We start from the raw sequence: 124,488 nt of genomic DNA, 5'->3' as shown, positions 1-124,488 counted from the left end.
CTTGAAATAGGATTATTAATCATAAACTCCTATAGCAACAATACACTGCAGCTTTGACATCAAGAAGAGAATGGGCTGATGGGTGGTGGTGCTACTCTATAGGTAAGGCTGTTCAATATGAATGTTCAATACACACAATAGGTTGGTTATGGAGGGTGATGTACCACAGTCAAAGTCCTGCAATAAGAGCTAAGAGACTAATATTTGTGTAAACTATACATTGTTGTGTTCTGTAGTTGTCACTGAGTTGGCTGATATCCCATTTTATAGGGTCACTCCACAGTTAAGGCTGTACAGTGCCTATACAAAGTCTACACTTTGCTCCTTTCATATTTCTTTTGATCCTGATAAACTCCCCAGTCCCTGACGGTGACAAGCATACCCATAACATGATGCTGCCACCACAATACTTATTGTGTGGTTAATGTGTGGTCTATCTCCAGGTCATCAGACTGTTAAATAATCACCTCTAGCCGGCCTACGCCCAGTACCCTGCCCTGACATTAGTCACTGTTACTAGCCGTCTACCACCCAGTACTCCACCCTGTATTCTAGTCAAGGCTCACCTATATAACTACTGCTGTACACACCTTTTATATTCATATACGGTCCATAATGTCTAGACACACCATCATATACATTTTAAACAAATTGTATATATTTATTTTCCAGACTCTGACATTCCTCGTTCTACCATTTCAATATTTCTAAATCCTTAAAATAAATTGTAGGGAAAATCAGTAGGTCACACAAATGACTATTTCTAAACAAAGATAATAGACAAGTAGAATGGGAGAGGTTTCTTATACTATCTTTACTTACTCAGTGAAGAGACTCCAGGGACGGTGATCAAGGCTGTAGGAATGAAGATCAGACAGTGAAGAGACTCCAGGGACAGAGATGAAGGCTGTAGGAATGAAGATCAGACAGTGAAGAGACTCCAGGGACAGAGATGAAGGCTGTAGGAATGAAGATCAGACAGCAATACTGGTCCTGTGGTCAGGTGGGAGAGTGGTCGATCCAGCCAATGATTGTGAGGAAGCATGCGGGGAACAGGCTTCTTTCTACTACCATTCTGGGGTCTGGATGCATGCCAACAAAGACTACAACTGCTTCAAACAATGGGAGTGGCTACCATTGACCACCACACTTTCTTTCATAACCAGGAAGCCCATGTTGAGCCATCAGTGTTCCCACTATGGAAGAGGGAGCAGGAAGCCGTCATCCAGTCTCTCAAGGACAAAGGTTTGGCGCGATCAGTGTTGTTGAGCAGAGAATCAACCAGGTTGTTGAAGTTATTCAGGTACATAATACATTTTATTTGTTTAATTTTGTTTTATTCAATTAGAATAATTTACTCTGAATGAGAACAGGCACATCTGTGAGCTTTATGCATTATAACATCGATTGACTAAATGATGACGCTGACAGCTTTGTAGTAAATCCAGGGTTGGAGTCAAATCCATTTAATTTCCAGTCAATTCAGAAAGTAAACCAAATTCCACCATAGAAAACCATAGAAGAGAATTGGAATTTTCAGTTTACTTCCTGAATTTACTGGAATATTCTAAAATGGATTCAATTGGGAGGTTTTTGTCATGAATCTGCACAACAACACCCTATAATGACGAAGCAAAAACAGGATTTTAGAAATGTTTGCAAATTCATTTAAATAAGTATTCAGAACCTTAACTCAGTGCTTTGTTGAAGCACTTTTGGCAGTGATTATAGCCTCAAGCCGCCTTGGGTATAACACTACAATCTTGGCACCCCTGTATTTGTGGAGTTTCTCCCATTCTTCTCTGCAGATCCTCTCAAGATCTGTCAGGTTGGATGGAGAGCGTCACTGCGCAGCTATTTTCAGGATTTCTTCAGAGTTGTTTGATCGGGTTCAAATCCGGGCTCTGGCTGGGCCACTCAAGGACATTCAGAGACTTGTCCCAAAGCCACTTCTATGTTGTCTTCGCTGTGTGCTTAGGGTCGTTGTCCTGTTGGAAGGTGAACCTTTGCCCCAGTTTGAGGTCCTGAGTGCTCTTGAGCAGGTTTTCATCAATTATCTCTCTGCACTTTGCTCCGTTCATCTTTCCCTCGATCCTGACTAGTCTCCCAGTCCCTGCCGCTGAAAAACATCCCCACACCATGATGCTGCCACCACCACTCTTCACCGTAGGGATGGTGCCAGGTTTCCTCCAGACCTGACGCTTGGCATTCAGGCCAAAGAGTTTGATCTTGGTTTCATCAGATCAGAGACTCACGTCTGTAGCCATCAATTGCTTTGAAAGGCTGGTCATGGCTCACACCCCACCATTATCCAAGAAACCCTGGACCCACTCTAATTTGCATACCGCCCCAACAGATCCACAAATGATGCAATCTCTATTGCACTCAACACTGCCCTTTCACATCTGGACAAAAGGAATACCTATGTACAGTCGTGGCCAAACTTTTTGAGAATGATACAAATATTAACTTTCACAAAGTCTGCTGCCTCCGTTTGTATGACGGCAATTTGAAGATACTCCAGAATCTTATGAAGAGTGATCAGATGAATTGCAATTAATTGCAAAGTCCCTCTTTGCCATTCAAATGAACTGAATCCCACAAAAACTTTTCCACTGCATTTCAGCCCTGCCACAAAAGGACCAGCTGACATCATGTCAGTGATTCTCTCGTTAACACAGGTGTGAGTGTTGACGAGGACAAAGCTGGAGATCACTCTGTCATGCTGATTGAGTTCGAATTTTGTATTTTGTATTTTATTTTTTTAACCTTTATTTAACCAGTTAAGAACAAATTCTTCCAGAATAACAGACTGGAAGCTTCAAAGGGAGGGTGGTGCTTGGAATCATTGTTCTTCCTCTGTCAACGATGGTTACCTGCAAGGAAACACGTGCCGTCATCATTGCTTTGCAGATCATCAAGAACTTCAAGGAGAGCGGTTCAATTGTTGTGAAGAAGGCTTCAGGGCGCCCAAGAAAGTCCAGCAAGCTCCAGGACCGGCTCCTAAAGTTGATTCAGCTGCGGGATCGGGGCACCATCAGTACAGAGCTTGCTCAGGAATGGCAGCAGGCAGGTGTGAGTGCATCTGCACGCACAGTGAGGCGAAGACTTTTGGAGGATGGCCTGTTGTCAAGAAGGGCAGCAAAGAAGCCCCTTCTCTCCAGGAAAAATATCAGGGACAGACTGATGTTTTGCAAAAGGTACAGGGATTGGACTGCTGAAGACTGGGGTAAAGTCATTTTCTCTCATGAATCCCATTTCCGATTGTTTGGGGCATCCGGAAAAAAGCTTGTCTGGAGAAGACAAGGTGAGCGCTACCATCAGTCCTGTGTCATGCCAACAGTAAAGCATCCTGAGACCATTCAAGTGTGGGGTTGCTTCTCAGCCAAGGGAGTGGGCTCACTCACAATTTTCCCTCAGAACACAGCCATGAATAAAGAATGGTACCAACACATCCTCCGAGAGCAACTTCTCCCAACTATCCAGGAACAGTTTGGTGATGAACAATGGCTTTTCCAGCATGATGGAGCACCTTGCCATAAGGCAAAAGTGATATCTAAGTGGCTCGGGGAACAAAACATCGATATTTTGGGTCCATGGTCAGGAAACTCCCCAGACCTTAATCCCATTGAGCATATTGGTGTTCAATCCTCAAGAGGCGGGTGGACAAACAAAAACCCACAAATTCTGACAAACTCCAAGCATTGATTATGCAAGAATGGGCTGCCATCAGTCAGGATGTGGCCCAGAAGTTACTTGACAGCATGCCAGGGCGGATTGCAGAGGTCTTGAAAAAGAAGGGTCAACACTGCAAATATTGACTCTTTGCATCAACTTCATGTAATTGTCAATAAAAGCCTTTGACACTTATGAAATGCTTGTAATTATATTTCACTATTCCATAGTAACATCTGACAAAAATATCTAAAGACACTGAAGCAGCAAACTTTGTGGAAATTAATATTTGTGTCATTCTCAAAACTTTTGGCCATGACTGTAGAGGCGGCAGGTGGTTAGAAAATTGTGCCAGTAACCGTAAAGGTGCTAGATCGAATCTCTGAGCTAACAAGGTAAAAATCTGTCTATCTACCCGTGAACATGGCAGTTATGTTACGGCTTCTAGGAATGGTGGGTGGAGGAGTCAAGCGCAGAGAGCAGGTTAGTTCCGAACGTGGATCTTTATTCCAAAGACAGCCGAAAACGGACATGCAAAACACAAGGGTGCATGAAACAACCCGTCCAAACAAACAGGACTAAACTGTCTGGAAAAATAGAGACCACAAAATAAACCAACACCATAAAACAGAGAACAAGCCCGCACAATAGCCAGCGGGCCTAGTGCCCTTAAGTAGCCTACAAACAAAACTAAACTCAAAACAGGTGTTACCAATTAGACCCAACTAACAGAAACAAAAAGGAAAGGGAATCGATGGCAGCTAGTAGGCCGGCGACGACGACCGCCGCCCGAACAGGAAGAGGCACCATCTTCGGCGGGATTCGTGACAAGTTAACCCACTTTCATAGGCTGTCATTATAAATAAGAATTTGTTCTTTAACTGACTTGCCTAGATAAAAAATAAAAAAGGTGAGAATGCTATTCATTGACTACAGCTCCGCTTTCAACACCATAGTGCCCTCAACGCTCATCTTTAAGCTTAGGAACCTGGTAACTGGATCCTGGACTTCCTGACGGGCCACCCCCAGGTGGTAGGAGTAAGTAACAACACATCTGCCATGCTGATCCTAATCACAGGGGGCCCCTCAGGGGTGCATGCTCAGCCCCCTCCTGTACTCCCTGTTCACTCATGACTGCATGGCCAGACACGACTCCCACACCATCATTAAGTTTGCTGATGACACAACAGTGTCATCAGGCCTGATCACTGACAACAACAACAAGAAAGCCTACAGGGAGGAGGTCAGAGACCTGGTCATGTGGTGCCAGGACAGCAACCATTCCCTCAATGTGATCAAGATAAAGGAGATGATTGTGGACTACAGGAAAAGGAGGACCAAGCACGCCCCATTCTCATTGACAGAGCTGTAGTGAAGCAGGTTGAGAGTTTCAAGTTCCTTGGTGTCCGCATCACCAACAAACTATCATGGTCCAAGCACACCAAGACAGTCGTGAAGAGTGCACGACAAAACCTATTCCCCCTCAGGATACTGAAAAGATTTGTCATGGGTCCTCAGATCCTCAAAACGTTCTACAGCTGCACCATCGAGAGCATCCTGACTGATTGCATCACTGCCTGGTTTGGCAACTGCTCGGCCTCTGACCGCAAGGCACTACAGAGGGCAGTGCGTACGGCCCAGTACATCACTAGGGCCAAGCTTCCTGCCACTCAGGACTTCTATACCAGGCGGTGTCAGAGGGACTGCCCCCCCCCCCACCCACCCACCCCTTTACGCTGCTGCTACTATTATCTATGCGTAGTCACTTTAACTCTACCTACATGTGCATATTGCCTCATTTACCTTGACTAACCGGTGCCCCGGCACATTGACTCTGTACCGGTACCCCCTGTAAATAGCCTCCACATTAACTCTGTACCGGTACCCCCTGTATATAACCTCCACATTGACTCTGTACCGGTACCCCCTGTAAATAGCCTCCACATGGACTCTGTACCGGTACCCCCTGTAAATAGCCTCCACATTTCCTCTCTATTGTTATTTTACTGCTGCTCTTTAATTATTTGTTACTTTTATTTCATCATTCTTTTTAAACAAAACCATTTTTTTACTTCACAAGTATTTTTCTTAACTGCATTGTTGGTGAAGGGCTTGTAAGTAAGCATTTCACTAAGGTCTACACCGGTTGTATTCGGCACGTGAATAATAATATTTAATTTGATTTTCATACTTTTCTAATAAAACACTTTTCAACCCATATGATCTATTACATAATAAAAGTCGTAATACAAATATCATGTCATAGTGAATTCATGACGTGAACGAACAAGCCTTTTCATACTTTATAATATGGCTATACAGTGGGGAGAACAAGTATTTGACACACTGACGATTTTGCAGGTTTTCCTACTTACAAAGCATGTAGAGGTCTGTAATTTTTATCATAGATACACTTCAACCGCGAGAGACAGAATCTAAAACAAAAATCCAGAAAATCACATTTAATGATTTTTAAGTAATTCGTTAGCATTTTATTGAGACCCAGAGTTACTTCTGCTGCAGAGGATACGTTCATTAGAGTTACCAGCCTCACAAATTGCTGCCCAAATAAATGTTTCACAGAGTTTCACAGAGTTGAACTAACAGACACATCTCAATATCAACTGTTCAGAGGAGACTGTGTTAATCAGGCCTTCATGGTCGAATTGCTGCAAAGAAACCACTACTCAAGGACAGCAAAAAGAAGAAGAGACTTGCTTGGGCCAAGAAACACGAGCAAACCTTCACATTGACCCTGTACTGGTACCTCCTATATATAGCCTCCACATTGACTCTGTACTGGTACCCCCTGTATATAGCCTTCACATTGACTCTGTACTGGTACCTCCTGTATACAGCCTCCACATTGACACTGTACTGGTACCCCCTGTATATAGCCTCCACATTGACACTGTACTGGTACCTCCTGTATACAGCCTCCACATTGACTCTCTGCCGGTACCTCCTGTATATAGCCTCCACATTGACACTCTACTGGTACCTCCTGTATATAGCCTCCACTATGACTCTCTGCCGGTACCTCCTGTATATAGCCTCCACATTGACACTCTACTGGTACCCCCTGTATATAGCCTCCACATTGACTCTGTACTGGTACGCCCTGTATATAGCCTCCACATTGACTCTGTACTGGTACCCCCTGTATATAGCCTCCACATTGACTCTGTACTGGTACGCCCTGTATATAGCCTCCACATTGACTCTGTACCGGTACTTCCTGTATATAACCTCCACATTGACTCTGTACTGGTACCCCCTGTATATAACCTCCACATTGACTCTGTACTGGTACCTCCTGTATATAGCCTCCACATTGACTCTGTACTGGTACCCCCTGTATACAGCCTCCACATTGACTCTGTAAACACGGTATAGTTTTTTTATTGTGTAACTTTTTTTCTTACCTCTTATTTTTCTTAACTACATTGTTGGTTAAGGGCTTGTCAGTAAGAATTTCACGGTAATGTCTACACCTGTTGTAGCTTTGTAGCGTAGCTTTAAGGGAATAGTATGGTCACATCTAGATAAAGAATTAACAGAGTAAATGTGTATAAACACACTTCCTATTCATGGAAGTATTTATTCATCATCTACATATTCATATTACGCTTCTATGTCTGTGTACAGGAAAGTATTAGTTGTAAGACGTAAGAGAAAATATATCAGCTTATTGTTAAATAATTATGACGTTCTTTCCAATACAAAAAGTGTTGTAACTATTGTTTCCAAACTGCGTTACCCACTCCAGCCAGCAGATGGCGATGAGCGTCTTTCAGGTGATGCTTCTTGTGTGACGTATAATGGACTGGACGGGACGCTTCTTCAGGAACAACAACACGGATACTATTTCAACCACCTGGGTAGCTTGCTAGACAATGTTAAACTGAAATATTGACGTTTTAGGCCATGTTAATGTACATTAGCTAATCCCAGTGTATAAAACACATTTCAGTTGACGTTAACTTGAACCTAATTTGCTTGTTCAAGTTGCAAATTTGTTAAAGATTGATACTGCGCCTAGCACTAGGCTATTCGCTAATGCTAGCTAGCTAGCTAACATCCCTGACCATGAGCTCATTAAACTACTCCTCCCCTGCTGAAGAAGAGGATGTCCGCTGTCCGGAGAAAGAAGCTCTGGCGCTGAACATTGTCGTGAAAGATGAAGAGGAGGATATTACAGTGAAAGGAGAGAAAGATGCTCTGCCGCTGAACATTGTCGTGAAAGACGAAGAGGAGGAGGATATTACAGTGAAAGGAGAGAAAGAACCTTTCAGAATGAAAAAGGAGGAAGAGGAGGCTGTTATAGGGAAAGAGGAGGCATACTCTTCCTCTCTAAAAGGTTCTATCTCAGTAACGGTGAAGGAGGAAGAGGATTTGGTAGTGAAAGAGGAGGAAACAGAATATCAGATTAACACCAGTGAGTACTGTCCTAAAAACAGGGGCACAAACTATGCAGTTGTTGAACTAATGTGTGGTTTTAAAGTGGCATTCTACTGAAGTTCTACACTTGAATATGTTGTTCAGTACTGTAGGAATTGTTAAAGGGTCAATCTGCCAATTAATGTGTGGTTTTTAAGGGGCATTCTACTGAAGTTAAGTTCACTTCAATGTGATGTTCAGTACTTATATAAATTGTTAAAGGGTCAATCTGCCATTGCTACATATATTTTTGGGACTTTTAAATTAGATTTAATTATATATAACAGGCTTTTAAAATGTAATAATGGAGCATAATTTATACTTAAAATATCAAAGGGACACAAAAGGCATCCAATTAATTTAGAGATATTAATGCCTCTGATAAGACCCTATGACTGTAATAGACAGTAATAATTGATAATGGTAATAAGTTCACCATCTGTTTGATGTTCTCGTTAACACAGGAGAGAGACATGACTATCGTGGATCCTCTGGGGAGCCTCAACAACATCCTGATGCTGACGAGACAGAGAAGAGTCTCTCCAGATCAGAACACCAGATGGTACAGCTTGGTCTGGTCTAGCATACAGCTTTCTCTATCGGGGGCTGGGTTTCTATAAGGCACTTTATGACAACAGTGACATCAGCATCCATAATGATATGTGTCTGTGTCCCCTCTTTATGGTTACCAGGACAGTGCTAGCCCTTCCCCCCTCCCAGAGTCCCTGTGTCGTGCCTCTCCCGGTAGCACCTTACTACTGGGTATGAAGAGGTTGTCTGTGCTGCTGGTGGACTGCAGGAAAACAACAGGGCTGAGTGGAACTGTGAGAGGAGGAGAAGAGAAGAAAGGATCAGATTTGACACATCAAAGTAAGTGCTGTAGTTTGAACAAATAAAATAGATCTGCCCATTGGTATCTGTTCCCAATAGGGCTGTCCCCGACTAAAACAAAAACAACTTTGCACACTCTTGGTATTCTCTCAACCAGCTTAACCTGGAATGCTTTTCCAATAGTCTTGAAGGAGTTCCCACATGCTGGGCACATGTTGGCTACTTTTCCGTCACTCTGCGGTTCCAACTCATCTCAATTCATCTCAATTTGGGTTGAGGTCGGGTGATTGTGAAGGCCAGGTCATCTGATGTAGCACTCCATCACTCTCCTTCTTGGTCAAATAGCACTTACACAGCCTGGTTGTGGTTGGGTCATTGTCCTGTTGAATGCTGATGCTGGTTAAGTGTGACTTGAATTCTAAATAAATCACAGTGTCACCAGCAAAGCACCATCACTCATGAATGCTCATCAATGCTTCCCGGTGGGAAACACACATGTGGAGATCATCCATTCACCTACTCTGCTTCTCACAGACATGTCGGTTGGAACCGGAAATCTCAAATTTGGACTCATCAGACCAAAGGACAGATTTCCACCGGTCCATTGCTCATGCTTCTTGATTCACACAGACTCCTCTGAACAGTTCATGTTGAGATGTGTCTCTTAATTGAACTCTGTAAATTCATTTATTTGGGCTGCATTTTCTGAGGGTCTGTTTTTTGCGACTGTACTTAAAGAAAGTTTCAATGTTCTTGAAATATTCGTTATTGACTGACCATGTCTTCAAGTAATGATGGGCTGTTGTTTCTCTTTGCTTATTTGAGCCATTTGGACTTGGTCTTTTACCAAATAGGGCTGTCTTCTGTATACCCCTTTAACTTGTCACAACGCAACTGATTGGCTCAAACGCACTAAGAAGGAAAAACACAAATTAATATTTAAACAATGCACACCTGTTAATTGAAATGCTTTCCAGATGACTACCTCATGAAGCTGGTTGAGAGAATGCCAAGAGTGTGCAAAGCTGTCAAGACAAAGGGTGGCTACTTTGAAGAATCTCAAATATAAAAAACTTTTTGATTTGTTTAACACTTTTTTAGTTTACTACATGATTCCATTTGTGTTATTTCATAGTTTTGATGTCTTCACTATTATTCTACAATGTAGAAAATAGTTTTGAAAAATAAAGAAAAACCCTTGAATGAGTCGGTGTGTCCAAACTTTTGACTGGTTCTCTTTACACAGTGGGTAGAACAAGTATTTGATACACTGCCGATTTTGCAGGTTTTCCTACTTACAAAGCATGTAGAGGTCTGTCATTTTTTATCATAGGTACACTTCAACTGTGAGAGACGGAATCTAAAACAAAAATTAAGGAAATCACATTGTATGATTTTTAAGTAATTAATTTGCATTTTATTGCATGACATAAGTATTTGATACATCAGAAAAGCAGAACTTAATATTTGGTACAGAAACCTTTGTTTGCAATTACAGAGATCATATGTTTTCTGTAGTTCTTGACCAGGTTTGCACACACTGCTGCAGGGATTTTGGCCCACTCCTCCATACAGACCTTCTCCAGATCCTTCAGGTTTTGGGGCTGTCGCTGGGCAATACCGACTTTCAGCTCCCTCCAAAGATTTTCTATTGGGTCCAGGTCTGGAGACTGGCTAGGCCACTCCAGGACCTTGAGATACTTCTTACGGAGCCACTCCTTAGTTCTGGGCGGATCCCTCACCTTCCTCGTGATCATTGATGCCTCACGAGGTGAGATCTTTCATGGAGCCCCAGACAGAGGGTGATTGACCGTCATCTTGAACTTCTTCCATTTTCTAATAATTGCGCCAACAGTTGTTGCCTTCTCACCAAGCCGCTTGCCTATTGTCCTGTAGCCCATCCCAGCCTTGTGTAGGTCTACAATTTTATCCCTGATGTCCTTACACAGCTATCTGGTCTTGGCCATTGTGGAGAGGTTGGAGTCTGTTTGATTGAGTGTGTGGACAGGTGTCTTTTATACAGGTAACAAGTTCAAACAGGTGCAGTTAATACAGGTAATGAGTGGAGAACAGGAGGGCTTCTTAAAGAAAAACTAACAGGTCTGTGAGAGCTGGAATTCTTACTGGTTGGTAGGTGATCAAATACGTATGTCATGCAATAAAATGCAAATTAATTACTTAAAAATCATACGATGTGATTTTCTGGATTTTTGTTTTAGATTCTATCTCTCACAGTTGAAGTGTACCTATGATAAGTGCGTAAGCCCACCCACTTGGGAGCCAGGCCCAGCGAATCAGAATTAGTTTTCCCCACAAAAGGGCTTTGTTACAGAGATAAACACTCCTCAGTTTCATCAGATGTCCGGGTGGCTGATCTCAGACGATGTGGAGGTCCTTGATCTGCGGTTGTGAGGCCTGTTGGACGGACTTCCAAATTCTCTAAAAAGACATTGGAGGCGGCTGATGGTAGAGAATGCAACATTCAATTCTCTGGTAGCAGCTCCAGTGGATATTCCTGCAGTCCCCAATCCATTTGCACACTCCCGCAAAACTTGAGACATCTGTGGCATTGTGTTGTGTGACAACTGTATATTTTAGAGTGGCTTTTTATTGTCCCCAGCACAAGGTACACCTGTACTGCTGTTTAATCAGCTTCTTGATATGCTGTCACGTGGATGGATTATCTTGGCAAAGCAATGTAAACAAATTTACACAAATTGGAGAGTGGAGATTTCATTCTGGTCTCTTTTTATATAAACACTGTCTTTGGCAGGAGGAAAACCAAACTTGGAGGAACCAAAGACCTCCACAACATCAAGACGACACCTCTGCTCCCAGATCAAGTTAGGAAGCCTGAAAAGACCTGAGAGGACACACACAGGAGAGAAGCCATACCATTGTGGCCAGTGTGGAAAGAGTTTTAGCCTGTTAGGAAGCCTGAAAGCTCATGAGCGAATACACTCAGGAGAGAAGCCATACAATTGCGGCCAGTGTGGAAATAGTTTTAGTCAGTTAGGAAACATGAAAAGACATGAGCGAATTCACACAGGGGAGATGCCATACCACTGCTCCCATTGCGGAAAGAGTTTTAACCATTTACTTAACATGAAAAGACATGAGAGGATACACACAGGAGTGAAGCCTCACCATTGCTCCCAGTGTGGAAAGAGTTTTATGCAGTTAGGTATCCTCAAAGATCATTTGCGAATACACACAGGGGAGAAGCCTTACTACTGCTCCCATTGTGGAAAGAGTTTTAACCATTTACTTAACATGAAAAGACATGAGAGGATACACACAGGAGTGAAGCCTCACCATTGCTCCCAGTGTGGAAAGAGTTTTATGCAGTTAGGTATCCTCAAAGATCATTTGCGAATACACACAGGGGAGAAGCCTTTCCTTTGCACTCAGTGTGGAAAGAGTTTTAGCCAGTCAGGAAACCTGAAAGTGCATGAGCGAATTCACACAAGGAAGAAATCTTACCACTGATCCCAGCGTGCAATGCGTTTTTACCCAATTAGGACACCTGAAAGAAGACATGAGACCGCACACGGGGGAGAAGCCTTACAAATGTTCAGACTGGGGGGAAGGCATTTTACTCATCAGTAGCGTAAAAAAAATGTGAGAATCCACACAGGAGAGAATGTTTACTTGTTTATATATAACTATTTCTGGATTTTTGTCTTCTCATTTTGTCTGTCATAGTTGTAGTGTACCTATGATGAAAATTACAGGCCTCTCTCATCTTTTTAAGTGGGAGAACTTGCACAATTGGTGGCTGACTAAATACTTTTTTGCCCCACTAAGTGTATGTAAACTTCCAACTTCAACTGTATATATTATTTGAAATGCTAATCCTTTGCACACGAATGCTCACTCATTCAGGATTAATTGCAGTCAATATATATTTACGCCGTTGTGATCTGTTGGAATCCGGTCCGTCTGCTGGAGAGTTCATCTGAGTCTCTCTCCTTCTGTTTCCCTGAAGTTCAAAGTCTTTCTTGGTTAGAATGGATACCTCAGATTACCATTCAGAAATGTTCTCATAGAATAGATGTTTCGGCGGTTGTCGTCATCCCAGGTTTACATCATTTCTAGCTGCCCCCACAGACCCACCAATGCTCTTACTCTGTTGGGATTGATAGTCTCAGAGTTGAACCATTTCCAGCCGTGTAGCCAATGCTCCACGTGGGATGGTTTTCTAGTCTTGGTCCTCAAATGTGCCACCTCAGCTTACACCAAGGTATGCGTTGTCTAAACTATTCGCAATCACAGCTCACGCTGTGATTGGTTTGCTCAGTCTGAAGAGGATTTTTTTTTAGGGGGGCTTTTATTCGAAACAATAGGATAGGCGGTTCCATGGCGCCAGATCATGTCTGTGCCCTCGGGGACGGACCAATGACTTAGTTACACTTTTAAAGGAATACAATTCTCTCACATTAAAGGTTTAACATCACATTACATCATTTCATATATAGTTGCATCTTTACTCATTCATTTTATACAAGAATTAGATGCAAACCCCATAATTGAGAAATGTACACATTGAGACATAGTTATGTGTGCTTCCTGTCCTCTCCGAGGTCACCAAATGAAACACACTCAACATAACTGTCACTTAAGTGTCCACAGACCCTTCCCACACTCTCAAAGGTGGACAAATAGTTTAATTTTGCCATTTTGGGGATTTAGGAGTTCGGCCACGTGAATTCCTTTGTTCACTCTGTGGTCTCTCTCTGTATGAAAAGGGGGAGAGAGTCTACGCCAGGTATTTACGACCTGAGATAACAGAACCTGGGTGTAGGAGAGGGGGAAGCCACAATCTATACCCAGAAAAGGCCACATCATGACAATATGGAGTATTTCAGTTTGAATATAATGTACATCAGTTTCCTTGTGTTCAAATGTAGGATAGATCAGATTCCATGTGTTTAAATGGTCCTTTTTTAAACTCTCTGTGTGTTTATCTGGGTGTGTCATTCCTCCAGCACTACAGATAATCAAGTGATATTTGGATGTGATGCATTAGTTCCATTGTTGACATTTGCATTGTAGCCCACTGATGATTTAATGAAATGAAAATGTTCAGACTCTGTAATGGAAAATGTTAATTGTTTGTGTGTCCACATAACTGAGTATGTGACTAACCTTGTGAAACTGTCCTATTATAAGCTCCTGTTCTTGGGAGTATCATCCTGTGTTGCAAACCAATTTACACCTGTGTCCTTGTATGAATAAAGTCCCGCCCAGGAACAGGAAACTATAAAGATATTTGCTAGTCACTCAATACTTCAGGAAATCAGACTGTCTACACTGCGCTGTGTAACTCTGTTATTCTCTCTGAGCTCAGAAATAAAGAATCTTGGTTTGACTTGGACTCCAGCAGATCCTTATTTTATAATATCCACCACAACTCTCCCAAGGATTGCTGTTTATCATTGTCTCAAAGAAGAGTTCCTCGTTCCACTTTCCTGAATTTACAGGCCTCCCACTGATTGAATAAACATTGTTTCCACAGGTAAAATTTTGTGTTTCACCCAACCAGCAACCGAAATCCAATGACTGGTAACATTTTGTGTTTCACCCAACTTGCAACCTAAATCCAATGACAGGTAACATTTTGTGTTTCACCCAACTTGCAACCTAAATCCAATGACTGGTGACATTTTGTGTTGATTTCATGTTAAATTAACTTTAGTTGACAAATCAAAGAAATGTAAATAGAAACTAGATTGCTACCTCATGATGGGTATAGGGACAATTAGAGTATCATGTAGTAGCCTAAACCTATTGCTGTTACATTGAACAGGGTGAGTGAAATATGAATGACAGTCGTCCAATATGCTGTAATAGAATTAAGGCCATGCTCATGAAAAAACAAATCGTCCTGCCTCATCTTAAACGGCACTAACCACCACTGTTTGGGTGGTGGACCACTCTTGGTACACATGGGAAACTGTTGAGCTGAAAAACCCAGCAGCGTTGCAGTTCTTGACACAAACCGGTGCGCCTGGCACCTACTACCATACCCCGTGCAAAGTAACTTAAATATTTTGTCTTCCCCATTAACTCTCTAAATGGCACACATGCACAATCCATGTCTCATGTCTCAAGGCTTAAAAATCCTTATTTAACCGGCCTCCTCCCTTCATCTACACAGATTGAAGTGGATTTAACTAGTGACATCAGTAAGGGATCATAGCTTTAGCCTGGATTCACCTAGTCTTTCTAAGTCATGGAAGTAGCAGCTGTTCTTAATGTTTTGTCTACCCAGTGTATAGCACTACAGATAACCAAGTGCTATTTGCATGTGATGCATTTGTTCTGTTGTTTACAGGATGATTTGTATCTTATAGAGCGTGGCTTTAAGGGAATAGTGTGGTCACATGTAGATAAAAAAGAATGTGAAAAATTGTAAAAAAATGTATATCAACACACTACCTATTCATATAATTATTTATTAATCATCTGCATTTTCATATTGAGCTTCTACGTCTGTGTACAGGAACGTATTATTTGGAAGAGAAAATATATCAACTTATTGTTAAATAATTATGATGTTCTTTCCAATACAAAAAGTGTAGTAACTATTGTTTCCAAACTGCGTTACCCACTCCAGTCAGCAGATGGCGATGAGCATCTTTCAGTTGACTCTTCTTGTGTGACGTATAAAGGACTGGACGGACGCTTCTTCAGGAACAACAAGGCGCCAACTCTTTCAACCACGTCGGTAGCTTGCTAGCCAACATACAACTGAAAGATTGACGTTTTAGACCGTGTTAATGTACATTATCTAATCTCAGGGTTTTAAACAAGTTTCGGTTGACGTATCAACTGGTTCAATTTGCAAACGTGTTAAAGATTGATACTGAGCCTAGCACTAGGCTAGACGCTAATGCTAGCTAGCTAGCTAACATCCCTGGCCATGAGCTCACTAAACTACTCCTCCCTTGCTAATGAAGAGGGGGTCGGCTGTATGGAGAAAGAATCATTCAGAATGAAAAGGGAGGAAGAGGAGGCTGTTATGGTGAAAGAAGAGAAAGAACCGTTTAGAGAGGAAGAGGATGCTATCTCAATAAAGGTGAAGGAGGAAGACGTTTTTGGAGTGAAAGAGGAAGAGACAGAATATCAGATTAACACCAGTGAGTACTGTCTTCAACAGGGACACAAACTATGCCGTTGTTGAACTAATGTGTGGTTTTAAAGTGGCATTCTACTGAAGTTCTACACTTGAATATGTTGTTCAGTACTGTAGGAATTGTTAAAGGGTCAATCTGCCATTGGTTCATATATTTGAGGGACTTTTCAATTCGATGTATTGAATTCTCCATGTGGCCTATATTAAAGTTCCCCTCATCTAATATAACAGGCTTTTAAAATTCTATATTGGTGCATATTTTCTACTTAAAATAACAAAGGCCACCCATTTTGTGGAACGACCCTTTTACATTTGCATCACAAACAATATTTTAGGAAATCATGATGAAAGTGGCCATTTTAGACATATGCATGCCTCTTGTAAGACTCTATGATTGCAATAGATGGTCATAAGTTTACCATCTTTTGATGCTCTCATTCACACAGGAGAGACACATGACTATCGTGGATCCTCTGGGAAGCCTCAACAACATCCTGATGCTGACGAGGAAGAGAAGAGTCTCTCCAGATCAGAACACCAGATGGTACAGCTTGGTCTGGTCTAGCATACAGCTTGGTCTGGTCTAGCATACAGCTTTCTCTATTGGGGTCTGGGCTGGGTTTCTGTAGAGCACTTCATGACAACAGTGACATCAGCATCCATAATGATGTGCGTCTGTGTCCCCTCTTTATGGTTACCAGGACAACGCTAGCCCTTCCACCCTCCCGGAGTCCCCGTGTCATGCCTCTCCTGTTAGCACCTTACTGCTGGGTATGAAGAGGTTGTCTGTGCTGCTGGTGGACTGCAGGAAAACAATGGGGCTGAGTGGAACTGTGGGAGGAGGAGAAGAGCAGAAAGGATCAGATTTGACTCAAAGTAAGTGCTGTAGTTCAGTTTGAACAAATAAATAGATCTATTCATTGGTATCTGTTACCAGGACAACCAGCACTGTTCTGTTCGTTGTCAGGAAGATAGACTGGTGGATATGGATGTTATGAATATCATAACACTGAAAAGGGATTCTGCCAATGAAAAGAGAGAAACCAATAGACCATATAAAACCTTGATGAAAGTTAGATTTAGAGGGAAAGTTTCAAGATGATCTGATGTAAGGTGCTTGTTTTACAAAAACGTTTCCATAAAACATGATGGATGTTACATTGCCTGTCCCAGTCAACCCCCCTCTCTTTACAAGACTGTAGAACAGGCAAACTAAACTCAAGACACTGTTAATTAATTAATACTGGAGGAAAGCTGTGATCAGGCTGCCTACTCAAGAGAAAGCTTCGAACTGTAACCAGTGCCTGCAACCTTGTTCAGGTTATCAATCAACCTACCAGGGTAATTACAAACAGTACAGAAATTGAATCAACATATTTTGATCATATCTTTACTATTGCTGCAGAAATTTGTTTGAAAGCAGTATCCAAATTCATCTGCTGTTGTGAACACAATATAGTAGTCATATCTAGGAAAACCAAAGTTCCAAAAGGCCGGGCCTAATGTTCTTTATAAGAGATCATACAATTGTTTGTGGTGATTCCTATGTTGTTGATGTTATTAGGTTCTTTTTTTCACAGTAAATAACTCACAAACTCTAGAGAAGCTTTATCCAAGTTGAATTACTCCCAAATGCTCTGTACATCTGTAATTCAGACAACCCAACATTTGTTCCATCCAGATATATATCCCACTTAAGACACTCCTCCTTCTCGCCAATCCTTACATCTTATGGTTCCACAGGAAGAGAGTAAAGAGGGTAACAGGATACCAGACCTTTATCTCCCTGATGAGAATCTGTCCTGACCTCAACCTCTCCTTCATCTAATCCACAGATGTTCGTCTGCCTCCCCTGTTTCACACTTTGCTCTCCTCTCGTCCACCCAACACATTCCAAAGCCACCTGTCTTTCTTCAGAGAACCATTAACTTCTGACATAACAGGCCGTCTCTTTCACTTCCTATCACTTCTTTAATGTCTCCATGTTCCAAGTTTTGCCGATTCCAACAATGGAAACAATATTTGTTGGTCCGTGGTGTGTAATGACGAGCAACCAGACGCTGCCCTTGACACGTTTATGAAATTGCTTATCCCAGTTACTAATAAGCATGCACCCATTAAGAAAATGACTATAAAAACTGTTAAATCCACATGGATTGATGAGGAATTTAAAAATGGTATGATGAAGAGGGAGGCAAAAGAGATGGCATATAGGTCTGGCTGAATAACTGATTGGCAAACCTATTGCAAATTGAGAAATCATGTGACTAAACTGAATAAAATAAGAAACTACACTATGAAACAAAGATAAATGACATGAAGAATGATTGTAAAAAGCTTTGGAACACCTTCAATTAAATTTTGGGTAAAAAATCAACAATGTCATGGTGTCTGACTACGTGGATGGAAAATGATTGAGGATAATAGCGGCCGATATTGCCAGTTCTATTCGCATTATCTTCAATTTAAGCCCACTAGAAAGTGTGTTCCCTAGTGAGACAGCATAGGATAACACAGCATTATCGGCATAATTCATCGCTCAGCTTTGTCTCCTAAAACATGTTCTTTTCTCAAACTCAGAACCATAAACCAATCCTCCAGGCATATATCAAATCCATCCTATCTTGACAAGATCACAGAGACACACTGACTGGCACACAGACATTGTGGAGCCAAGAGATACACGCTTGACCTCTCCCCTCTCTCCGGCCCAAACAACTTAGTCTTGACATAGAACAGATACTGCAACCCCGCCACAGTATTATACAAAAATAACATTCTGATGAGAAGTAACTTACAAACATATGATGAATATAAAACATCTTACCTATGTTACCAACCAATTCTGATTATTCCCCAACACCTGTCTACAGAACACAGTGTTCTTTAATGGAAGCCTGTACAACAAAATCAAGGTAGAATCAGGAATTCCCCAGGGCAGCTGTTTGGCACCTTCTTTTTCAATCTTTACCAACAACATGCCAGTGACATTTAAGTAAAGCCAGTGTGTCTATGTATGCGGATGACTCAACACTGTACACGTCAGCTACTACAGCGACTGAAATGACTGCAACATTTAACACAGAGCTGCAGTTAGTTTGAGAATGGGTGGCAAGGAATAAGTTAGTCCTAAATATTTCTGATCACCTTAAGTTACATGGCCTACTACGCTAATTCTGTAGCGGTGGGGGGTAAATATGAAGATTTTGTTGGTGCGCCAGGCAGGTATTAACCCTAGTTATTAAAGTTAGTTATTACCTATTATAACATTGTTATTATTATTATTAAATATTATTAAATCCGAAAGGATGAGAGTAGAATAGATAGAGTAATGCTTCCAGACACATTCTAAACATGGTGGAGACTTCGAGGACTGTAGCATCTAATGATGAAGCATTATGGAGTCTTAAAGGAGGACTGTAGCATCTAATGATGAACCATTATGGAGTCTTAAAGGAGGACTGTAGCATCATGAGGTAGTCACCGGGAATTCATTTCAATTAACATGTGTGCCTTTTTTAGAAGTTAAGTTGTGGAATTTCTTTCCTTATAACCTGTTTGGGATAGGGGCAGTATTTTCACGTCCGGATGAAAAGCGTTCCCAAAGTAAACTACCTGCTACCTGCCCAGAAGCTAGGATATGCATATAATTGGTAGGTTTGGATAGAAAACACTCTAAAGTTTCTAAAACTGTTAAAATAATGTCTGTGTGTATATCATAACTTATTTGGCAGGTGAAACCCCGAGGACAAACCATCCAGGAGGAATTTTTTGTTGTTGAGGTGACTCTGTTTTCAAATGGTTTTGTGTGGCACTTGGTTGCAGTTCCTATTGCTTCCACTAGATGTCAACAGTCTTTAGAAATTGGTTGATGTTTTTCTTTAGAGAAATGAAGAAGTTCGGCTATTCAGAACGAGGGTCCAGCCTAGTGCTCTCTAATGTTTTGATGCGCGCTCCAGGTCACGCGCTTCACGTTGTTTTTATCCGGTATTAAACACAGTTTATCCCATCTTATATTTCTCGATTATTTACGTTTTAAAATACCTAAAGTTGGATTAGGAAAGTTGTTTCAAATGTTTGGACAGCATTCCAGGTATCGTATTAGATATTTTGTAGTCATGCTGGGCGAGTTGGAACCAGTGTTTTTTTTTTTTTATCAAACGCGCCAAATAAATTGACATTTTGGAGATATAACGACGGAATTAATCGAACAAAAGGACCATTTGTGATGTTTATGGGGACATATTGGAGTGCCAAAAGAAGAAGCTCTTCAAAGGTAAGGCACGAATTATATCATTATTTCTGAGGTTTGTGTCGCGCCTGGCGGGTTGAAATATTATTGTCATGTGTTTGTTTGATGGGGTGCTGTCCTCAGATATCGCATAGTTTGCTTTTGCCCTAAAAAATACTTTGCCCTCTGCCAATTTCACCGGATGTTGTCAACGTTCCGCTAGCAGGTTTTATTGTGTTTTAACCTTTTGGAACTACTCTCCTCCCGGATCCGGGAGAATTGTCATCAACTACACTAATTAGCATAACGCAACGGACAAAAAATCTTACTAGAAAATATTCATATTCATGAAATCACAAGTGAAATATAGTGAAACACAGCTTAGCCTTTTGTTAATCACCCTGTCATCTCAGATTTTGAAATTATGCTTTACAGCCAAAGCAAGACAAGCATTTGTGTAAGTTTATCGATAGCCTAGCATAGTATTATGTCCAGCTAGCAGCAGGGAGCTCTGTCATGAAAATCAGAAAAGCAATCAAATTAAATCGTTTACCTTTGATGAGCTTCGGATGTTTTCACCCACGAGACTCCCAGTGAGACAGCAAATGTTAATCTTGTTCCATAAAGATGATTTTTCACAGCCAAAATCCACCGGAAAATCACCGGAAGTTGCGGTCACGACAACGCCGAAAAAATCTCCAAATTAGATCCATAATATCGACAGAAACATGGCAAACCTTTTTTATAATCAATCCTCGAGGTGTTTTTCAAATCTATTTGATAATATATCAACCGGGACAATTGGCTTTTCACTAGGAGCGAGAGGCACAATGCCGCCTTTGTCTATTACGCACAAATCACTTTGAGAGCCACCCCTGACCACTGACGCAATATTGTCGTTCACGCTCAGTTTTCTAAATAAAAGCCTGAAACCATGTCTAGTGACTGTAGACACATTAGGGAAGCTATAGAAAAGGAATCTTATTGATATCCCTTTCAATGGTCAATAGGGATTGCATAGGAACGCAGAGGTGTCAAAATGAGAGTCACTTCCTGATTGGATTTTTCTCAGGCTTTCGCCTCCAATATCAGTTCTGTTATATTCACATACAATATTTTACAGTGTTGGAAACGTTTGTGTTTTCTATCCTAAGCTGTCAATTATATGCATATTCTAGCACCTGGTCCTGAGAAATAGCCCGTTTGAATGTTATTCTTTCTCCAAAAATGAAATAGTGCCCCCTGTTTCAAGAGTTAATGTGCCATAACAAGTTTAATGTGTTTGAAACCAATCAGTTGTGTTGTGACAAGGTATGGGGGTATACAGAAGATAGCCCTATTGGTTTAAAGACGAGTCCATATTATGTCAAGAACAGCTCAATAAGCAAAGAGAAGCAACAGTCCATCATTACTTTAGAGACCACCACAAGAATGGAAGACCCAGAGTTACTTCTGATGCATAAGTTCATTAGAGTTACCAGCCTAGAAATTGCAGCCCAAATAAATGCTTCACAAGTTCAAGCAACAGACGCATCTCAACATCCTCGGTTCAGAGGAGACTGCGTGAATCAGGCCTTCATGGTCGAATTGCTGCAAGGAAACCACTACTAAAGGACACCAATAAGAAGAAGAGACTTGCTTGGGCCAAGAAACATGAGCAATGGACATTAGACCGTGGATATCTGTCCTCTGATGAGTCCAAATTTGAGTATTTGGTTCCGAGCGTCATGTCTTTGTGAGACGAGGAGTAGATGAACAGATTATCTCCGCATGTGTGGTTCCCACCGTGAAGCATGGAGGAGGAGATGTGATGGTGTGCGGGTGCTTTGCTATTGACAATGTCAGTGATTTATTTATTCAAGTCACACTTAACCAGCATGACTACCACAGCATTCTGCAGCGATATGCCATCCCATCTGGTTTGGGCTTAGTCCATTGTCATTTGTTTTTCAAACAGGACAATGACCCCAACACACCTCCAGGCTGTGTAAGAGCTATTTGACCAAGATGGGAGTGCTGCATCAGATGACCTGGCCTCGACCTCACCCAAATCGAAATAGTTTGGGATTAGTTGGATCGCAGAGTGAAGGAAAAGCAGCTTACAAGTTCTCAGCATATATGGGAACTCCTACAAGACTGTTGGAAAGGATTCCAGGTGAAGCTGGTTGAGAGAAAGCAAAGGTGGCAACTTTTGAAGAATAAAATATATATTTAATTTTAACACTTGTGGTTACTACATGATTCCATGTGTTTTTTAATAATTTTGATGTCTTCTCCATTATTTTACAATGTAGAAAATAGTAAATAAAAAAAAACCCTTGAAAGAGAGGTGAGTCCAAACTTTTGACTGGTACTGTACATTAAATTCCCTGACAACAGCTCCAGTGGACATTCCTGCAGTCAGCATGCCAATTGCCTGCTCCCTCAGGGATCTGTGGCATTGTTGTGTGACCAAACTGCACATTTTCGAGGAGCCTTTTATTACCCCCAGCACAGGATGCACCTGTGTAACAATCACGCTGTTCAATCAGCTTCTTGATATGCCACACCTGTCAGGTGGATGGATTATCACTAACGTTTATATTTTGTTTATTGTTGTTACTATCAGTTTTAGGAACATTTACCCAAATATTTCACCTTATTTTTTACTTTACCCAAAATATGACATCGGCGATAATCAAAATGTTGAAAATCTGTGAACATCTAAATAAGAAATTGGTCCATTTAAACAGCATGTGTCGAACCCTTTCAACAACGGGGAGATGTTACTGATGTTCTTTGTATCTGCGACGTAAAAACAAGTTTTGGACTTCCACACAAAATTACTTCTTTAGTTATTTGATGTTTAAGGAAGTGTGTAGGTCACATTCTGTATCATACAGCTATGAATGTTATATATTAGAACCACCTGTTCAATTGGAATCCAGCGACGTCTGTGTCTTCAGTGTCCTAGAACTGTCTAGGTTTTTGTGTTCTGACTTGTAAAACAGGATGAATGAAATAAGTTTGTAATAAGATTGTTAAAACTGACCTCAGGTTATTGAGAGATCTGATTTAGGATTTACCCTCGTAGCAAGGTTGTTTTATCATGTGGTTTCATCTGGGTCTCTATTTAAAAATAACACTGTCTTTGGCAGGAGAAAGACCAGACTCAGGGACGTCCAAACCAGCAAGACGACACCAGTGCTCCCACTGTGGAAAGAGTTTTAACCAGAAAGCACACCTGAAAGCTCATGAGAGAATACACACAGGGGAGAAGCCTTACCACTGCTCCCAGTGTGGACAGTGTTTCAACCAAAAAGCACACCTGAAACAACACAAGAAGATAATACACACAGGGGAGAAGCCTTACCACTGCTCCCAGCGTGGAAAGTGTTTCAAACGGCCTTTTCATCTGAACAGCATGAGAGAATACACACAGGAGAGAAGCCTTACCGCTCCTCACAGTGTGGAAAGTGTTTTCAACCAGTCGGGGAGCTGATACGACATGAGAGAGTACACACAGGAGAGAAGCCTTACCACTGCTCCCTATGTGGAAAGCGTTTCAACCAGTCGGGGAACTGAAACAGCATGAGAGAATACACACGGGGAGAAGCCTTACCACTGCTCTCAGTGTGGAAGGAGTTTTAACCGGTTTAGGGATCCTGAGACACCACGAGAGAATACACACAGGAGAGAAGCCTTACCACTGCTCCCAATGTGGAAAGCGCTTCAACCATTTGGGGGAACTGAAACAGCATGAGAGAATACACACAGGGGAAAAGCCTTACCACTGCTCCCAGTGTGGAAGTGTTTCGGCCCTTTCAGGGACGCTGACACGACATGAGAGAATACACACAGTGCAGAAGCCTTACCACTCCTCCCAGGGTGCAAAGCTTTTGCCCATTTAGGAAGCCTGAAAGAACACATTAGACTGCACACAGAGGAGAAGGCTTAGAAAAGCTCAGACTGTGGGAAAACATATTACTCATAACAGTCACTTAAACGTCATTAGTGAATCCACACAGGAAAGAGAAATTACTTCTCTTAGCGTGTATATTGATATACATCACATTGACTTAAAATTCATCAGAGAACATACACAGTGCTCCCGTTGTCTTATATTGTTGACTGACAATGTGTTTACCTGTCTTTACCAGATGAAATGAAATGGTACAGGGTATACTCTCAAACATATATTGTTTGTTTTTATTAGAAAATATGAATTGAATATGGAGTCTGTCAGTTTGAATATAAAGAAGATCAGGTTCCTTCTTTTAAACTGTCCTTTTTTAAAACTCTGTGTGTGTTTATCTGGGTGTGTCATTCCTCCAGCACTACAGATAATCAAGTGATATTTGGATTGCCGTTTTTCAATCACCAGGTGCACGGTTTCAATCACCAGGTGCACGGCTCTATTTCCTCCTCCAGCACTTGTCAAACAGCCATAAAGCACCCAGGACGGCCCTGAGTGAAAGAGGGCCGTAGTAGGGTGCTCCTATAGCGGGCATTAAAATCAGAATGACGTTAAATGCATTTATGACCATATTTGTGTTTTTGGGTTACCAGATGCACGGTTTCAATCACCAGGTGCACGGCTCTATTTCCTCCTCCAGCACTTGTCAAACAGTCCATAAAGCACCCAGGACGGCCCTGAGTGAAAGAGGGCCGTAGTAGGGTGCTCCTATAGCGGGCATTAAAATCAGAATGACCGTTAAATGCATTTATGACCATATTGTGTTTTTGGGTTACCGCTTGTATAGCAATCAGTATCCATCGTGAATTTCCAAGTGTCCATAATGCACTCAGGTCGCCCCCGACAGAGAGAGGGCCGTAGTAGGGTGTTTCCATAGCGGGCATTAATATCAGAATGACCCTTAAATGCATTTAGGACCATATTTGAATTTTTGGGTTACCAGATGCACGTTTTCAATCACCAGGTGCACGGTTTCAATCACCAGGTGCACGGCTCTATTTCCTCCTCCAGCACTTGTCAAACAGTCCATAAAGCACCCAGGACGGCCCTGAGTGAAAGAGGGCCGTAGTAGGGTGCTCCTATAGCGGGCATTAAAATCAGAATGACCGTTAAATGCATTTATGACCATATTTGTGTTTTTGGGTTACCAGATGCACGGTTTCAATCACCAGGTGCACGGCTCTATTTCCTCCTCCAGCACTTGTCAAACAGTCCATAAAGCACCCAGGACGGCCCTGAGTGAAAGAGGGCCGTAGTAGGGTGCTCCTATAGCGGGCATTAAAATCAGAATGACCGTTAAATGCATTTATGACCATATTTGTGTTTTTGGGTTACCGCTTGTATAGCAATCAGTATCCATCGTGAAATTTCAAAGTGTCCATAATGCACTCAGGTCGCCCCCGACAGAGAGAGGGCCGTAGTAGGGTGTTTCCATAGCGGGCATTAATATCAGAATGACCCTTAAATGCATTTAGGACCATATTTGAATTTTTGGGTTACCAGATGCACGTTTTCAATCACCAGGTGCACGGTTTCAATCACCAGGTGCACGGCTCTATTTCCTCCTCCAGCACTTGTCAAACAGTCCATAAAGCACCCAGGACGGCCCTGAGTGAAAGAGGGCCGTAGTAGGGTGCTCCTATAGCGGGCATTAAAATCAGAATGACCGTTAAATGCATTTATGACCATATTTGTGTTTTTGGGTTACCAGATGCACGGTTTCAATCACCAGGTGCACGGCTCTATTTCCTCCTCCAGCACTTGTCAAACAGTCCATAAAGCACCCAGGACGGCCCTGAGTGAAAGAGGGCCGTAGTAGGGTGCTCCTATAGCGGGCATTAAAATCAGAATGACCGTTAAATGCATTTATGACCATATTTGTGTTTTTGGGTTACCGCTTGTATAGCAATCAGTATCCATCGTGAAATTTCAAAGTGTCCATAATGCACTCAGGTCGCCCCCGACAGAGAGAGGGCCGTAGTAGGGTGTTTCCATAGCGGGCATTAATATCAGAATGACCCTTAAATGCATTTAGGACCATATTTGAATTTTTGGGTTACCAGATGCACGTTTTCAATCACCAGGTGCACGGTTTCAATCACCAGGTGCACGGCTCTATTTCCTCCTCCAGCACTTGTCAAACAGTCCATAAAGCACCCAGGACGGCCCTGAGTGAAAGAGGGCCGTAGTAGGGTGCTCCTATAGCGGGCATTAAAATCAGAATGACCGTTAAATGCATTTATGACCATATTTGTGTTTTTGGGTTACCAGATGCACGGTTTCAATCACCAGGTGCACGGCTCTATTTCCTCCTCCAGCACTTGTCAAACAGTCCATAAAGCACCCAGGACGGCCCTGAGTGAAAGAGGGCCGTAGTAGGGTGCTCCTATAGCGGGCATTAAAATCAGAATGACCGTTAAATGCATTTATGACCATATTTGTGTTTTTGGGTTACCGCTTGTATAGCAATCAGTATCCATCGTGAAATTTCAAAGTGTCCATAATGCACTCAGGTCGCCCCCGACAGAGAGAGGGCCGTAGTAGGGTGTTTCCATAGCGGGCATTAATATCAGAATGACCCTTAAATGCATTTAGGACCATATTTGAATTTTTGGGTTACCAGATGCACGTTTTCAATCACCAGGTGCACGGTTTCAATCACCAGGTGCACGGCTCTATTTCCTCCTCCAGCACTTGTCAAACAGTCCATAAAGCACCCAGGACGGCCCTGAGTGAAAGAGGGCCGTAGTAGGGTGCTCCTATAGCGGGCATTAAAATCAGAATGACCGTTAAATGCATTTATGACCATATTTGTGTTTTTGGGTTACCAGATGCACGGTTTCAATCACCAGGTGCACGGCTCTATTTCCTCCTCCAGCACTTGTCAAACAGTCCATAAAGCACCCAGGACGGCCCTGAGTGAAAGAGGGCCGTAGTAGGGTGCTCCTATAGCGGGCATTAAATCAGAATGACCGTTAAATGCATTTATGACCATATTTGTGTTTTTGGGTTACCAGATGCACGGTTTCAATCACCAGGTGCACGGCTCTATTTCCTCCTCCAGCACTTGTCAAACAGTCCATAAAGCACCCAGGACGGCCCTGAGTGAAAGAGGGCCGTAGTAGGGTGCTCCTATAGCGGGCATTAAAATCAGAATGACCGTTAAATGCATTTATGACCATATTTGTGTTTTTGGGTTACCGCTTGTATAGCAATCAGTATCCATCGTGAAATTTCAAAGTGTCCATAATGCACTCAGGTCGCCCCCGACAGAGAGAGGGCCGTAGTAGGGTGTTTCCATAGCGGGCATTAATATCAGAATGACCCTTAAATGCATTTAGGACCATATTTGAATTTTTGGGTTACCAGATGCACGTTTTCAATCACCAGGTGCACGGTTTCAATCACCAGGTGCACGGCTCTATTTCCTCCTCCAGCACTTGTCAAACAGTCCATAAAGCACCCAGGACGGCCCTGAGTGAAAGAGGGCCGTAGTAGGGTGCTCCTATAGCGGGCATTAAAATCAGAATGACCGTTAAATGCATTTATGACCATATTTGTGTTTTTGGGTTACCAGATGCACGGTTTCAATCACCAGGTGCACGGCTCTATTTCCTCCTCCAGCACTTGTCAAACAGTCCATAAAGCACCCAGGACGGCCCTGAGTGAAAGAGGGCCGTAGTAGGGTGCTCCTATAGCGGGCATTAAAATCAGAATGACCGTTAAATGCATTTATGACCATATTTGTGTTTTTGGGTTACCGCTTGTATAGCAATCAGTATCCATCGTGAAATTTCAAAGTGTCCATAATGCACTCAGGTCGCCCCCGACAGAGAGAGGGCCGTAGTAGGGTGTTTCCATAGCGGGCATTAATATCAGAATGACCCCTTAAATGCATTTAGGACCATATTTGAATTTTTGGGTTACCAGATGCACGTTTTCAATCACCAGGTGCACGGTTTCAATCACCAGGTGCACGGCTCTATTTCCTCCTCCAGCACTTGTCAAACAGTCCATAAAGCACCCAGGACGGCCCTGAGTGAAAGAGGGCCGTAGTAGGGTGCTCCTATAGCGGGCATTAAAATCAGAATGACCGTTTAAATGCATTTATGACCATATTTGTGTTTTTGGGTTACCAGATGCACGGTTTCAATCACCAGGTGCACGGCTCTATTTCCTCCTCCAGCACTTGTCAAACAGTCCATAAAGCACCCAGGACGGCCCTGAGTGAAAGAGGGCCGTAGTAGGGTGCTCCTATAGCGGGCATTAAAATCAGAATGACCGTTAAATGCATTTATGACCATATTTGTGTTTTTGGGTTACCAGATGCACGGTTTCAATCACCAGGTGCACGGCTCTATTTCCTCCTCCAGCACTTGTCAAACAGTCCATAAAGCACCCAGGACGGCCCTGAGTGAAAGAGGGCCGTAGTAGGGTGCTCCTATAGCGGGCATTAAAATCAGAATGACCGTTAAATGCATTTATGACCATATTTGTGTTTTTGGGTTACCGCTTGTATAGCAATCAGTATCCATCGTGAAATTTCAAAGTGTCCATAATGCACTCAGGTCGCCCCCGACAGAGAGAGGGCCGTAGTAGGGTGTTTCCATAGCGGGCATTAATATCAGAATGACCCTTAAATGCATTTAGGACCATATTTGAATTTTTGGGTTACCAGATGCACGTTTTCAATCACCAGGTGCACGGTTTCAATCACCAGGTGCACGGCTCTATTTCCTCCTCCAGCACTTGTCAAACAGTCCATAAAGCACCCAGGACGGCCCTGAGTGAAAGAGGGCCGTAGTAGGGTGCTCCTATAGCGGGCATTAAAATCAGAATGACCGTTAAATGCATTTATGACCATATTTGTGTTTTTGGGGTACCAGATGCACGGTTTCAATCACCAGGTGCACGGCTCTATTTCCTCCTCCAGCACTTGTCAAACAGTCCATAAAGCACCCAGGACGGCCCTGAGTGAAAGAGGGCCGTAAGTAGGGTGCTCCTATAGCGGGCATTAAAATCAGAATGACCGTTTAAATGCATTTATGACCATATTTGTGTTTTTGGGTTACCGCTTGTATAGCAATCAGTATCCATCGTGAAATTTCAAAGTGTCCATAATGCACTCAGGTCGCCCCCGACAGAGAGAGGGCCCGTAGTAGGGTGTTTCCATAGCGGGCATTAATATCAGAATGACCCTTAAATGCATTTAGGACCATATTTGAATTTTGGGTTACCAGATGCACGTTTTCAATCACCAGGTGCACGGTTTTCAATCACCAGGTGCACGGCTCTATTTCCTCCTCCAGCACTTGTCAAACAGTCCATAAAGCACCCAGGACGGCCCTGAGTGAAAGAGGGCCGTCGTAGGTGCTCTATAGCGGGCATTAAAATCAGAATGACCGTTAAATGCATTATGACACTATTTGTGTTTTTGGGTTACCAGATGCACGGTTTCAATCACCAGGTGCACGGCTCTATTTCCTCCTCCAGCACTTGTTCAAACAGTCCTATAAAGCACCCAGGACGGCCCTGAGTGAAAGAGGGCCGTAGTAGGGTGCTCCTATAGCGGGCATTAAATCAGAATGACCGTTAAATGCATTTATGACCATATTTGTGTTTTTTGGTTACCAGATGCACGGTTTCAATCACCAGGTGCACGGCTCTATTCCTCCCAGCACTTGTCAAACAGTCCATAAAGCACCCAGGACGGCCCTGAGTGAAAGAGGGCCGAGTAGGGTGCTCCTATAGCGGGCATTAAAATCAGAATGACCGTTAAATGCATTTATGACCATATTTGTGTTTGGGTTACTCTGCACGCACAGTGAGGCGAAGACTTTTGGAGGATGGCCTGTTGTCAAGAAGGGCAGCAAAGAAGCCCCTTCTCTCCAGGAAAAATATCAGGGACAGACTGATGTTTTGCAAAAGGTATAGGGATTGGACTGCTGAAGACTGGGGTAAAGTCATTTTCTCTCATGAATCCCATTTCCGATTGTTTGGGGCATCCGGAAAAAAGCTTGTCTGGAGAAGACAAGGTGAGCGCTACCATCAGTCCTGTGTCATGCCAACAGTAAAGCATCCTGAGACCATTCAAGTGTGGGGTTGCTTCTCAGCCAAGGGAGTGGGCTCACTCACAATTTTCCCTCAGAACACAGCCATGAATAAAGAATGGTACCAACACATCCTCCGAGAGCAACTTCTCCCAACTATCCAGGAACAGTTTGGTGATGAACAATGGCTTTTCCAGCATGATGGAGCACCTTGCCATAAGGCAAAAGTGATATCTAAGTGGCTCGGGGAACAAAACATCGATATTTTGGGTCCATGGTCAGGAAACTCCCCAGACCTTAATCCCATTGAGAATATTGGTGTTCAATCCTCAAGAGGCGGGTGGACAAACAAAAACCCACAAATTCTGACAACTCCAAGCATGATTATGCCAAGAATGGGCTGCCATCAGTCAGGCATGTGGCCCAGAAGTAGTACTTGACAGCATGCCAAGGCGGATTGCATAGAGGTCTTGAAAAAAGGAAGGTCAACACTGCAATATTGACTCTTTGCATCAACTTCATGTAATTGTCAATTAAAAGCGACTTTGACACTTATGACAATGCTTGTAATACTATTTGCACTATTCCAATTAGTAACATCTGACAAAATATCTAAGACACTGAAGCAAGCAAACTTTGTGGAAATTAATCATTTTGTGTATTCTCAAAAACCCCTTTTGGCCAATGACTGTAGAGGCGGGCAGGTGGTAGAAAATTGTGCCAGTAACCGTAAAGGTGCTAGATCGAATCTCTCGAGCTAACAAGGTAAAAATCTGTCTATCTACCCGTGAACATGGCAGTTATGTTACGGCCTCTAGGAATGGTGGGTGGAGGAGTCAAGCGCAGAGAGCAGGTTAGTTCCGAACGTGGATCTTTATTCCAAAGACAGCCGAAAACGGACATGCAAAACACAAGGGTGCATGAAACAACCCGTCCAAACAAACAGGACTAAACTGTCTGGAAAAATAGAGACCACAAAATAAACCAACACCATAAAACAGAGAACAAGCCCGCACAATAGCCAGCGGGCCTAGTGCCCTTAAGTAGCCTACAAACAAAACTAAACTCAAAACAGGTGTTACCAATTAGACCCAACTAACAGAAACAAAAAGGAAAGGGAATCGATGGCAGCTAGTAGGCCGGCGACGACGACCGCCGAGCGCCGCCCGAACAGGAAGAGGCACCATCTTCGGCGGGATTCGTGACAGTTAACCCACTTTCATAGGCTGTCATTATAAATAAGAATTTGTTCTTTAACTGACTTGCCTAGATAAAAAATAAAAAAGGTGAGAATGCTATTCATTGACTACAGCTCCGCTTTCAACACCATAGTGCCCTCAAAGTTCATCTTTAAGCTTAGGAACCTGGTAACTGGATCCTGGACTTCCTGACGGGCCACCCCCAGGTGGTAGGAGTAAGTAACAACACATCTGCCATGCTGATCCTAATCACAGGGGGCCCCTCAGGGGTGCATGCTCAGCCCCCTCCTGTACTCCCTGTTCACTCATGACTGCATGGCCAGACACGACTCCCACACCATCATTAAGTTTGCTGATGACACAACAGTGTCATCAGGCCTGATCACTGACAACAACAACAAGAAAGCCTACAGGGAGGAGGTCAGAGACCTGGTCATGTGGTGCCAGGACAGCAACCATTCCCTCAATGTGATCAAGATAAAGGAGATGATTGTGGACTACAGGAAAAGGAGGACCAAGCACGCCCCATTCTCATTGACAGAGCTGTAGTGAAGCAGGTTGAGAGTTTCAAGTTCCTTGGTGTCCGCATCACCAACAAACTATCATGGTCCAAGCACACCAAGACAGTCGTGAAGAGTGCACGACAAAACCTATTCCCCCTCAGGATACTGAAAAGATTTGTCATGGGTCCTCAGATCCTCAAAACGTTCTACAGCTGCACCATCGAGAGCATCCTGACTGATTGCATCACTGCCTGGTTTGGCAACTGCTCGGCCTCTGACCGCAAGGCACTACAGAGGGCAGTGCGTACGGCCCAGTAATCACTAGGGCCAAGCTTCCTGCCACTCAGGACTTCTATACCAGGCGGTGTCAGAGGGACTGCCCCCCCCCACCCACCCACCCCTTTACGCTGCTGCTACTATTATCTATGCGTAGTCACTTTAACTCTACCTACATGTGCATATTGCCTCATTTACCTTGACTAACCGGTGCCCCGGCACATTGACTCTGTACCGGTACCCCCTGTAAATAGCCTCCACATTAACTCTGTACCGGTACCCCCTGTATATAACCTCCACATTGACTCTGTACCGGTACCCCCTGTATATAACCTCCACATTGACTCTGTACCGGTACCCCCTGTAAATAGCCTCCACATTGACTCTGTACCGGTACCCCCTGTAAATAGCCTCCACATTTCCTCTCTATTGTTATTTTACTGCTGCTCTTTAATTATTTGTTACTTTTATTTCATCATTCTTTTTAAACAAAACATTTTTTTTTACTTAACAAGTATTTTTCTTAACTGCATTGTTGGTGAAGGGCTTGTAAGTAAGCATCTCACTAAGGTCTACACCGGTTGTATTCGGCACGTGAATAATAATATTTAATTTGATTTTCATACTTTTCTGATAAAACACTTTTCAACCCATATGATCTATTACATAATAAAAGTCGTAATACAAATATCATGTCATAGTGAATTCATGACGTGAACGAACAAGCCTTTTCATACTTTATAATATGGCTATACAGTGGGGAGAACAAGTATTTGATAACCTGCAAAATCGGCAGTGTTTCCTACTTACAAAGCATGTAGAGGTCTGTCATTTTTTATCATAGATACACTTTTTTATTTTATTTTTTATTTCACCTTTATTTAACCAGGTAGGCAAGTTGAGAACAAGTTCTCATTTACAATTGCGACCTGGCCAAGATAAAGCAAAGCAGTTCGACACATACAACGACAGAGTTACACATGGAGTAAAACAAACATACAGTCAATAATACAGTATAAACAAGTCTATATACGATGTGAGCAAATGAGGTGAGATAAGGGAGGTAAAGGCAAAAAAGGGCCATGGTGGCAAAGTAAATACAATATAGCAAGTAAAACACTGGAATGGTAGATTTGCAGTGGAAGAATGTGCAAAGTAGAGATAAAAATAATGGGATGCAAAGGAGCTAAATAAATAGAATACAGTTGGGAAAGAGGTAGTTGTTTGGGCTTAAATTATAGGTGGGCTATGTACAGGTGCAGTAATCTGTGAGCTGCTCTGACAGTTGGTGCTTAAAGCTAGTGAGGGAGATAAGTGTTTCCAGTTTCAGAGATTGTTGTAGTTCGTTCCAGTCATTGGCAGCAGAGAACTGGAAGAAGATGCAGCCAAAGAAAGAATTGGTTTTGGGGGTGACCAGAGAGATATACCTGCTGGAGGGCGTGCTACAGGTGGGTGATGCTATGGTGACCAGCGAGCTGAGATAAGGGGGGACTTTACCTAGCAGGGTCTTGTAGATGACATGGAGCCAGTGGGTTTGGCGATGAGTATGAAGCGAGGGCCAGCCAACGAGAGTGTACAGGTCGCAATGGTGGGTAGTATATGGGGCTTTGGTGACAAAACGTATTGCACTGTGATAGACTGCATCCAATTTGTTGAGTAGGGTATTGGAGGCTATTTTATAAATGACATCGCCGAAGTCGAGGATTGGTAGGATGGTCAGTTTTACAAGGATATGTTTGGCAGCATGAGTGAAGGATGCTTTGTTGCGAAATAGGAAGCCAATTCTAGATTTAACTCTGGATTGGAGATGTTTGATGTGGGTCTGGAAGGAGAGTTTACAGTCTAACCAGACACCTAGGTATTTGTAGTTGTCCACGTATTCTAAGTCAGAGCCGTCCAGAGTAGTGATGTTGGACAGGCGGGCAGGTGCAGGCAGCGATCGGTTGAAGAGCATGCATTTAGTTTTACTTGTATTCAAGAGCAATTGGAGGCCACGGAAGGAGAGTTGTATGGCATTGAAGCTTGCCTGGAGGGTTGTTAACACAGTGTCCAAAGAAGGGCCAGAAGTATACAGAATGGTGTTGTCTGCGTAGAGGTGGATCAGAGACTCACAAGCAGCAAGAGCGACATCATTGATGTATACAGAGAAGAGAGTCGGTCCAACAATTGAACCCTGTGGCACCCCCATAAAGACTGCCAGAGGTCCGGACAGCAGACCCTCCGATTTGACACACTGAACTCTATCAGAGAAGTAGTTGGTGAACCAGGCAAGGCAATCATTTGAGAAACCAAGGCTGTTGAGTCTGCCGATGAGGATGTGGTGATTGACAGAGTTGAAAGCCTTGGCCAGATCAATGAATACGGCTGCACAGTAATGTTTCTTATCGATGGCGGTTAAGATATCGTTTAGGATCTTGAGCGTCGCTGAGGTGCACCCATGACCAGCTCTGAAACCAGATTGCATAGCAGAGAAGGTATGGTGAGATTCGAAATGGTCGGCAATCTGTTGGTTGACTTTGCTTTCGAAGACCTTAGAAAGGCAAGGTAGGATAGATATAGGTCTGTAGCAGTTTGGGTCAAGAGTGTGTCCCCCTTTGAAGAGGACACACATTACTTCCGGCGCCGACAGAGATGGCCGCCTCGCTTCGCCTCGCTTCGCGTTCCTAGGAAACTATGCAGTTTTTTGTTTTTTTACGTGTTATTTCTTACACTAGTACCCCAGGTCATCTTAGGTTTCATTACATACAGCCGAGAAGAACTACTGAATATAAGATCAGCGTCAACTCACCATCAGTACGACCAAGAATATGTTTTTCACGATGCGGCTCCTGTGTTCTGCCTTACAACCAGTGTAACGGAGTGGATTACATGCAGCGACCCAAAAAAACGACTCAGAAAAAGAGGGAAACGAAGCGGTCTTCTGGTCAGACTCCGGAGACGGGCACATCGTGCACCACTCCCTAGCATTCTTCTCGCCAATGTCCAGTCTCTTGACAACAAGGTTGATGAAAGAAACATACAGGAACTCAAATCCTTCTGTTCACCTGATTTAGAATTCCTCACAATCAAATGTAGACCGCATTATCTACCAAGAGAATTCTCTTCGATTATAATCACAGCCGTATATATCCCCCCCCCAAGCAGACACATCGATGGCTCTGAACGTACTTTATTTAACTCTCTGCAAACTGGAAACGATTTATCCGGAGGCTGCATTCATTGTAGCTGGGGATTTTAACAAGGCTAATCTGAAAACAAGACTCCCTAAATTTTATCAGCATATCGATTGCGCAACCAGGGGTGGAAAGACCCTGGATCATTGTTACTCTAACTTCCGCGACGCATATAAGGCCCTGCCTCGGAAAAGCTGACCACGACTCCATTTTGTTGATCCCTGCCTACAGACAGAAACTAAAACAAGAAGCTCCCACGCTGAGGTCTGTCCAACGCTGGTCCGACCAAGCTGACTCCACACTCCAAGACTGCTTCCATCACGTGGACTGGGAGATGTTTCGTATTGCGTCAGACAACAACATTGACGAATACGCTGATTCGGTGTGCGAGTTCATTAGAACGTGCGTTGAAGATGTCGTTCCCATAGCAACGATTAAAACATTCCCTAACCAGAAACCGTGGATTGATGGCAGCATTCGTGTGAAACTGAAGGCGCGAACCGCTGCTTTTAATCAGGGCAAGGTGTCTGGTAACATGACTGAATACAAACAGTGCAGCTATTCCCTCCGCAAGGCTATCAAACAAGCTAAGCGCCAGTACAGAGACAAAGTAGAATCTCAATTCAACGGCTCAGACACAAGAGGCATGTGGCAGGGTCTACAGTCAATCACGGACTACAGGAAGAAACCCAGCCCAGTCACGGACCAGGATGTCTTGCTCCCAGGCAGACTAAATAACTTTTTTGCCCGCTTTGAGGACAATACAGTGCCACTGACACGGCCTGCAACGAAAACATGCGGTCTCTCCTTCACTGCAGCCGAAGTGAGTAAGACATTTAAACGTGTTAACCCTCGCAAGGCTGCAGGCCCAGACGGCATCCCCAGCCGCGCCCTCAGAGCATGCGCAGACCAGCTGGCCGGTGTGTTTACGGACATATTCAATCAATCCCTATACCAGTCTGCTGTTCCCACATGCTTCAAGAGGGCCACCATTGTTCCTGTTCCCAAGAAAGCTAAGGTAACTGAGCTAAACGACTACCGCCCCGTAGCACTCACATCCGTCATCATGAAGTGCTTTGAGAGACTAGTCAAGGACCATATCACCTCCACCCTACCTGACACCCTAGACCCACTCCAATTTGCTTACCGCCCAAATAGGTCCACAGACGATGCAATCTCAACCACACTGCACACTGCCCTAACCCATCTGGACAAGAGGAATACCTATGTGAGAATGCTGTTCATCGACTACAGCTCGGCATTCAACACCATAGTACCCTCCAAGCTCGTCATCAAGCTCGAGACCCTGGGTCTCGACCCCGCCCTGTGCAACTGGGTTCTGGACTTCCTGACGGGCCGCCCCAGGTGGTGAGGATAGGCAACAACATCTCCTCCCCGCTGATCCTCAACACTGGGGCCCCACAAGGGTGCGTTCTGAGCCCTCTCCTGTACTCCCTGTTCACCCACGACTGCGTGGCCACGCACGCCTCCAACTCAATCATCAAGTTTGCGGACGACACAACAGTGGTAGGCTTGATTACCAACAACGACGAGACGGCCTACAGGGAGGAGGTGAGGGCCCTCGGAGTGTGGTGTCAGGAAAATAACCTCACACTCAACGTCAACAAAACTAAGGAGATGATTGTGGACTTCAGGAAACAGCAGAGGGAACACCCCCCCATCCACATCGATGGAACAGTAGTGGAGAGGGTAGCAAGTTTTAAGTTCCTCGGCATACACATCATAGACAAACTGAATTGGTCCACTCACACAGACAGCATCGTGAGGAAGGCGCAGCAGCGCCTCTTCAACCTCAGGAGGCTGAAGAAATTTGGCTTGTCACCAAAAGCACTCACAAACTTCTACAGATGCACAATCGAGAGCATCCTGGCGGGCTGTATCACCGCCTGGTATGGCAACTGCACCGCCCTCAACCGTAAGGCTCTCCAGAGGGTAGTGAGGTCTGCACAACGCATCACCGGGGGCAAACTACCTGTCCTCCAGGACACCTACACCACCCGATGCTACAGGAAGGCCATAAAGATCATCAAGGACATCAACCACCCGAGCCACTGCCTGTTCACCCCGCTGTCATCCAGAAGGCGAGGTCAGTACAGGTGCATCAAAGCTGGGACCGAGAGACTGAAAAACAGCTTCTATCTCAAGGCCATCAGACTGTTAAACAGCCACCACTAACATTGAGTGGCTGCTGCCAACACACTGACAATGACACTGACTCTACTCCAGCCACTTTAATAATGGGAATTGATGGGAAATGATGTAAATATATCACTAGCCACTTTAAACAATGCTACCTTATATAATGTTACTTACCCTATATTATTCATCTCATATGCATACGTAGATACTGTACTCTATATCATCGACTGCATCCTTATGTAATACATGTATCACTAGCCACTTTAACTATGCCACTTGGTTTACATACTCATCTCATATGTATATACTGTACTCGATATCATCTACTGTATCTTGCCTATGCTGCTCTGTACCATCACTCATTCATATATCCTTATGTACATATTCTTTATCCCCTTACACTGTGTATAAGACAGTAGTTTTTTGGGGAATTGTTAGTTAGATTACTTGTTCGTTATTACTGCATTGTCGGAACTAGAAGCACAAGCATTTCGCTACACTCGCATTAACATCTGCTAACCATGTGTATGTGACAAATAAAATTTGATTTGATTTGGGATGACCGCAGCTGCTTTCCAATCTTTGGGAATCTCAGACGACACGAAAGAGAGGTTGAACAGGCTAGTAATAGGGGTGGCAACAATTTCGGCAGATAATTTTAGAAAGAAAGGGTCCAGATTGTCTAGCCCGGGTTGATTTGTAGGGGTCCAGATTTTGCCGCTCTGTCAGAACATCAGCTGACTGGATTTGGGAGAAAGAGAAATGGGGAAGGCTTGGGCGAGTTGCTGTGGGGGGTGCAGTGCTGTTGACCGGGGTAGGAGTAGCCAGGTGGAAAGCATGGCCAGCCTTAGAAAAATGCTTATTGAAATTCTTAATTATGGTGGATTTATCAGTGGTGACAGTGTTTCCTATCTTCAGTGCAGTGGGCAGCAGGGAGGAGGTGTTCTTATTCTCCATGGACTTTACAGTGTTCCAGAACTTTTTTGAGTTAGTGTTGCAGGAAGCAAATTTCTGCTTGAAAAAGCTAACCTTGGCTTTTCTAACTGCCTGTCTATAATGGTTTCTAGCTTCCCTGAACAGCTGCATATCACGGGGGCTGTTCGATGCTAATGCAGAACGCCATAGGATGTTTTTGTGTTGGTTAAGGGAAGTCAGGTCTGGGGAGAACCAAGGGCTATATCTGTTCCTGGTTCAAAATTTCTTGAATGGGGTATGCTTATTTAAGATGGTTAGGAAGGCATTTTAAAAAAAATACCCAGGCATCCTCTACTGACGGGATGAGATCAATATCCTTCCAGGATACCCCGGCCAGGTCGATTAGAAAGGCCTGCTCGCTGAAGTGTTTCAGGGAGCGTTGGACAGTGATGAGTGGAGGTCGTTTGACCGCTGACCCATTACGGATGCAGGCAATGAGCCAGTGATCGCTGAGATCTTGGTTTATAACAGCAGAGGTGTATTTAGAGGGCAAGTTGGTTAGGATGGTATCTATGAGGGTGCCCGTGTTTCAGGCTTTGGGGAGGTACCTGGTAGGTTCATTGATAATTTGTGTGAGATTGAGGGCATCAAGCTTAGATTGTAGGATGGCTGGGGTGTTAAGCATGTTCCAGTTTAGGTCGCCTAGCAGCACAAGCTCTGAAGATAGATGGGGGGCAATCAGTTCACATATGGTGTCCAGAGCACAGCCGGGGGCAGAGGGTAGTCTATAGCAGGCTTCAACCATGAGAGACGGAATCTAAAACAAAAATCCAGAAAATCACATTGAATGATTTTTAAGTAATTAATTAGCATTTTATTGAGACCCAGAGTTACTTCTGCTGCAGAGGACAAGTTCATTAGAGTTACCAGCCTCAGAAATTGCTGCCCAAATAAATGCTTCACAGAGTTGAATGAACAGACACATCTCAATATCAACTGTTCAGAGGAGACTGTGTGAATCAGGCCTTCATGGTCGAATTGCTGCAAAGAAACCACTACTCAAGGACACCAAAAAGAAGAAGAGACTAGCTTGGGCCAAGAAACACGAGCAAGCCTCCACATTGACCCTGTACTGGTACCTCCTGTATATAGCCTCCACATTGACCCTGTACTGGTACCTCCTGTATGTAGCCTTCACATTAACTATGTACTGGTACCTCCTGAATATAGCCTCCACATTGACTCTGTACTGGTACCCCCTGTTTACAGTCTCCACATTGACTCTGTACTGGTATCTCATGTATATAGCCTCCACATTGACTCTGTACTGGTACCCCATGTATATAGCCTTCACATTAACTCTGTACTGGTACCCCCTGTATATAGCCTCCACATTGACTCTGTACTGGTACCCCCTGTATATAGCCTCCACATTGACTCTGTACTGGTACCCCCTGTATATAAACTCCACATTGACTCTGTACTGGTACCCCCTGTATATAGCCTCCACATTGACTCTGTACTGGTACCCCATGTATATAGCCTCCACATTGACTCTGTACTGGTACCCCCTGTATATAGCCTCCACATTGACTCTGTACTGGTACCCCATGTATATCGCCTCCACATTGACTCTGTACTGGTACCCCCTGTTTACAGTCTCCACATTGACTCTGTACTGGTATCTCATGTATATAGCCTCCACATTGACTCTGTACTGGTACCCCATGTATATAGCCTTCACATTAACTCTGTACTGGTACCCCCTGTATATAGCCTCCACATTGACTCTGTACTGGTACCCCCTGTATATAGCCTCCACATTGACTCTGTACTGGTACCCCCTGTATATAAACTCCACATTGACTCTGTACTGGTACCCCCTGTATATAGCCTCCACATTGACTCTGTACTGGTACCCCATGTATATAGCCTCCACATTGACTCTGTACTGGTACCCCCTGTATATAGCCTCCACATTGACTCTGTACTGGTACCCCATGTATATAGCCTCCACATTGACTCTGTACTGGTACCTCCTGTATTTTTTAATTTTTAATTTTATTTATTTATTTCACCTTTATTTAACCAGGTAGGCTAGTTGAGAACAAGTTCTCATTTGCAACTGCGACCTGGCCAAGATAAAGCATAGCAGTGTGAGCAGACAACAAAGAGTTACACATGGAGTAAACAATTAACAAGTCAATAACACAGTAGAAACCAAAGGGGGAGTCTATATACAATGTGTGCAAAAGGCATGAGGAGGTAGGCAAATAATTACAATTTTGCAGATTAACACTGGAGTGATGAATGATCAGATGGTCATGTACAGGTAGAGATATTGGTGTGCAAAAGAGCAGAAAAGTAAATAAATAAAAACAGTATGGGGATGAGGTAGGTGAAAAAGGGTGGGCTATTTACCAATAGACTATGTACAGCTGCAGCGATCGGTTAGCTGCTCAGATAGCTGATGTTTGAAGTTGGTGAGGGAGATAAAAGTCTCCAACTTCAGCGATTTTTGCAATTCGTTCCAGTCACAGGCAGCAGAGTACTGGAACGAAAGGCGGCCAAATGAGGTGTTGGCTTTAGGGATGATCAGTGAGATACACCTGCTGGAGCGCGTGCTGCGGATGGGTGTTGCCATCGTGACCAGTGAGCTGAGATAAGGCGGAGCTTTACCTAGCATGGACTTGTAGATGACCTGGAGCCAGTGGGTCTGGCGACGAATATGTAGCGAGGGCCAGCCGACTAGATCATACAAGTCGCAGTGGTGGGTGGTATAAGGTGCTTTAGTGACGAAACGGATGGCACTGTGATAGACTGCATCCAGTTTGCTGAGTAGAGTGTTGGAAGCCATTTTGTAGATGACATCGCCGAAGTCGAGGATCGGTAGGATAGTCAGTTTTACTAGGGTAAGCTTGGCGGCGTGAGTGAAGGAGGCTTTGTTGCGGAATAGAAAGCCGACTCTTGATTTGATTTTCGATTGGAGATGTTTGATATGAGTCTGGAAGGAGAGTTTGCAGTCTAGCTAGACACCTAGGTACTTATAGACGTCCACATATTCTAGGTCGGAACCATCCAGGGTGGTGATGCTAGTCGGGCATGCGGGTGCAGGCAGCGACCGGTTGAAAAGCATGCATTTGGTTTTACTAGCGTTTAAGAGCAGTTGGAGGCCACGGAAGGAGTGTTGTATGGCATTGAAGCTTGTTTGGAGGTTAGACAGTGTCCAAAGACGGGCCGAAGGTATATAGAATGGTGTCGTCTGCGTAGAGGTGGATCAGGGAATCGCCCGCAGCAAGAGCAACATCATTGATATACACAGAGAAAAGAGTCGGCCCGAGAATTGAACCCTGTGGCACCCCCATAGAGACTGCCAGAGGACCAGACAGCATGCCCTCCGATTTGACGCACTGAACTCTGTCTGCAAAGTAATTGCTGAACCAGGCAAGGCAGTCATCCGAAAAACCGAGGCTCCTGAGTCTGCCGATAAGAATATGGTGATTGACAGAGTCGAAAGCCTTGGCAAGGTCGATGAAGACGGCTGCACAGTACTGTCTTTTATCGATATATAGCCCCACAGTGACTCTGTACATTGACTCTGTACTGGTACCTCCACATTGACTCTGTACTGGTACCCCCTGTATATAGCCTCCACATTGACTCTGTACTGGTACATCCTGTATATAGCCTACACATGGACTCTGTACTGGTACCCCCTGTATATCACCTCCACATTGACTCTGTACCGGTACCCCCTGTATATAACCTCCACATTGACTCTGTACTAGTACCCCCTGTATATAACCTCCACATTGACTCTGTACTGGTACCCCGTGTTTATAGCCCCCACATTGACTCTGTACTGGTACCCCCTGTATATCACCTCCACATTGACTCTGTACCGGTACCCCCTGTATATAACCTCCACATTGACTCTGTACTAGTACCCCCTGTATATAACCTCCACATTGACTCTGTACTGGTACCCCCTGTATATAGCCTTCACATTGACTCTGTACTAGTACCCCCTGTATATAACCTCCACATTGACTCTGTACTAGTACCCCCTGTATATAACCTCCACATTGACTCTGTACTGGTACCCCCTGTATATAGCCCCCACATTGACTCTGTACTGGTACCCCCTGTATATAGCCTCCACATTGACTCTGTACTGGTACATCCTGTATATAGCCTACACATGGACTCTGTACTGTTATCCCCTGTGTATAGCCTCCACATTAACTCTGTACTGGTACCCCCTGTATATAGCCTCCACATTGACTCTGTACTGGTACCCCCTGTATATAGCCTCCACATTGACTCTGTACCGGTACCCCCTGTTTGTAACCTCCACATTGACTCTGTAGCCATGGTATAGTTTTTTATTGTGTAACTTTTTTTCTTACCTCTTAACTACATTGTTGGTTAAGGGCTTGTCAGTAAGAATTTCACGGTAATGTCTACACCTGTTGTACCTTTGTAGCGTAGCTTTAAGGGAATAGTATGGTCACATCTAGATAAAAAATTTACAGAGTAAACGTGTATAAACACACTACCTATTCTTAGAAGTATTTATGCATCATCTACATATTCATATTAAGCTTCTACGTCTGTGTACAGGAAAGTATTAGTTGTAAGACGTAAGAGAAAATATATCAGCTTATTGTTAAATAATTATGACGTTCTTTCCAATACAAAAGGTGTTGTAACTACTGTTTCCAAACTTCGTTACCGACTCCAGCCAGCAGATGGCGACGAGCGTCTTTCAGTTGACTCTTCTTTCGTGACGTATAATTAACTGGACGGAACGCTTCTTCAGGAACAACAACACGGATACTATTTCAACCATGTCGGTAGCTTTCTATACAAGGTGAAACTGAAAGATTGACGTTTTAGGCCATGTTAATGTACATTAGCTAATCGCAGTGTATAAAACACATTTGAGTTGACGTTAACTTGAACCTAATTTGCTTGTTCAAGTTGCAAATGTGTTAAAGATTGATACTGAGCCTAGCACTAGGCTAGACGCTAATGCTAACTAGCTAGCTAACATCCCTGACCATGAGCTCATTAAACTACTCATCCCCTGCTGAAGAAGAGGATGTCTGCTGTCCGGAGAAAGAAGCTCTGGCGCTGAACATTGTCGTGAAGGACGAAGAGGAGAATATTACAGTGAAAGGAGAGAAAGAAGCTCTGGCGCTGAACATTGTCGTGAAAGACGAAGAGGAGGAGGATATTACAGTGAAAGGAGAGAAAGAACCTTTCAGAATGAAAAAGGAGGAAGAGGAGGCTGTTATAGGGAAAGAAGAGAAAGCATCCTCTTCCTCTCTAAAAGGTTCTATCTCAGTAAAGGTGAAGGAGGAAGACGTTTTGGGAGTGAAAGAGGAGGAGACAGAATATCAGATTACCACCAGTGAGTACTGTCTTAAACAGGGGCACAAACTATGCCGTTGTTGAACTAATGTGTGGTTTTTAAGGGGCATTCTACTTAAGTTATTCACTTCAATGTGATGTTCAGTACGATATAAATTGTTAAAGGGTCAATCTGCCATTGCTACATGTATTTTTGGGACTTTGAAATGAGATTTAATTATATAAACAGGCTTCTAAAATGTAATAATGGAGCATAATTTATACTTAAAATATCAAAGGGACACAAAAGGCATCCAATTAATTTAGAGATATTAATGCCACTTATAAGACCCTATGACTGTAATAGACAGTAATAATTGATGATGGTAATAAGTTCACCATCTGTTTGATGTTCTCGTTAACACAGGAGAGAGACATGACTATCGTGGATCCTCTGGGGAGACTCAACATCCTGATGCTGACGAGGCAGAGAAGAGTCTCTCCATTTCAGAACACCAGATGGTACAGCTTGGTCTGGTCTAGCATACAGCTTGCTCTATCGGGGGCTGTGTTTCTGTAAAGCAGTTTATGACAACAGTGACATCAGCATCCATAATGGTATGTGTCTGTGTCTCCTCTTTATGGTTACCAGGACTGCAGGAAAACAACGGGGCTGAGTGGAACTGTGAGAGGAGGAGAAGAGAAGAAAGGATCAGATTTGACTCATCAAAGTAAGTGCTGTAGTTCAGTTTGAACAAATAAATAGATCTGTCCACTGGTATCTGTTACCAGGACAACCAGCAGAGTTCTGTTAGTTGACAGGAAGATAGAGTAGTGTATATGGATGTTATGAATATCATAACACTGAAAAACGATTCTGCCAATGAAAAGAGAGAAACCAATAGACCATATAAAACCTTGATGAAAGTTAGCTTTAGAGGGAAAGTTTCAAGATGACCTGATATAAGGTGCTTGTTTTACAAAAACATTCCATGAAACATTATGGATGTTACATTGCCTGTCCCAGTCAACCCCCCTATCTTTACAAGACTGTAGAACAGGCAAACTAAACTCAAGACACTGTTAATTAATTAACTAATACTGGAGGAAAACTGTGATCAGGCTGCCTACTCAAGAGAAAGCTTCGAACTGTAACCAGTGCCTGTGAAACGGCTAGCTAGTTAGCGGTGGTGCGCGCTAAATAGCGTTTCAATCGGTGACGTCACTTGCTCTGAGACCTTGAGGTAGTGGTTCCCCTTGCTCTGCAAGAGCCGCGGCTTTTGTGGGGTGATGGGTAACGATGCTTCGTGGGTGACTGTTGTTGATGTGTGCAGAGGGTCCCTGGTTCGCGCCCGTATGTGCGAGGGGACGGTCTAAAGTTATACTGTTACACCTGTAACCTGGTTCAGTTTATCAATCAACGTACCAGAGTAGTTACAAACAGGACAGAAATCGAATCATCAACATATTTTGATCATATCTTTTCTATTGCTGCAGAAATGAGTTTGAAAGCAGTATCCAAATTCATCGGATGTTGTGATCACAATATAGTAGTCATATCTAGGAAATCCAAAGTTCCAAAAGGCCGGGCCTAATGTTCTATATAAGAGGTCATACAATTGTTTGTGGTGATTCCTATGTTGTTGATGTTATTAGGTTGTTTTTTTCACAGTAAATAACTCACGGACACTAGAGAAGCTTTAACCAAGTTTAATTATTCCCAAAGGTTCTGTACATCTGTAATTCAGACAACCCAACATTTGTTCCATCCAGATATATGTCTCACTTAAGACACCTCTTCTCTTCAATCCTTACATCTTATCCACAGGAAGAGAGTAAAGAGGTAACAGGATACCAGACCTTTATCTCCCTGATGAGAATCTGTCCTGACCTCAACCTCTCCTTCATCTAATCCACAGATGTTCGTCTCCCCTGTTTCACACTTTGCTCTCCTCTCGTCCACCCAACACATTCCGAAGCCACCTGTCTTTCTTCAGAGAACCATTAACTTCTGACATAACACCCAGTCTCTTTCACTTCCTATCACTTCTTCAATGTCTCCATCTTCAAAGTTTAGCCGATTCCAACAATGGAAACAATATTTGTTGGTCCGTGGTGTGTAATGACGAGCAACCAGACGCTGCCCTTGACACGTTTATGAAATTGCTTATCCCAGTTACTAATAAGCATGCACCCATGAAGAAAATGACTGTAAAAACTGTTGAATCCACGTGGATTGATGAGGAATTTAAAAATGGTATGATGAAGAGGGAGGCAAAAGAGATGGCATATAGGTCTGGCTGAATAACTGATTGGCAAACCTATTGCAAATTGAGAAATCATGTGACTAAACTGAGTAAAAAGAAGAATTACACTATGAAATAATGATAAATTACATGAAGAATGATTGTAAAAAGCTTTGGAGCACCTTCAATGAAATTTTGGTGTCTGACAACGTGGATGGAAAATGATTGAGGATAATAGCAGCTGATATTGCCAGTTCTATTCGCATTATCTTCAATTTAAGCCCATTAGAAAGTGTGTTCCCTCAGGCTTGGAGGGAAGCTAAAGTCATTCCACTACCCAAGAATAGTAAAGCTCCCTTTACTGGCTTAAATAGCCGACCAATCAACCTGTTACCAACCCTAAAAAATTGTGTTTGGCCAGATACAATGCTATTTTACAGTAAACAAATATAGACTTTCAGCTTATAGGGAAGTTCATTCAACAAGCACAGCACTTACAAATGACTGATTGGCTGAGAGAAATTGATGATAAAAATATTGTTGGGGCTGTTTTGTTTGACTCAGTGTGGCTTTTGACATTATCGATCGTAGTCTGCTGCTGAAAAAAACGTACGGCTTTACACCCCCTGCTGTATTGTGGATAAAGAGTTATTTTAAAAAATGTAACCTTTATTTAACTAGGCTAGTCAGTTAAGAGCTAATTATTTTTTTCAATGACGGTCTAGGACTGCCCTGTTCAGGGGCAGAACGACTCGATTCGACCCGGATTCGATCCAGCATTCTCTCGGTTACTGGCCTACCGCTCTAACCGCTAGGCTACCTGCCGCACCAGAGCTACCTGTCTAACAGAACACAGTGTTCTTTAATGGGAGCCTGTACAACAAAATCAAGGTAGAATCAGGAATTCCCCAGGGCAGCTGTTTGGCACCTTCTTTTTTCAATCTTTACCAACAACATGGCAATGACATTTGAGTAAAGCCAGTGTGTCTATGCATGCGGATGACTCAACACTGTACACGTCAGCTACTACAGCGACTGAAATCCCTGCAACATTTAACATAGAGCTGCAGTTAGTTTCAGAATGGGTGGCAAGGAATAAGTTAGTCCTAAATATTTCTGATTACCTTAAGTTACATGGCCTACTACGCTAATTCTGTAGCGATATTGTTAGAGTGGGGTAAATATGAAGATTTTGTTGGTGCGCCAGGCAGGTATTAACCCTAGTTATTAAAGTTAGTTATTACCTATTATAATATTATTATTATTGTTATTATTAAATATGATTAAATCCGAAAGGATGAGAGTAGAATAGATAGAGTAGCGCTTCCAGACACATTCTAAACATGATGGAGTCTTAAAGGAGGACTGTAGCATCATGAGGTAATCATCGGGAATTCATTTCAATTAACATGTGTGCCTTTTTAGAAGTTAAGTTGTGGAATTTCATTCCTTATAACCTGTTTGGGATAGTGGGCAGTATTTTCACGTCCGGATGAAAAGCGTTCCCAAAGTAAACTACCTGCTACCTGCCCAGAAGCTAGGATATACATATAATTGGTAGGTTTGGATAGAAAACACTCTAAAGTTTCTAAAACTGTTAAAATAATGTCTGTGCGTATATCATAACTTCTTTGGCAGGTGAAACCCCGAGGACAAACCATCCAGGAGGAATTTTTTGTTGTTGAGGTGACTCTGTTTTCAAATGGTTTTGTGTGGCACTTTTCTGTGGCACTTGGTTGCAGTTCCTATTGCTTCCACTAGATGTCAACAGTCTTTAGAAATTGGTTGATGTTTTTCTTTAGAGAAATGAAGAAGTTCGGCTATTCAGAACGAGGGTCCAGCCTCGTGCTCTCTAATGTTTTGATGCACGCTCCAGGTCACGCGCTTCACGTTGTTTTTATCCGGTATTAAACACAGTTTATCCCATCTTAAATTTTCTCTTATTTACGTTTTAAAATACCTAAAGTTGGATTAGGAAAGTTGTTTTAAAGGTTTGGACAGCATTTCCAGGTATCGTATTAGATATTTTGTAGTCATGCTGGGCGAGTTGGAACCAGTGTTTTTTTTTAATCAAACGCGCCAAATAAATTGACATTTTGGAGATATAACGACGGAATTAATCGAACAAAAGGACCATTTGTGATGTTTATGGGACATATTGGAGTGCCAAAAGAAGAAGCTCTTCAAAGGTAAGGCACGAATTATATCATTATTTCTGAGGTTTGTGTCGCACCTGGCGGGTTGAAATATGATTGTCGTGTGTTTGTTTGATGGGGTGCTGTCCTCAGATAATCGCATGGTTTGCTTTTGCCGTAAAGCCTTTTTGGAATCTGACACGGTGGCTAGATTAACAAGAAGTTAAGCTTTGCACTTGTGAATGCATGAAAGTTAAATATTTCTAATAAAATATATTTTGCACTCTGCAATTTCACCGGATGTTGTCAACGTTCCGCTAGCAGGTTTTAATCTGTTTGAACCTTTTGGAACTACGCCTCCCGGATCCGGGAGAATTGTCATCAACTACACTAATTAGCATAACGCAACGGACAAAAAATCTTTATAGAAAATATTCATATTCATGAAATCACAAGTGAAATATAGTGAAACACAGCTTAGCCTTTTGTTAATCACCCTGTCATCTCAGATTTTGAAATTATGCTTTACAGCCAAAGCAAGACAAGCATTTGTGTAAGTTTATCGATAGCATAGCATTATGTCCAGCTAGCAGCAGGGAGCTTGGTCACGAAAATCAGAAAAGCAATCAAATTAATTTGTTTACCTTTGATGAGCTTCGGATGTTTTCACCCACGAGACTCCCAGTGAGACAGCAAATGTTAATTTTGTTCCATAAAGATGATTTTTTATAGCCAAAATACCTCTGTTTATTCTTCACGTTTTGTTGAGAAAAAAACTCAAAATTAGATCCATAATACCGACAGAAACATGGCAAACCTTTTTTATAATCAATCCTCAAGGTGTTTTTCAAATATCTATTTGATAATATATCAACCAGGACAATTGGCTTTTCACGAGGAGCGAGAGGCACAAATCAATCTGAGAGCCACCACCTGACCACTGACGCAATGTTGTCGTTCACGCTCATTTTTCAAAATAAAAGCCTGAAACTATGTCTAGTGACTGTAGACACATTAGGGAAGCTATAGAAAAAGGAATCTGGTTGATATCCCTTTCAATGGTCGATAGGGATGCATAGGAACGCAGAGGTTTCAAAATGAGAGTCACTTCCTGATTGGATTTTTCTCCGGCTTTCGCCTCCAATATCAGTTCTGTTATATTCACAGACAATATTTTTACAGTTTTGGAAACTATAGTGTTTTCTATCCTAAGCTGTCAATTATATGCATATTCTAGCACCTGGTCCTGAGAAATAGCCAGTTTACTTTGGGAATGTTATTTTTCCAAAAATGAAAATAGTGCCCCCTAGTTTCAAGAGTTACTGTGCCATAACAGGTTTTAATGTGTTTGAGCCAATCAGTTGTGTTGTGACAAGGTAGGGGGGTATACAGAAGATAGCCCTATTGGGTAAAAGACAAAGTCCATATTATGTCAAGAACAGCTCAAATAAGCAAAGAGAAGCAACAGTCCATCATTACTTTAAGGACCACCACAAGAATGGAAGACCCAGAGTTACTTCTGATGCATAAGTTCATTAGAGTTACCAGCCTTAGAAATTGCAGCCCAAATAAATGCTTCACAAAGTTCAAGCAATAGACACATCTCAACATCATCGGTTCAGAGGAGACTGCGTGAATCAGGCCTTCATGGTCGAATTGCTGCAAGGAAACCACGACTAAGAAGAAGAGACTTGCTTGGGCGAAGAAACATGAGCAATGGACATTAGACCGGTGGATATCTGTCCTCTGATGAGTCCAAATTTGAGTATTGGGTTCCGAGCGTCATGTCTTTGTGAGACGAGGAGTAGATGAACAGATTATCTCCGCATGTGTGGTTCCCACCGTGAAGCATGGAGGAGGAGATGTGATGGTGTGCGGGTGCTTTGCTATTGACAATGTCAGTGATTTATTTATTCAAGTCACACTTAACCAGCATGACTACCACAGCATTCTGCAGCGATATGCCATCCCATCTGGTTTGGGCTTAGTCCCACTGTCATTTGTTTTTCAACAGGACAATGACCCAACACACCTCCAGGCTGTGTAAGAGCTATTTGACCAAGATGGAGTGCTGCATCAGATGACCTGGCCTCGACCTCACCCAAATCGAAATAGTTTGGGATTAGTTGGATCGCAGAGTGAAGGAAAAGCAGCTTACAAGTTCTCAGCATATATGGGAACTCCTACAAGACTGTTGGAAAAGGATTCCAGGTGAAGCTGGTTGAGAGAAAGCAGGGGTGGCAACTTTTGAAGAATAAAATATATATTTTGATTTAACACTTGTGGTTACGACATGATTCCATGTGTTTTTTAATCATTTTGATGTCTTTATTATTCTACAATGTAGAAAATAGTAAAAATAAAGAAAAACCCTTGAAAGAGGAGGTGAGTCCAAACTTTTGACTGGTACTGTACATTAAATTCCCTGACAACAGCTCCAGTGGACATTCCTGCAGTCAGCATGCCAATTGCCCGCTCCCTCAGAGATCTGTGGTATTGTTTTGTGACCAAACTGCACAATTTCGAGTAGCCTTTTATTACCCCCAGCACAGGGTGCACCTGTGTAACAATCACGCTGTTCCATCAGCTTCTTGATATGCCACACCTGTCAGGTGGATGGATTATCTTGGCAAAGAATAAATGTTGACTAACAGGGATGTAAAAAATTCTGCAATCTTTTTTTTCAGCTCATGAAACATCCAATACTTTACATGTTGCGTTTATATTTTTGTTTATTGTAGTTACTATCAGTTTTAGGAACATTTACCCAAATATTTGACCTTATTTTTTACTTTACCCAAAATATGACATCAGCGATAATCAAAATGTTGAAAATCTGTGAATGTCTAAATAAGAAAATGGTCCAATTAAACAGCAATGTGTCGAACCCTTTCAACAACGGGGAGATGTTACTGATGTGCTTTGTATCTGCGACGTAAAAACAAGTTTTGGACTTCCACACAAAATTACTTCTTTAGTTATTTTATGTTTAAGGAAGTGTGTAGGTCACATTCTGTATCATACAGCTATGAAAGTTATATATTTATAACCACCTGTTCAATTGGAATCCAGCGACGTCTGTGTCTTCAGTGTCCTAGAACTGTCTAGGTTTTTGTGTTCTGACTTGTAAAACAGGATGAATAAGTAATGTAAACATAGCAGTAATTACCAGGAAGCTCTACATTTGTTTTAAAATCACACTAAGATTGTTAAAACTGGCCTCGGGTTATTGAGAGATCTGATTTAGGATTTACCCTCGTAGCAAGGTTATTTTATCATGTGGTTTCATTCGGGTCTCTATTTAAAAATAACACTATCTTTGGCAGGAGAAAGACCAGACTCCGAGGAACCAGATCCAGGGACGTCCAAACCAGCAAGACGACACCAGTGCTCCCACTGTGGAAAGAGTTGTAAACAGAAAGCACAACTGAAAGCTCATGAGAGAATACACACAGGAGAGAAGCCTTACCACTGCTCCCAATGTGGAAAGTGTTTTGTCCGTTCGGGGGACCTGAAACGGCATGAGAGAACACACACAGGAGAGAAGCCTTACCACTGCTCCCAATGTGGAAAGTGTTTCAACCAGTCGAGGGAGCTGAAACTACACGAGAGAACACACACAGGAGAGAAGCCTTACCACTGCTCCCAATGTGGAAAGTGTTTCGTCAGTTCGGGGGTGTTGAAACAACATGAGAGAATACACACAGGAGAGAAGCCTTACCACTGCTCCCAATGTGGAAAGTGTTTCAACCATACGGGGATGCTGAAAGAACATGAGAGAATACACACAGGAGAGAAGCCGTACCACTGCTCCCAATGTGGAAAGTGTTTCGTCAGTTTGGGGGTGTTGAAACAACATGAGAGAATACACACAGGAGAGAAGCCTTACCACTGCTCCCAATGTGGAAAGTGTTTCGCCCGGTCGGGGATGCTGAAAGAACACGAGAGAATACACACAGGAGAGAAGCCGTACCACTGCTCCCAATGTGGAAAGTTTTTCGCCAGTTCGGGGGTGTTGAAACAACATGAGAGAACACACACCGGAGAGAAGCCTTACCACTGCTCCCAATGTGGAAAGTGTTTCGCCCGGTCGGGGATGCTGAAAGAACACGAGAGAATACACACAGGAGAGAAGCCTTATCAATGCTCCCAATGTGGAAAGTGTTTCAACCAGTCGGGGGAGCTGAAACTACATGAGAGAACACACACAGGAGAGAAGCCTTACCACTGCTCCCAATGTGGAAAGTTTTTCGCCCGGTCGGGGATGCTGAAAGAACACGGGAGAATACACACAGGAGAGAAGCCTTACCACTGCTCCCAATGTGGAAAGTGTTTCAACCAGTCGGGGGAGCTGAAACTACATGAGAGAACACACACAGGAGAGAAGCCTTACCACTGCTCCCAATGTGGAAAGTGTTTCACCCGGTCGGGGGATCTGAAACGACATGAGAGAATACACACAGGGCAGAAGCCTTACCACTCCTCCCAAGAACACACTAGACTGCACACAGAGGAGAAGGCTTAGAAATGCTCAGACTGTGGGAAAACATATTACTCATAAGTCACTTAAACGTCATTAGAGAATCCACACAGGAGAGAGAAATTACTTCTCTTAGCGTGTATATTGATATTTCACATCACATTGACTTAAAATTCATCAGAGAACATACACAGTGCTCCCGTTGTCTTATATTGTTGACTGACAATGTGTTTACCTGTCTTTACCACATGAAATTAAATGGTACAGGGTATACTCAAACATATATTTGTTTTTATTAGAAAACATGAATTGAATATGGAGTCTGTCAGTTTGAATATAAAGAAGATCAGGTTCCAACTGTCCTTTTTTTAAACTCTTTGTGTGTGTTTATCTGGGTGTGTCATTCCTCCAGCACTACAGATAATCAAGTGATATTTGGATGTGATGCATTAGTTCCATTGTTGACATTTGCATTGTTGGCCCACTGATGATTTAATGAAATGAAAATGTTCAGACTCTGTAATGGAAAATGTTAATTGTTTGTGTGTCCACATAACTGAGTATGTGACTAACCTTGTGAAACTGTCCTATTATAAGCTCTTGTTCTTGGGAGTATCATCCTGTGTTGCAAACCAATTTGCACCTGTGTCCTTGTATAAATAAAGTCCCACCCAGGAACAGGAAACTATAAAGATATGTGCTCATTCCCCAATGCTTCAGGAAATCAGGCTGTCTACACTGCGCTGTGTAACTCTGTTATTCTCTCTGAGCTCAGAAATAAAGAATCTTGGTTTGACTTGGACTCCAGCAGATCCTTATTTTATAATATCCACCACAACTCTCCCAAGGATTGCTGTTTCATGATTGTCTCAATGAAGAGTTTCTCTTTCGACTTTCCTTGGGGCATTAACAAACCTCCCACTGGTTGAATAAACGTTGTTACCTGAATGATGAGATTATTATGGTTGAGAGCAAATATTTTAATTGTCAAATGGCAACCAAGCATCGGTCATCATGTCACCAGATTAAGACCCTCAAAATGTATTGGAAAGGAGCATCAAGCTCATCACATGTAGTTTCACCACCCTGTGAAGTTCATAACTTATTTCATCTCTAGCCTAATAAACTACATGGTTTTCGAAGTTTTAGAGGGAGGACCACACAACATATCATCACGTGACTCCAACTAAGATATGATGGTTATTATATAAATATTTGTACATAAAGGAGTTTCCATCGCCATTTCTCACTAAACCGTTTTCACTGACACAAAAAGACCCAACCATGTCAAACAAACTAACATATCATCTGTCGCTATTTATAAAAGTGTAAAGGCATATCCTGTTTCCATCAGCCCGGTCATTACTTTGGAAATGGTTGGATCAATATCCACCTTCATGATGTGGATGAAGCCTGATTTTGAATGTCTGAGTAGTTCTATATGATGTCATAATACACCCCTCTGATAGTGATACATTTGTTACTTACAGGGCACCACTGCCCCTGACCAGCTGAATGCAGGTGGGCTCTCCTGTCAACATGGGGCTCCTGCTGCAGGTAGCCTAGCGGTTAACAGTTTTGGGCCAGTAACTGAAAGATCCCTGGTTTGAATCCCAGAGAGGACTAGGTGGAAAATCTGTCAATGTGCCCTTGAGGGGTGCAACAGGAGCCTCATGTTGACAGGAGAGCCCACCTGCACTCAGCTGGTCAGGTGTCTTAACAGGAACAGGATGTGCCTGTCCAACACTCCTCCCCACATCAAGGATGGTGTCACATGGTCATGCAGCTCTCTTCATTGAGGAGACACACTAGAAGCATCAGTAAGTCATCACAAATGACTATTTCTAAAGAAAGATAATAGACAAGTAGAATGGGACAGGTTTCTTATAGGCTACACCATACTGGACATAATACCATATTAACTTTGTGCTGCTGATGTATTGCCACTAATAATATTATTTCAGAGACTCTGAAACTCTGCTCCTAACAAGGAAGTACTCTGCTCATAACAAGGAAGTACTCTGCTCATAACAAGGAAGTACTCTGCTCCTAACAAGGAAGTACTTTGCTCCTAACAAGGAAGTACTCTGCTCCTAACAAGGAAGTACTCTGCTCCTAACAAGGAAGTGCTCTGCTCCTAACAAGGAAGTACTCTGCTCCTAACAAGGAGATGAAGTACAGCTTCTGCAACTCTTCAGAACTTGTCTGATGTGCAGCGAAGACCCTCCAGGGACGGTGATGAAGGCTGTAGGAATGAAGATCAAACAGTGAAGAGACTTCAGGGATGGAGAGGAAGGCTGTGGGAATGAAGATCAAACAGTGAAGAGACTTCAGGGATGGAGAGGAAGGCTGTAGGAGGCTGTAGGAATGAAGATCAGACAGTGAAGAGACTCCAGGGATGGAGAGGAAGGCTGTGGGAATGAAGATCAAACAGTGAAGAGACTTCAGGGATGGAGAGGAAGGCTGTGGGAATGAAGATCAAACAGTGAAGAGACTTCAGGGATGGAGAGGAAGGCTGTAGGAATGAAGATCAGACAGTGAAGAGACTCCAGGGATGGAGAGGAAGGCTGTGGGAATGAAGATCAGACAGTGAAGAGACTTCAGGGACGGTGATGAAGGCTGTAGGAATGAAGATCAGACAGTGAAGACACTTCAGGGACGGTGATGAAGGCTGTGGGAATGAAAATAGTGTTCTCACTATGGAAGAGAGGAACAGTCTCTCAGAAGCTCATGTTTTTCTTCTTTTCTGTTATTCAACTAAAAAATGTTCTCTGAATGAGAACAAGCACATCTGTGAGCGTTATGCATTATAACATCGTTTGACTAAATGATGAAGCTAACAGCTTTGTAGTCAATTCCATTTCAATTCCAGTCAATTCAGGAAGTAAATCAAATTCCAATTCTACCTCTTCATAATTGAAAACCATAGAAGGGAATTGGCATTTTCAGTTTACTTCCTGAATGCTGAATGGCAGTGAGATGCCAACCTCCTTCTCACATCCAGCCTGTTCCTGATATTCTGGTCTACATACAACGCATTCGGGAGGTATTCAGACCTCTTGACTTGTTCCACATTTTGTTATGTTCTGTACTCTGTACTGGTGCCCCCTGTATATAGCCTCCACATGGACTCTGTACTGGTACCCCCTGTATATAGCCTCCACATTGACTCTGTACTGGTACCCCCTGTATATAGCCTCCACATTGACTCTGTACTGGTACCCCCTGTATATAGCCTCCACATTGACTCTGTACTGGTACCCCCTGTATATAGCCTCCACATTGACTCTGTACTGGTACCTCCTGTATTTTGCCTCGTTATTGTTTTTTATTGTGTTACTTTTTTGAACTTTTTATTTAGGGAATATTTTCTGAACACTTATTTTTCTTATCTACGTTGTTGGTTAAGGGCTTGTCAGTAAGCATTTCACGTTAAGATCTACACCTGTTGTATTCAGCGCATGTGGCAAATAATATTTGATTATAACTAAATATGAAGTATGTCAGTTTCAATGTTACGGTCTTTGATTCAATTATATTTTTGAAACTCAGGCTGTGTGTGTTTATCTGCGTCATTCCTTGATCATTCCTTGTGGTCCTGTAGCTCAGTTGGTATAGTATAGTGCTTGTTAAACCAGGGTAGTGGGTTTGATTCCTGGGACCACCCATATGTAAAGTGTTTGCACACATGACTGCAAATCCCTTTGGATAAAAGTGTCTGCTAAATGGCAGATATATCCACTGATTATACCAAACATTTGGAACAACTTCCTAATATGGAGTTGGACCCTCCCCTTTTCCCCTCAGAACAGCCTCAATTCGTCAGGGCATGGACTCTACAAGGTGTCGAAAGAATTCCACAGGGATGCTGGCCCATGTTGACTCCAATGCTTCCCACAATTGTGTCAAGTTGGTTGGGTGTCCTTTGGGTGCAGTGGGGTCTCCTCAGAGGAGGAAGGGGAGAACCATCGTCCTAAGTTATTTTCAGAAAAATAAAAATGGTAAAATATTTAAAAGTGGTCCTTTTAGATAAAACTATCCTAAATATAATCACGTCACCAAATAATTTTTAAAAACATACTATTTTGCATCCTCCTCTGGGTACATTGACTTCAATACAAAACCTAGGAGGCTCATGGTTCTCAAGCCCTTCCATAGACTTACACAGTAATTATGACAACTTCCGGAGGACGTCCTCCAACCTATCAGAGCTCTTGCAGCATGAACTGACATGATGTCCAACCAATGAAAGGATCAGCGAATGTATCTAGTACTGAAAGCATAAGCATAAGCTAGCTACCACTGCAGTGCATAACATGTGGTGAGTAGTTGACTAAAAGAGATAAAAAATACAATAGTTGAACAGTTTTGAACAAATTATTTTATTCCAAAATGAAGGAGAAGCGAGAGAGACATATTTCGTCATTTATTTTCCACTTTCAGTTTCACTTACTTAGCTAGCAAATGCAGCTATCTAGTTTAGTCTACTCAAACACTTGGCTCAAACAGAGGGATGCTATGTTATCTAGCTGGCTATGACTATCCAACACAACACTGGAACTCTTCCAAGTCAAGGCAAGCTTTTGGTTTGACTAATTTATTGCCACTGGGACCCGCCAAGGTAAGTGCTAAACTGCTTACTGACTGTACACTGTAACGTTACTGCATGATTGTAGCAGGTTAACTAACGAGTTAGTTCTATTAGCTCTGTTGACTATGATGTTATTTTAGCTAATATGGTGACAACAATGTAAGCTGTGTGTAGCAGTTATGAAATGGTTTGGCTTGGAAAGGTTTTTTCTCCTGGTCACATACAGCTGATGTGTTGTGCATTGAAGTACAGAAACAAAGGGAGAAGGTGATAAGAGGAGAGCACATAGATGCAAGAAGGAATACAACGTGTCTGTAATGAAAGTGAACTGTGTTTATGCATGATCAGGGGTGTATTCATTCCGCCGATTCTGTTGACAAACGTTTAAATGGAACAAAACGGGGATAAACATACCTGAATTTGTCCAGTGATATCTCTATTTCAGCTAGATGCAGGCGAGAGTGTGCAAGGCAGTATTGAATGTGTCACTGTCTGTCCATGTGGCACTGTATGTCATCGCAAAATGTTCTCTCGACCTGTGTGAACCTACATTCTAAACTTTCATTCATAGGCTAGGTTGCTACCTCATGATGGGTATAGGGACAATTAGAGTATCATGTAGTAGCCTAAACCTATTGCTGTTCCATTGAACAGGGTGAGTGAAATATGAATGACAGTCGTCCAATATGCTGTAATAGAATTAAGGCCATGCTCATGGAAAAACAAATTGTCCTGCCTCATCTTAAACGGCACAAACCACCACTGTTTGGGTGGTGGACCACTCTTGGTACACATGGGAAACTGTTGAGCTGAAATACCCAGCAGTGTTGCAGTTCTTGACACAAACCGGTGCGCCTGGCACCTACTACCATACCCTGTGCAAAGTAACTTAAATATTTTGTCTTCCCCATTAACTCTCTAAATGGCACACATGCACAATCCATGTCTCATGTCTCAAGGTTTAAAAATCCTTATTTAACCTGTTTCCCCCCTTCATCTACACGGATTGAAGTGGATTTAACTAGTGACATCAGTAAGGGATCATAGCTTTAGCCTGGATTCACCTAGTCTTTCTAAGTCATGGAAGGAGCAGCTGTTCTTAATGTTTTGTCTACCCACTGTATAGCACTACAGATAATCAAGTGCTATTTGCATGTGATGCATTTGTAATGTTGTTTACAGGATGATGTGTATCTTATAGAGCGTGGCTATAAGGGAATAGTATGGTCACGTGAAGATAAAAACGATTGTGAAAAATGAACAGAGAAAATGTATATCAACACACTACCTATTCATATAAGTATTTATTAATCATCTACATATTCATATTGAGCTTCTACGTCTGTGTACAGGAACGTATTATTTGGAAGAAAAAATGTATCAGCTTATTGTTAAATAATGATGACGTTCTTTCCAATACAAAAGGTGTTGTAACTATTGTTTCCAAACTGCGTTACCCACTCCAGTCAGCAGATGGCGATGAGCGTCTTTCAGTTGACTCTTCTTGTGTGACGTAAAATGGACTGGACGGACGCTTCTTCAGGAACAACAAGGCGCCAACTCTTTCAACCACGTCGGTAGCTTGCTAGCCAACATACAACTGAAAGATTGACGTTTTAGACCGTGTTAATGTACATTATCTAATCTCAGTTTCGGTTGACGTATCAACTGGTTCAATTTGCAAACGTGTTAAAGATTGATACTGAGCCTAGCACTAGGCTAGACGCTAATGCTAGCTAGCTAGCTAGCTAACATCCCTGGCCATGAGCTCACTAAACTACTCCTCCCTTGCTAATGAAGAGGGGGTCGGCTGTATGGAGAAAGAATCATTCAGAATGAAAAAGGAGGAAGAGGAGGCTGTTATGGTGAAAGAAGAGAAAGAACCGTTTAGAGAGGAAGAGGATGCTATCTCAATAAAGGTGAAGGAGGAAGACGTTTTTGGAGTGAAAGAGGAAGAGACAGAATATCAGATTAACACCAGTGAGTACTGTCTTCAACAGGGACACAAACTATGCCGTTGTTGAACTAATGTGTGGTTTTAAAGTGGCATTCTACTGAAGTTCTACACTTGAATATGTTGTTCAGTACTGTAGGAATTGTTAAAGGGTCAATCTGCCATTGGTTCATATATTTGAGGGACTTTTCAATTCGATGTATTGAATTCTCCATGTGGCCTATATTAAAGTTCCCCTCATCTAATATAACAGGCTTTTAAAATTCTATATTGGTGCATATTTTCTACTTAAAATAACAAAGGCCACCCATTTTGTGGAACGACCCTTTTACATTTGCATCACAAACAATATTTTAGGAAATCATGATGAAAGTGGCCATTTTAGACATATGCATGCCTCTTGTAAGACTCTATGATTGCAATAGATGGTCATAAGTTTACCATCTTTTGATGTTCTCATTCACACAGGAGAGACACATGACTATTGTGGATCCTCTGGGAAGCCTCAACAACATCCTGATGCTGATGAGGAAGAGAAGAGTCTCTCCAGATCAGAACACCAGATGGTACAGCTTGGTCTGGTCTAGCATACAGCTTGGTCTGGTCTAGCATACAGCTTTCTCTATTGGGGTCTGGGCTGGGTTTCTGTAGAGCACTTCATGACAACAGTGGCATCAGCATCCATAATGATGTGCGTCTGTGTCCCCTCTTTATGGTTACCAGGACAACGCTAGCCCTTCCTCCCTCCCGGAGTCCCTGTGTCGTGCCTCTCCTGGTAGCACCTTACTGCTGGGTATGAAGAGGTTGTCTGTGCAGCTGGTGGACTGCAGGAAAACAACGGGGCTGAGTGGAACTGTGAGAGGAGGAGAAGAGATGAAAGGATCAGATTTGACGCACCAAAGTAAGTGCTGTAGTTTAGTTTGAACAAATACAATAGATCTGCCCACTGGTATCTGTTACCAGGAAGATAGACTGGTGTCTGTTACCAGGATAACCAGCAGAGTTCTGTTAGTTGACAGGACGATAGACTGGTATCTGTTATCAGGATAACCAGCAGAGTTCTGTTAGTTGACAGGACGATAGACTGGTATCTGTTATCAGGACAACCAGCAGAGTTCTGTTAGTTGACAGGAAGATAGACTCGTGTATATGGATGTTATGAATATCATAACACTGAAAAAGGATTCTGCCAATGAAAAGAGAGAAACCAATTGACCATATAAAACCTTGATGAAAGTTAGCTTTGGAGAGAAAGTTTCAATGATCCAATGTAAGGTGCTTGTTTTACAAGAACTTTTCCTTAAAACATTATGGGTGTTACATTGCCTGTCCCAGTCAAACCCCCTATCTTTACAAGACTGTAGAACAGGCAAACTAAACTCAAGACTTTGGTAATTAATTAACTGGTACTGAAGAAAAGCTGTGATCAGGCTGCCCACTCAAACAAAAGCTTCAAACTGTAACCAGTGCTGGCGACCTGGTTCAGGTTATCTATCAACTTACCAGGGTAGTGACAAACAGTAGAGGAATGAAATCATCAACATGGTTTGATCATATCTTTACTAATGCTGCAGATATGGGTTTTAAAGCAGTATCCAGATCCATCAGATGTAGTGATCACAATATAGTAGCCATGTCTAGGAAAACCACAGTTCCAAAGGCTGGGCCTAATATTGTGTATAAGAGGTCATACATTTTTTTGTAGTGATTCCTATGTTGATGATGTAAATAATATTTGTTGGTCCGTGGTGTGTAATGATGAGCAACCAGACACTGCCCGTGACACATTTGAAACTTGCTTATCCCAGTTACTAATAAGCATGCACCCATTAAGAAAATGACTGTAAAAACTGTTAAATCCACGTGAATTGATGAGGAATTGAAAAAATGGTATGATGAAGAGGGAGGCAAAAGAGATTGGATATAGGTCTGGCTGAAGAACTGATTGGCAAACCTATTGCAAATTGAGAAATCATTTGACTAAACTGAATAAAAAGAAGAAAGTACACAATGAAACAAAGATAAAATACATGAAGAATGATTGTAAAAATCTTTGGAGCATCTTCAATTAAATGAAATTTTGCGCAAATAAAATCTATTTGACCAGATACAATGCTATTTTACAGTAAACAAATATAGACTTTTAGCTTATAGGGAAGTTCATACAGCAAGCACAGCACTTACAAATGACTGATTGGCTGAGAGAGATTCATGAAAAAATATTGTTGGGGCTGTTTTGTTAGACTTCAGTGCAGCTTTTGGCATTATCGATCATAGCCTGCTGCTGACAAAACGTAAGGCTTTACACCCCCTGCTATATTGTGGATAAAGAGTTTTTCTTTTCAAATGTAACCTTTATTTAACTAGGCAAGTCAGTTAAGAACAAATTATTTTTTTCAATGACGGCCTTGTTCAGGGGCAGAATGAGTTTTTTACCTTGTCAACTCGGGGATTCGATCCAGCAATCTTTCGGTTACTGGCCTACCGCTCTAACCACTAGGCTACCTGCCGCCCCAGAGCTACAAAATCAAGTTTGAATCAGGAATTCCCCAGGGCAGCTGTTTGGCACCTACTTTTTTCAATCTTTACCAACAGCATGCCGATGACGTTTGAGTAAAGCCAGTGAGTCTATGTATGCGGATGACTCAACACTGTACACGTCAGCTACTACAGCAACTGAAATGACTGCAACACTTAACATAGAGCTGCAGTTAGTTTCAGAATGGGTGTCAAGGAATAAGTTAGTCCTAAATATTTCTGATTACCTTAAAACCTCTTGGTGTTAGGGGGCAGTATTTTCATTTTTGGGAAAGAAAACGTCCCCGTTTTAAATGGGATATTTTGCAGAAGAAGATGCTAGAATATGCATATAATTGACAGCTTTGGATAGAAAACAATCTAACGTTTCCAAAACTGTAAAGATATTGTCTGTGAGTATAACAGAACTGATGTTGCAGGCGAAAGCCTGAGAAAAATCCAATCCAGAAGTGCCCCAGGTTTTGAAAGCGCTGCGTTCCAATGACTCCCTATATGGCTTTGAATGTACCATCAACGAGCTTACGCTTTCTACATATTCCCCAAGGTGTCTACAGCATTGTGACGTAGTTTTACGCATTTCTGTTGAAGAATAGCCGTATGGGGGCACATTGCGTAAGTGGTCACATGGTGGCTCCGAGAGAGATTCTCGCGTAAAGTGCAGAGGTAGCCATTACTCCAATCGGTCCTAGAGAAAAAGGAATTGTCCCGACGGATATATTATCAAATAGATATTAGAAAAACACCTTGAGGATTGATTCTAAATAACGTTTGCCATGTTTTTGTCGATATTATGGAGCTAATTTGGAATATTTTTCGGAGTTGTGACCGCAATTTCCGGGCGATTTCTCAGCCAAACGTGAAGAACAAACAGAGCTATTTCGCCTACAATTTTGGGAAAAAATGAACTTTGGCTGTCTACCTGGGAGTCTTGTGAGTGAAAACATTTGAAGTTCATCAAAGGTAAACGATTTAATTTGATTGCTTTTCTGATTTCCGTGACAAGTTTGCCTGCTGCTAGCAAGGCATAATGCTATGCTAGGCTATGATAAACTTACACAGATGCTTGTCTAGCGTTGGCTGTAAAGCATATTTTGAAAATCTGAGATGACAGGGTGATTAACAAAAGGCTAAGCTGTGTTCCAATAGATTTCACTTGTGATTTTCATGAATAGGAAGATTTTCTAGGAAGATTTATGTCCGTTGCGTTATGCTAATTAGTGTCAGATGATGATAACTGTCCCGTTCACGGGCTGGGTGTCACTACAGGTTAAGTTACATGGCCTACTATGCTAATTCTGTAGTGGTATTGTTAGAGGGGGCTAAAGAAATATTTTGTTGGTGCGCCAGGCAGGTATTAACCCTAGTTATTAAAGTTAATTATTACCTATTATAACATTATTATTTTTTTAATATTATTAAAACCGAAAGGATGAGAGTAGAATAGATAGAGTAGCGCTTCCAGACACATTCTAAACATGATGGAGTATTGAAGGAGGACTGTAGCACCTAATGATGAAACATTATAGAGTCTTAAAGGACTGTAGCATCTAATGATGAAACATTATGGAGTCTTAAAGGAGGACTGTAGCATCTAATGATGAAACATTATGGAGTCTTAAAGGACTGTAGCATCTAATGATGAAACATTATGGAGTCTTAAAGGAGGACTGTAGCATCTAATAATGAAACATTATGGAGTCTTAAATGAGGACTGTAGCATCTAATTATGAAACATTATGGAGTCTTAAAGGAGCCTTGTAGCATCTAATGATGAAACATTATGGAGTCTTAAAGGAGAACTGTAGCATCTAATGATGAAACATTATGGAGTCTTAAAGGAGGACTGTAGCATCTAATGATGAAACATTATGGAGTCTTAAAGGAGGACTGTAGCATCTAATGATGAAACATTATGGAGTCTTAGAGGACTGTAGCATCTAATGATGAAACATTATGGAGTCTTAGAGGACTGTAGCATCTAATGATGAAACATTATGGAGTCTTCAGCTTTAATTTGTGGTATTGCACTTGTGAATGCATGAAAGTTAAATATTTCTCATAAAAAATATATATTTTGCACTCTGCAATATCACCGGATGTTGTCGAAATGTTCCGCAATCAGTTGTGTTGTGACATGGTAAAAGTCCATATTATGTCAAGAACAGCTCAAATTAGCAAAGAGAAACAACAGTCCATCATTACTTTAAGGACCACCACAATAATGGAAGATCCAGAGTTACTTCTGATGCATAAGTTCATTAGAGTTACCAGCCTTAGAAATTGCAGCCCAAATAAATGCTTCACAAAGTTCAAGTAACAGACACATCTCAACATCATCGGTTCAGAGGAGACTGCGTGAATCAGGCCTTCATGGTCCAATTGCTGCAAGGAAACCACTACTAAAGGACACCAATAAGAAGAAGTGACTTGCTTGGGCCAAGAAACACGAGCAATGGACATTAGACCGGTGGATATCTGTCCTTGGGTCTGATGAGTCCAAATTTGAGATTTTTGGATCAGAGCTTCATGTCTTTGTGAAACGAGGAGTAGATGAACAGATTATCTCCGCATGTGTGGTTCCCACCGTGAAGCATGGAGGAGGAGATGTGATGATGTGCGGGTGCTTTGCTGTTGACAATGTCATGAATAAATAAATCAAAGTCACACTTAACCAGCATGGCTTCCACACCATTCTACAAATATATATGCCATCCCATCTGGTTTGGGCTTAGTCCCACTGTCATTGGTTTTTCAACAGGACAATGACCCAACACACCTCCAGGCTGTGTAAGAGCTATTTGATCAAGTAGGAGAGTGATGCATCAGATGACCTGACCTACACAATCCCCCACGGTTTTTTATTTTATCATTTTATTTTTTTTGTCCACATTTCCAGAGATGGAAGTAATTTTTACTGTACTTTTTGGTACCTTTGAATCTAATGTATTGTATCAAGATGGTTTGGGATGAGTTGGATCGCAGATGTGAAGGGAAAGCGGCCTACTAGTTCTCAACATATGTGTTGGAAAAGGATTCCAGGTGAAGCTGTTTGAGAGAAAGCAAGGGTGGCAACTTTTGAAGAATAAAATATATATTTTGATTTAACACTTTATTATTCTACAATGTAGAAAATAGTAAAAATAAAGAAAAACCCTTGAATGAGGAGGGGAGTCCAACCTTTTGACTGGTACTGTACATTAAATTCCCTGACAACAGCTCCAGTGGACATTCCTGCAGTCAGCATGCCAATTGCCCGCTCCCTCAGAGACCTGTGGCATTGTTGTTTGAACAAACTGCACATTTTCGGGTTGCCTTTTATTATCCCCAGCACAAGATGCACCTGTGTAATAACCAAGCTGTTCAATCAGCTTCTTGATATGCCACACTGTCAGGTGGATGGATTATCTTGGCAAAGAATAAATGTTGACTAACAGGGATGTAAAAAATTCTGCAATCTTTTTTTTCAGCTCATAAAACATCCAACACTTTACATGTTGCGTTTATATTTTTGTTTTTTGTTGTTACTATCAGTTTTAGGAACATTTACCCAAAATATGACATCAGCGATAATCAAAATGTTGAAAATCTGTGAATGTCTAAATAAGAAATTGGTCCATTTAAACAGAAATGTGTCAAACCCTTTCAACAACGGGGAGATGTTACTGATGTGCTTTGTATCTTCGACATAAAAACAGGTTTTGGACTTCCACACAAAATTACTTCTTTAGTTATTTGATGTTTAAGGAAGTGTGTAGGTCACATTCTGTATCATACAGCTATGAATGTTATATATTTAGAACCACCTGTTCAATTGGAATCCAGCGACGCCTGTGTCTTCAGTGTCCTAGAACTGTCTAGGTTTTTGTGTTCTGACTTGTAAAACAGGATGAATAAGTAATGTAAACATAGCAGTAATTACCAGGAAGCTCTACATTTGTTTTAAAATCACACTAAGATTGTTAAAACTGGCATCAGGTTATTAAGAGATCGGATTTAGGATTTACCCTCATAGCAAGGTTGTTTTATCATGTGGTTTCATTTGGGTCTCTATTTAAAAATAACACTATCTTTGGCAGGAGAAAGACCAGACTCAGAGGAACCAGAGCCAGGGAAGTCCAAACAAGCAAGACGACACCAGTGCTCCCAGTGTGAAAAGAGTTTTAAACAGAAAGCACAACTGAAACAACATGAGAGGATACACACAGGGGAGAAGCCTTACCACTGCTCCCAGTGTGGAAAGGGTTTCAACCAGTCAGGGGCGCTGAAACAGCACGAGAGAATACACACAGGAGAGAAGCCTTACCACTGCTCCCAGTGTGGAAAGTGTTTCAACCGGAAAGCATTCCTGAACCAACACGAGAGAATACACACAGGAGAGAAGCCTTACCACTGCTTCCAATGTGGAAGGTGTTTCAACCAGTCGGGGGCGCTGAAACAACATGAGAGAATACACACAGGAGAGAAGCCTTACCACTGCTCCCAATGTGGAAAGTGTTTCAACCATTCGGGGATGCTGAAACAACATGAGAGAATACACACAGGAGAGAAGCCTTACCACTGCTCCCAATGTGGAAAGTGTTTCAACCATTCGGGGATGCTGAAAGACCATGAGAGAATACACACAGGAGAGAAGCCTTACCACTGCTCCCAGTGTGGGAAGTGTTTCAACCATTCAGGGACGCTGAAACAGCATGAAAGAATACACACAGGAGAGAAGCCTTACCACTGCTCCCAATGTGGGAAGTGTTTCCTCCGTTCGGGGGAGCTGAAACGGCATGAGAGAATACACACAGGAGAGAAGCCTTACCACTGCTCCCAATGTGGGAAGTGTTTCAACCATTCGGGGATGCTGAAACAACATGAGAGAATACACACAGGAGAGAAGCCTTACCACTGCTCCCAATGTGGAAAGTGTTCCAACCATTCGGGGATGCTGAAAGACCATGAGAGAATACACACAGGAGAGAAGCCTTACCACTGCTCCCAGTGTGGGAAGTGTTTCAACCATTCAGGGACGCTGAAACAGCATGAAAGAATACACACGGGAGAGAAGCCTTACCACTGCTCCCAATGTGGAAAGTGTTTCAACCATTCGGGGATGCTGAAACAACATGAGAGAATACACACAGGAGAGAAGCCTTACCACTGCTCCCAGTGTGGAAAGTGTTTCAACCGGAGAGGAAACCTGAAACAACATGAGAGAATACACACAGGAGAGAAGCCTTAACACTGCTCCCAGGGTGCAAACCATTTGCCCATCACAGTGCTCCCTTTGTCTTTTATTGTTGACTGACAATGTGTTTACCTGTCTTTACCATATGCAATTAAATGGTACAGGGTCTACTCAAACATATATTTGTTTGTTTTTATTAGGTTCCTTCTTTTAAACTGTCCTTTTTTTAAACTCTATGTGTGTTTATCTGGGTGTGTCATTCCTCCAGCACTACAGATAATCAAGTGATATTTGGATGTGATGCATTAGTTCCATTGTTGACATTTGCATTGTTGGCCCACTGATGATTTAATGAAATGAAAATGTTCAGACTCTGTAATGGAAAATGTTAATTGTTTGTGTGTCCACATAACTGAGTATGTGACTAACCTTGTGAAACTGTCCTATTATAAGCTCCTGTTCTTGGGAGTATCATCCTGTGTTGCAAACCAATTTACACCTGTGTCCTTGTATGAATAAAGTCCCTCCCAGGAACAGGAAACTATAAAGATATGTGCTAGTCACTCAATACTTCAGGAAATCAGACTGTCTACACTGCGCTGTGTAACTCTGTTATTCTCTCTGAGCTCAGAAATAAAGAATCTTGGTTTGACTTGGACTCCAGCAGATCCTTATTTTATAATATCCACCACAACTCTCCCAAGGATTGCTGTTTATCATTGTCTCAATGAAGAGTTCCTCGTTCCACTTTCCTGAATTTACAGGCCTCCCACTGATTGAATAAACATTGTTTCCACAGGTAACATTTTGTGTTTCACCCAACCAGCAACCGAAATCCAATGACTGGTAACATTTTGTGTTTCACCCAACTTGCAACCTAAATCCAATGACTGGTGACATTTTGTGTTGATTTCATGTTAAATTAACTTTAGTTGACAAATCAAAGAAATGTAAATAGAAACTAGATTGCTACCTCATGATGGGTATAGGGACAATTAGAGTATCATGTAGTAGCCTAAACCTATTGCTGTTACATTGAACAGGGTGAGTGAAATATGAATGACAGTCGTCCAATATGCTGTAATAGAATTAAGGCCATGCTCATGAAAAAACAAATCATCCTGCCTCATCTTAAACGGCACTAACCACCACTGTTTGGGTGGTGGACCACTCTTGGTACACATGGGAAACTGTTGAGCTGAAAAACCCAGCAGCGTTGCAGTTCTTGACACAAACCGGTGCGCCTGGCACCTACTACCATACCCCGTGCAAAGTAACTTAAATATTTTGTCTTCCCCATTAACTCTCTAAATGGCACACATGCACAATCCATGTCTCATGTCTCAAGGTTTAAAAATCCTTATTTAACCTGTTTCCCCCCTTCATCTACACAGATTGAAGTGGATTTAACTAGTGACATCAGTAAGGGATCATAGCTTTAGCCTGGATTCACCTAGTCTTTCTATGTCATGGAAGGAGCAGCTGTTCTTAATGTTTTGTCTACCCAGTGTATAGCACTACAGATAACCAAGTGCTATTTGCATGTGATGCATTTGTTCTGTTGTTTACAGGATGATGTGTATCTTATAGAGCGTGGCTATAAGGTAATAGTATGGTCACATGTAGATAAAAACGAATGTGAAAAATTAACAGAGAAAATGTATATCAACACACTACCTATTCATAAAAGTATTTATTAATCATCTACATATTCATATTGAGCTTCTACGTCTGTGTACAGGAACGTATTATTTGGAAGAGAAAATGTATCAGCTTATTGTTAAACAATTATGACGTTCTTTCCAATACAAAAGGTGTTGTAACTATTGTTTCCAAACTGCGTTACCCACTCCAGTCAGCAGATGGCGACGAGCGTCTTTCAGTTGACTCTTCTTGTGTGACGTATAATGGACTGGACGGACGCTTCTTCAGGAACAACAAGGCGCCAACTCTTTCAACCACATCGGTAGCTTGCTAGCCAACATACAACTGAAAGATTGACGTTTTAGACCGTGTTAATGTACATTATCTAATCTCAGGGTTTTAAACAAGTTTCGGTTGACGTATCAACTGGTTCAATTTGCAAACGTGTTAAAGATTGATACTGAGCCTAGCACTAGGCTAGACGCTAATGCTAGCTAGCTAGCTAACATCCCTGACCATGAGCTCACTAAACTACTCCTCCCTTGCTAATGAAGAGGGGGTCTGCTGTTTGGAGAAAGAATCATTCAGAATGAAAAAGGAGGAAGAGGAGGCTGTTATAGTGAAAGAAGAGAAAGAACCGTTTAGAGAGGAAGAGGATGCTATCTCAATAAAGGTGAAGGAGGAAGACGTTTTGGGAGTGAAAGAGGAAGAGACAGAATATCAGATTACCACCAGTGAGTACTGTCTTAAACAGGGGCACAAACTATGCCGTTGTTGAACTAATGTGTGGTTTTTAAGGGGCATTCTACTGAAGTTCTACACTTGAATATGTTGTTCAGTACTGTATAAATAGTTAAAGGGTCAATCTGCCATTGGTTCATATATTTAGGGACTTTTCAATTCGATGTATTGAATTCTCCACGCCATGGCCTATATTAAAGTTCCCCTCATCTAATATAACAGGCTTTTAAAATTGGTGCATATATTGGTGCATATTTTCTACTTAAAATAACAAAGGCCACCCATTTTGTGGAACGACCCTTTTACATTTGCATCACAAACAATATTTTAGGAAATCATGATGAAAGTGGCCATTTTAGACATATGCATGCCTCTTGTAAGACTCTATGATTGCAATAGATGGTCATAAGTTTACCATCTGTTTGATGTTCTCATTCACACAGGAGAGACACATGACTATCGTGGATCCTCTGGGGAGCCTCAACAACATCCTGATGCTGACGAGGAAGAGAAGAGTCTCTCCAGATCAGAACACCAGATGGTACAGCTTGGTCTGGTCTAGCATACAGCTTGGTCTGGTCTAGCAGACAGCTTGGTCTGGTCTAGCATACAGCTTGGTCTGGTCTAGCATACAGCTTTCTCTATTGGGGTCTGGGATGGGTTTCTGTAGAGCACTTCATGACAACAGTGACATCAGCATCCATAATGATGTGCGTCTGTGTCCCCTCTTTGTGGTTACCAGGACAACGCTAGCACTTCCTCCCTCCCGGAGTCCCCGTGTCATGCCTCTCCTGTTAGCACCTTACTGCTGGGTATGAAGAGGTTGTCTGTGCTGCTGGTGGACTGCAGGAAAACAATGGGGCTGAGTGGAACTGTGGGAGGAGGAGAAGAGCGGAAAGGATCAGATTTGACTCAAAGTAAGTGCTGTAGTTCAGTTTGAACAAATAAATAGATCTATTCATTGGTATCTGTTACCAGGACAACCAGCACTGTTCTGTTCATTGTCAGGAAGATAGACTGGTGGATATGGATGTTATGAATATCATAACACTGAAAAAGGATTCTGCCAATGAAAAGAGATAAAGCAGTAGACCATATAAAACCTTGATTAAAGTCAGCTTTGGAGAGAAAGTTTCAAGATGATCCAATGTAAGGTGCTTGTTTTACAAAACCTTTTTCTCAAAACATTCTGGATGTCACATTGCCTGTCCCAGTCAACCCCCCCTGTCTTTACTAGACTGTAGAACAGCCATACTAAACTCAAGACACTGTTAATTAATTAACTAATACTGGAGGAAAGCTGTGATCAGGCTGCCTACTCAAGAGAAAGCTTCAAACTGTAACCAGTGCTGGCAACCTGGTTCAGGTTATCAATCAACCTACCAGGGTAATTACAAACAGTAGAGGAATTGAATCAACATATTTTGATCATATCTTTACTATTGCTGCAGAAATTTGTTTGAAAGCAGTCTTCAGATACATCGGATGTTGTGATCACAATATAGTAGTCATATCTAGGAAAACCAAAGTTCCAAAAGGCCGGGCCTAATGTTCTATACAAGAGATCATACAATTGTTTGTGGTGATTCCTATGTTGTTGATGTTATTAGGTTCTTTTTTTTCACAGTAAATAACTCAAGAACACTAGATAAGCTTTAACCAAGTTGAATTACTCCCAAATGTTCTGTACATCTGTAATTCAGACAACCCAACATTTGTTCCATCCAGACATATATCCCACTTAAGACACTCCTCCTTCTCTCCAATCCTTACATCTTATGGTTCCACAGGAAGAGAGTAAAGAGGGTAACAGGATACCAGACCTTTATCTCCCTGATGAGAATCTGTCCTGACCTCAACCTCTCCTTCATCTAATCCACAGATATTCATCTGTCTCCCCTGTTTAACACTTTGCTCTCCTCTCGTCCACCCAACACATTCCAAAGCCACCTGTCTTTCTTCAGAGAACCATTAACTTCTGACATAACACCCAGTCTCTTTCACTTCCTATCACTTCTTTAATGTCTCCATGTTCCAAGTTTAGCCGATTCCAACAATGGAAACAATATTTGTTGGTCCGTGGTGTGTAATGACGAGCAACCAGACACTGCCCTTGACACGTTTATGAAATTGCTTATCCCAGTTACTAATAAGCAAGCACCCATTAAGAAAATGACTGTAAAAACTGTTAAATCCACGTGGATTGATGAGGAATTTAAAAATGGTATGATGAAGAGGGAGGCAAAAGAGATGGCATATAGGTCTGGCTGAATAACTGATTGGCAAACCTATTGCAAATTGAGAAATCATGTGACTAAACTGAATAAAAAGAAGAAACTACACTATTAAACAAAGATAAATGACATGAATAATGATTGTAAACAGCTTTGGAACACCTTCAATTAAATTTTGGGTAAAAAATCAACAATGTCATGGTGTCTGACTACGTGGATGGAAAATGATTGAGGATAATAGCAGCTGATATTGCCAGTTCTATTCGCATTATCTTCAATTTAAGCCAACTAGAAAGTGTGTTCCTTCAGGCTTGGAGGGAAGCTAAAGTCATTCCACTCCCCAAGAATAGTAAAGCTCCCTTTACTGGCTTAAATAGCCGACCAATCAGCCTGTTACTAACCCTTACATGAAAATGTAAAAAATGGTGTTTGGCCAGATACAATGCTATTTTACAGTAAACAAATATAGACATTCAGCTTATAGGGAAGTTCATTCAACAAGCACAGCACTTACAAATGACTGATTGGCTGAGAGAAATTGATGATACAAATATTGTTGGGGCTTTTACACCCCCTGCTATATTGTGGATAAAGAGTTATTTTTTTAAATGTAACCTTTATGTAACTAGGCAAGTCAGTTAAGAACAAATTCTTTTTTTCAAGGACGGCCTAGGACTGCCTTGTTCAGGGGCAGAACGACAGAGTTTTACCTTTGCAGCTCAGAGATTTGATCCAGCAATCTCTCGGTTACTGGCCTACCGCTCTAACCGCTAGGCTACCTGCCACCCCAGAGCTACCTGTCTAACAGCACAGTGTTCTTTAATGGGAGCCTGTACAACAAAATCATGGTAGAATCAGAAATTCCCCAGGGCAGCTGTTTGGCACCTTCTTTTTTTCAATCTTTACCAACAGCATGCCAACGACATTTGAGTAAAGCCAGTGAGTCTATGTATGCGGATGACACAACACTGTACACGTCAGCTACTAAAGCGACTGAAATGACTGCAAATCTTAACATAGAGCTGCAGTTAGTTTCAGAATGGGTGGCAAGGACACCAATAAGAAGAAGAGACTTGCTTGTACATTTATATGACATCAGCGAAGGAAGTGTGTAGGTCACATTCTGTATCATACAGCTATGAAAGTTATAGACAGTATATCACAAAAGTGAGTACACCCCTCACATTTTTTGTAAATTTTTGAGTATATCTTTTAGTGACAACACTGAAGAAATTACACTTTTCTACAATGTAAAGTAGTGAGTGTACAGCTTGTATAACAGTGTACATTTGCTGTCCCTTCAAAATAACTCAACACAGCCATTAATGTCTAAACCGCTGGCAACAAAAGTGAGTACACCCCTAAGTGAAAATGTCCAAATTGGGCCCAATTAAGCCATTTTCCCTCCCCGGTGTCATGTGACTCGTTAGTGTTACAATGGCTCAGGTGTGAATGGGGAGCAGGTGTGTTAAATTTGGTGTCATCGCTCTCACACTCCCTCATACTGACTGGTCACTGGAAGTTCAACATGGAACCTCATGGCAGAGAACTCTCTGAGGATCTGAGAAAAATAATTGTTGCTCTACATAAAGATGGCCTGGGCTATAAGAAGATTGCCAAGACCCTGAAACTGAGCTGCAGCACGGTGGCCAAGACCATACAGTGGTTTAACTGGACAGGTTCCACTCAGAACAGGCCTCGCCATGGTCGACCAAAGAAGTTGAGTGCACGTGCTCAGCGTCATATCCAGAGGTTGTCTTTGGGAAATAGACGTATGAGTGCTGCCAGCATTGCTGCAGAGGTTGAGGGGGTGGTGGGTCAGCCTGTCAGTGCTCCGACCATACGCCGTACACTGCATCAAATTGGTCTGCATGGCTGTCGTCCCAGAAGGAAGCCTCTTCTAAAGATGATGCATAAGAAAGTCCGCAAACAGTTTGCTGAAGACAAGCAGACTAAGGACATGGATTACTGGAACCATGTCCTGTGGTCTGATGCGACCAATAAACTTATTTGGTTCAGATGGTGTCAAGCGTGTGTGGCGGCAACCAGGTGAGGAGTACAAAGACGTGTGTCTTGCCTACAGTCAAGCATGGTGGTGGGAGTGTCATGGTCTGGGGCTGCATGAGTGCTGCCGGCACTGGGGAGCTGCAGTTCATTGAGGGAAGCATGAATGCCAACATGTACTGTGACATACTGAAGCAGAGCATGATCCCCTCCCTTCGGAGGGGCAGAATTCCAACATGATAACGACCCCAAACACACCTCCAAGATGACCACTGCCTTGCTAAAGAAGCTGAGGGTAAAGGTGATGGACTGGCCAAACATGTCTCTAGACCTAAACCCTATTGAGCATCTATGGGGCATCCTCAAACGGAAGGTGGAGGAGTGCAAGGTCTCTAACATCCACCAGCTCCGTGATGTCGTCATGGAGGAGTGGAAGAAGACTCCAGTGGCAACCTGTGAAGCCCTGGTGAACTCCATTGCCAAGAGGGTTAAGGCAGTGCTGTAAAATGATGGTGGCCACACAAAATATTGACACTTTGGGCCCAATTTGGACATTCTCACTTAGGGGTGTACTCACTTTTGTTGCCAGCAGTTTAGACATTAATGGCTGTGTGTTGAGTTATTTTGAGGGGACAGCAAATTTACACTGTTAAACAAGCTGTACACTCACTAATTTACATTGTTGCAAAGTGTCATTTCTTCAGTGTTGTCACATGAAAAGATATACTCAAATATTTACAAAAATGTGAGGGTTGTACTCACTTTTGTGATATACTGTATTTAGAACCACATGCTTGATAGGAATCCAGCAACGATGAATAAAATAAGTAATGTAAACATAGCAGTAATTACCAGGAAGCTCTACATTTGTTTTAAAATCACACTAAGGTTGTTAAAACTGGCCTCAGGTTATTGAGAGATCTGATTAGGATTTACTCTCGTAGCAAGGTTGTTTTATCATGTGGTTTCATTCGGGTCCCTATTTTTTTTTTTTAACACTTGTCTTTAGCAGGAGAAAGACCAGACTCAGAGGAACCAGAGCCAGGGACGTCCAAACCAGCAAGACGACACCAGTGCTCCCACTGTGGAAAGAGTTTTAACCAGAAAGCACACCTGAAACAACATGAGAGAATACACACAGGAGAGAAGCCTTACCACTGCTCCCAGTGTGGAAAGGGTTTCAACCAGCCAGGGGTGCTGAAACAACATGAGAGAATGCACACAGGGGAGAAGACTTACCACTGCTCCCAGTGTGGAAAGAGTTTTAACCAGAAAGCACACCTGAAAGCTCATGAGAGAATACACACAGGGGAGAAGCCTTACCACTGCTCCCAGTGTGGAAAGTGTTTCAACCGGCCTGGGCATCTGAAACTGCACGAGAGAATACACACAGGGGAGAAGCCTTATCACTGCTCCCGGTGTGGAAATAGTTTTAACCATTTAGGGAAACTGAAACGACATGAGAGAATACACACAGGGAAGAAGCCTTATCACTGCTCCCAGTGTGGAAAGAGTTTTATCGGTTTAGGGAAACTGAATCGACATGAGAGAATACACACAGGGGAGAAGCCTTACCACTGCTCCCAGTGTGGAAAGGGTTTTAATGAGAAATCAAACCTGAAAGTTCACGAGAGAATACACACAGGGGAGAAGCCTTACCGCTGCTCCCAGTGTGGAAAGAGTTTTAACAATTTAGGGACCCTGAAACAACATGAGAGAATACACACAGGGGAGAAGCCTTGCCACTGCTCCCAGTGTGGAAAGAGTTTTAACAATTTAGGGAACCTAAAACAACATGAGAGAATACACACAGGGGAGAGGCCTTACCACTGCTCCCAGTGTGGAAAGTGTTTCATCCGGTCAAAGGAGCTGAAACGACATGAGAGAATACACACAGGGGAGAAGCCTTATCACTGCTCCCAGTGTGGAAAGAGTTTTAACAATTTAGGGAACCTGAAACATCATGAGAGAATACACACAGGTGAGAAGCCTTACCACTGCTCCCAGTGTGGAAAGTGCTTCAACCGTTCAGGGGGGCTGAAACGACACGAGAGAATACACACAGGGGAGAAGCCTTTCCACTCCTCCCAGGGTGCAAAGCTTTTGCCCATTTAGGAAGCCTGAAAGAACACATGAGACTGCACACAGCGGAGAATGTTTACAAAAGGCCAGACTGTGGGAAAACATTTTACTCATAACAGTCACTTAAACGTCTTTAGAGTAACCACACAGGAGAGAGAAATGACTTCTCTTAGCGTGTATATTGATATTTCACATCACATTGACTTCAAATTCATCAGAGAACATACACAGTGCTCCCGTTGTCTTATATTGTTGACTGACAATGTGTTTACCTGTCTTTACCAGATGAAATTAAATGGTACAGGGTATACTCAAACATATATTTGTTTGTTTTTATTAGAAAACATGAATTGAATATGGAGTCTGTCAGTTTGAATATAGAGTAAATCAGCTTCCATGTGTTTAAATGGTCCTTTTTTTAAACTCTTTGTGTGTGTTTATCTGGGTGTGTCATTCCTCCAGCACTACAGATAATCAAGTGATATTTGGATGTGATGCATTAGTTCCATTGTTGACATCTGCATTGTTGGCCCACTGATGATTTAATGACATGAAAATGTTCAGACTGTGTAATGGAAAATGTTAGTTGTATGTGTGTCCACATAACTGAGTATGTGACTAACCTTGTGAAACTGTCCTATTATAATCTCCTGTTCTTGGGACTATCATTCTGTGTTGCAAACCAATTTACACCTGTGTCCTTGTATGAATAAAGTCCCGCCCAGGAACAGGAAACTATAAAGATATTTGCTCATCACCCAATGCTTCAGGAATTCAGACTGTCTACACTGCACTGTGTAATTGTTATTCTCTCTGAGCTCAGAAATAAAGAGTCTTGGTTTGACTTGGACTCCAGCAGATCCTTATTTTATAATATACACCACAACTCTCCCACGGATTGCTATTTATCATTGTCTCAATGAAGAGTTCTTTGTTTTACTTTCCTGGGGGCATTTACAAAGCTCCCACTGGTTGAATAAACATTGTTACCCGATTGATGAGATTATTATGGATGAGAGCAAATATTTTATTTGTCAAATGGCAACCAAGCATCGGTCATCATGTCACCAGATTAAGACCCTCAAAATGTATTGGAATTGAGCATCAAGCTCATCACATGTAGTTTCACCACTCTGTGAAGTTCATAACTTATTTCATCTGTAGCCTAATAAACTACATGGTTTCTCAAGTTTTAGTGGGATATATATATATATATATATAAATATTTGTACATAAAGGAGTTTCCATCGGCATTTCTCACTAAAACGTTTTTACTGACACAACCCACCATGTCAAACGAACTAACATATCATCTGTCGCCATTTATAAAAGTGTACAGGCATATCCTGTTTCCGTCAGCCCAGTCATTACTTTTGAAATGGTTGGATCAATATCCACCTTCATGATATGGATGAAGCCTGATTTGGAATGTCTGAGTAGTTCTATATGATGTCATAATACACCCCTCTGATAATCAGGTGATATTTGGAATGTCTGAGTAGTTCTATCTGATGTCATAATACACCCCTCTGATAGTGATACATTTGTTACTTACAGGGCACCACTGCCCCTGACCAGCTGAATGCAGGTGGGCTCTCCTGTCAACATGGGGCTCCTGCTGCAGGTAGCCTAGCGGTTAACAGTGTTGGGCCAGTAACTGAAAGATCCCTTGTTTGAATCCCAGAGAGAACTAGGTGGAAAATCTGTCAATGTGCCATTGAGGGCTGCAACAGGAGCCTCATGTTGACAGGAGAGCCCACCTGCACTCAGCTGGCCAGGTGTCTTAACAGGAACAAGCTTGGCACACCTGTATTTTTCCCCATTCTTTTCCCATTCTTCTCTGCAGATCCTCTCAACCTCTGTCAGGTTGGATGGGGAGCGTCGCTGCACAGCTATTTTCAGGTCTCTCCAGAGATGTTCGATCGGGTTCAAGTCCAGGCTCTGGCTGGGCCACACAAGGACATTCAGAGACTTGTCCCGAAGCCACTTCTGCGTTGTCCTTTGTCTGTGTGCTTAGGGTTGTTGTTCTGTTGGAAGGTGAACCTTTGCCCCAGTCTGAGGTCCTGAGTGCTCTGGAGCAGGTTTTCATCAATTATCTCTCTGTACTTTATTTTATTTATTTATTATTGAACCTTTATTTAACTTGGCAAGTCAGTTAAGAACAAATTCTTATTTACAACGGCGGCCAACCAAAAGGCAAAAGGCCTCCTACGGTGGCTGGGATTCAAAACAAGGATACATCCCTAACCAAGGCCCTTCTTCAGTGGCTTCTTCCTTGCTGAGCGGCCTTTCAGGTTATGTTGATATAGGACTCATTTTACTATGGATATAGATATTTTTGTACCTGTTTCCTCCAGCATCTTCACAAGGTCCTTTGCTGTTGTTTGGGACTGGTTTGCACTTTTCGCACCAACGTATGTTGATCTCTAGGAGACAGAACAAGTCTTCTTCCTGAGCGGTATGACGGCTGTGTGGTCCCATGGTGTTTAGACTTGCATATACTATAGTTTGTCAACAAGACATTTTTGGAGTGGTTGAAAACCGAGTTTTAATGACTCCAACCTAAGTGTATGTAAACATCCCTTGTATAGCCTCCACTCTGTACTGGTACCCCCTGTATATAGCCTCCACATTGACTCTGTACTGGTACCTCCTGTATATAGTCTCCACATTGACTCGGTACTGGTACCTGCTGGAGATAGACTCTGTACTGGTACCTCCTGTATATAGCCTCCACATTGACACTGTACTGGTACCTCCTGTATATAGTCTCCACATTGACTCGGTACTGGTACCTGCTGTATATTGACTCTGTACTGGTACCTCCTATATATATATCCTCTGATTGAGAACCAATCTAGGCAACCATAGACTTACCTAGACACCTAACATGAACACAACCCCATAAATCTAATAAACCCCTAGACAAGACGAAACACATAAATCCCCCATGTCACACCCTGGCCTGACCAAAATAATAAAGAAAGCAAAGATAACTAAGGCCAGGGCGTGACAGTACCCCCCCCCCACCCCCCCCAAAGGTGCGGACTCCCTGCCGCACACCTAAACCCATAGGAGAGGGTCTGGGTGGGCGTCTGTCCACTGTGGCGGCTCTGGTGCGGGACGTGGACGCCACTCTACCATAGTCTTAGTCCGCTTTCTTAGCGTCATTTGAGTAGCGACCCTCACCGCCGACCTTGGCCTAGTAACCCTAACAAAGGGCCCACCTGGACTGAGGGGTGCCTCATTACTGAGGAAGCTCAGGACCGAGGGGTAGCTCAGGCCTGAGCTACCCCTCGGCACTGAGCTACTTTAAAAAAAAATATATTTTGGGAATATTTTCTTAACCCTTATTTTTCTTATCTACGTTGTTGGTTATAGGCTTGTCAGTAAGCATTTCACGTTAAGATCTACACCTGTTGTATTCAGCGCATGTGACAAATAATATTTGATTGTAACTAAATATGAAGTATGTCAGTTTCAATGTTACGGTCTTTGATTCAATTATATTTTTATCTGTTTACCCACTACCCTGTGTTTATCTGCATCATTCCTTGATCATTCCTTGTGGTCCTGTAGCTCAGTTGGTGGAGTATAGTGCTTGTTAAACCAGGGTAGTGGGTTTGATTCCTGGGACCACCCATTTGTAAAGAGTTTGTACACATGACTGCAAATCCCTTTGGATAAAAGTGTCTGCTAAATGGCAGATATATCCACTGATTATACCAAACATTTGGAACACCTTCCTAATATGGAGTTGGACCCTCCCCTTTCTCCCTCAGAATAGCCTCAATTCGTCGGGGCATGGACTCTACAAGGTGTCGAAAGCATTCCACAGGGATGCTGGCCCATGGTGACTCCAATGCTTCCCACAATTGTGTCAAGTTGGCTGGGTGACCTTTGGGTGCAGTGGGGTCTCCTCAGAGGAGGAAGGGGAGGACCATCATCCTCAGTTATTTTCAGAAAAATAAAAATGGTAAAATATTTAAAAGTGGTCCTTTTTAGATAAAACTATACTAAATATAATCACGTCACCAAATAATTTATTAAAACATACTATTTTGCATCCTCCTCTGGGTATATTGACCACAATACAAAACCTAGGAGGATTATGGTTCTCAAGGCTTCCATAGACTTACACAGTTACACAGTTGACAACAATGTAAGCTGTGTGTAACTAGCTGGCTATGACTATCCAACACAACACTGGAACTCTTCCAAGACAAGGCAAGCTTTTGGTTTTACTAATTTATTGCCACTGGGACCCGCCAAGGTAAGTGCTAAACTGCTTACTGACTGTACACTGTAACGGTACTGCATGATTGTAGCAGGTTTACTAACGAGTTAGTTATATTAGCTCTGTTGACTATGATGTTATTTTAGCTAATATGGTGACAACAATGTAAGCTGTGTGTAGCAGTTATGAAATGGTTTGGCTTGGAAAGGTTTTTTCTCCTGGTCACATACAGCTGATGTGTTGTGCATTGAAGTACAGAAACAAAGGGAGAAGGTGATAAGAGGAGAGCACATAGATGCAAGAAGGAATGCAACGTGTCTGTAATGAAAGTGAACTGTGTTTATGCATGATCAGGGGTGTATTCATTCCGCCGATTCTGTTGACAAACGTTTAAATGGAACAAAACGGGGATAAACATACCTGAATTTGTCCAGTGATATCTCTATTTTAGCTAGATGCAGGCAAGAGTGTGCAAGGCAGTATTGAATGTGGCACTGTCTGTCATCGCAAAATGTTCTCTCGACCTGTGTGAACCTACATTCTAAACTTTCATTCATAGGCTAGGTTGCTACCTCATGATGGGTATAGGGACAATTAGAGTATCATGTCGTAGCCTAAACCTATTGCTGTTACATTTAACAGGGTGAGTGAAATATGAATGACAGTCATCCAATATGCTGTAATAGAATTAAGGCCATGCTCATGAAAAAACAAATCGTCCTGCCTCATCTTAAACGGCACTGACCTCCACTGTTTGGGTGGTGGACCACTCTTGGTACACATGGGAAACTGTTGAGCTGAAAAACCCAGCAGCGTTGCAGTTCTTGACACAAACCGGTGCGCCTGGCACCTACTACCATACCCCATGCAAAGTAACTTAAATATTTTGTCTTCCCCATTAACTCTCTAAATGGCACACATGCACAATCATTGTCTCATGTCTCAAGGCTTAAAAATCGTTATTTAACCTGTCTCCCCCCTTCATCTACACGGATTGAAGTGGATTTAACTAGTGACATCAGTAAGGGATCATAGCTTTAGCCTGGATTCACCTAGTCTTTCTAAGTCATGGAAGGAGCAGCTGTTCTTAATGTTTTGTCTACCCAGTGTATAGCACTACAGATAATCAAGTGCTATTTGCATGTGATGCATTTGTTCTGTTGTTTACAGGATGATTTGTATCTTATAGAGCGTGGCTATAAGGGAATAGTATGGTCACATGTAGATTAAAAAGAATGTGAAAAATGTACAGAGAAAATGTATATCAACACACTACCTATTCATATAAGTATTTATGAATCATCTACATATTCATATTGAGCTTCTACGTCTGTGTACAGGAACGTATTATTTGGAAGAGAAAATGTATCAGCTTATTATTAAATAATTATGACGTTCTTTCCAATGCAAAAAGTGTAGTAAATATTGTTTCCAAACTGCGTTACCCACTCCAGTCAGCAGATGGCGATGAGCGTCTTTCAGGTGACTCTTCTTGTGTGACGTATAATGGACTGGACGGACGCTTCTTCAGGAACAACAAGGCGCCAACTCTTTCAACCACCTCGGTAGCTTGATAGCCAACATAAAACTGAAAGATTGACGTTTTAGACCATGTTAATGTAAATTATCAAATCTCAGTGTTTTAAACGAGTTTCGGTTGACGTATCAACTGGTTCAATTTGCAAACGTGTCAAAGATTGATACTGAGCCTAGCACTAGGCTAGATGCTAATGCTAGCTAACATCCCTGACCATGAGCTCACTAAACTACTCCTCCCTTGCTAATGAAGAGGGGGTCTGCTGTTTGGAGAAAGAATCTTTCAGAATGAAAAAGGAGGAAGAGGAGGCTGTTATAGTGAAAGAAGAGAAAGCATCATCTTCCTCTCGAAACGGTTCTATCTCAATAAAGGTGAAGGAGGAAGACGTTTTGGGAGTGAAAGAGGAAGAGACAGAATATCAGATTACCACCAGTGAGTACTGTCTTCAACAGGGACACAAACTATGCATTGAGTTGAATTGAATTGAGTTGAGTTTATTTTTATTTTTACAGGGACACTGCACATTAATCAACATTTCAGTAAAAGTGCCGGTTTTAGCCAACCGGCTAATTTTCAACCGCAGTCCCTGGGCAGGTTATTGAAAACAATTACAATATAGACAATAGCAACATAGGACAAGACGTAGCATACAGACAGAGCAGCATAAAACAAAAAGCAGCAAGACAAAATTCATAAAAGCAACAAAGTGTTTCCACACCTCACAAGCTACAGACAACAGACAACATGGAGAGTGGCAACACACAGCTAGGGACCATGTTCACAAATCTGATTGACCTTTAGCCATGTCTTCAAGCATTTTGTGAAAGTGTGATATGTGGTGCAGTTGTGTGTCTGATGGCAGTGTATTCCAGACATGGGAAGCTCTCACAGAGAATGCAGATTTACTAAAGGTGCTTTTCCTTAGGGGAACTATACAGTCACCTCTCATGGCAGACCTTGTGGATCTGCTGCCATATGTCTGGGTTTTCTGTTTAACAAAAATATTGAGTGGAGGGGGAGCCAGGCCATTGAGGATCTTGAATACAAGACATGCGTCGGTGTATTGCACAAGATTTTCCCAACTCAAGAGCTCATGCTTTCTAAGGATGTGACAATGATGATGGCTATTGGGCTTCCTATCAAGCACTTTGAGAGCCTGTTTGTAGACAGACTGAATAGGTTTTAATGTTGTACAGCAAGCTTGGGCCCAACTAGTCAAGCAGTATGTTAAGTGGGGGAGTATCATAGATTTGAAGTACAGTTTTGCTACCTCTGTAGTCAAAGAATTTCGTATAAATCGGAAATTAGCTAGGTTGAATTTGGTTATTTGAATTACCTTTTTCACATGCTTTTTAAAAGAGAGGTTGGAATCAAGTATGATGCCAAGGTACTTAAAATCGGATACCACGTGGAGCTTCTCCCCTGACACATAGACATCTGGCTCAGTAGCATCTGTTGCCCTCTTTGTGAAGAGCATGCAAACAGTTTTTTTCACATTGAGATGCAAACACGAGTCACTGAGCCACTTTGTAACCTGGACCATTACAGTAGTGAGTTCTTGTGCAGCTTGTTGTTTGCTCTTTGCATGCACATATATCACTGTATCATCTGCATACATTTGAACTTCAGACCCAGTACAGACAGAAGGCAGATCATTAATGTACAGGCTGAACAGGAGGGGCCCCAGTATTGACCCTTGGGGCACTCCCACATCATAGCTACGAGTGGGCGACAGCTCATTGCTCACTCTGACACACTGAGTTCTGCCTTCAAGGTATGATTTCATCCATCTCAAGGCATCAGGGGAAAAGTTGAACTTGGACAATTTTGTGATGAGAATCTCATGGTTAACAGTATCAAAAGCCTTCCTTAGGTCCAGAAACACAGCCCCAACAGCACCCCCTTTGTCCATCTCAGACTTCACATTTTCCAGAAGAAAGCAGTTGGCCGTTTCTGTGGAGTGTTTCGCTCTGAAGCCAAACTGCATGGAGTGTATTGTGAAGGGGCTGTTGTTGAGGTGGGCAATCAGTTGTTCTGCTACACACTTTTCAACAACCTTTGACACCACAGGTAATATACTAATGGGCCTGTAGTTACTCACGTTAGCAGGGTCTCCTGATTTAAAGATGGCCGTTATTATGGCCGACTTCCATACCCTTGGAAACACACCGAGACCAATAGATGTGTTGGTGACCTTAGTAATGGGGCCAATGAGTGACTCTTTGTAGTTTTTAAGAAAGGTAGAGTCCATCCCAAACACATCTTTGGCTTTAGAGTTCTTTAGTGAGCTAATCACCTTGTTCACCTTTGACTCAGAAACCTCCCTTATGATGAAGACAGGTTGAGTGTCATTCACTAGCACTGAGCCCAAGAAACAAGTGGAGGGGTTCTGTGTCAGTACCCTGACAGAGTCAATAAAGTAGGAATTGAAGGCTATTGCTATTTCGAATGCATCCTGTGTTAGATTGTTATTCACCATGATTTCTAGTCTTTTTGCAGTGTTACTATGGTCTTTCCCTGTTAACTTTTTTAGATTCTCCCATATCAATTTAGAATTTCCCTTTGCTTCACCAATTATGTTAATAAAAAAGTTTGCCTTGGCCTGTCTGATTTCTTTCATCACCTTATTTCTCAACATGGTAAACCTACGTCTGTCATGCTCTAATTTCGATTTTAGGGCTATTTTTAGAGCATAATCTCGTTCTTTCATCAATTTCCAGATTTCTCCATTTAGCCAAGGAAGAGTGCTCTTTTGGCTAGGTTTGGATTTGATTTTCTTTAGGAAGCCATTTATTGTAGTCTGGATTGTGGATAGAAAAACCTGACTATCAGCTTCCACGTCTGTATAGGACAAGAGATCATTCCAGTTTATTCCCTTAATTGCTTTTTCAAAATTATTTAATTCACTCTTAGGTATTCTGAGTTGATCCGGCTTTCTAACAGTAGAGGTTAAACCTGCTCTTAGACAGCTTTCTGGCTATAAGTGTCAGATTATGATCAGACAGCCCAGTAACCATATTGAATGATTTAGTCACTCTCTGGTTTATTACTGAACACCAAATCAATCTGTGTTTTAGAGCAACAAGTCACCCTGGTTGGCCCTTTAACTAGCTGTGTAAGGTCAAAGGTATTAGTGATCCGTTTGAGGGTTTTCCTACAACACTTGTCTTCATAATTAATGTTAAAATCTCCCATTAAGATGACCTCTTTCCCAAAATCACATTCCCTAAGCATGGTATTAAACTGATCAAAAAACACACTTTTGGTGGAAGGTGGCCTATACATTCCAATGAGGGTAAAAGACATTTGGGGAGACAGTAACGTTCAGGCCGATACATTCTAGTTCATTATCACATGACCACTCAATTTGTTTACATCGGATATGTTCTTTAATGTAAATCATCACACCCCCTCCTCTTCCCTCAATCCTGTCTCTCCTGAAAACATTGTAGCCAGGCACAACCAAAGCAGCACATGGAGAGTGTTTATGAAGCCATGTCTCTGAGAGGCAGAGAAAGTCAAGGTTGGAGTCTGTGAGTAGATGTTGAATTTGATCACTTTTTGGAATGACACTACGAATGTTCAAGTGCCCCCCTAGTAGTCCCTTGGGCTTAGCTCGTGGGTCCCAGATGACTCGAGAGTGATTGACACATTGAAAAAAGTTACATTTTCTGTGTTTTCTGACGGCTGGGTTTAGGCCGTTTTGTTTAGTTTTGATTAGGGGCAGTTCGGTAGCGCAATTAACAATCCCCGCCTGCACTGGATGCGGGGAACTAATTAAAATAGCTTGCGTACCAGAAGCAGAGTCAGGGATCGCATATAGCGACTCTGGTATGTTTGAAGAGTCAAAATCTATCCTGGAACCGGGTGAGTCGAGAGAAACCATAGGACCATAGCACTCACCCACCTCCACTGCGGCGACGACCAGTGGACGAGGCCATCCACCGCTCTCCACTCCGGTGCGTATCACTGGCTCGGTGATATTGGGCCCAGGATTGAGTTGTACATCCCCGGAGAGCAGGAGGGTAGCGAACAGGTAGTTTAACAGTTTCCGATAAATGTTGGACTTGTGTTTGTTACGCCTAAGCGGTTCAGTAGAATAAGGAGCGAGGTAGACTTGGCCATTATTCAGAACATTATGGTATGCTGTGTACTGTCCGCTCCCGTGGAACGGTGAACCAATGTGTTTGGTGTTGATATTCTCCGGTAGTAGACTGATTGTGTCATCCCAGCAAGGACGCACTGAGATTATCAGTAGAGCAGCTACATAACTGACAATCATGGCAGAGTACTGGAGATAAAACACATAATTGCGCTTTAACTCTTTGCATGAGTTACTTAGCTGGGATCGGCGTACACCTGATGGTTTAGATAAAATTACAGCATTCGAATGAGAAGCGGCACCTGCCGCACCACCCTGTCTTCCGTCCGCCATTTTGTTGGTCCGTCTTGGAATTGTTGAATGTGTTGAATGTCCCCAAGTCACATTCATCAAGTGAATGTTTTCTACAGTTTACTAAACAACTGCTGGGTTTAGATCCACGTAGTTACCGCAAGTCAGCACGAAGACAACGGGAGCAACTGCTGGGTTTAGATCCACGTAGTTACCGCAAGTCAGCACGAAGACGACGGGAGCATCTGCCTGAATGTGGGGTTTTAAGGGGCATTCTACTGAAGTTATACACTTGAATATGTTGTTCAGTACTGTAGGAATTGTTAAAGGGTCAATCTGCCATTGGTACATATATTTTTGGGACTTTTCAATTCGATGTATTGAATTCTCCATGTGGTCTATATTAAAGTTCCCCTCATCTAATATAACAGGCTTTTAAAATTCTATATTGGTGGATATTTTCTACTTAAAATAACAAAGGTACGCAAAAGTGACCCATTTCGTGGAACGACCCTTTTACATTTGCATCACAAACAATATTTTAGGAAATCATGATGAAAGTGGCCATTTTAGACATATGCATGCCTCTTGTAAGACTCTATGATAGCAATAGATGGTCATAAGTTTACCATCTGTTTGATGTTCTCATTCACACAGGAGAGACACATGACTATCGTGGATCCTCTGGGGAGCCTCAACAACATCCTGATGCTGACGAGGAAGAGAAGAGTCTCTCCAGATCAGAACACCAGATGGTACAGCTTGGTCTCGTCTAGCATACAGCTTTCTCTATCGGGCTCTGGGCTGGGTTTCTGTAGAGCACTTTATGTCAACAGTGGCATCAGCATCCATAATGATGTGTCTGTGTCCCCTCTTTATGGTTACCAGGACAACACTAGCCCTTCCTCCCTCCCGGAGTCACCTTGTCGTGGCTCTCCCGGTAGCACCTTACTGCTGGGTATGAAGAGGTCTGTGCTGCTGGTGGACTGCAGGAAAACAACGGGGATGAGTGGAACTGTGGGAGGAGGAGAAGAGAGGAACGGATCAGATTTGACTCAAAGTAAGTGCTGTAGTTCAGTTTGAACAAATAAATAGATCTGTCCACTGGTATCTGTTACCAGGACAACCAGCAGAGTTCTGTTAGTTGACAGGAAGATAGACTGGTGGATATGGATGTTATGAATATCATAACACTGAATAAGGATACTGCCAATGAAAAGAGAGAAACTGATAGACCATATAAAACCTTGATGAAAGTCAGCTTTAGAGGGAAAGTTTCAAGATGATCTGATGTAAGGTGCTTGTTTTACAAAAATGTTTCCATAAAACATTATGGATGTTACATTGCCTGTCCCAGTCAACCCTATCTTTACAAGACTGTAGAACAGGCAAACTAAACTCAAGACACTGTTAATTAATTAACTAATACTGGAGGAAAGCTGTGATCAGGCTGCCTACTCAAGAGAAAGCTTCAAACTGTAACCAGTGCCTGCAACCTGGTTCAGGTTATCAATCAACCTACCAGGGTAGTTACAAACAGTACAGAAATCGAATCAACATATTTTGATCATATCTTTACTATTGCTGCAGAAATTTGTTTGAAAGCAGTATTCAAATTCATCGGATGTTGTGATCACAATATAGCAGTCATATCTAGGAAAACCAAAGTTCCAAAAGGCCTAATGTTCTATACAATTGTTTGTGGTGATTCCTATGTTGTTGATGTTATTAGGTTGTTTTTTTTCACAGTAAATAACTCACGGACTCTAGAGAAGCTTTAACCAAGTTAAATTATTCCCAAAGGTTCTGTACATCTGTAATTCAGACAACCCAACATTTGTTCCATCCAGATATATGTCTCACTTAAGACACTCCTTCTCTCCAATCCTTACATCTTATGGTTCCACAGGAAGAGAGTAAAGAGAGTAACAGGATACCAGACCTTTATCTCCCTGATGAGAATCTGTCCTGACCTCAACCCCTCCATCTAATCCACAGATATTCATCTGTCTCCCCTGTTTAACACTTTGCTCTCCTCTCGTCCACCCAACACATTCCGAAGCCATCTGTCTTTCTTCAGAGAACCATTAACTTCTGACATAACACCCAGTCTCTTTCACTTCCTATCACTTCTTTAATGTCTCCATGTTCCAAGTTTAGCATATTCCAACAAAGGAAACAATATTTGTTGGTCCGTGGTGTGTAATGACGAGCAACCAGACGCTGCCCTTGACACGTTTATGAAATTGCTTATCCCAGTTACTAATAAGCATGCACCCATTAAGAAAATGACTGTAAAAACTGTTAAATCCACGTGGATTGATGAGGAATTTAAAAATGGTATGATGAAGAGGGAGGCAAAAGAGATGGCATATAGGTCTGGCTGAATAACTGATTGGCAAACCTATTGCAAATTGAGAAATCATGTGACTAAACTGAATAAAACTACACTATGAATTACATGAAGAATTATTGTAAAAAGCTTTGGAACACCTTCAATGAAATCTTGGGCAAAAAAAAATCAACAATGACATGTCACTGGTGTCTGACAACGTGGATGCAAAATGATTGAGGATAATTGCGGCCGATATTGCCAGTTCTATTCTCATTATCTTCAATTTAAGCCCAAGTGTGTTCCCTCAGGCCTGGAGGGAAGCTAAAGTCATTCCACTCCCCAAGAATAGTAAAGCTCCCTTTACTGGCTTAAATAGCTGACCAATCAGCCTGTTACCAACCCTAATAAATGGTGTTTGGCCAGATACAATGCTATTTTACAGTAAACAAATATACGTTCAGCTTATAGGGAAGTTCATTCAACAAGCACAGCACTTACAAATGACTGATTGGCTGAGAGACATTGATGATAAAAATATTGTTGGGGCTGTTTTGTTTGACTTCAGTGCGGCATTTGACATTATCGATCATAGTCTGTTGCTGACAAAAACGTATGGCTTTACACCCCCTGCTATATTGTGGATAAAGAGTTTTTCTTTTAAAATGTAACCTTTATTTAACTAGGCAGGTCAGTTAAGAACAAATTATTTTTTTCAATGACGGCCTAGGACTGCCTTGTTCAGGGGCAGAACGACAGAGTTTTACCATGTCAACTCAGGGATTCGATCCAGCAATCTTTCGGTTACTGGCCTACCGCTCTAACCGCTAGGCTACCTGCCACCCCAGAGCTACCTGTCTAACAGAACACAATGTTCTTTAATGGAAGCCTGTACAACAAAATCAAGGCAGAATCAGGAATTCCCCAGGGCAGCTGTTTGGCACCTTCTTTTTTTCAATCTTTACCAGCAACATGCCAATGACATTTGAGTTAAGCCAGTGTGTCTATGTATGCGGATGACTCACTGTACACGTCAGTTACTACAGCGACTGAAATTACTGCAACACTTAACATAGAGCTGCAGTTAGTTTCAGAATGGGTGGCAAGGAATAAGTAATCCTAAATATTTCTGATCACGTTAAGTTACATAGCCTACTATGCTAATTCTGTAGCGGTATTGTTAGAGGGGGTAAATATGAATATTTTGTTGGTGCGCCAGGCAGGTATTAACCATAGTTATTAAAGTTAGTTATTACCTATTATAACATTATTATTAAATATTATTAAAACCGAAAGGATGAGAGTAGAATAGATAGAGTAGCGCTTCCAGACACATTCTAAACATAATGGGGACTTAGAGGACTGTAGCATCTAATGATGAAACAATGTTACGAATCCCTTTTGGCCCGACAGTCTAGGGGGGGGATGGTAATGAGACCCGTAACATAACTCATGCAATTTATAATAGTGACAAAGTAAAAGTGAGAACGAAATCACCACACCAACTGAAATCTACCGTCAAACTCAGGGTTTATTGGAAAACACATGGTAATGGTGGGAGCAGGAAAAGGGGCTGAGCTGGACCCAAGGAAATAAATAATAAGTATTCAAAAACACCCCTAAGCTAGACTAGCCTATTTCAACAACAGCTAACTAACTAACCAAAAATACAGTGGGTGGTCCACCCAGTTCTAACTAGTGTTAACAAAGTTTACCTACGGGTAGTGTATGCCCATGGGCGACTTGTCTTGGTTCCCCCTTTTCCCACCAGCAAACGAACACAAACACCATAACCAAAAACAATACTCACAGGTGAGGACAAAGTGATATGGAGGTGCTCAAACAAAAGAGACCTCAATACATAAAGAGAGATGGAGACATAGTAGAGAGTGAAACAGAGAGACAGACATGGCATTTACAGAGAGATTGAGCTCTAGAGCAAACAACTAACAGGGTTTTTAAACCAAGGGAAAGGAACTGTGATTGGGTAGGAAACAGGAGGAGGTGTGTCTTCTGATTGATTGGTGGCTGATTGGTGGCTGATTGGGGAGTGATGATTTCCACCTGTGAGGGGAGAAGGAGAGAAAAGAATAACACACACAGGATACTTGTATCCTTAACAATTATGGAGTCTGAAGTAGGACTGTAGCATCTAATGATGAAACATTATGGAGTCTTAAAGGAGGACTGTAGCACCTAATGATGAACCATTATGGAGCCTTAAAGGAGAACTGTAGCATCATGAGGTAGTCACCGGGAATTAATTTCAATCAACATTACAATTTTGGAAACTTTATAGTGTTTTCTATTCTAAGCTGTCAATTATATGCATATTCTAGCACCTGGTCCTGAGAAATAGCCTGTTTGAATGTTATTCTTCCAAAAATGAAAATAGTGCCCCCTAGTTTCAAGAGTTAATGTGCCATAACAGGTTTTAATGTGTTTGAGCCAATCAGTTGTGTTGTGACAAGGTAGGGGGGTATACAGAAGATAGCCCTATTGGGTAAAAGGTGAAGTCCATATTATGTTAAGAACAGCTCAAATAAGCAAAGAGAAGCAACAGTCCATCATTACTTTAAGGACCACCACCAGAATGGAAGACCCAGAGTTACTTCTGATGCATAAGTTCATCAGAGTTACCAGCCTTAGAAATTGCAGCCCAAATAAATGCTTCACAAAGTTCAAGTAACAGACACATCTCAACATCATCGGTTCAGAGGAGACTGCGTGAATCAGGTCTTCATGGTAGAATTGCTGCAAGGAAACATCTACTAAAGGACACCAATAAGAAGAAGAGACTTGCTTGGGCCAAGAAACACGAGCAATGGACATTAGACCGGTGGATATCTGTCCTTGGGTCTGATGAGTCCAAATTTGAGTATTTTGGATCCGAGCATCATATCTTTGTGAGACGAGGAGTAGATGAACAGATTATCTCCGCATTTGTGGTTCCCACCGTGAAGCATGGAGGAGGAGATGTGATGGTGCGGGTGCTTTGCTATTGACAATGTCAGTGATTTATTTATTCAAGTCACACTTAACCAGCAAGACTACCACAGCATTCTGCAGCGATATGCCATCCCATCTGGTTTGGGCTTAGTTCCACTGTCATTTGTTTTTCAACAGGACAATGACCCAACACACCTCCAGGCTGTGGAAGAGCTATTTGACCAAGAAGGAGAGTGATGGAGTGCTGCATCAGATGACCTGGCCTACACAATCCCCCGACCTCAACCAAATCGAGATGGTTTGGGATGAGTTGGATCGCAGAGTGAAGGAAAAGCAGCCTACAAGTTCTCATCATATGAGGGAACTCCTATAAGACTGTTGGAAAAGGATTCCAGGTGAAATTGGTTGAGAGAAATTAAGGGTGGCAACTTTTGAAGAATAAAATATATATTTTGATTTAACACTTGTGATTACTACATGATTCCATGTGTTTTTTAATCATTTTGATGTCTTCTCTATTATTCTACTATGTAGAAAATAGTCAAAATAAAGAAAAACCCTTGAATGAGAAGGTGAGTCCAACCTTTTGACTGGTACTGTACATTAAATTCCCTGACAACAGCTCCAGTGGACATTCCTGCAGTCAGCATGCCAATTGCCCGCTCCCTCAGAGATCTGTGGTATTGTTGTGTGACCAAACTGCACATTTTCGAGTAGCCTTTTATTATCCCCAGATCAAGGTACACCTGTGTAATAACCAAGCTGTTCAATCAATTCTTGATATGCCACACCTGTCAGGTGGATGGATTATCTTGGCAAATAATACATTTTGGCTGACAGGGATGTAAAAAATTCTGCAAACTTTTTTTTCAGCTCATGAAACATCCAACACTTTACCTTTTGCGTTTATATTTTTGTATAATGTAGTTCCTATCAGTTTTAGGAACATTTACCCAAATATTTCACCTTATTTTTTACCCAAAATATGACATCAGCGATAATCAAAATGTTGAAAATCTGCAAATGTCTAAATAAGAAATTGGTCCATTTAAACAGCAATGTGTAGAACCCTTTCAACAACGGGGAGATGTTACTGATGTGCTTTGTATCTTCGATGTAAAAATAAGTTTTGGACTTCCATACAAAATTACTTCTTTAGTTATTTTATGTTTAAGGAAGTGTGTAGGTCACATTCTGTATCATACAGCTATGAAAGTTATATATTTAGAACCACCTGTTCAATTGGAATCCAGCGATATCTGTGTCTTCAGTGTCCTAGAACTGTCTAGGTTTTTGTGTTCTGACTTGTAAAACAGGATGAATAAAATAAGTAATGTAAACAGCAGTAATTACCAGGAAGCTCTACATTTGTTTTAAAATTACACTAAGATTGTTAAAACTGGCCTAAGGTTATTGAGAGATCTGATTTGGGATTTACTCTCGCAGCAAGGTTGTTTTATCATGTGGTTTCATTCGGGTCTCTATTTTAAAATAACACTGTATTTGGCAGGAGAAAGACCAGACTCAGAGGAACCAGAGCCAGGGACGTCCAAACCAGCAAGGCGACACAGGTGCTCCCACTGTGGAAAGAGTTGTAACCAGAAAGCACACCTGAAAGCTCATGAGAGAATACACACAGGGGAGAAGCCTTACCACTGCTCCCAGTGTGGAAAGCGTTTCAACCAAAAAGCAACCCTGAAACAACACGAGAGAATACACACAGGAGATAAGCCTTATCACTGCTCCCAGTGTGGAAAGAGTTTTAACAATTTAGGGAACCTGAAACAACATGAGAGAATACACACAGGGGAGAAGCCTTACCACTGCTCCCAGTGTGGAAAGTGTTTCAACCAGTCAAGGGAGCTGAAACAACACGAGAGAATACACACAGGGGAGAAGCCTTACCACTGCTCCCAGTGTGGAAAGTGTTTCAACCAGTCAAGGGAGCTGAAACAACACGAGGGAATTCACACAGGGGAAAAGCCTTACCACTGCTCCCAGTGTGGAAAGAGTTTTAACCATTTAGGGAACTTGAAACAACATGAGAGAATACACACAGGGGAGAAGCCTTACCACTGCTCCCAGTGTGGACAGCGTTTCAACCAAAAAGCAACCCTGAAACAACACGAGAGAATACACACAGGAGAGAAGCCTTATCACTGCTCCCAGTGTGGAAAGAGTTTTAACAATTTAGGGAACCTGAAACAACATGAGAGAATACACACAGGGGAGAAGGCTTACCACTGCTCCCAGTGTGGAAAGTGTTTCAACCAGTCAAGGGAGCTGAACCAACACGAGAGAATACACACAGAGGAGAAGCCTTACCACTGCTCCCAGTGTGGAAAGTGTTTCAACCAGTCAAGGGAGCTGAAACAACACGAGAGAATACACACAGGGGAAAAGCCTTACCACTGCTCCCAGTGTGGAAAGAGTTTTAACAATTTAGGGAACCTGAAACAACATGAGAGAATACACTCAGGGGAGAAGCCTTATCACTGCTCCCAGTGTGGAAAGAGTTTTAACAATTTAGGGCACCTGAAACAACATGAGAGAATACACACAGGGGAGAAGCCTTACCACTGCTCCCAGTGTGGAAAGTGTTTTAACCAGAAAGGACACCTGAACCAACATGGGAAAATACACACAGGGGAGAAGCCTTAACACTGCTCCCAGTGTGGAAAGGGTTGTAACCAGTTAAGGGACCTGAAAACACATGAGAGAATACACATAGGGGAGATGTCCTACCATTGCAATGTTAGTGATTCTGAAAATACTTGAGAGAATACATACAGGAGAAAAGCTGTACCACTGTTACCAGTGTGGAAAGAGTTTTTCCCACTTATGTCAACTGAAAACACATAAGAGAATACACACAGGAGAGAAGCCTTACCACTCCTCCCAGTGTTCAAAGAATTTTTACAAATTAGGGAAGCCTTAAAAAGCACATTAGAGGGCCTCCCGGGTGCCGCAGTGGTTAAGGGCTGTGCCACCAGAGACTCTAGGTTCGCGCAGGCTCTGTCGCAACCGACCGTGACCGGGAGGTCCATGGGGCGACGCACATTTGGCCTGGCGTCATCTGGGTTAGGGACGGTTTGGCCGGTAGGGATCTCCTTGTCTCATCGCGCACCAGCGACTCCTGTGGCGGGCCGGGCGCAGTGCGCGCCAGCCAAGGTCGCCAGGTGCACGTTGTTTCCTCCAACACATTGGTGCGGCTGGCTTCCGGGTTGGATGCGCGCTGTGTTAAGAAGCAGTGCGATTTGGTTGGGTTGTGTATCGGAGGACGCATGACATCAACCTTCGTCTCTCCCGAGCCCGTACGGGAGTTGTAGCAATGAGACAAGTAGCTACTAACAATTGGATACGACGATATTGGGGAGAAAAAGGGGGGTAAAATTAAAAATGAAAACACATGAGACTGCACACAGGGGAGAAGCTTTACCACTGCTCCCAAGGTGCAAAGCGTTTGCCCATTTAGGAAGCCTGAAAGAACACATGAGAAGGCTTACAAAATACTCAGACTGTGGGAAAACATATTACTCATCACAGTCTCTTCAACGTCATGAGAGAATCCACACAAAAGAGAAGAATTTCTTGTAATATTGATATTTCACATCACATTGACTTAAAATTCATCAGAGAACATACACAGTGCTCCCTTTGTCTTATATTGTTGACTGACAATGTGTTTACCTGTCTTTACCAGATGAAATTAAGTGGTACAGGGTATACTCAAACATATATTTGTTTTTATTAGAAAACATGAATTGAATATGGAGTCTGTCAGTTTGAATATAAAGAAGATCAGGTTCCTTTTTTTAAACTCTGTGTGTGTTTATCTGGGTGTGTCATTCCTCCAGCACTACAGATAATCAAGTGATATTTGGATGTGATGCATTAGTTCCATTGTTGACATTTGCATTGTTGGCCCACTGATGATTTAATGAAATGAAAATGTTCAGACTCTGTAATGGAAAATGTTAATTGTTTGTGTGTCCACATAACTGAGTATGTGACTAACCTTGTGAAACTGTCCTATTATAAGCTCCTGTTCTTGGGAGTATCATCCTGTGTTGCAAACCAATTTACACCTGTGTCCTTGTATGAATAAAGTCCCTCCCAGGAACAGGAAACTATAAAGGTATGTGCTCATCACTCAATGCTTCAGGAATTCAGACTGTCTACACTGCGCTGTGTAACTCTGTTATTCTCTCTGAGCTCAGAAATAAAGAATCTTGGTTTGACTTGGACTCCAGCAGATCCTTATTTTATAATATCCACCACAACTCTCCCAAGGATTGCTGTTTATCATTGTCTCAAAGAAGAGTTCCTCGTTCCACTTTCCTGGGGGAATTTACAAGCCTCCCACTGATTGAATAAACATGGTTTCCACAGGTAACATTTTGTGTTTCACCCAACCAGCAACCTAAATCCAATGACAGGTGACATTTAGTGTAGATTTCATGTTGAATTCACTTTAGTTGAGGACTCAAAGAAATGTAAATAGAAACTAGATGTTGAACTGACATCTGTGCCCAGTGGGCTGGTTTGAATAAGCAGCAGGTGTTGGATCGATATCCACCTTAGTAGCTAAGTTTCCATGTAATTTGAGACAGATTTTCATGTGAATATTCTCAAATCTGCATAAAACAATATATACATTTTCCCACCAGAAATGTTTCTATCAAACAGATTTATTGCAGATTAAAGGCTTTGCGTGACAAATAAATAACTTTTGCTGTTAAATTCCCAATGGTTTCCATCGCATTTTCAACTCTACTGATGGTTTAATGAAACTGTTGCATTATATAGCAAAACTTCTCTTGTCCCGTGCACTGTAGCCAGCAGCTCATAGATACAGTGTTGGTAGGCTACCTACATGATGAGATTATTATGGATGAGAGCGATATTATTTTATTTGTCAAATGGCAGCCAAGCATCAATCATCATGTCACCAGATTAAGACCCTCAAAATGTATTGGAATGGAGCATCAAGCTCATCACGTGCACTTTCACCACACTGTGAAGTTCATAACTTATTTCATCTGTAGCCTAATAAACTACATGGGTTCCCAAGTCGTAGTGGGAGGACCAGACAATATATCATCACGTGACTCCAAGTTAACTAAGATATGATGGTTATTATATAAATATTTGCTCATAAAGGAGTTTCCACCTCCATTTCTCGCATATACATTTTTACTGACACAAAAAGTCCCCACCATGTCAAACGAACTAACATATAGTTTGTCGGCTTTTATAAAATTGTTCAGGCATATCCTGTTTCCGTCAGCCCGGTCATTACTTTTGAAATGGTTGGATCAATATCCACCTTCATGATGTGGATGAAGCCTGATTTGGAATGTCTGAGTGGTTCTATATGATGTCATAATACACTCTGATAATCAAGTGATATTTGGAATGTCTGAGTAGTTCTATCTGATGTCATAATACACCCCTCTGATAATCAAGTGATATTTGGAATGTCTGAGTAGTTCTATCTGATGTCATAATACACCCCTCTGATAGTGATACATTTGCTCCATTGTTTCCATGTCAGTTGGTTTCCCACTCTGATGATTTATATCTGACAGAGGGGCTTTAAATGAATAGTATGGTGACATCTTAGTGTGTCTTGAAGTAAATAGAATTATTAATCATAAACTCCTATAGCAACAATACACTGCAGCTTTGACATCAAGAAGAGAATGGGCTGATGGGTGGTGGTGCTACTCTATAGGTAAGGCTGTTCAATATGAATGTTCAATACACACAATAGGTTGATCAGTAGCCAGTTAGCTAGCTGTACAGTCCTATATGAATTTTCAATACACACAATAGGTTGGTTATGGAGGTGATGTACCACATTCAAAGTCCTGCAATAAGAGCTAAGATGCTAATATTTTTTGTAAACTATACATAGTTGTGTTCTGTGGTTGTCACTGAGTTGGCTGATATCCCATTTTATGGGGTCACTCCACAGTTAAGGCTGTACAGTGCCTATACAAAGTCTACACTTTGCTCCTTTCATATTGCTTTTGATCCTGACAAGCATACCCATAACATGATGCTGCCACCACAATACTTATTGTGTGGTTAATGTGTGGTCTATCTCCAGGTCATCAGACTGTTAAATAGTCACCTCTAGCCGGCCTCCGCCCAGTACCCTGCCCTGAACTTAGTCACTGTTACTAGCCGTCTACCACCCAGTACTCCACCCTGTATTCTAGTCAAGGCTCATCCTATATAACTACTACTGTACACACCTTTTATATTCATATACGGTCCATAATGTCTAGACACACCATCATATACATTTTAAATCAACTGTATATATTTATATTCCAGACTCTGACATTCCTCGTTCTACCATTTCAATATTTCTAAATCCTTAAAAGAAATTGTAGGGAAAATCAGTAGGTCACACAAATGACTATTTCTAAACAAAGATAATAGACAAGTAGAATGGGAGAGGTTTCTTATACCATCTATACTTACTCAGTGAAGAGACTCCAGGGATGGTGATGAAGGCTGTAGGAATGAAGATCAGACAGTGAAGAGACTCCAGGGACGGAGATGAAGGCTGTAGGAATGAAGATCAGACAGTGAAGAGACTCCAGGGACAATGATGAAGGCTGTAGGAATGAAGATCAGACAGTGAAGAGACTCCAGGGGCGGTGATGAAGACTGTAGGAATGAAGATCAGACAGCAATTCTGGTCCTGTGGTCAGGTGGGGGAGTGGTCGATCCAGCCAATGATTGTGAGGAAGCATGCAGGGAACAGGCTCCTTTCTACTACCATTCTGGGGTCTGGATACATGACAACAAAGACTACAACTGCTTCAAACAATGGGAGTGGCTACCATTGACCATCACACTTTCTTTCATAACCAGGAAGCCCATGTTGAGCCAGCAGTGTTCCCACTATGGAAGAGGGAGAAGGAAGCCGTCATCCAGTCTCTCAGAAAACCATGTTGAGCCATCAGTCTACTCACTATGGAAGAGGGAGCAGGAAGACATCATCCAGGGACAAGGACAAAGGTGCAGAACTGGTGTTAGTAGCTGATGACAGAAGTGACAGCCTGGACACAGCAAAGTTTGACGCGATCAGTGTTGTTGAGCAGAGAATCAACCAGATTGATTCACAGTCAGTGTTGTTGAGCAGAGAATCAACCAGATTGATTCACAGTCAGTGTTGTTGAGCAGAGAATCAACCAGAGTATCAACCAGATTGATTCACAGTCAGTGTTGTTGAGCAGAGAATCGAGCAGAGAATCAACCAGAGGATCAACCAGATTGATTCACAGTCAGTGTTGTTGAGCAGAGAATCAACCAGATTGATTCACAGTCAGTGTTGTTGAGCAGAGAATCAACCAGAGTATCAACCAGATTGATTCACAGTCAGTGTTGTTGAGCAGAGAATCGAGCAGAGAATCAACCAGAGAATCAACCAGATTGATTCACAGTCAGTGTTGTTGAGCAGAGAATCAACCAGATTGATTCACAGTCAGTGTTGTTGAGCAGAGAATCAACCAGATTGATTCACAGTCAGTGTTGTTGAGCAGAGAATCAACCAGATTGATTCACAGTCAGTGTTGTTGAGCAGAGAATCAACCAGATTGATTCACAGTCAGTGTTGTTGAGCAGAGAATCAACCAGAGAATCAACCAGATTGATTCACAGTCAGTGTTGTTGAGCAGAGAATCAACCAGAGAATCAACCAGGTTGTTGAAGTTATTCAGGTGAATAATACATTTGATTTGTTTTATTCTGTTTTATTCAATTAGAATAATTTACTCTGAATGAGAACAATCACATCTGTGAGCTTTATGCATTATAACATCGATTGACTAAATGATGACGTTGACAGATTTGTAGTAAAACCAGGGTTGGAGTCAATTCAGAAAGTAAACCAAATTCCCCATTTTCCTCATTGAAAACCATAGAAGAGAATTGGAATTTTCAGTTTACTTCCTGAATTTACTGGAATATTCTAAAATTTATTAAATTGGGAGGTTTTCCTCATGAATCTGCACAACAACACCCTATAATGACGAAGCAAAAACAGGATTTTAGAAATGTTTGCAAATGCATTTAAATATTAAAACTGAAATATCACATTTAAATAAGTATTCAGAACCTTAACTCAGTGCTTTGTTGAAGCACTTTTGGCAGTGATTACAGCCTCAAGCCGCCTTGGGTATGACACTACAATCTTGGCACCCCTGTATTTGTGGAGTTTCTCCCATTCTTCTCTGCAGATCCTCTCAAGATCTGTCAGGTTGGATGGAGAGCGTCACTGTGCAGCTATTTGCAGGATTTCTTCAGAGTTGTTCGATCGGGTTCAAATCCGGGCTCTGGCTGGGCCACTCAAGGACATTCAGAGACTTGTCCCAAAGCCACTTCTATGTTGTCTTCGCTGTGTGCTTAGGGTCGTTGTCCTGTTGGAACGTGAACCTGAGGTCCTGAGTGCTCTTGAGCAGGTTTTCATCAATTATCTCTCTGTACTTTGCTCCGTACATCTTTCCCTCGATCCTGACTAGTCTCCCAGTCCCTGCCGCTGAAAAATATCCCCAATAACACCATGATATTGCCATCACCACGATTCACCGTAAGGATGGTGCCAGGTTTCCTCCAGACCTGACGCTTGGCATTCAGGCCAAAGTGTTTAATCTTGGTTTCATCAGATCAGAGAATCTTGTTTCTCATGGTCTGAGAGTCCTTTAGGTGCCTTTTGGCAAACTCCAAACAGACTTTCATGTGCCTTTTACTGAGAAGTGGCTTCCGTCTGGCCACTCTACCAAAAAGGCCAAATTGGTGGAGTGCTGCAGAGATGGTTGTCCTTCTGGAAGGTTCTCCCATCTCCACAGAGGAACTCTTGAGCTCTGTCAGAGTGACCATCGGGTTCTCAGTAACGTCCCTGACCAAGGCCCTTCTCCCCCAATTGTTCAGTTTGGCTGGGCGGGCCAGCACTAGGAAGTCTTGGTGGTTCCAAACTTTCCATTTAAGAATGATGGCGGCCACTGTGTTCTTTAGAACCTTCAATGCTGCATATTTTCTTAACACTTATTTTTCTTATCTACGTTGTTGGTTAAGGGCTTGTCAGTAAGCATTTCACGTTAAGATCTACACCTGTTGTATTCAGCGCATGTGACAAATAATATTTGATTGTAACTAAATATGAAGTATGTCAGTTTCAATGTTACGGTCTTTGATTCAATTATATGTTTGAAACTCAAGCTGTGTGTGTTTATCTGCGTCATTCCTTGATCATTCCTTGTGGTCCTGTAGCTCAGTTGGTGGAGTATAGTGCTTGTTAAACCAGGGTAGTGGGTTTGATTCCTGGGACCACCCATATGTAAAGTGTTTGCACACATGACTGCAAATCCCTTTGGATAAACATGTATGCTAAATGGCAGATATATCCACTGATTATACCAAAAATTTGGAACAACTTCCTAATATGGAGTTGGACCCTCCCCTTTTCCCCTCAGAACAGCCTCAATTCATTGAGTTATGGACTCTTCAAGCTGTCGAAAGTGTTCCACAGGGATGCTGGCCCATGTTGACTCCAATGCTTCCCACAATTGTGTCAAGTTGGCTGGGTGTCCTTTGGGTGCAGTGGGGTCTCCTCAGAGGAGGAAGGGGAGAACCATCGTGCTCAGTTATTTTCTGAAAAATAAAAATGGCAAAATATTTAAAAGTGGTCCTTTTTAGATGAAACCATACTAAATATAATCACGTCACCAAATAATTTATTAAAACATACTATTTTGCATCCTCCTCTGGGTACATTGACTTCAATACAAAACCTAGGAGGATTATGGTTCTCAAGGCTTCCATAGACTTACACAGTTATTACGACAACTTCCGGAGGACATCCTCCAACCCATCAGAGCTCTTGCAGCATGAACTGACATGATGTCCAACCAATGAAAGGATCAGAGAATGTATCTAGTACTGAAAGCATAAGCTACAGCTAGCTAGCACTGCAGTGCATAACATGTGGTGAGTAGTTGACTAAAAGAGAGAAAAATACAATAGTTGAACAGTTTTGAACAAATTATTTCATTCCAAAATGAAGGAGAAGCGAGAGAGAGATATTTCGTCATTTATTTTCCACTTTCAGTTTCACTTACTTAGCTAGCAAATGCAGCTATCTAGTTTAGTCTACTCAAACACTTGGCTCAAACAAAGGGATGCTATGTTAACTAGCTGGCTATGACTATCCAACACAACACTGGAACTCTTCCAAGTCAAGGCAAGCTTTTGGTTTTACTAATTTATTGCCACTGGGACCCGCCAAGGTAAGTGCTAAACTGCTTACTGACTGTACACTGTAACGGTACTGCATGATTGTAGCAGGTTTACTAACGAGTTAGTTCTATTAGCTCTGTTGACTATGATGTTATTTTAGCTAATATGGTGACAACAATGTAAGCTGTGTGTAGCAGTTATGAAATGGTTTGGCTTGGAAAGGAAATATATGGAAATATAAGTATTTATTAATCATCTACATATTCATATTGAGCTTCTACGTCTGTGTACAGGAACGTATTATTTGGAAGAGAAAATATATCAGCTTATTGTTAAATAATTATGACGTTCTTTCCAATACAAAAAGTGTAGTAACTATTGTTTCCAAACTGCGTTACCCACTCCAGTCAGCAGATGGCGATGAGCGTCTTTCAGGTGACTCTTCTTGCGTGACGTATAATGGACTGGACGGACGCTTCTTCAGGAACAACAAGGCGCCAACTCTTTCAGCCACGTCGGTAGCTTGCTAGCCAACATAAAACTGAAAGTTTCACGTTTTAGACCATGTTAATGTACATTAGCTAATCTCAGTGTTTTAAACAAGTTTCGGTTGACGTATCAACTGGTTCAATTTGCAAACGTGTTAAAGATTGATACTGAGCCTAGCACGAGGCTAGTCGCTAATGCTAGCTAGCTAGCTAACATCCCTGACCATGAGCTCACTAAACTACTCCTCCCTTGCTAATGAAGAGGGGGTCGGCTGTATGGAGAAAGCATCTTTCAGAATGAAAAAGGAGGAAGAGGAGGCTGTTATAGTAAAGGAAGAGAAAGAACCGTTTAGAGAGGAAGAGGATGCTATCTCAATAAAGGTGGAGGAGGAAGACGTTTTGGGAGTGAAAGAGGAGGAGACAGAATATCAGATGAACACCAGAGAAAATATATCTGCTCATTGTTAAATTATTATGACGTTTTTTCCAATACAAAAAGTGGAGTAACTATTGTGTCCAAACTGCGTTACCCACTCCAGCCAGCAGATGGCGAGGAGCGTCTTTCGGGTGATTCTTCTTGTGTGACGTATAATGGACTGGACGGGACGCTTCTTCAGGAACAACAACGCGGCTACTCTTTCAACCACCTCGGTAGCTTGCTAGCCAACATAAAAGTGAAAGATTGACGCTTTAGACCATCTTAATGTACATTATCTAATCTCCGTGTTTTAAACACAGTTCTGTTGACGTATTAACTGGTTAACTGTAACCTAATTTGCAAACTTGTTAAAGCTGGATGCTGAGCCTAGCACTAGGCTAGTCGCTAATGCTAATTAGCTAGCTAACATCCCTGACCATGAGTTCGTTAAAGTACTCATCCCCTGCTATAGAAGAGGAGGTCTGCTGTTTGGAGAAAGAAGCTCTGGCAATGAACATTGAAGAAGAGGATGAGGTTACAGTGAAAGAAGAGAAAGAAGCTTTTAGAATGAAAAGGGAGGAAGAGAAGGCTGTTATAGTGAAGGAAGAAGATGCTGTTATAGTGAAAGAACATTTCAGAATGAAAAAGGAGGAAGAGGAGGCTGTTATAGTGAAGGAAGAAGATGCTGTTATAGTGAAAGAACATTTCAGAATGAAAAAGGAGGAAGAGGAGGCTGTTATAGTGAAAGAAGAGAAAGAACCGTTTATAGAGGAAGAGGATGCTATCTCAATAAAGGTGAAGAAGGAAGACATTTTGGGAGTGAAAGAGGAAGAGACAGAATATCAGATTAACACCAGTGAGTACTGTCTTCAACAGGGACACAAACTATGTCGTTGTTGAACTAATGTGTGGTTTTAAAGTGGCATTCTACTGAAGTTCTACACTTGAATATGTTGTTCAGTTCTATATAAATTGTTAAAAGGTCAATCTGCCATTGGTTCATATATTTGAGGGACTTTTCAATTCAATGTATTGAATTCTCCATGTGGTCTACATTAAAGTTCCCCTCATCTAGTATAACAGGCTTTTAAATTTCAATATTGAAGCATAATCTCTACTTAAAATATCAAAGGGACATATTCATGCCTCTTGTAAGACCCTATGATTTTATTAGACGGTTATAAGTTTACTACTCATTTTGATGTTCTCATTAACACAGGAGAGAGACATGACTATGGTGGATCCTCTGGGGAGCTTCAACAACATCCTGATGCTGACGAGGCAGAGAAGAGTCTCTCCAGATCAGAACACCAGATGGTACAGCTTGGTCTGGACTAGCAAACAGCTTTCTCTTGCTTGGGGGCTGGGTTTCTGTAAAGCACTTTATGACAACAGTGACATCAGCATCCATAATGATGTGCGTCTGTGTCCCCTCTTTATGGTTACCAGGACAACACTAGCCCTTCCTCCCTCCCGGAGTCCCTGTATCGTGCCTCTTCCGGTAGCACCTTACTGCTGGGTATGAAGAGGTTGTCTGTGCAGCTGGTGGACTGCAGGAAAACAACGGGGCTGAGTGGAACTGTGAGAGGAGGAGAAGAGAAGAAAGGATCAGATTTGACTCATCAAAGTAAGTGCTGTAGTTTAGTTGGAACAAATACAATAGATCTGCCCACTGGTATCTGTTACCAGGACAACCAGCAGAGTTCTGTTAGTTGACGGGAAGATAGACTGGTGGAAATGGATGTTATGAATATCATAACACTGAAAACGATTCTGCCAATGAAAAGAGAGAAACCAATTGACCATATAAAACCTTGATGAAAGTTAGCTTTAGAGAGAAAGTTTCAATGATCCAATGTAAGGTGCTTGTTTTACAAAAACTTTTCCTTAAAACATTATGGATGTTACATTGCCTGTCCCAGTCAACACCCCTATCTTTACAAGACTGTAGAACAGGCAAACTAAACTCAAGACTTTGGTAATTAATTAACTACTACTGGAGGAAAGCTGTGATCAGGCTGCCTACTCAAGCAAAAGCTTCAAACTGTAACCAGTGCCGGCAACCTTGTTCAGGTTATCAATCAACCTACCAGGGTAGTTACAAACAGTAGAGGAATGAAATCATCAACATGGTTTGATCATATCTTTACTAATGCTGCAGAAATGGGTTTTAAAGCAGTATCCAGATCCATCAGATGTAGTGATCACAATATAGTAGCCATGTCTAGGAAAACCACCGTTCCAAAGGCTGGGACTAATATTGTGTATAAGAGGTCATACATTTTTTTGTAGTGATTCCTATGTTATTGATGTAAATAATATTTGTTGGTCTGTGGTGTGTAATGATGAGCAACCAGAAATTGCCCTTGTAAAAACTGTTAAATCCATGTGAATTGATGAGTAATTAAAAAATGGTATGATAAAGAGGGAGGGAAAAGAGATGGCAAATAGGTCTGGCTGAATAACTGATTGGCAAACCTATTGCAAATTGAGGAATCATTTGACTAAACTGAAAAATATTTGACCAGATACAATGCTATTTTACAGTAAACAAATATAGACTTTTAGCTTATAGGGAAGTTCATTCAACAAGCACAGCACTTGCAAATGACTGATTGGCTGAGAGAAATTGATGATAAAAATATTGTTGGGGCTGTTTTGTTTGACTTCAGTGCGGCATTTGACATTATCGATCATAGTCTGTTGCTGACAAAAACAGCGACTGAAATGACTGCAATACTTAACATAGAGCTGCAGTTAGTTTCAGAATGGGTGTCAAGGAATAAGTTAGTCCTAAATATTTCTGATTACCTTAAAACCTCTTGGTATTAGGGGGCAGTATTTTCATTTTTGGAGAAAAAAACGTCCCCGTTTTAAACGGGATATTTTGACAGGAAAAGATGCTAGAATATGCATATAATTGACAGCTTTGGATAGAAAACACTCTAACGTTTCCAAAACTGACCACTTACGATATTAGAAAAACACCTTGAGGATTGATTCTAAACAACGTTTGCCATGTTTTTGTCGATATTATGGAGCTAATTTGGAATATTTTTTGGCGTTGTGACCGCAATTTCCGGGCGATTTCTCAGCCAAACGTGAAGAACAAACAGCTATTTCGCCTACAAAAATAATATTTTGGGAAAAAATGAACTTTGGCTGTCTACCTGGCTCGTGAGTGAAAACATTTGAATGTTCATCAAAGGTAAACGATTTAATTTGATTGCTTTTCTGATTTCCGTGACAAGTTTGCCTGCTGCTAGCAAGGCATAATGCTATGCTAGGCTATGATAAACTTACACAGATGCTTGTCTAGCGTTGGCTGTAAAGCATATTTTGAAAATCTGAGATGACAGGGTGATTAACAAAAGGCTAAGCTGTGTTCCAATATATTTCACTTGTGATTTTCATGAATAGGAAGATTTTCTAGGAAGATTTATGTCCGTTGCGTTATGCTAATTAGTGTCAGATGATGATAACGTTCACGGGCTGGGTGTCACTACAGGTTAAGTTACATGGCCTGCTATGCTAATTCTGTAGCGGTATTGTTAGAGGGGGCTAAAGAAATATTTTGTTGGTGCGCCAGGCAGGTATTAACCCTAGTTATTAAAGTTAGTTATTACCTATTATAACATTATTATTTTAAAATATTATTAAAACCGAAAGGATGAGAGTAGAATAGATAGAGTAGCGCTTCCAGACACATTCTAAACATGATGGAGTATTAAAGGAGGACTGTAGCATCTAATGATGAAACATTATGGAGTCTTAAAGGAGGACTGTAGCACCTAATGATGAAACATTATGGAGTCTTAAAGGAGGACTGTAGCATCTAATGATGAAACATTATGGAGTCTTAAAGGAGGACTGTAGCATCTAATGATGAAACATTATGGAGTCTTAAAGGAGGACTGTAGCATCTAATGATGAAACATTATGGAGTCTTAAGCTTTAATTTGTGGTATTGCACTTGTGAATGCATGAAAGTTATATATTTCTAATAAAATAAAAATATTTTGCACTCTTCAATTTCACCGGATGTTGTCTAAATGTTCCGCTAGCGGAATCCCTAGCCATAACAGGTGTTAGTGTGTTTGAACCAATCAGTTGTGTTGTGACAAGGTAGGGGTGGTATACAGAAGATAGCCCTATTGGGTAAAAGACGAAGTCCATATTATGTCAAGAACAGCTCAAATAAGCAAAGAAAACAACAGTCCATCATTACTTTAAGGACCACCACAATAATGGAAGATCCAGAGTTACTTCTGATGCATAAGTTCATTAGAGTTACCAGCCTTAGAAATTGCAGCCCAAATAAATGCTTCACAAAGTTCAAGTAACAGACACATCTCAACATCATCGGTTCAGAGGAGACTGCGTGAATCAGGCATTCATGGTCGAATTGCTGCAAGGAAACCACTACTAAAGGACACCAATAAGAAGAAGACTTGCTTGGGCCAAGAAACACGAGCAATGGACATTAGACCGGTGGATATCTGTCCTTGGGTCTGATCAGTCCAAATTTGAGATTTTTGGATCCGAACGTCATGTCTTTGTGAGACGAGGAGTAGATGAACAGATTATCTCCGCATGTGTGGTTCCCACCGTGAAGCATGGAGGAGGAGATGTGATGGGGTGCTTTGCTGTTAACAATGTCATTGATTTATTTATTCAAGTCACACTTAACCAGCATGGCTTCCACAGCATTCTACAGCTATATGCCATCCCATCTGGTTTGGGCTTAGTCCCACTGTCATTTGTTTTTCAACAGGACAATGACCCAACATACCTCCAGGCTGTGTAAGAGCTATTTGACCAAGAAGGAGAGTGATGGACTGCTGCATCAGATGACCTGGCCTACACAATCCCCCGACCTCAACCAAATCAAGATGGTTTGGGATGAGTTGGATCGCAGAGGTGAAGGGAAAGCGGCCTACAAGTTCTCAGCATATGTGGGAGTGCCTAAAAGACTGTTGGAAAAGGATTCCAGGTGAAGCTGTTTGAGAGAAAGCAAGGGTGGCAACTTTTGAAGAATAAAATATATATTTTGATTTAACACTTGTGATTACTACATGATTCCATGTGTTTTTTAATCATTTTGATGTCTTCTCTATTATTCTACTATGTAGAAAATAGTCAAAATAAAGAAAAACCCTTGAATGAGAAGGTGAGTCCAACCTTTTGACTGGTACTGTACATTAAATTCCCTGACAACAGCTCCAGTGGACATTCCTGCAGTCAGCATGCCAATTGCCCGCTCCCTCAGAGACCTGTGGCATTGTTGTGTGAACAAACTGCACATTTTCGAGTTGCCTTTTATTATCCCCAGTACATGGTGCACCTGTGTAATAACCAAGCTGTTCAATCAGCTTCTTGATATGCCACACTGTCAGGTGGATGGATTATCTTGGCAAAGAATAAATGTTGACTAACAGTGATGCTCATGAAACATACAACACTTTAAATGTTGCGTTTATATTTTAGTTTTTTGTTGTTACTATCAGTTTTAGGAACATTTACCCAAAATATGACATCAGCGATAATCAAAATGTTGAAAATCTGTGAATGTCTAAATAAGAAATTGGTCCAATTAAACAGCAATGTGTTGAACCCTTTCAACAACGGGGAGATGTTACTGATTTGTATCTTCGACGTGAAAAACAAGTTTTGGACTTCCACACAAAATTACTTCTTTAGTTATTTTATGTTTAAGGAAGTGTGTAGGTCACATTCTGTATCATACAGCTATGAATGTTATATATTTAGAACCACCTGTTCAATTGGAATCCAGCTACGTCTGCGTCTTCAGTGTCCTAGAACTGTCCAGGTTTTTGTGTTCTGACTTGTAAAACAGGATGAATAAAATAAGTAATGTAAACATATCAGTAATTACCAGGAAGCACTACATTTGTTTTAAAATCACACTAAGATTGTTAAAACTGGCCTCGGGTTATTGAGAGATCTGATTTAGGATTTACCCTCGTAGCAAGGTTGTTTTATCATGTGGTTTCATTCGGGTCTCTATTTAAAAATAAAACTGTCTTTGGCAGGAGAAAGGCCAGACTCGGAGGTACCAGAGCCAGGGACGTCCAAACTAGCAAGACGACACCACTGCTCCCACTGTGGAAAGAGTTGTAACCGGTTATGGGACCTGAAACAACATGAGAAAATGCACACAGGGGACAAGCCTTACCACTGCTCCCAATGTGGAAAGTGTTTCAACCATTCATGGGAGCTGAAACGGCACGAGAGAATACACACGGGAGAGAAGCCTTACCACTGCTCCCAATGTGGAAAGTGTTTCAACCAGTCGGGGGAGCTGAAACTACACGAGAGAATACACACAGGAGAGAAGCCGTACCACTGCTCCCAATGTGGAAAGTGTTTCAACCGGTCGGGGGAGCTGAAACGGCATAAGAGAATACACACGGGAGAGAAGCCTTACCACTGCTCCCAATGTGGACAGTGTTTCAACCAGTCGGGGAAGCTGAAACAACACGAGAGAATACACACGGGAGAGAAGCCTTATCACTGCTCCCAATGTGGAAAGTGTTTCAACCAGTCGGGGGAGCTGAAACGGCATGAGAGAATACACACGGGAGAGAAGCCTTACCACTGCTCCCAATGTGGAAAGTGTTTCAACCAGTCGGGGCAGCTGAAACAACACGAGAGAATACACACGGGAGAGAAGCCTTACCACTGCTCCCAATGTGGAAAGTGTTTCATCCATTCGGGGGACCTGAAACGGCATGAGAGAATACACAAGGGAGAGAAGCCTTACCACTGCTCCCAATGTGGGAAGTGTTTCAACCAGTCGGGGCAGCTGAAACAACACGAGAGAATACACACGGGAGAGAAGCCTTACCACTGCTCCCAGTGTGGAAAGTGTTTCAACCAGTCGGGGGAGCTGAAACGGCATGAGAGAATACACACAGGGCAGAAGCCTTACCACTCCTCCCAGGGTGCAAACCATTTGCCCATTTAGGAAGCCTGAAAGAACACATTAGACTGCACACAGAGGAGAAGGCTTAGAAAAGCTCAGACTGTGGGAAAACGTATTACTCATAACAGTCATTAAAACATCATTAGAGAATCCACACAGGAGAGAGAAATTACTTCTCTTAGCGTGTATGTTGATATTTCACATCACATTGACTTAAAATTCATCAGAGAACATACACAGTGCTCCCGTTGTCTTATATTGTTGACTGACAATGTGTTTACCTGTCTTTACCAGATGAAATTAAATGGTACAGGGTATACTCAAACATATATTTGTTTGTTTTTATTAGAAAACATGAATTGAATATGGAGTATGTCAGTTTGAATATAAAGGAGATCAGGTTCCTTCTTTTAAACTGTCCTTTTTTTAAAACTCTTTGTGTGTTTATCTGGGTGTGTCATTCCTCCAGCACTACAGATAATCAAGTGATATTTGGATGTGATGCATTAGTTCCATTGTTGACATCTACATTGTAGCCCACTGATGATTTAATGAAATGAAAATGTTCAGACTCTGTAATGGAAAATGTTAATTGTTTGTGTGTCCACATAACTGAGTATGTGACTAACCTTGTGAAACTGTCCTAGTGGGAGGACCACACAACATGTCATGTGACTCCAAGTTATTAACTAAGATGTGGTTGTTATCATTAAGGAGTTTCCACAGCCATTTCTCGCTTAGACATTTTTACTGACACAAATATACAAACAAATTGTCAAACGGAGTAACAAATAGTCTGTCGGCATTTATAAAAGTGTACAGGCATATCCTGTTTCCGTCAGCCCGGTCATTACTTTTGAAATGGTTGGATCAATATCCACCTTCATGATATGGATGAAGCCTGATTTGGAATGTCTGGAGTAGTTCTATATGATGTCATAATTCACCCCTCTGATAATCAAGTGATATTTGGAATGTCTGAGTAGTTCTATATGATGTCATAATACACCCCTCTGATAGTGATACATTTGCTCCATTGTTTCCATGTCAGTTGGTTTCCCACTCTGATGATTTATATCTGACAGAGGGGCTTTAAATGAATAGTATGGTGACATCTTAGTGTGTCTTGAAATAGGATTATTAATCATAAACTCCTATAGCAACAATACACTGCAGCTTTGACATCAAGAAGAGAATGGGCTGATGGGTGGTGGTGCTACTCTATAGGTAAGGCTGTCCAATATGAATGTTCAATACACACAATAGGTTGACTGGGGAGGTGATGTACCACAGTCAAAGTCCTGCAATAAGAGCTAAGATGCTAATATTTGTGGTTAGGTTGATCAGTAGCCAGTTATTCTCAAACCAGTTACGAAAAAAATAGTATATCTTAGTTGTTCCATAGAAAGTATCTGTGAGGTGAAAACTGTGTTTATACGCTAACATCCAAGCTAAAATCGCCTGCTTATGGAATTTAGCTAATTTTACTAGGATTTTATCAACATCAAAATTACATCAAAGCAAAAATTCTAAACCACTAACAGAGTCAAATAATACTAAGGGCAAGACATTCCAAATACTGTTCTGGTTCTTAATATTCTTCAGAATCCAATTTATTTAAAAGTATTATTTAGCGCTAAGTAGCGTTTCAATTGGTGACGTCACTTGCTCTGACACCTCGAAGTAGTGGTTTTGTGGAGCGATGGGTAACGATGTTTCGTTGGTGACTGATGTTGATGCGTGCAGAGGGTCTCTGGTTCGCGCCCGGGTATGGGCGAGGGGACAAATTTAAGTTATACATACTGTTACACAGTATCAATGTAACACATTTGCTAATTTAACAAGCAAATTACGTTTAAATGAACCAGTAGATAGCGTTTTGAACATAATTCTGTTTACCTAAGAGTAAAATACACAAGATTGGTCTAAAGAGCTTCAATGTTTTGGTTTTAGGTTTGCTCGCAAAGCACAACGTGTTTCAATCAGAAGCCTTTTGTCGCTGTTGAAGAAGTCCTCCTGTCACGTCCACTAGATTATACGTCACGCAAGAAGCATCACCTGGAAAACTCATATCGCCATCTGCTGACTAGAGGGGGTAACGCAGTTTGGAAAAATATGATTTACAATGTTCAGTCTGGCAAACAATGTCATAAGAAGTCATTACATTTTTGTTCTGACTTGCGCTGCAAACTGTGGGACCTTATATAGACAGGTGTGTGTCTTTCCAAATCATGTCCAATCAATTTAATTTACCACAGGTGGACTCCAATCAAGTTGTAGAAACATCTCAAGGATGATCAATGGAAACAAGATGCACCTGAGCTCAATTTCGATTCTCATAGCAAAGGGTCTGAATACTTATGTAAATAAGTTATTTCTGTTTAAAAATACATATACATTTGTAATACTTTCTAAAGGCACTATATGTATAAACATATATTTTCCTTTGTTTTCCACTAACCCTATCACCCCTTCCCTAATTGGAGGAAACTAATGAACAACAACTTTCACCCTATCATACATTTGTAATAACTTCTAAAAAAAAACGGAATACTTTCCAAAGGCACTGTAAAGGCACTGTATGTGTATGGCCTTTCTAGGGAGTTTTTCCACCGTGCTTCTACACCTGCATTGCTTGCTGTTTGGGGTTTTAGGCTGGGTTTCTGTACAGCACTTTGAGATATCAGCTGATGTACGAAGGGCTATATAAATACATTTGATTTGATTTGATGTGATAAAGATATATTTTCCTTTGTTTTCCAGTAACCCTACCACCCCTTCCCTGATTGTAGGAAAATAATGCACAACAACTATTTGGCTTCTAAGTCCAGCTTATACATACTATGTACATTTTACAGACACAGTGTATTATACAATAGTTATATTTAGTTTGTTTTTAATCCTATCCTTCAGTTACCCTAAACCTCTCCCATCTATCTCTGAAGACCATCCAGTCCTATCCTTCAGTTACCCTAAACCTCTCCCATCTATCTCTGAAGACCATCCAGTCCTATTATTCAGTTACCCTAAACCTCTCCCATCTATCTCTGAAGACCATCCAGTCCTATCCTTCAGTTGCCCTAAACCTCTCCCATCTATCTCTGAAGACCATCCAGTCCTATTCTTCAGTTACCCTAAACCTCTCCCATCTATCTCTGAAGACCATCCAGTCCTATCCTTCAGTTACCCTAAACCTCTCCCATCTATCTCTGAAGACCATTCAGTCCTATCCTTCAGTTACCCTAAACCTCTCCCATCTATCTCTGAAGACCATCCAGTCCTATCCTTCAGTTACCCTAAACCTCTCCCATCTATCTCTGAAGACCATCCAGTCCTATTATTCAGTTACCCTAAACCTCTCCCATCTATCTCTGAAGACCATCCAGTCCTATCCTTCAGTTACCCTAAACCTCTCCCATCTATCTCTGAAGACCATCCAGTCCTATCCTTCAGTTACCCTAAACCTCTCCCATCTATCTCTGAAGACCATCCAGTCCTATCCTTCAGTTGCCCTAAACCTCTCCCATCTATCTCTGAAGACCATCCAGTCCTATTCTTCAGTTACCCTAAACCTCTCCCATCTATCTCTGAAGACCATCCAGTCCTATCCTTCAGTTACCCTAAACCTCTCCCATCTATCTCTGAAGACCATCCAGTCCTATCCTTCAGTTACCCTAAACCTCTCCCATCTATCTCTGAAGACCATCCAGTCCTATCCTTCAGTTACCCTAAACCTCTCCCATCTATCTCTGAAGACCACCCTGTTTGATTTCTATTTGCCATATATTTTTAAGTGTGCTGTTTCACAAAAGTTCTTGACCTTTATATTCTCATAGTTGCTGCAGATAGTAAATAAATAAAAAACATGTTTGCTAAAAGTATTATTATATTATTGATCAATCGTCTATGACTTTTCAAATCCCCCAGTAGTGCTGTCTGCAGAGTTAGCTCCAGGTAAATGTTGCCATTCCTTGACATGCGACCAAAAACAAGCTACATATGGACAGAACTAAAACAAATGATCTAATGATTCTGTCTCTTCACAGCTAAATCTGCAGTGGTTCATTGTATCCCCCATATATAGAACATTGTATTGGTTGCAAGAATTTTGTATAATAATTCAAATTGAAAAATTCCAGGTTTTGAATCTTGCGTCATTCATAATTTTCTTTAACCAATGTTGGTCTTTAATGCAGGACTGACAGACAAGTTTCTTACTTTTTCCCCTTTCCACCATTTTTGTGGTAATGCTGCAATTAGTTGGTTGTAATTTTGGGTAGTGCAGACATTTCCATATATTGTTGTTATGTGTGACAACTCCACCAGTCCTATTTATGATATAATTTACAAAGATTAAACCTTTTTATGTATTACATTTTACTTGGATTTTTTTAATCAATTAGCATATTTGAGGTTAACCACAATTTTTTTAACCTAATTCCATTTTCTCCTTTTCATTTTTCCAGGTTTCTGACATGTCCCTGATTTTCTGGTTAACAACAACATTGGATGTTCTAAGTTCACAACAATACTTAAACCACATCAGGAGACCACTTTTGAAGTCTGAGAAAAATCTAAGAAATTTTCATTTTTGTGTGTAGATACCCTTTAATTCAAGTGGCACCAGCAAGAGCCTTGCTTCGTAAGTGGTGTCTCTGTAGCACACATGTGATTGCAGAGTCTGCTGAACAAATCACAACTGGATTGATGCTAATAATCATGATATCATTCTGCCAGGGAGGCATAGACTACTTTGTAGTTAACATTTAATTGACAAGGTTTGTGGGAAAGCTTTTTCATCAACCAGAAGATGGTTGTCATTAGCATCATCGCTAACAGCTACACATAGTGGTAGACTGCACTCAGACAGGGGCATTTCCTGGCTGTTTAATCTTCAAAAAGTTGAAGGGAAATACAAATCACATAGGCAAATTTAACGACAATTTTCAGGCAGAGAGTTCAGAATAACTATAACAAAAAATGAATACAAATTATACCAGGGCACTTTAGAGACTGGAAGGGTAAAGGGGCATGTGCTCTACACACCTTGGTCCATTTAGCTCTGAATATGCCACCCTCTTCAACCTGTCACCTAATCCTGCCTAATGGGCAGGTCAGCCCTGGAGGAAAGTATTGGCTGTAAGAAGTAAGAGAACATAACATCTGGTTGTTTTTAAATGACTTCTTTTGACATTGCTTTATTTTTGTTCCGATCTGTGTTGCTCACTCCAGTCAGCAGATGGCGATGTGAGTTTTTCAGGTGATGCTTCTTGCGTGACGTATAATCTAGTGGACGGAACAGGAGGCTTCTTCAACAGAGACAAAGGGCTTCCGTTTCAACCAATGCGGTGGTTTGCTAGCGAACATAGATCCGGAGCATTTAAGCTCTTTAGACTAATCTTGTGTATATTATTCTTAGTGTTTAGAACACAATTCTGTTTACGCATCTACTTGTTAATTTAAACGTAGTTTGCTTCTTAAATTAGCGAATGTGTTAACTTGACACTGCACACGGCTAATCGCCCGGAGCATGAGGTCACGAAACTAGACGGAGAAAGATCTGGTGAAAGGAGAGGAAGAAGCTTTCAGAATGGAAGAGGAGGCTATCACATTGAAACAAGAGGATGATATTACAGGGAAAGAGGAAGATGGGAAAGAGGTTGTCAGAGTGGAAAATGAGGAGGTAGAAGCTTTCAGAATCAAAAATGATGAAGATCCCGTAACATTGAAGAAGGAGAATATAGTAAAAGAAGAGGAAGAAGCTTTCAGAATCAAAAAGGAAGAAGATGCCGTAACATTGAAGAAAGAGAATGTAGCGAAAGAAGAGGAAGAACCTTTTGGAGTAAAAGAGGAGGAAGATGTTTTAGGAGTGAAAAAGGAGGAGGAGTCAGAATATCCGATTTCCATCCGTGAGTACTGTCTTAAAAACAGGGGCACAAACGATGCAATTGCTGAACTAATGTGGTTTTAAATGGGGGATTCTACTGAAGTTCTACACTTGAATATGTTGTTCAGTACTGCCATTGGTACATATATATATTTTTTAAATGAGATGTATTTTATTCTCCATGTGGTCTATATTAAAGCTCACTTCATCTTGTATAACAGGATTCTACAATCCAATTCTGGTGCATCATTTCTACATAAAATATCAAAGGGATGTAAAAGCCACCCATTTCATGGAACGACCCTTTTACATTTGCATCACAAACAGAATTTTTTTTAAAGGCATAAATTTAGGCCCTTTATAGACATATTAATGGCTCTGGTAAGACCCTATGATCGCAATAGAAGATCATAGGTTGACTGTCTGTTTGATGTTGTCATTCACACAGGAGAGAGACATGACGATCCTGGATCCTCTGGGGAGCCTCAACAACATCCTGATGCTGACGAGGCAGAGAAGAGTCTCTCCAGATCAGAACACCAGATGGTACAGCTTGGTCTGGTCTAGCATACAGCTTGCTCTATCTGGGTCTGGGCTGTGTTTCTGTAAAGCAGTTTATGACAACAGTGACATCAGCATCCATAATGATATGTGTCCACTCTTTGTGGTTACTAGGACAACGCTAGCCCTTCCTCCCTCCCGGAGTCCCCGTGTCATGCCTCTTCCGGTAGCACCTTACTGCTGGGTATGAAGAGGTTGTCTGTGCTGCTGGTGGACTGCAGGAAAACAACGGGGCTGAGTGGAACTGTGAGAGGAGGAGAAGAGAAGAAAGGATCAGATTTGACACATCAAAGTAAGTGCTGTAGTTTAGTTTGAACAAATACAATAGATCTGCCCACTGGTATCTGTTACCAGGACAACCAGCAGAGTTCTGTTTGTTGACAGGAAGATAGACTGGTATATTTCCACCACAGTAGACAGTTCTGTTAATTGACATGTAAAACCTTGATGTAAGTTGTTTTAGAGAGAAACCAATAGACCATATAAAACCTTGATGAAAGTCAGCTTTAGAGGGAAAGTTTCAAGAGGATCTGATGTAAGGTGCATGTTTTACAAAAATCTTTTCCATAAAACATGATGGATGTTACATTGCCTGTCCCAGTCAACCCCCTTATCTTTACTAGACTGTAGAACAGGAACTTGTCGGCCCTGCATTAAGGACCAAATTGTGATAAATAGAAATGTTTACCAGTTCCATTTAAGGACCAAACAACTGACAGCTGTGCCAAATAAATTTCAAAATAGTTGGCAAGAGATTTTCATTGTACTGATTCCATGGCACATGGTTTATGAATTGACACGCAAAATGACGCCGGATTGAAAGCTCAGCACAGTTAAAATATATATGGCAAATATAAATCCCATATGGATGTTAAGAGACAGATGGGAGGGGTTGAATGGAGCTGAAGGGACTGGATGGTGTTAAGAGACAGATGGGAGGGGTTGAATGGAGCTGAAGGATGGGACTGGATGGTGTTTAGAGACAGATGGGAGTGGTTGAATGGAGCTGAAGGGACTGGATGGTGTTTAGAGACAGATGGGAGGGGTTGAATGGAGCTGAAGGGACTGGATGGTGTTTAGAGACAGATGGGAGGGGTTGAATGGAACTGAAGGGACTGGATGGTGTTAAGAGACAGATGGGAGGGGTTGAAGGGACTGGATGGTGTTTAGAGACAGATGGGTGGGGTTGAATGGAGCTGAAGGGACTGGATGGTGTTGAGACAGATGGGAGGGGTTGAATGGAGCTGAAAGGTGGGACTGGATGGTGTTTAGAGACAGATGGAAGGGGTTGAATGGAGCTGAAGGGACTGGATGGTGTTTAGAGACAGATGGGAGGGGTTGAATGGAGCTGAAAGGTGGGACTGGATGGTGTTTAGAGACAGATGGGTGGGGTTGAATGGAGCTGAAGGGTGGGACTGGATGGTGTTAAGAGATGGAAGGGGTTGAATGGAGCTGAAGGGTGGGACTGGATGGTGTTAAGAGATGGAAGGGGTTGAATGGAGCTGAAGGGTGGGACTGGATGGTGTTAAGAGATGGAAGGGGTTGAATGGAGCTGAAGGGTCTGGATGGTGTTTAGAGACAGATGGGAGGGGTTGAATGGAGCTGAAGGGTGGGACTGGATGGTGTTTAGAGACAGATGGGAGGGGTTGAATGGAGCTGAAGGGACTGGATGGTGTTTAGAGACAGATGGGAGGGGTTGAATGGAGCTGAAGGGTGGGACTGGATGGTGTTTAGAGACAGATGGGAGGGGTTGAATGGAGCTGAAGGGACTGGATGGTGTTTAGATACAGATGGGAGGGGTTGAATGGAGCTGAAGGGACTGGATGGTGTTTAGAGACAGATGGGAGGGGTTTAATGGAGCTGAAGGGTGGGACTGGATGGTGTTAAGAGATGGGAGGGGTTGAATGGAGCTGAAGGGGCTGGATGGTGTTAAGAGATGGAAGGGGTTGAATGGAGCTGAAGGGTGGGACTGGATGGTGTTAAGAGATGGAAGGGGTTGAATGGAGTTGAAGGGTGGGACTGGATGGTGTTAAGAGATGGAAGGGGTTGAATGGAGCTGAAGGGTGGGACTGGATGGTGTTTAGAGACAGATGGGAGGGGTTGAATGGAGCTGAAGGGACTGGATGGTGTTTAGAGACAGATGGGAGGGGTTGAATGGAGCTGAAGTGGGACTGGATGGTGTTTAGAGACAGATGGGAGGGGTTGAATGGAACTGAAGGGACTGGATGGTGTTTAGAGACAGATGGGAGGGGTTTAATGGAGCTGAAGGTGGGACTGGATGGTGTTAAGACGATGGGAGGGGTTGAATGGAGCTGAAGGGACTGGATGGTGTTAGAGACGATGGAAGGGGTTGAATGGAGCTGAAGGTGGACTGGATGGTGTTAAGAGATGGAAGGGGTTGAATGGAGCTGAAGGGTGGGACTGGATGGTGTTAAGAGATGGAAGGGGTTGAATGGAGCTGGATGGTGTTTAGAGACAGATGGGAGGGGTTGAATGGAGCTGAAGGGACTGGATGGTGTTTAGAGACAGATGGGAGGGGTTGAATGGAGCTGAAGGGTGGGACTGGATGGCGTTTAGAGACAGATGGGAGGGGTTGAATGGAGCTGAAGGGTGGGACTGGATGGTGTTTAGAGACAGATGGGAGGGGTTGAATGGAGCTGAAGGGACTGGATGGTGTTTAGATACAGATGGGAGGGGTTGAATGGAGCTGAAGTGTGGGACTGGATGGTGTTTAGAGACAGATGGGAGGGGTTGAATGGAGCTGAAGGGTGGGACTGGATGGTGTTTAGAGACAGATGGGAGGGGTTGAATGGAGCTGAAGGGACCGGATGGTGTTTAGAGACAGATGGGAGGGGTTGAATGGAGCTGAAGGGACTGGATGGTGTTTAGAGACAGATGGGAGGGGTTGAATGGAGCTGAAGGGACTGGATGGTGTTTAGAGACAGATGGGAGGGGTTGAATGGAGCTGAAGGGACTGGATGGTGTTTAGAGACAGATGGGAGGGGTTTAATTGAGCTGAAGGGTGGGACTGGATGGTGTTAAGAGATGGGAGGGGTTGAATGGAGCTGAAGGGGCTGGATGGTGTTAAGAGATGGAAGGGGTTGAATGGAGCTGAAGGGTGGGACTGGATGGTGTTTAGAGACAGATGGGAGGGGTTGAATGGAGCTGAAGGGACTGGATGGTGTTTAGAGACAGATGGGAGGGGTTGAATGGAGCTGAAGGGACTGGATGGTGTTTAGAGACAGATGGGAGGGGTTGAATGGAGCTGAAGGGACTGGATGGTGTTTAGAGACAGATGGGAGGGGTTTAATTGAGCTGAAGGGTGGGACTGGATGGTGTTAAGAGATGGGAGGGGTTGAATGGAGCTGAAGGGGCTGGATGGTGTTAAGAGACAGATGGAAGGGGTTGAATGGAGCTGAAGGGTGGGACTGGATGGTGTTAAGAGATGGAAGGGGTTGAATGGAGCTGAAGGGTGGGACTGGATGGTGTTTAGAGACAGATGGGAGGGGTTGAATGGAGCTGAAGGGACTGGATGGTGTTAAGAGACAGATGGAAGGGGTTGAATGGAGCTGAAGGGTGGGACTGGATGGTGTTTAGAGACAGATAGGAGGGGTTGAATGGAGCTGAAGGGACTGGATGGTGTTAAGAGACAGATGGGAGGGGTTGAATGGAGCTGAAGGGACTGGATGGTGTTTAGAGACAGATGGGCGGGGTTGAATGGAGCTGAAGGGACTGGATGGTGTTTAGAGACAGATGGGAGGGGTTGAATGGAGCTGAAGGGACTGGATGGTGTTTAGAGACAGATGGGAGGGGTTGAATGGAGCTGAAGGGTGGGACAGGATGGTGTTTAGAGACAGATGGAAGGGGTTGAATGGAGCTGAAGGGTGGGACTGGATGGTGTTAAGAGATGGAAGGGGTTGAATGGAGCTGAAGGGTGGGACTGGATGGTGTTTAGAGACAGATAGGAGGGGTTGAATGGAGCTGAAGGGACTGGATGGTGTTTAGAGACAGATGGGCGGGGTTGAATGGAGCTGAAGGGGCTGGATGGTGTTAAGAGATGGAAGGGGTTGAATGGAGCTGAAGGGTGGGACTGGATGGTGTTAAGAGATGGAAGGGGTTGAATGGAGCTGAAGGGTGGGACTGGATGGTGTTAAGAGATGGAAGGGGTTGAATGGAGCTGAAGGGTGGGACTGGATGGTGTTTAGAGACAGATGGGAGGGGTTGAATGGAGCTGAAGGGACTGGATGGTGTTAGGAGATGGGAGGGGTTGAATGGAGCTGAAGGGTGGGACTGGATGGTGTTTAGAGACAGATAGGAGGGGTTGAATGGAGCTGAAGGGACTGGATGGTGTTTAGAGACAGATGAGAGGGGTTGAATGGAGCTGAAGGGACTGGATGGTGTTTAGAGACAGATGGGAGGGGTTGAATGGAGCTGAAGGGTGGGACAGGATGGTGTTTAGAGACAGATGGGAGGGGTTGAATGGAGCTGAAGGGACTGGATGGTGTTAGGAGATGGGAGGGGTTGAATGGAGCTGAAGGGTGGGACTGGATGGTGTTTAGAGACAGATAGGAGGGGTTGAATGGAGCTGAAGGGACTGGATGGTGTTAAGAGACAGATGGAAGGGGTTGAATGGAGCTGAAGGGTGGGACTGGATGGTGTTAAGAGATGGAAGGGGTTGAATGGAGCTGAAGGGTGGGACTGGATGGTGTTTAGAGACAGATGGGCGGGGTTGAATGGAGCTGAAGGGTGGGACTGGATGGTGTTTAGAGACAGATGGGAGGGGTTGAATGGAGCTGAAGGGACTGGATGGTGTTTAGAGACAGATGGGAGGGGTTGAATGGAGCTGAAGGGACTGGATGGTGTTTAGAGACAGATGGGAGGGGTTGAATGGAGCTGAAGGGTGGGACTGTATGGTGTTTAGAGACAGATGGGAGGGGTTGAATGGAGCTGAAGGGTGGGACTGGATGGTGTTAAGAGATGGAAGGGGTTGAATGGAGCTGAAGGGTGGGACTGGATGGTGTTTAGAGACAGATGGGCGGGGTTGAATGGAGCTGAAGGGTGGGACTGGATGGTGTTTAGAGACAGATGGGAGGGGTTGAATGGAGCTGAAGGGACTGGATGGTGTTTAGAGACAGATGGGAGGGGTTGAATGGAGCTGAAGGGACTGGATGGTGTTTAGAGACAGATGGGAGGGGTTGAATGGAGCTGAAGGGTGGGACTGTATGGTGTTTAGAGACAGATGGGTGGGGTTGAATGGAGCTGAAGGGTGGGACTGGATGGTGTTAAGAGATGGAAGGGGTTGAATGGAGCTGAAGGGTGGGACTGGATGGTGTTAAGAGATGGAAGGGGTTGAATGGAGCTGAAGGGTCTGGATGGTGTTTAGAGACAGATGGGAGGGGTTGAATGGAGCTGAAGGGTGGGACTGGATGGTGTTTAGAGACAGATGGGAGGGGTTGAATGGAGCTGAAGGGACTGGATGGTGTTTAGATACAGATGGGAGGGGTTGAATGGAGCTGAAGGGACTGGATGGTGTTTAGATACAGATGGGAGGGGTTGAATGGAGCTGAAGTGTGGGACTGGATGGTGTTTAGAGACAGATGGGAGGGGTTGAATGGAGCTGAAGGGTGGGACTGGATGGTGTTTAGAGACAGATGGGAGGGGTTGAATGGAGCTGAAGGGACCGGATGGTGTTTAGAGACAGATGGGAGGGGTTGAATGGAGCTGAAGGGACTGGATGGTGTTTAGAGACAGATGGGAGGGGTTGAATGGAGCTGAAGGGACTGGATGGTGTTTAGAGACAGATGGGAGGGGTTGAATGGAGCTGAAGGGACTGGATGGTGTTTAGAGACAGATGGGAGGGGTTTAATTGAGCTGAAGGGTGGGACTGGATGGTGTTAAGAGATGGGAGGGGTTGAATGGAGCTGAAGGGGCTGGATGGTGTTAAGAGATGGAAGGGGTTGAATGGAGCTGAAGGGTGGGACTGGATGGTGTTTAGAGACAGATGGGAGGGGTTGAATGGAGCTGAAGGGACTGGATGGTGTTTAGAGACAGATGGGAGGGGTTGAATGGAGCTGAAGGGACTGGATGGTGTTTAGAGACAGATGGGAGGGGTTGAATGGAGCTGAAGGGACTGGATGGTGTTTAGAGACAGATGGGAGGGGTTTAATTGAGCTGAAGGGTGGGACTGGATGGTGTTAAGAGATGGGAGGGGTTGAATGGAGCTGAAGGGGCTGGATGGTGTTAAGAGACAGATGGAAGGGGTTGAATGGAGCTGAAGGGTGGGACTGGATGGTGTTAAGAGATGGAAGGGGTTGAATGGAGCTGAAGGGTGGGACTGGATGGTGTTTAGAGACAGATGGGAGGGGTTGAATGGAGCTGAAGGGACTGGATGGTGTTAAGAGACAGATGGAAGGGGTTGAATGGAGCTGAAGGGTGGGACTGGATGGTGTTTAGAGACAGATAGGAGGGGTTGAATGGAGCTGAAGGGACTGGATGGTGTTAAGAGACAGATGGGAGGGGTTGAATGGAGCTGAAGGGACTGGATGGTGTTTAGAGACAGATGGGCGGGGTTGAATGGAGCTGAAGGGACTGGATGGTGTTTAGAGACAGATGGGAGGGGTTGAATGGAGCTGAAGGGACTGGATGGTGTTTAGAGACAGATGGGAGGGGTTGAATGGAGCTGAAGGGTGGGACAGGATGGTGTTTAGAGACAGATGGAAGGGGTTGAATGGAGCTGAAGGGTGGGACTGGATGGTGTTAAGAGATGGAAGGGGTTGAATGGAGCTGAAGGGTGGGACTGGATGGTGTTTAGAGACAGATAGGAGGGGTTGAATGGAGCTGAAGGGACTGGATGGTGTTTAGAGACAGATGGGCGGGGTTGAATGGAGCTGAAGGGGCTGGATGGTGTTAAGAGATGGAAGGGGTTGAATGGAGCTGAAGGGTGGGACTGGATGGTGTTAAGAGATGGAAGGGGTTGAATGGAGCTGAAGGGTGGGACTGGATGGTGTTAAGAGATGGAAGGGGTTGAATGGAGCTGAAGGGTGGGACTGGATGGTGTTTAGAGACAGATGGGAGGGGTTGAATGGAGCTGAAGGGACTGGATGGTGTTAGGAGATGGGAGGGGTTGAATGGAGCTGAAGGGTGGGACTGGATGGTGTTTAGAGACAGATAGGAGGGGTTGAATGGAGCTGAAGGGACTGGATGGTGTTTAGAGACAGATGGGAGGGGTTGAATGGAGCTGAAGGGACTGGATGGTGTTTAGAGACAGATGGGAGGGGTTGAATGGAGCTGAAGGGTGGGACAGGATGGTGTTTAGAGACAGATGGGAGGGGTTGAATGGAGCTGAAGGGACTGGATGGTGTTAGGAGATGGGAGGGGTTGAATGGAGCTGAAGGGTGGGACTGGGATGGTGTTTAGAGACAGATAGGAGGGGTTGAATGGAGCTGAAGGGACTGGATGGTGTTAAGAGACAGATGGAAGGGGTTGAATGGAGCTGAAGGGTGGGACTGGATGGTGTTAAGAGATGGAAGGGGTTGAATGGAGCTGAAGGGTGGGACTGGATGGTGTTTAGAGACAGATGGGCGGGGTTGAATGGAGCTGAAGGGTGGGACTGGATGGTGTTTAGAGACAGATGGGAGGGGTTGAATGGAGCTGAAGGGACTGGATGGTGTTTAGAGACAGATGGGAGGGGTTGAATGGAGCTGAAGGGACTGGATGGTGTTTAGAGACAGATGGGAGGGGTTGAATGGAGCTGAAGGGTGGGACTGGATGGTGTTAAGAGATGGAAGGGGTTGAATGGAGCTGAAGGGTGGGACTGGATGGTGTTTAGAGACAGATGGGCGGGGTTGAATGGAGCTGAAGGGTGGGACTGGATGGTGTTTAGAGACAGATGGGAGGGGTTGAATGGAGCTGAAGGGACTGGATGGTGTTGAGAGACAGATGGGAGGGGTTGAATGGAGCTGAAGGGACTGGATGGTGTTTAGAGACAGATGGGAGGGGTTGAATGGAGCTGAAGGGTGGGACTGTATGGTGTTTAGAGACAGATGGGTGGGGTTGAATGGAGCTGAAGGGTGGGACTGGATGGTGTTAAGAGATGGAAGGGGTTGAATGGAGCTGAAGGGTGGGACTGGATGGTGTTAAGAGATGGAAGGGGTTGAATGGAGCTGAAGGGTCTGGATGGTGTTTAGAGACAGATGGGAGGGGTTGAATGGAGCTGAAGGGTGGGACTGGATGGTGTTTAGAGACAGATGGGAGGGGTTGAATGGAGCTGAAGGGACTGGATGGTGTTTAGATACAGATGGGAGGGGTTGAATGGAGCTGAAGGGACTGGATGGTGTTTAGAGACAGATGGGAGGGGGTTTAATGGAGCTGAAGGGTGGGACTGGATGGTGTTAAGAGATGGGAGGGGTTGAATGGAGCTGAAGGGGCTGGATGGTGTTAAGAGATGGAAGGGGTTGAATGGAGCTGAAGGGTGGGACTGGATGGTGTTAAGAGATGGAAGGGGTTGAATGGAGCTGAAGGGTGGGACTGGATGGTGTTAAGAGATGGAAGGGGTTGAATGGAGCTGGATGGTGTTTAGAGACAGATGGGAGGGGTTGAATGGAGCTGAAGGGACTGGATGGTGTTTAGAGACAGATGGGAGGGGTTGAATGGAGCTGAAGGGTGGGACTGGATGGCGTTTAGAGACAGATGGAGGGGTTGAATGGAGGCTGAAGGGTGGGACTGGATGGTGTTTAGAGACAGATGGGAGGGGTTGAATGGAGC

The 124,488-nt window shown here is 42.5% G+C and overlaps 5 protein-coding genes across 6 annotated transcripts; all 5 read left to right on the top strand.

Moving 5' to 3' along the window:
* The first annotated feature begins 7,484 nt into the window (after positions 1-7,484).
* Positions 7,485-14,317, top strand: LOC116373864 (zinc finger protein 250-like). Its single transcript, XM_031822158.1, has 4 exons — positions 7,485-8,113; positions 8,580-8,677; positions 8,808-8,985; positions 11,720-14,317. Exons 1-4 carry the CDS (start codon positions 7,765-7,767, stop codon positions 12,433-12,435), a joined length of 1,341 nt encoding a protein of 446 aa, XP_031678018.1. The 5' UTR covers positions 7,485-7,764; the 3' UTR covers positions 12,436-14,317.
* Positions 14,318-44,559: 30,242 nt separating this feature from the next.
* LOC116373860 (zinc finger protein 135-like) lies at positions 44,560-53,182 on the top strand. Its single transcript, XM_031822154.1, has 2 exons — positions 44,560-44,632; positions 51,609-53,182. The coding sequence occupies exon 2, from the start codon at positions 52,043-52,045 to the stop codon at positions 52,805-52,807; it is 765 nt and encodes a 254-aa protein (XP_031678014.1). The 5' UTR covers positions 44,560-44,632; positions 51,609-52,042; the 3' UTR covers positions 52,808-53,182.
* Positions 53,183-60,036: 6,854 nt separating this feature from the next.
* On the top strand, positions 60,037-67,670 carry LOC116373859 (zinc finger protein 135-like). The gene is made up of 2 exons (XM_031822153.1): positions 60,037-60,208; positions 65,922-67,670. Exons 1-2 carry the CDS (start codon positions 60,103-60,105, stop codon positions 67,070-67,072), a joined length of 1,257 nt encoding a protein of 418 aa, XP_031678013.1. The 5' UTR covers positions 60,037-60,102; the 3' UTR covers positions 67,073-67,670.
* Positions 67,671-69,613: 1,943 nt separating this feature from the next.
* On the top strand, positions 69,614-109,602 carry LOC116373858 (gastrula zinc finger protein XlCGF17.1-like). Of its 2 annotated transcripts, XM_031822152.1 has the most exons (3): positions 69,614-69,908; positions 86,779-86,950; positions 108,385-109,602. In XM_031822152.1, exons 2-3 carry the CDS (start codon positions 86,851-86,853, stop codon positions 109,317-109,319), a joined length of 1,035 nt encoding a protein of 344 aa, XP_031678012.1. In that variant the 5' UTR covers positions 69,614-69,908; positions 86,779-86,850; the 3' UTR covers positions 109,320-109,602. The 2 variants fall into 2 exon arrangements, with proteins under 2 accessions (XP_031678012.1, XP_031678011.1); XM_031822151.1 differs by lacking the exons at positions 69,614-69,908; positions 86,779-86,950 and adding an exon at positions 92,487-93,800 and having other exon boundaries at positions 108,577-109,602.
* Positions 109,603-114,348: 4,746 nt separating this feature from the next.
* LOC116373861 (vicilin-like seed storage protein At2g18540) lies at positions 114,349-115,871 on the top strand. The gene is made up of 2 exons (XM_031822155.1): positions 114,349-115,186; positions 115,613-115,871. Exons 1-2 carry the CDS (start codon positions 114,868-114,870, stop codon positions 115,729-115,731), a joined length of 438 nt encoding a protein of 145 aa, XP_031678015.1. The 5' UTR covers positions 114,349-114,867; the 3' UTR covers positions 115,732-115,871.
* The last annotated feature ends 8,617 nt before the right edge of the window (positions 115,872-124,488 follow it).

This window comes from Oncorhynchus kisutch, unplaced genomic scaffold (genome assembly GCF_002021735.2).
Source record: "Oncorhynchus kisutch isolate 150728-3 unplaced genomic scaffold, Okis_V2 scaffold4077, whole genome shotgun sequence".
Taxonomy (NCBI): Eukaryota; Metazoa; Chordata; class Actinopteri; order Salmoniformes; family Salmonidae; genus Oncorhynchus; species Oncorhynchus kisutch.
The sequence above is the reverse complement of the archived record's forward strand: the minus strand, read 5'-3'. Positions and strand labels throughout refer to the sequence as shown.

Excerpts from the sequence above, each read along its gene's own strand:
- LOC116373861 (XM_031822155.1), top strand. The coding sequence starts at position 114,868 with ATGGAAGAGGAGGCTATCACATTGAAACAAGAGGATGATATTACAGGG. Across the intron at positions 115,187-115,612 it reads AGAATATCCGATTTCCATCC|GAGAGAGACATGACGATCCT; the intron begins GTGAGTACTGTC and ends TCATTCACACAG.
- LOC116373864 (XM_031822158.1), top strand. The coding sequence starts at position 7,765 with ATGAGCTCATTAAACTACTCCTCCCCTGCTGAAGAAGAGGATGTCCGC. Across the intron at positions 8,678-8,807 it reads CCAGATCAGAACACCAGATG|GACAGTGCTAGCCCTTCCCC; the intron begins GTACAGCTTGGT and ends TATGGTTACCAG. Across the intron at positions 8,986-11,719 it reads ATCAGATTTGACACATCAAA|GAGGAAAACCAAACTTGGAG; the intron begins GTAAGTGCTGTA and ends TGTCTTTGGCAG.
- LOC116373858 (XM_031822151.1), top strand. The coding sequence starts at position 92,633 with ATGTGGTTTCATTCGGGTCTCTATTTTAAAATAACACTGTATTTGGCA. Across the intron at positions 93,801-108,576 it reads GAAAGGACACCTGAACCAAC|GGCACGAGAGAATACACACG; the intron begins ATGGGAAAATAC and ends GGGAGCTGAAAC.
- LOC116373860 (XM_031822154.1), top strand. The coding sequence starts at position 52,043 with ATGCTGAAAGAACATGAGAGAATACACACAGGAGAGAAGCCGTACCAC.
- LOC116373859 (XM_031822153.1), top strand. The coding sequence starts at position 60,103 with ATGAAGAGGTTGTCTGTGCAGCTGGTGGACTGCAGGAAAACAACGGGG. Across the intron at positions 60,209-65,921 it reads ATCAGATTTGACGCACCAAA|GAGAAAGACCAGACTCAGAG; the intron begins GTAAGTGCTGTA and ends TATCTTTGGCAG.